Consider the following 144,179-nt stretch of genomic DNA (forward strand, 5'->3'; position numbering starts at 1 on the left):
CCCACACCCCCACCCCCGCCTCCCACCTCCAACTGTCCTGTGGAAAAATTTTCTTCCATGAAACCAGTGCCAAAAAGGTTGGGGACCGCTGTGAGCTATTTATCCATTCACCTATTGAAGAATATCTTGCTTAATTCCAAGTCTGGGCAATTATGAATAAAGTCACTATAGAAATCCATGTGCAGGTTTTTGTATAGATTTATCATGTAAATTCAAACGACTTTTGAATACTATTATTACTATTATTTTTAACTTTACTGCACTGTTTTGTTTTAGGTGTGTCTTTTGTAAGCAGCATTTAACTAGATTTTTTTTTTTTTTTTTGAGACAGAGTCTCACTTTGTTGCCCAGGCTAGAGTGAGTGCCGTGGCGTCAGCCTAGCTCACAGCAACCTCAAACTCCTGGGCTCAAGCAATCCTGCTGCCTCAGCCTCCCGAGTAGCTGGGACTACAGGCACGCACCACCATGCCTGGCTAATTTTTTCTATATATATTAGTTGGCCAATTAATTTCTTTCTATTTATAGTAGAGACGGGGTCTCACTCTTGCTCAAGCTGGTTTCGAAATCCTAACCTTGAGCAATCCACCAACCTTGGCCTCACAGAGTGCTAGGATTACAGGCGTGAGCTACCACGCCCAGCCTAACTAGAATTTTTGAAGCCAGTCTGTAGAGAGAGAGGTGATGAGGCAAATATAGCAAAATTTTAATTGTAGAATCTAGAATGTATGGGTATGTACTGTACAATTCTTTATATATATATATATATATATATATATATATATATATAGTTTTTTTGAGACAGAGTCTCACTTTGTTGCCCAGGCTAGAGTGAGTGCCGTGGCATCAGCCTAGCTTACAGCAACCTCAAACTCCTGGGCTCAAGTGATCCTCCTGCCTCAGCCTCCCTAGTAGCTGGGACTACAGGCATGCGCCACCATGCCCAGCTAATTTTTTCTATATATATTAGTTGGCCAATTAATTTGTTTCTATTTATAGTAGAGACGGGGTCTCACTCTTGCCCAGGCTGTTTTTTTTTTTTTTTTTTTTTTTTATTTCGGCATATTATGGGGGTACAGATTTTAAGGTTTCAATAAATGCCCTTTCCCCCTCTCAGGCTGGTTTTGAACTCCTGACCTCAAGCAGTCCGCCCGCCTCGGCCTCCCAGAGTGCTAGGATTACAGGCGTGAGCCACCGCACCCGGCCTGTACTGTACAATTCTTTCAGCTCTTCTATATTTTTGAAATTTTTCATTATAAAATGTAGAGGGGGAAAGTTTAAAAACCAAACAAAAATAAAAACCCTTTGGAGTGTGTGTAAAATCATAGCAGGTCACTCGGAGGGGAGTAATGACGAAGGCCCCACACCTGGCCTTGGCTCTGCCTTCCAGCTGTGGGTAAATCACTTAGCCTCTTTCATCCTGTTTTCTCTGGGCAGGATGGGCCTCACACCCAGCAGTGTCAGGGTGTTGCAAGTCCTCCGGGTAGTTCAATAACAGTTCATTTTCCTGCCTGGAGAACCACAGGGAACAGGTTGTGCCGGTGGTCACCAGCAGAGGGTGCACTTAAAGCAGCAAGCATAAAAAGTTTTCAAGCTCAGCCTGCCTTTAGGAATATTTTTTTTATAGCGATGCAAAATTCAGAGCTAAAGCAAGCCTCTCCACGTTGGGCTATGATTTCAGGCATATAAATATATTGCCGATGGCTGCAGTGGCTCCTGGCGCTGTCGCCGTCCTTGCCTATGCCCGTGGGCTCCACGTATGATCCCACTTCCAGCGCCTTGGCAAGGGTCTACTTCTCTAGCTGCATCAGACTTCGGGAGACCCTGGCACAGGGCCTGGCCCAACACTCAGGACTTGAAGACCGATGAATGTTCCCTGAATGAACTGACATTACTTCCCTCCTCCTTTATTTCCCTCCTCCTCAAAAGCAGGAGGATTAGTACTGGCTGTCAACCATCCCTTCACTGGTGTGCTTCCCAAAGCCTGGGTTCCTCAGCCTGGGCACAAATGGGATTATCTTGGGAGGCAATGGAACTGGGGGCCTCTCTGCATGCACTCCTATTGTGAGTTGAATTGTGTCCCCCCCCCAAAAGATAAGTTGGAGTCCTAACCCCTAGTATCTCAGAACCTTAGTTGGAAACAGGGTCATTGTAGATGTAATTAGTTATCATAAGGTGATTAGGGTGGGCACTAATTTAATATGACCGATGTCCTTATGAAAAGGGGAAATTTGGACACAGACATACACAGATCAGGGTGATGAAGCTATAAGCCAGGGAACACCAGAGATCCTCTGCAAACCACCAGGAGCTGGGGGCGCAGCCTGGAGCGGATCCTCCCTCACAGCCTCAGAAGGAACCAACCCTGCTGCACTTTGATCTTGGACTTCTGGCCTCCTGAACTGTGAGGAACTACTAACATCTGCTGTTTAAGCCACTCAGTTTGTAGTATTTTGTTACAGCAGCCCTAAAAATGAATCCTCCCCCAACCCCTTTCCCTAAAATGAGTGTTCTCTTTTTTTTTTTGAGACAGAGTCTCATTCAGTTTCCCAAGCTAGAGTGCCGTGGCGTCAGCCTAGCTCACAGCAACCTCAAACTCCTGGGCTCAAGCAATCCTTCTGCCTCAGCCTCCCGAGTAGCTGGGAATACAGGCATGCGCCACCATGACTGGCTAATTTTTTCTATGTATTTTTAGCTGTCCAAGTAATTTCTTTCTATTTCTAGTAGAGATGGGGTCTCGCTCTTGCTCAGGCTGGTCTCAAACTCCTGAGCTCAAATGATCTGCCCACCTTGGCCTCCCAGAGTGCTAGGATTACAGGTGTGAGCCACCACACCTAGCCTAAAGTTGAGTGTTCTTGTCACCGTCACTATGGGAATAGGCAGCTCCTGCTCCAGGAACAAGGGGTGAAAGGCCAGCTGAGTCCCAAGGCCCCGGACTCTGCCTAATCCTACTAGGTGCAATAGAAGTGGTGACGTCCCTCATTTTTCTAGCCATAAGATGAGGATAAACTCCTGCTCTACAGAAGCGTGATGAACTGAGTTCAATAAGATCATCTGCCCCCAGGTGACGTGATCCCCCGTGGCTGCTGAGCCCATCTTTCTGAAACATGCACACCTAGCCTGTCTCTGCTTGGCTGATAGCTCTCTCTGAGCTCCCCTTTGCCCCTGGCCTCCTCGTCCAGCCCTGCCTGCTTCTTAAGCTTTGACCAGAGGCCCCTGCACCCCACCTGCCTCCCAGGTGCTCTACGCATGGACCATAGTAAACCATGTTCTGGTCACTTCTCCTCTCTTGTATACCCCAGTGCCTTTTCTTATACCTGTCAGTGAGTCCAACTCCAATTTATCCACCTGGGAAAACCCTACGAGTTCTCAAGCTCCAGTTAAACATCAGCCAGTGAGCACGAGAAGAACCAGAGTTGAATTCAGATGGAGGGGGAAGGTGAGCTAAGCTACTTGCATTGGCGTATCTGGCTCTATCTCAGCCAATGATAAAATGCCAAGAGCTGCTATCACTGGTCCTGGGTATATGGCCCTTCAAGAAACCCATGTGGGGAAGGAATGGGTAACTGGGCAGGACCTAGTCATTCCTGGGCCTTAGAGCTAGAGACCCCCACTATTGTTATACTTACTCCCCACTCTCAGTGCAGAATGCCTTCCCTTCCCTCCTGTCTGGCAAATTCCAAGTCACTCAAGGTTGTGGTAGACCATTGTCCCCTAATATGTATTCTTCCATTTTTTTTTTTTTTTTTTTGGAGACAGAGTCTCACTTAGTTGCCCAGGCTAGAGTGAGTGCTATGGCATCAGCCTAGCTCACAGCAACCTCAAACTCCTGGGTTCAAGCGATCCTGCTGCCTCAGTCTCCCGAGTAGCTGGGACTACAGGCATGCGCCACCATGCCCAGCTAATTTTATATATATATATATATATATATATATATATATTAGTTGGCCAATTAATTTCTTTCTATTTATAGTAGAGATGGGGTCTCGCTCTTGCTCAGGCTGGTTTTGAACTCCTGACCTCGAGCAATCCGCCTGCCTCGGCCTCCCAGAGTGCTAGGATTACAGGCGTGAGCCACCACGCCCTGCCTCTTCCATTTTTTTATACCATTATGGAATGATTACCTTGAATGGTTACATGGTGAGCCAGCTAAGTTTCCCAGCCTCCATTCAACTAGGTGTGGTCACATGACTAAATTTTGGCCTGTAGGATATAAGCAGAGGTGAAATGTACAATTTCTATGCCATGTAGTTAAAGAGGAGAAGTAGCATGCCACCCACCACCCCCTTCTTTATCCCCCTTCCTCCTGGCCAGAGGGTGGCATTATGGCGGGAGCTGGCAGCTTGGACCACAGGATGGGAGCTGTGTGTGGGGATGAAGAGGGCAGAGTAAAAAGCTGGAGGGAGCCTGGGTTACCATAACAGCTTGGACTTTTATGAGAGCAAGAAATAAACCTCCACTTTATTGAAGTCACTGCTGTTTTGGGTCTCTTGTTACCATGAGCCATTCCAGTGAAGTGGCTGAGAGCCAGATTCCCTGGGTTCAACACCAAGCTCTGCTACTTCCTAGCAGTGTGATCTTGCCAAGTCATTTAATGTGTCTATAGCTCAGGTTCTTCAACTAGGAAATGTGAGTGGTAAAAATACCCACCACCAGCTGTCGTGAGGATCACATTAGCTAATTCTACACAAAGTGTTAGGAACGATGCCTTGCACATAGTTAACATATGTAAGCAGTAGCCGTTACGGCAGTTCAACCTAGAGTTTCAGTAATACACAAGCCCACCTCAAATACTCTCTCTCTAGAATGTTCCTGAGCAAGCCCATGCCTGCTTCTTCCCTGCACCCACAGCAGCAGGAGCTGCACTTGAGAGCTTTGCTGAGCTGAGTTTAGTTGAACAGAAACTAATGTTCCTTACAGAAACACAAAGGAGAGCTTTGGTAAATGTTTTGTCCACAGTAGACAATTAAAGTTGAAGAGTACTTCTGGACCAAGGAGTATACTTTTTTAAAAAAATAAATGTGACTCTTTAAGGTTGCTGTAATTTATACATAAATGAGGGGAATGAGGATGTCTTTTTCATTATCGACCTCTTGAATTAAATTGTTTGAAGTAATCTTCTGTGGGTTGACTTCTAGAGACTTCATTCATATATTTTTTCCTGATAAAACAAAAGGAGAAAAAATGATTAGTAAATATGTTTACTTTGAAAACACTCTACTTTTTTTCCTAAAAAGCCACAAACTTTTTATTAGTGTATTATCCCCAAGATAAAGAATACATATCAACTCTAATGAGCTCAAAAACATGACCCACCTCAACTGCTTCTCAGCAGTGAGGTTCATTTGACAATCACACTGCAGTTAGAATAGGGACTGGCACCAGTGAAACTTGCAGATATTGTTAAATTAAATTTCCATGGGTGTGAGTGTAAAGATGCTTTGCTCATCCCATTTGATTAGTCATATCATCTCTTAATGCTCCTTTTAAGCCCCTAACAGAGGTAAGGACAAGAGATGGGCCCACCGGTAATCAGACCTCTGATTGGAGAAGATACCAGTCCTTTCTGAGTTCAAGCCAAGAGCCTGAGAAATAGATAAGTAAATACTGTGTTTTCAGTTGCAAGCTCACCTATTTATCCACATTTCTTGTTGCTGGAACTCTGAACTACTCTAGGGGTCCTGTCTGTAACCCAGAGACTCCAGGCTTGTTCTGGGCAGCCCTGGAGCCCCTCCTTGCAGTGATCTCAGCCTGAAGCCTCCCCCTTCCCGACTCTCCCAGTGACTTGAAGCCCTTCCCTGGGGCTTCCGGTGCTCTCCGTGAGCACACTCCGCATGCGCAGCAGTGACCTGTGGGTCTGCCAACCCTTGTCTGAACCTAGAGGTCCCTGGTGCCCAGGTGAGGACTGTCCCAGGAGTGGTGTCCGCTCCCCAACCTTGAGCCCACAATCCCCAGCCCCTCCGCCGGGCCACCCACAAGGCACTCACTGCAAGCACTGCTCCCTGGCCAGGCGGAGGTTGCTGCTGTCCAGAGCCCTACGCAGGTCTCGCTGCTGGCGCAGCTGTTGGCGCTCCAACAGCAGGTTGGCGCGGGCCCCCTGGATCCGCCTCCGGTCCCAGTCCATGTCTCGCTGGTACTCTTCCTCCTGGAGCCTCTGGAGGGAGGAAAGATGACTCACCTTTCCTGAGCCAAAGAGCCCCTCCTCTCATTTTACAGATGGGTAAACTGAGGCTCAGAGACCAGTGTCATGCAGGAAGCCCTCATTCCATGTGGCCCAGCTGTTCCCCACCCTCAGAGCTGTGGGCCATCCTCTGACTCCTGAAGAGACAGTAGGGGCTCAATTCCAACAGTGGCCCCAGCCCCAGCTGCCCATGTGCAGGCCTGAGTCCTGGGTCTTCCCTCCTTGGATCCTCAGGAGGGTTCCCTCGCTTGGTCAGCAGTCAGATACCAGCTCCACAGGCACTGCGTGCTGCTCCACCTGGCTGAACTAGAACTTGCTGATACCACAGCCCTACCCAATGACAAAAAGGTCACAATCCTGGGGGGAGGGGCAGCCTGGCCCCTGAATTTCTGCATTTCAGCTCATTCCTCACTGCCCTCCACGTGGCTCTATGAAAACCATGAAGCCCTAGAAGAGGAAACTGGAGTAGACCAGAGGGAGGGAGTTGTGCCTGCCCTCTCATACTCCCATGTGGATTACTTTATCAGTGCCCCTTCTCCCTAGTGGACAAAAGCAGCAAGCTCACTGGGTCAGGGCTGAAGGTAAGTCCCCTCCACCCCCTTCCCAGGGTTTTAGGGCAGAGCCTGCTCCCACCGGTTGAGCAGGGGTAGAGTGTCCAGTAGCCCCACAGGCCTGGGTCAGCCCCTACCCAGGACTGAAAGGCAGGCTGGTGCCCGGCTGGGTCACCTGTGAGGCAGGTCACCTGGCTCCTGTGAACCTCAGTGCCTCCACCTATAAAGTGAGGCTGTTTGAAGGACCTTGGGTCATCACACAGCTGCTTGGTCACAAATACGAAATGACACAGGACACACTCCCCCGGACTAAGAGCAAAGCAGACAGCCCAATACTCTCTGCATGACCTCAGTTTTCCCAACTACCTCCACGCACATAAAAGGGGGTGGGAAGAGAGGACACTGAAGGGCACGGCAGGGCGGTATTTTTGAGTGGGGAGATTTAATGTGCTGTTTTTCCCTTTGTGCTTTTGTATTCTTAATTTCCATATGGGATTATTAATATCTGGCTCTTGTCATCCCACCCACCCCCACCCCCTAGAATGAAAACTCCTTGAGGGCAGCTTCTAGGGCAGAGTGCGACAGCTGCTGTAACTAGATCTATGCCTGGAAGGCAGGGGCAGCACAGAGGCCCAGTCTTTGGGCTGTGCTAGGAGGGGTGGGACAGGCACCAGCTTCTCCTGGACTTGCTGTTTCTGAACCAGGCGGATCTGCTCCAGCTGCTCCTGGGTCATGCCCTTCCAGCGGTCCAGGATCACATGGTGGGGCCCAAAGGAGCTGGCTGCCTGCTGCGGGTTCTCAGAGAGCAGGGACCCATGCAGGAGGCTGGAGATCTCGGCCAGGTTGTCCTCCTCTTCTTGCTTTTTCTCTTGCTTTTTCCTTGCCGCCGACTCCATGGCCTAAGCAGGGGAACACATTAAGGAAGATACTCTGACTCCAGGGGATTCTGGAGCAAATGTACAGATAATTTCACTGGGCCCTTGGAAGAAGGATGTGCTAAAAGCAGCCAGAGTCTGGGGGTGGGGGTTAGACTTGTCAGGCATGGATGTAGGTGTATTCTTGGACCCCTGGCTGCCTGAGCACTGCTGGGTGGGGGTCAGGCTGAGGGGATCACTACCTGTTGGGTGTGTACATAAGACTTCCAGATCTTTGTCCCAGTGTGCCAAAGCAGGGAGCTACTTCCCTGGCCTAGTGACTCTGGGTGTCTTGTTTTGCTCTTTGGTCCTTGCCATCACTGGCAGTTTGCCCTCCTCATTCCTCTCCCTGCTGTGAAAAGCAACATTCTTTGGTCTCCAGGATTTGTGATTGCATACCCCTATTAGTAGAACATTTTTGAGCTTCTGTCTCCAATATATACAGTTCACAATGTGATACTACTATGCCATAAATAGAACATGTGCTTTATCAATTACACACAAACACAGGAATAAAAGTGACGAGGCTAAAAATAAATGTGTTGCAAAGTTCTAATGTTTTCTTCTATGGATTATCTTGCACGGCAAGCCTTCTTTGGAGACTATAGTTCTAGGTGACAAGCTAATCTGATAAACTAATCCAGGCCAAGCCTGTGCCCACCCAAGAAATATAGTTGCATCTGAAAAGAAAACCTTGAGGGGTGGGGTATAATTTCCAAAAGGAATAGAGAACTTAAAGCAACTTTAGCATGGGGTTGGAGGGGAGAGGACTGTGTCGGAGGAAGTGGGCCAGAGTTTAGATAGGAGGAGGCAGCTTCAGGAGACACCAAAGTCTGAGCTAGGCACCATCATCATCATCACCATTACTCCCATTAATGGGCAGCTGTGTACCTCTTCTTGGCAAAGAGGAGCTCTGAGTGGTGCTAAAGAACTGCAACCAGTATCAGGCATCGGAGCAGTGCTGGGGTATCAGTCTAGGTAGGTGTTACTGTCCTCATGTTACACAAGAAGAAACTGAGGTTTAGAAAGGTAGGTGACCTCCCCAGCTTGCATGGCTCCTAGATTCAGAACTGAGGATGGGGACTGGGTCTCATCATCTTGTAACTGGGCAGCTCCTGTTGGGCTCTGCCAGGGTTGGTGGTGTGACTGAGAGAGCAGGCTGACTGGGATCCCAGGGACCTTCCCAGGGAGACCAGAGAGCCCCAGGACACTGCTGCGTGCTTGTCCTCCCCTCCAGACACTGAGCTGGGGGGATACATACCTGGTTCTTGTTGAATTCTTTCACAGCTGCACAAACTGCCTTTTTGGTGGCACTTTCCAGCTTCTGTAGGTGCCTGGCTGTTTCATCAAACTGCAGCATTGTCTCTGTGTAGAGGTTCTCTGAAAGGAGGCAAGATGCAATCAGACCGAGTTGCCTACCAGGAGCGCCTTCCCAGGCGTGCTGAGCACCCTGCAGTGTGGTTGTTCTGCCTTCACCTCTCACCATGTCCTCAACCAGGAGAACAAGGGAGGGAATGATGACTATAGGACCTGCCTTCCAAGGCTACAGGGAGAGCTGGATAACAAATTCAAGTAGAGCTCCTAGACGGGTGCCTGGCACTCAATGAGTGCTAGTGATCAGTACTGTGGGTGGGTGATGTCTGCTGTGGTTCCAGGATTGGCTGATGGTGTGCTCCTTGCTATCCCTGTTCTGCCAGGAGGCAGCTACATCCTAATAGTGGACAAGGAATGGGGAAGCCCAGAAAAAGGGGCTGTGGAAACCAGACAGGCCTCCATGGAGGAAGGGATGCCAGGTTACAGATATTTGTAGTATGGCAATAGGACTTTGCCAGGCCAGCGGGGTAAGGGAGAGGAGGAGGAGGAGGAGTCATCAAAGTGGAAGGTCCAAACAGCAAAATGTAAAGATTTGGAGTCGAACAGAGCTGGTTCACATCCCAGCCCACACATGCCCTAGCTCTGTTAACCTCAACTATTACTTAACCTCTCTGAGCCTCTGTGTCCTTATGGAGGCAGGACAATACCTGCTTGGCAGGGTTGTTAAATTTTTAAGAAAGGCATTGATCAGAAGTTTCTTCATTCCCAGGGAAAGAAGAGCTATGAGGGAAAAAAATGAAAGAAAAAAAAAATAAAATAAACGAGAGAGAGAGGAAAAAAAAATACAAAAAGGGAGAAAAAGAAAAAAAGAAGTTTCTTTATTGGTATTTGTGCTTGTGGGTCTCCTCATTACCTCCAAAAACAAACACCAAACTCTTTAGCTTAGAATTTCTGGCCTCTGTGCGTGTCAAACTCATCTCTCATCCTTCATTTGTTCATTCATTCATTCAACATACAGCCTTTAAGAGCCTGGCATAGGCCGGGCGCGGTGGCTCACACCTGTAATCCTAGCACTCTGGGAGGCCGAGGTGGGCGGATTGCTCGAGGTCAGGAGTTCAAAACCAGCCTGAGCAAGAGTGAGACCCCATCTCTACTATAAATAGAAAGAAATTAATTGGCCAACTAATATATATAGAAAAAATCAGCTGGGCATGGTGGCACATGCCTGTAGTCCCAGCTACTCGGGAGGCTGAGGCAGGAGGATCACCTGAGCCCAGGAGTTTGAGGTTGCTGTGAGCTAGGCTGATGCCACGGCACTCACTCTAGCCTGGGCAACAGAGTGAGACTCTGTCTCAAAAAAAAAAAAAAAAAAAAGAGCCTGGCATAGGCCACCCACTTGGCTGGGAATGCAGTACATAATGGTTAATAAAACATAAAGGTTTTTTTCTGCCTTACTAGAACTTGCTGTCAAGGAGATGAGATAACAGGAAATGTATGAACCCCAAAATAAATGTGTTAATCCAAACTGTGATAGGCCCATAGAAGAAAGGATGCAGGACTAAGAGAGAAAATGCTGGGGACACCTCACTTAGGTAATTGGGGGCGAAGAGCAGGGTGTTACTGGACTTGCACTGAATTTGACAAGTGTATTAAAGACACTAAAAGCAATTGGATGTATTTATGAGTCTGGATTCAGGGAAGAGGCCAGGCTGGACATACACACTTGGGAAATGATGGCCTATAGGTGCTATTTAGAGCCTGAGACTAGATGAGATTACCCAGGGATGAGTTTAACAGAGAAGAGAGGCCCAGAGAGCACTGATACACAACATCTAGAAGTTCAGAAGATGGGGAGAAACCAACAAAGGACTGGGCAGGAAGAGAATCAGCATGAGAGTGGTGTCCTGGAAGCCAAATCACATGAATATTTTGAGGAGGAGGTGATCAACTGTATCTCATGCTGCTGATAGGTCCAGATGGAGATCAAAAACTGACCTTGGATTAGGCACATTGGAGGGGCCTGGGGAGGTTGGCCAGTGCGGTTCCAGTGGAGGGAGGAGGGCAGAAGTCTGGTAGGAGTGGTTCAGGGAGAATGGGACACGATGATTTGGGGAGATATCACTCATGGAGAGTAGAGTGAGAGAAGAGGAATCTGGGAGGAGGATGAACTGATCAAGGAGACTGTAAATTAGCAAGCAGAGAGGAGGGGCTCAAGGGGACAGAGAGCCTTGCTCCATCCCAGCTCCTTGTTTTGTCTCCATCTCAGCTCATCATCATCATCTCATCACTCGCTGATATGCCCCCTGGGAGCAAGGATGTTGTGGTCTTTACTGCTGTGTCTTCCTGGCACAGGAAGTGGCCAGGAGGCTCAAATGCCACTAAGAGTATGTGTGGAAAGAACTGGTAGAGCAGAACGCCAATGGCTTTAGTGAAAGTAAGGTTGACTGGGTCTTCTGCAGCTCCCTCACAGAGAGAGGCCATTTCACGCCACAGAACCTTTGCCCAGTAGGTTCCCTGGGGAGTCCTGGTGAGGACATGTGACCACCACGCCCCCACAGTACCCTGTAGGAACTTCTACCACAGCACCCAGGAGAGTGGGGCGCGGGGGGCTACATATTTCCCATTCATCTTCCCAGCAGACAGTGAACGCACTGAGGGCAGGGACCCATTCGTAGTTACCTCTGTGCTCCAGCACCCAGCTCAGGCCCTGACACAGACACATGCTCAGAAAGTGTTTCCTGCATGACTGACATGGGACTGGAGGCGTTTCCCTCTTAGGGTGCAGGCTCTGACTTCTTTCCCCATATGGCCAGAGCAGCATCTGGCTGGGCACATTAGTAGGCACATTAAAAACAAACCCATAAAAATTAGAGGTTGGTTTGCTGAAGAGAGTATTGAGACCAATTTGTCTCTTTGTTTCATTACCTGCACATTTTTGGACAGCACGGGCATTCCTCCTTTCCCTTTGCTGTTGAAAGGACCACTCTCTGTTTTGCTCCTCTTGGAATTTCTTCCTTTCGTAGAAGTTTAAATCTTCTCCCATGAATTTCTGCATTCCTGATACTGTATTCCGAATATCATTATCTGACTGCCGGGCTGGAATATCTTTCTTAAGGGATAGGGGGTCAGACAGATCAAATTCACGGCGAGTTTCTGGCTTCTGAAATCTCTGTTGGAAATCATTGATAGCTCTACAGAGATTTTTCTTATCTTTCCTTTCCCGTTCTTCTAATATGCACATGATTTTGTCATTATGCCTCATTTCAGCAGCTGGAAAAGACATAAGCTTAAGATTCAGACAAAAAAATAAACTTGAATCCACTTTAAAAACTAATTTTTAGTGATTGTAAGAGTAATACAACTCTCCAAAAGAGTCACACAACCATTAAAGGATCAGTATCTGGAATACACAAAGAGTGCCTACAAATTCATCAAAAAAACCCAACCAAAAATTGGGCAAAGGATAGGAGTAGGCAAATCACTATAAAGAAAACTGAGTAATCAATAACTTGCAAAAGGGTGATCAACCTTACAAGATGGGAAACATCCAATGAATTTGAGGCAAAATATTTACAATGCTAACAGTAGCACATACTAGTAAGAATGTGGGGAAACAAGATCTTTCATTTACTGCTTATGGGAGCATAACTAGGTACACTTACAACAAAGCAATTTGGAAATATACCATAAAACTGAAAACATGCCTACCTATGACCTACCAGCTCCACCTGTAGGTCGCTCTCACATGTGTGCTAGGGACATAATGCATGGACAGTCATCTCAGCAGTGTTTGCAATGATAAAAAATCTGGTCAAAAAAATCTAAACCACCATCATTAAGGGAATGGGTAAAGAAATTGTGGTTAACTCATATAACAAAATGCCATAAAACAATTAAAATGAATATTCTCTATATGTCGATCACTGCTTAGTTTCAAAAATAAAACTGAATGAAAAACATATGCTGCAAAAGGATCTATTCAATAGGATACCAGCCTTTTTGTTACAAGGAGGTCTGTTTGTTGTCTGTGGCGAATGTATCTTGCTGTCACTCTGTAAACCTATCTTTCTCTCCTCAATGAACCTTGTTTCATGCTTACCTTGTTTTTGGTGTCTGTCATTCTTCAGCCAAGAGTCCACCAAGAACTGAGAACAGACAAAAATACCAACCCCTAACCCTGACACTTTAACTTCTGTGACTCTTTTCCATGGTTTGCTTCCAAACTTTCTGTCCTTCTTTATCAGTCTTCTTCCATTTCTTAAATATTGGAGAGCCCCAATGCTTCTCCCGGAACCTTCTCTTTTCACACTTATTTTTAGCCTTTTTTTGACATCATGGAACTCCTGGAGAATGTGATAAAATCCAGGAATCTTCTGAGGGGAGGGAATATTGCAGATAATTTTAGGATTACATGGACATCCTGAAGTAACTGGTAGACCCCCTGGGGGTCCTTACTCCTCAGGTTAAGAACTACTTTTTCATGGCTTTAACTACCATCTATGGTGCTTGATAACTCTCAAATCTTTTTTGTTTAGCCTGGATCTCTCTCTTGATCTCCAGACTCACATATCCAACTGCTTACTGTACTCCTTTGCCTGAAAGTCAAACAGGCACCTCAAACTCATCATGTCCCAACTGAGCTCATCTCTCCCCATCCTCCCAATAGTTCTGTATCCTATGGTTTCCATTTTGGTGAGTGACACGATCATTCAACCGATTGCCCAAGTTATAAAGAAAGGCAACGATCCAGACTTAAAAAAAGGGAGCTATTCAATAGGATACCATTTATGCAAGTTTTAAAGCACACAAAAATAATTTATATTGTTATGGATACATATGTAAATAGTATAAGTATAAAATGTTTGGGAATGATAAATACTCCTGAGGAGGAAGGAAAAGAAAAATTATGAGGTAAGGAATAGCTTTAGCTATACATATAACACAATTCTCAAAATGTACTATTAAGATATCTGAATGCAGTTTGGCAAAATGTTAACATCTATAATAGTCTGGTGGTAGGTACATTATGTGTCTGTCACACTGTTTTTGTAAGTTTGAATTACTTTATAACTAAAAATAAAAAAGGTAAAAATTTTGGAAAATACAGAACAGTATAAAGGAGAAAATAAACTTCACTTATAATCATAATTCTATCACTCCAATATCACCATTGCTAACATTTTGATATATTTCCTTTCTTCTTCTAAGCATATTTTAAAAACTTAGGCCAGGCGTGGTGGCTTACACCTCTAATCCTAGCACTCTGGGAGGCCAAGGTGGGTGGATCATTTGAGCTCAGGAGTTCCAGACTAGCCTGAGCAAAAGTGAGACCCCGTCTCTACTAAAAAAACAGACAGAAATTAGCTGGACAACTAAATATATAATATATATATATATAAAGTTAGCCGGGCATGGTGGCACATGCCTGTAGTCCCAGCTACGTGGGAGGCTGAGGCAGGAGGATTGCTTGAGCTCAGGAGTTTGAGGTTGCTGTGAGCTAGACTGATGCCACTGCACTCTAGCCCTGGCAAAAGAGTGAGACTCTGTCTCAAAAAAAAAAAAAACCTTAATTGATAGCTTATTATATGCATAATTTTGTATCCTGCTCTTTTTCTATTTTAAAAATCCTTTGGTGCTTTAAAAAACTGAAATCAAAAGTTACTAAAATTGCTGGACATGATAGGGGAAATAAATTCTATTTTTCTATTTTGAAATTTTGATATAAGACCTAGAATGCCATTATTTGAATCATGTCTATCTCTTCAAGGGCGTGAGCTTGGGCATGTTTGTCATCTGGTGTAAACTGCTGTCCTCCAAGAAGGCCTTAAACTTTTGGGGCAGAGAGAGAGAGACAGAGAGAGAGAAACTGTGTGTTTAAGACTTTTCCTACCTGTTTTTTTAAGAAAACAGAGAAAAACATACATTTATCCTAAAAATATATTTTCTGCCATCTACATTAGAATTCACCAGTTGTTTTTCTTTTAAGAGAAAAAAAAGTAGCGCATTAAGTTAATCGAGCACAAGAAATTTTAAAAGGAAGAAGAGTGTGAAAATGACGATTATTTACATAAAGACTGGAGTCTAAAGGCACACAGCTGTATACCAACAGATAAGCATTCAGGAAATGCTCACCAAAAGTGTCATGTCTAGCTTTTTCAGTTGCTTCTTTTATCTTCTGGTCACGAAGCTGAAAATTCCAGGCTTCTATGTCTCCCTGGGAATGTAAAACCAAGACAGAAGGGTTAGAGCCAGATAATTTTGTTCTGTAGATAAGAATCCTACTTATCTTTTTGGACTTGCTCCACTATAAAAGGGTTGTCTTAGGTACATACATATCAGGTCTTTCATACTTGGATGCTTTTGTTTACACTCTTTGGCTCTCAACTTTACCCTACCTCTCCTTCCCCCTTTCTCTTAGTTAACAAATACTCATCCTCAAAATATTCCTTAGACATCAACTCCTCTGGGAGGCCTTCTCTGATTCTTCCCCCAACCCTCAGCCCCAGTCTGCGCTCAGGTGACACCCCAGTGCTCATGTCGCTCACAGCACTGATTCCACTACATTTTAATACGATTTTTTTTTTCATTTCAGCTTCACTAAAGGAATTAAAGGATTAATACGATTTTAATGTAACTTGCATTTTAATATTTTAATGTCTGCCTCCTCCCCTGGGCCATGAGCTCTGCAAGGTCAGGGACCGCCTTATTACTCATCTCGACCTGGCTCAGGCTTGGCACAAAACAGCAATTCCTCTGGTACTTGTCAAGGGCACGAACAGAAAGGAACCCCTGGTAATGTAAAAAAATCTGGTTCGGAGGGAGGAGAACCGAGATCTAATCTCTGTTTCCCCACTAACTCCAGGCAAGCTGCCCTCCTCTCTGGGTCCCCAAGTGCCCATCTGTCAAGTGACAGGGCACACTGTTTGGCCTGTTAAGGTCTCTCCCACCTTGGGCAAAGTCAATACGGTCGAACTGTTCCTTCCATGCCGCCCATGCCCTCACCCTGGTGAGCTTGCAGCTGTGCCTGGGTCAAAAGTTTCTTTCCTAGCAATATGGAGATACCTTAAAGCGATACAAGTGAATCTACCATTTGATCCAGCAATCCCATTACTGGCATCTACCCAAAAGATCCAGTGACACTCTACAAAAAAAGACACCTGCACTCGAATGTTTATAGCAGCACGATTCATAATTGCAAGGCTGTGGAAACAGCCCAAGTGCCCATCAATCCAAGAATGGATTAATAAAATGTGGTCTATGTATACCATGGAGTACTATTCAGCTCTAAGAAACAATGGTGATATAGCACATCTTATATTTTCCTGGTTAGAGCTGGAACCCGTACTACTAAGTGAAGTATCCCAAGAATGGAAAAACAAGCACCACATATACTCACCAGCAAACTGGTATTAACTGAGCAGCACCTAAGTGGTCACATAGGTACTACAGTAATAGGGTATTGGGCAGGTGGGAGGGGGCAGGTATATACATACATAATGAGATGTGCACCATCTGGGGGATGGTCATGCTGGAAACTTGTGGGGGGAGGGGGAAAGGGGCATTTATTGAAACCTTAAAATCTGTACCCCCATAATATAACGAAATAAAAAGAAAAAAAGTTTCTTTCCTAAAGTTCGCGTCTCCTATCCCCCGCCCCCCGCCCCCGCCCCTCCACACTCGCTCCCCCGCTTTCCCTTTCGGCCCGGGCCTCACCCCAATGATCCGGTTCCTGGCGTTGAAGAGACGTTCCTGCCTGCACAGGTCCGCGTGTCTCCTTTTGGCCAGGTTAGCGGACCGCTTCAGATCACTGGGCAGCACCACCTCCATGGCTCTGGGAACCGACGGGAAATTCTACGCGGTTTTCAGAACATGCAAGGTAAGAATAAAAGACAACAAAAGGCAAGCAGGCTGTACCCTAGAAGAGGCTGGCGCACTCGGAGGTCGGGCCGGTGGCACAGGCATCTGCCCCGCGACTCTCAGTCGGGCTTTCCCGGCGCCGCCGACGCCGCAGAGATGCCGCCACCTCGGAAACGCCAACAACTCCGGTTGCCAAGGAACCGCGCCGCGCTCGCCGCGGGCTCGCTCCCGTCTCGCGAGATTTGGCGAGGCCCTTCCCGCGCTTTTTCTCGCCGGCGTGTGGGGACGTTGCTGAGGCGCCGAGGGCTCAGCCATGGGCCGCTTGGAGCTGCTGTTCGTGGAGAACTTCAAGTCGTGGCGGGGCCGCCAGCTCATCGGCCCCTTCAGGAGGTTCACCTGCATCATCGGCCCCAACGGTTCTGGTAACTGGGCACCTCGGGGCGGGACCCGAAAGCCTCCCCGCGCCGCGGGCGGCCAGGCGGCACTTCGCCTGAGGAGACGCGAGGGGTGCCACGCGGCCTGGACGGCGGGCGGCTGTTGCGGGTGCCACTCCGGCGTCCTCCGGTCCTGGGCCTGGACCTCAGCCCTCGCCCTGCACCCCACGTCGGACCCGGCCCTCGCCCTGCACCCCACGTCGGACCCGGCCCTCGCCCCCGCCCCACGTCGGACCCGGCCCTCGCCCCCGCCCCACGTCGGACCCGGCCCTCCCCCCACCCCACCTGAGCCCCGGCCCTCGCCCCCACCTCACATCGGACCCAGCTCTCCCTCCACCCCACCTGAGCCCCGGCCCTCGCCCCACCTCACATCGGACCCAGCCCTCCCCCCACCCCACCTGAGCCCCGGCCCTCGCCCCCACCTCACATCGGACCCAGCCCTCCCCCCACCCCACCTGAGCCCCGGCCCTCGCCTCCACCTCACATCGGACCCAGCTCTCCCCCCACCCCACCTGAGCCCCGGCCCTTGCTCCCACCTCACATCGGACCCGGCCCTCCCCCCACCCCACCTGAGCCCCGGCCCTCGCCCCCACCTCATGTCGGACCCAGCCCTCCCCCAACCCCACCTGAGCCCCGGCCCTCGCCCCCACCTCACATCGGACCCAGCTCTCCCCCAACCCCACCTGAGCCCCGGCCCTCGCCCCCACCTCACATCGGACCCAGCTCTCCCCCCATCCCACCTGAGCCCCGGCCCTCGCCCCCACCTCACATCGGACCCAGCCCTCGCCCCCACCTCACATCGGACCCAGCCCTCGCCCCCACCTCACATCGGACCCAGCCCTCGCCCCCACCTCACATCGGACCCAACCCTCCCCCCACCCCACCTGAGCCCCGGCCCTCGCCCCCACCTCACGTCGGACCCAGCTCTCCCCCCACCCCACCTGAGCCCCGGCCCTCGCCCCCACCTCACATCAGATCCAGCTCTCCCCCCACCCCACCTGAGCCCCGGCCCTCGTCCCCACCTCACATCGGACCCAGCCCTCCCCCCACCCCGCCCTGGCCCCTGCCCCACGTCAGACCCAGCCCTGCCCCCACACCACCTAAGCCCCGGCCCTAGCCCCGCACCCCACGTCGGGCCCAGCCCTCCACCCTCCCCACCTGAGCTCTGGCCCTGGCCTGCACCCCTGGGTACCCACCATTATCCTCCGCCAGGGCCTTCTCCTGTCCCAGGCCTGGACCCCCGCCCTCGCCCCCGCCCCACCCCAGCCCTACACCCCGCAACCCCGGTTCTGCCCTGGCCCTCTTCTCCTTGCCCTCGCTCCTCCAGCGCTGGGGGCTTCCTCTCTTGCTCTGAGCCCTAGCCACTCCTCTCCGTCCCCTCCACTTCTCATCCAGAAATTGAGAGGAAGATTCTCGGAGGTCGTTGGTTCTAAGGAACCTGGACAGCGGTTTGGATCCAGGGAACCTTTGACCCAGGAATATAGTGATAATGGCCCTGTTTATCGAGCTTTTCTGAGTTCCTGGCACCACTATTTTTGTTTAACCCTAATGGATAGGTGCCCCCCCCCCATTTTATAGTCAAGGAAACTGAGGTCCAGAGAGGCCAGATGACTTGCCAGGGTCACCCAGTGAATAAAGAGCCTGGACTTGAGCCCAGCCTGGCAGGCTCCCCTCTATGCTGGGTCACACCACCGGAGGAGCAAGGCCCCAGCAGATGGAGTAGGACCCAAAGTGGCAGTTACCTCCGTGCCTCTTCTTTTGGTTCTTTCAGCTCAGATATCCTTTCTTAGCTCAGAAACCAGATTTGAGTTGAAAGTTAACTGTTGCCTCGATAAACTAATTTATTTGACAGATAAGAATAGAATAGTTAAATATATGCTGTCCTGGCACAGGAAATCTGGAGTATATTTATTGTGATGTGAAATTTTTGTTGCCTTATAAAAGTAGCTGCTGTTCCGTATTTTCTTTTGCATTTAGTACATGTAAAAGAATACCTGAGCTTAGAAAAAATCGCATAAGTGATGGTTTCCTTGCCTTTTGTGTATTTCCTGATTCACACTTTACCAAAAAGACATTGAAAAGATGATGAAATACTCTTGCATTCTTGCCCTAACTAACCTTCTTAACTCGTTTATCAGGAGGTCACTGGGCCCATCATTAGTTAATTTTCAACTTTTAGCTTATGATTATGTGAAAGGTTGCCCAATTATATTTTAAAAATCCAATGGTGGGATGCTTAGAATGAGTATCTACACAAAGTCTTGAACTTCAGTCAGCCTAAACTATATGCCCATTACCATTCAAATCCTGTTAAACTGATGTTTTGAACCTTTTTAAACTAGTGCCAAACTTGTAAAAAATAATCTTACTCTTGTTTTTTTTTTATAAAACAGAGTCTCACATTCTGTTCCCTGGACTAGAGTGCCATGGTGTCAGTCTAGTTCGCAGCAACCTCAAACTCCTGGGCTCACCTGAGTAGCTGGGACTACAGGCATGTGCCACCATGCCCAGCTAGTTTGTTTTATTTTTGTTTTGTTTTTTTTTTTTTTAGTTGTCCAGCTAATTTCTTTATATTTTTTTAGTAGAGACAGGGTCCTGCTCTTGCTCAGGCTGGTCTTGAATTCCTGAGCTCAAACAATCCACCTGCCTCCCAGAGTGCTAGAATTACAGGTGTGAGTCACCGCTCCCAGCCAATCTTATTCTTTTTCTTAATTGAAAAATACATATTGTGGGCTAGGTGCAGGGGCTTAGCCTGTAACCCTAGCACTCTGGGAGGCCAACGTGGGAGGATTGCTTATGGTCAGGAGTTTGAGACCAGCCTGGCCTACTGAAAACAGACCTACTATAAACAGAAAAATTAGGCGGTCATCATGGCATACACCTATAGTTCCAGCTACTTGGGAGGCTGAAGCAGGAGGATCACTTGAGTTTAAGATTGCAGTGAGCTACGATGACGCCACTGCACTCACTCTACCTGGGGCGACAGAGTGAGACCCTGTCTCAAAAAAAAAAAAAAAAGGCCGGGCGCGGTGGCTCAGGCCTGTAATCCTAGCACTCTGGGAGGCTGAGGCGGGTGGATTGCTCAAGGTCAGGAGTTCGAAACCAGCCTGAGCGAGACCCCATCTCTACCAAAAATAGAAAGAAATTAATTGACCAACTAAAAATATATATACAAAAAATTAGCCGGGCATGGTGGTGCATGCCTGTAGTCCCAGCTACTCAGGAGGCTGAGGCAGGAGGATCGCTTGAGCCCAGGAGTGTGAGGTTGTTGTGAGCTAGGCTGACACCACCGCACTCACTCTAGCCTGGGCAACAAAGTGAGACCCTGTCTCAAAAAAAAATAAAATAAAATAAAATTGTGATTTAAAATGTATCTTAGTTTGTCTCAGAAGGAACACTAAACAAACAAACATAACTTAAGGTTATTGTGAAAATACGTTTATAAATTTCTCTTGCCCCTCCCTGGGTCTTACATGCCTTGGAAGCTCCACACCCCTCTTGAGAATGATTGGTAACCCAGAGACTATGCCTGTAGCCACATAATGCCAGTCATTAATTATTTAAGCTTTGCCTTAAATACCATCTCTCCACAACAAAAATTTCTGGTTTATTACTGGATTTTGTTTAGGCTGTTCATATTTTCTTTGTTATGTGAAATTCCAAACTCAATACTTATCCATGACTAATTTAATGGGTGATGTTTCATTTATATTCTTTTGAACTCTTGTTAGTAGATCTTTCTTTAATCTCACAGAATTACTGGCACATTCAAATAGATTTTGTTAACCAATTGATCATTTCCTGTTAAATATTATAATTTAGTTGGTCCTTTTTTTTTTTTTTTTAAATCTCATTGTAGCCTCAGACTCCTAGGCTCAGGCAGTCCTGCCTCAGCCTCTCGAGCGAGTAGCTGAGACCAGAGGCATGTGCCACCATACCCAGATAATTAAAAAAAATTTTTTTTAGACATGGGGTCTTGCTGTGTTGCGCAGGTTGGTCTCAAACTCCTGGCCTCAAGCAGTCCTCCTGCCTCAGCCTCCCAAAGTGCTGGAATTACAGGTGTGAGCCATAATGCCCAGCCTAGTCATTCTTTTTTATAATAATTTCCTTTTGTCACCACCTGCCAAAACCTTACATTTTCTCATTTGTTTGTTTTTAGTAGATCTAATTTTGTTTTTTGTTGGTAGAGGAAAAATTTCAGTTTTAATCTTAGCTGTCATGTTTTCTATTGTTAAATTCAGCAAATAGTTGTTCCATATATAGTGCCAGGAACAGAAGATACACAGAGTAATATAGCTTCTGTTCCAAAGGTACAGGGAATATAAGAAAATAACACATTAATTGAAATAGAAGGCCAAATAACACTTTATGAAACTTAAAACAATGAAAATAAAACATATGGTTTGGGGAGATATGACTAGAAGAGGTATAGATCAGGAAAGGTTTTCTAAAGGAGACGGTTACTATCTACCAGACTAGATGCACTCTGGGCTTAAAGACTAGAATTTTTTTCCAAGGATTTGTGAAAGTCTATTTACAGGACAACTAACAGTCCAAATTAGCCAAAATGTAGTGCCTATCTAGGGAAGCAGTGGGCTGTAAGGCTGGTGAGTTTGTATTTAACTTTCTGGGGGAAAAAAAAGACTTTGAAGGATTTTTAGTAGGGAAGTGTGTCTGAGTCTAAGGCCATCCTCTCCACTTGTACTTTGGATCCGATCCCTTCCTCAAGTCTTTGCTTTTGTTAACTATCATCTTTCTCTTTTGAATTGCCACTTTCTCCCTTATTGGATACTTTTCATTGGCATACATACATGCCTTATAAACAGTAATTTTTAAAAAATATTATGACTTGTGAAAAAGTATAGTATGATGTTAATTGTAGAATTTAGTGGTAAATATGTGAGTGTTTACTATAAAATTCTTTCAACTTTTCTGTATGTTTGAAAATTTTAGGCTGGGTGTGGTGGCTCACGCCTGTAATCCTAGCACTCTGGGAGGCTGAGATGGGCGGATCGTTTGAGCTCAGAAGTTTGAGGTTGCTGTGAGCTAGGCTGATGCCACGGCACTCTTGCCAGGGCAACAGAGTGAGACTCTATCTCAAAAAAAGAAAATTTTATAATGAAATGCTTGGGGGAAAAATCCCTTGAACCTCACTGTCTCCTCAGGCTGTTAGTTCATTTTTCTTATCAATACAGCTAAACTCCTTGAAACAGTTGTCTATAGTTCCTTTCTCTTCTCAACTCAGTTCTCAGCCCCAAACTCCACTGAAATGGTACTTATTAAGGTCACCAACAGCGTATATTTTATAGAATTCAGTGGTCAATTCTCTGTCCTTATCCCGTATGGCCTTTTAGTAGCATTTTATTCATTTAAAAATAACTGAGGCCTATGTACCATGTGCTATTTATTCTAGGTGGTTTGGGATTCTCAGTGAAAAAAGCATAAAAATTCTGGTCCTAACTGAGCTTATATTCATGTGCAAGGTGACAGACAACGAACTAAATACGAAAAGTATATAGAATATTAGAAAGTAATAAGTTTTTTCCTAATGTTTAATTATTATGGGTACGTAATAGTTGTATATCTTTTTTTTTTTTTTTTTTTTTTTTTTATACTTCGGCACACACTCTGAAGTTGTATATCTTTATAGGGTACATGTGTTTTGATACAGGCATACAATGTAAATTAATCAAATCAGGGTAATTGGGGTGTCCATCATATCAGGCATTTAACATTTCTTTGTGTTAGGAACATTCTAGTTCCACTGTTAGTTATTTTAAAGTATACCCTAACTTATTGTTGATTATATTAATAGTCACTTTGTTATAAGAAAAGCAGTAAGTTTTAAGGATAAAAATAGAAACCAGGGAGGGAAATAAGAAATGCTGGGGGTGTTTTTTAAAAAGTTGGTCAAGGAAAAGCCTTGCTGTGAAAGTAGCAAGGTAGATCACATTTCATCTCTCCTTCTTTGAAACACTTTGCTCTCTGGACTTTCTTGACTCTATATTCTTTTTCTCACTTCACTAGCCATTCTCATTTATTGGCTGTTTCTCCCACAGATCTCCTGTGTTGGGAGTGCCCCCAGGAATATGTCCTCTGTCTCTTTTCTGTGTTCTTTCCCCAGGTAATCTTATCCAGTACCGCAGTTTCAAATACCACCCTTATGCTGGTGAATTTCAAAATTATATCTCTAGTGCGGTCCATTCTCCTGTGTACAAGATTAATATCCAGCTGTTTAGTTTGCCATTTCTAATAAACATCTAAAACTTAACATAGTAAGAAAAGAAAAGGTTATTGATTTCCTGTTCCCTTCCCTTCCCTAAAAAATAAACTTCTTCTTCCTAGGTACCATTTACTCATTGATTCAAACCAGAAGCCTAAGAGTAATTCCTATTTCCTATTCTTAACTTATATACCCCTCTATCCTCATCCAGTTGTCTATAAATCCTATGAGTCTACCTCTAAAATATATCCTGAGTCTAAGTGCTTTTTGCCATTTTCCACTGCTGTAACGTAGTTGAAGCAGTGAGATCTCTGATTTTGACTGTTGCCATAACCTCCTAACTGGTATCTCTGCTTTTATTCTTCTCTCTCTCTCTACTCTTTTCTCAGAGTAGTCAGAGTGAGTGTTTAAACAAATGTAAATCTGTAAGTCAAAGTACTCCCCACTTTAAAACTCTCCAGTGGCTTCTCCTTGCACTTAGGATAAAAATCCATATTTCTTACCATGATCCACAAAGCTGTTTATGATCTTGTCCCCTGTATATTTCTCTACTGTACTATTCTGTTCCTCCACATTTATTATGTTTGGGTCAGTCAGTATTGCTTTTTCTTAACCCTCCTCACATAGGCCCAACTCATTTTCATTTCAGAGTCAGCATAGAATGCTTTTCTTTCAGGATTTCCTATGGCTACTGCCTTGATGAATTCTCTTTCATCCTTGATAAATAATCCCAATCACAACAAATATATTGTGAGTCATGTCATTTCTGCCTCCTTAATAACCCTGTCCTCTCTATTCCCACTGCTATCATTTTATTTCAGACAGACTCATCATTTTTCTTGGATCGATGCAGTAACCTTTTAGCTGAATTCCCAACCTCCAGTCTTTCCCTACTTTAAATCTGTGTGCCATTGCTTCCAGAATAATCTTTATTTGTTCCTGCAAGAAAGAAAATGCATTTTAGTTTCTTGATAGACAAGAAAAAAGTATTTGACGAAATTCAATATCCATTCCCATCAACAGGGTTTTCTTTGAATGGTATGATTTCCAAGTGATTTTTTCGTTTCTCAATTTTGTGCATTAATGGTTTACTCTTTTCTAATCAGGAGAAATGTTATTTTTAAAAAATTTAAATAATACATAATATTAATAGCTGCTGAATTTTTAAAAAAATAATATTTTATTACTATAAAAGCATTAATATAGAGGTGTAAAAATTAGGAATTAAATGAGAATAAAAGTGAAAATGTTCCCACAATTTAGAGATTATTACTCTAATACCTCAGGGCATATCCATATTTTTTTATACACAGACTTTTAAAAAAATGAAAACATCATACTGTACCTACTATTTTCTGACTTATCAGGCAACCTTTTTCAGTAAATGTTCATTTTATCTGATGCACAGCTCAAATTCAGATTTCCTCAACTGACTCCAAAATGTTCTCTGACCAAACCATTTGCCAACTCAGAACCACATAACACATCTTATTACATCCCTTAAATCTGTTAGTTTAGACCTAGCACAGTGGCTCATACCTATAATCCCAGCACTTTGGGAGACTAAAGCAGGAGGATCACTTGAGGCCAGGAGTTCAAGATTATCCTGGGCAACATAGCAAGACCCTGTCTCTACAAAAAATACTAATAGAAAAATTATTCAGGAGTAGTGGTGTGTGCCTGTAGTCCTGGCTACTTGGGAGACTGAGGTAGGAGGATTGCTTAAGCTAGGAGTTTGAGGTTATAGTGAGGTATGATCGTGCCACTGCACTCCAGCCTGTCTCTTAAAATAAATAAATAACCTCTTTAACACTTTTTATTTGTAACACTGACTTGAAAAATTAGAAACATTTCCTACAGAATGTTTAGATTTGTCTGATTGCTTCCTTATGGTCATTTAGTTTGTTCTTCTATCGCCTCTATTTTTGTGAACTGAAAGGTATATTTACAGGGTTGATAGATTCAAATTAAACATTTTTGGCTAGACTCCATCACAGGTGATAATTGTGTACTTCATATTGCATTATATCACATAATATGTGGTTGTTTTACCATTAGTGATGCTAAGATTGATCTCTAGGGTAGTGACAGTGATCTCACCATTGTATAGTTAATTTTTTCCTCTTGTAACTAGAAAGTCCAGTATTAACTTTGGCATTATACAAATGTTCTGTATTTACCATTTACCTGATTGGTTTTAATACCAGTGGTCTTGCTTGAATCAGCATTTCATTTAGGTTTGCAAAGTCAGATTTTTCTAATTCCGTCAGGCTTTGTACATTCAATGGTTGGTAATCCCCAGTAAAAGAGAGCTTTCCTTTGTTAACTAGGTTTTTTTTTTTTTTTTTGCTCAATTTAGAAGACAGTTCACAGTAGAAAAACAGGATAAATGCTTGTTGCTTTTCTTGTAAGTAATATTTTCAAAGAGAGTTTTAATAGTGGCCTCAAATGGTGAAAATTAGTTTTTTTCTCTTTTTGGTGTTAGTATTGTTACAAACTCATGGATTTCCATTGATGCAGTATGTTTTAATACACCAAAATCTTTTTTTTATGCTCAGATTGTCATAACTTCAGTCACTGGGAGCTCCTTCAAGCTGCCTCCTGTGTTCTTTGGTCATGACCTCATTAATACTGTCTGCCTTCCTTGCTTTCTGACATATGATGTCCTAGTTCCCAGGCTCATCTTCAATGTTCCTCATCTCAGACTGTGAATTAGCTAGATCTCCAAAGACTTCTGGTTCCTTTTGGTAGGAAAAGTATTAAGAGAGCACCATCTGGGAAATAGAGGTAATCATTACATTGGGTAACGCTAGTTCCGGACTATTTCAGTAGAAAGGGCTTGAAGCTACATGAAGTACTTTTTTAGATTTTTTTTTTTTTTTTTTTTTTTTTTTGACACAGGGTCTCACTCTGTTGCCCTGGGTAGGGTGCAATGGTGTCACAGCTTACTACAATCTCAAACACCTGGGCTTATGTGATCCTCCTGCCTTGACTTCCTGGGTAGATGAGACTACGGGCCTGTCCCACCATGCCTAGCTAGTTTTTGTATTTTTTGTAGAGACGGGTCTCACTATGTTGCTCAGGCTGATTTCTAACTCCTGGCCTCAAGCAATCCTCCCCCCCTCAGCTTCCCAAAGTGCTAGGATTACAGGGATGAGCTACTGTGCCCAGCCTGTTCTTTTTTTAATTAACAGCATTACTGAGATATAATTTATATCTATATAATTATAAAAGATATAATTTATATCAAAACTACATCCTTTTAAAATGCAGAATTCATTGGTTTTTAGTTTATTCACAGAGCTGTGCAACCATCATCATCATCTAATTCCAGGACATTTCCATCAACCCAGAAGAAACCTTGTACCCATTAATAATCATTATCTCCTTTCTACCCAGCTCCTGGCAACTACTAATCTACTTTCTATCTCTATGGATTTGCCTGTTCTGGACATTTCATATAAATGGAATCAGTCAATATATGAACTTTTGTGTCTGGCTCCTTTCATTTGGCATAATGTTTTTAAAGTTCATCCTTATTATAGCTTGCATTAGTACTTATTTACTTTTTTTTTTTAAGACTGCAAGAGTTAAAGTTTAATTCACACAGATTAGCTTTCTTTCAAAGGAAAACATTATGTGACAATTCACACTTGAACACCTGATGTAACACAAACTTCCACTCTATCTGGCACAGACATAGTCAACATACTATATTAAGTATAATTTCCATTTTATTTTTTTCCAACAGATAGTTTTTCTTCAGTCCTCAAGGACTCAACTCCATAGATAGGCTTTGATAGAGGTCTTGGGGCAGGTCTAAATTGGGGTGGGGGTGTTCAGTCCTTGCAGGCTTCCAGAGAATGATTCCTGACTACCTTGCTGTGAATGGTGCAACTCACACAATAATGTAGCTTCAAGTACAGCTTGGGAAGCACCATAGGCATTGAAGACACTTGCTTCAGAAATGTCCCTGACAGCTGCAGCCTCCGCTATGTTCTGAATGACGAACTTCTTTATGGCCTTGTCTTTAGACATACATCGGGCACAGTTCATGCAGCGAATAGTCTGCACATGGCCACGGCCCTTTTTGGCACGACCATTGTTCCTTCTTTTCTTTCACATCTTGAAAGCAAGGACACTAAAGAGCCTTATTTACTTTTTATTGCCAAATAATATTCCACTGTATAGGTATATCACATTTTGTTTATCCATCAGTTGATAAGCATTTGGGTTGTTGCCACTTTGTAGTATGTTATGCTGCTTAAATATTTGTATGTGAGTTTTTATGTGGACATGTTTACATTTGTCTTGGGACACCTGAAGTGGGATTGTTGGGTCATATGATAACTCTATGTTTAACATTTTGAAGAACTTCCAAACTGTTTTCTAAAGTGACTGCACCATTTTACATTCCCACTGGCAGTCAGTAAGGGTTCTAATTTCTTCACATCCTCACCAATGCTTGTTATTGTCTTGTCTTTTTAATTTTAGCCATCCTAGTCAATGTGAAGTGGTTTTGATTTGCATTTCCCTGATGATTAATGATTTTGAGCATCTTTTTATGTTACAGTAATTTTTTAAACTACCAATACCAATAATATAAACCATAAAGCTACTATAGGAAATTTGAAGTTTCTGTGTACTACTTTTTGGTCCTTATAATGCATACCACTAAGTCAGAATTCTGTGATCTGAAGTCCCTTGAAATAAATCATTTCTCAATATGACTACGTTAACCAATTTAATATTCAGTTAAGTTCACTTGCTTCTGTTGTTTTCATATATGGGATTTTTCAAATTTAGCTTTTAAAAAATTGGTAATGCATGTACATATTTCAAAAATTAAAACTCTATATAGAAAACTATATACAGAAAAACCTTGCTTCTACCTCTGTTCCCTGTAGCAGTGAGGATCCTAGCAGGAAACAGGTGTTATTCTGAAATTAGGACAATTTGAGAAAGGTTTATTTACAAAGGCGCTAATTATAAAGGTGGGGGAGAGCTGTAGAATTATAAGGAATAGAGGAATCTGGCCCAGGGGTGGTGGCTCACACCTGTAATCCTAGTACTCTGAGAGGCTGAGGCAGGAGGATTCCTTGAGGTCAGGAGTTTGAGACAAGCCTGAGTAACACCAAGATCCTGTCTCCACTAAAAATAGAAAAAAAAAAAAAATTAGCCAGGCAACTAAAAATAGAAAAGATTAGTCAGGTGTGGTTGGGTGTGCCTGTAGTCCCAGCTACTTGGGAGGCTGAGGCAGGAGGATTGCTTGAGCCCAGGAATTTTAGGTTGCTGTGAGCTAGGCTGACACCATGGCACATTAGCCTGGGCAACAGAGCGAGAGTTTGTCTCACAAAAAAAAAAAAAAAAAATAGAGGAATCAGCAGTGGAGTTATCACCAACCCCAGGCCCAGAGGCAAGAACCCAGAAGGAATTTGAAAGGGCAATAATCTTTCCATCAAAGGGCACAGCCAGCCAGAGGCTACCTCACTGGGAGAGAAGTGGGGAATACCCAGACCTCACTCTTTTCCCTTTCACCAACCTCCTACCAGGACTTTGTGTGCATTTTATCTTAAAACTTACTATAGTATATTCTAATTTCTTGCTTTTAATGGAAAGAGCATAGGTTTTGGAATTACACATATCACTCCAAGACACATGAGTTGCTTGACTTTGAGCCTCTGCTTCTTTATTTGAAAATGCAAATTAAAAACCTATCTCATAGGATTGTTTTAAAGACAAAATAACCGAAGCAGGGTATCTGGCACAAAATGGGGTTCAATAAAAGTTGAGCACATTCCCCACTGTGAGCACCTTGGAGGAATCAGGAGACAAAATTATAACAAATTTAGTTTAAAGATCTAATTGATTTTTATTTATAATTCTAGAGTCAGGCAACACCTCATTCTATAAAGTAGAATGACTGTTCCACTGGGCATTACAGACTGGTTTTTATAAGGTGAGAACAAGGCAACAATAAAAGTGGATTGGTTAACATTAGGTTACTACAGGTTGCTTTTCTCACAAAGGTTAATGCAGTGGGGACTTCCTTATTAAGCTGACTCAGGTAGACTGGGCTCTTTTCTAATTGGTTTCTATGAATCTCCTGTTTTCAGGAAAAACTGGTCTGTTTGGGGATTTACCTGCTTCCTTAAGGTTTCAGTTTGATTATGTGGCACTTAGCATGAGTGACTCCATTTGGTTTGGTCTGGTCTGCTGGGATTTAGTGATAGAGGCTAGTCCAAAACGATCGCCTCCTATAAATTTTAACAAGGTAAAATCTTACATATTGTTTATCTTTTTAGCCCTAGTCTTAGCCAAGTGCCCGATAAGTAGTTGTTCAGAAAGTGTTTATAGAATGAATGAATGAATTTGAGGGGAGAAGAGATTGAAGGTTGAAAAGTAAGGAAGACTTGAACTAGTAGAGGGAAAATAAAAGGGGAGCAATGAGAGAGATCTGTAGAGTTGAATCAAAAGAGTCTTTGAAAATAATAGTGTAATTTTTATAACTTTGAATACTTGGTCCATGTTTAGCAAGTGATGATAGCCTAAAAGATGACTCTTCCAGAATCATTATTTCCCAAATTAATGGTTTTAAATTACTCACAGCAGAGGTCCCCAATCTAACCATTAGAAAACTTGACTTGGTTCATTCATTCTTTCATTTTTTTCAGCAGGTGGTTGTTAAACTAACACTAGCTGGCAGGTAGGCACTTAAATTTAAGTGTTTCTTGACCATATTGTTTGAAGTTGCCTCTCCTAGTTACTCTGTTTCATCACCCAGTTTATCTTCTCATCATACTTATTATAATATGTAATTATCTTTTTTGTTATCTGACACTCTTGATAAAATATAACCCTCATTAGGCAGGGATAATATTAATGGAATGAATGAGACTGGGTGGGCAAGTATTTATATTAGGCTGATTTTAAGTAAGGATTGACCAAAAAGACATTCTGTTTAGCTGTTACTTAATAATTACTTCAATTACTGGATTGAATTACTTAATAACCTTATTCAATGAATGTTTATTTTGTCCTATATACACTGTCTTACAATAGCCTTCAATGTGTGGATTATCAATTAACCCAAAAAAAGCCACATTTCATACCTATTAGTTAACTGAGACTCAGCTAAATAAATTTGTAGCATCTTAACCATTTTTGGCTTTTTAAAAAGATCCTTAATCTCTTTTTAGAAAGATCCTAAGCCATATTATTATAGTGGCTGACAGTATTTATTTTTCTTTGTTCATTTTACTTTCCCCATAAAATTTAAATTATTAATATGTGTGGATGGTGGGGGAAAGGATGTGAAAAAGGGAAAAAAATTAAATGAAGATGGTAGTAGCTACATTGACACTGCACCTTGGAAATTGTCTTAGAGCAAATTATGGGCTCATGGTTGGATAACAAATCTACCATTGGGGTTGGGAATACACATTGATATCCCTAGGTTCAATGATTTGCTGGAAGGACTCACAGGACTCAGCATATAGTTGTACTCAAGACTATTATACAGTAAAAAGATACAAAGCAAACCTCAGCAAAGGGAAAAACCACCTGGGGTGAGGTCTTAGGAAACCAGGCACAGGATTCTAAAAGTCTTTGCCCATTGGAGTCACACAGTGTTTAAATTCCTCCGGCAACCAAACTGCAAGAGTGAAATATTACCTACCAAGGAATTTTACTAAAGACTCAGTGCCTAGGGTTTTGTTTTTAATTGGGAAATGGTCACATAGGTACCCTCTGCCTATCACGTACCAAAATTCTGGAACCCTGGAAGGAAAGCATGTGTTCAGCATAAATCATATTGTTTGGATAGTTTAGGCCCAGTGAGCCTTTCTTACCAGGGAGTGGTAGAAGCCCTCCCAAAAATACAAATACGAACCCCAAGATGCCAGCCAACCTTGTAAACAGGCTTTCCAAAGAATAGGAATCTCAGGCCTGTTATATAATTTTTCTATAGCACAATCTCATACCAATCATAAATATTCTAGAAATTTTAATCTAGCCCTTGGAAAGATCCTGGATTTTGTTAGTCTTTTTTTGTTTGTTTGTTTTTGTTTTTGTCTTTGAGTATGTGAGGCTTTGGTGTTGGTCTAATGCTTTAGGTGATAGTTTCCATATTTATAAAAGGAAGGTAACTGAAATTCAGGGAAGTTAAATGATTTGTCATGGTGTGATACCTAATGAGAAAGAGCTGGGATTTAGATTCATGTATTTAGATCCTCAAATTTAAACCTTTTAATGCTCTTTGATAGCTGCATAAAAGAAACAAGTAATCTACATTAAATTTCTCAGTCACATGAATTTTGAATATTGACAAAACAGAATTATTTAGACATGTGCATTGGCTATATTTCACTTCTGTTGGTGGCCTGATTTCAGTTCTTGGCAAAGTGTTTTATCATTATGAATGGGTAATGCTTTCTCTCTTTTCGTCACCAGGAAAATCCAATGTAATGGATGCACTTAGTTTTGTAATGGGAGAGAAAACAGTTAATTTAAGGGTGAAAAATATTCAAGAACTTATTCATGGTGCACATATTGGAAAACCTGTTTCTTCTTCTGCAAGTGTAAAAATTGTATATGTGGAAGACAGTGGAGAAGAGAAAACATTTGCAAGGATTATCCGAGGTATTTTTTTTGTAGATATTTGCTTATGAGTCATTTGATTTTTCAAGAGTTAAGATTGCCCAGTTTTTTCTTTCTTTGAAGGGTGTGATTTATCATTCCATTGGTATAGTAAACTAGAAGTTCTTTTTTTCCCTTGGATAGCAAATATCTGAACCAAGTAACAGAACCTGTTTAATTTTTCACTAAAACTCTTCCTTAAGCAGACATATTTCTTCAAATCCTCCTACTGTTAAATAACATTTTTATGTCTGGATATTTGGTTAAGATGAAGGAGGGGGCCTACTATGAAGACAGAAAAATCATAGAAATTCTCGAGGTTCTTCATGTTTATCAGATTTACTTAGTGATGAACTAATTATATCCATATTTTTGGTTTGTATGGATTTTTTTTCCTACCACTGGACAGCAAATTGAGTGAAATGTTTGAATTTGTAATTTGTGATTTATTTATAAATTTCCCTGAATAAACGAGATCGAGAATTGTTTATATATTTCATCCTATGCTAGGATTTTTTTTTTATTTTTTATTTTTTTTTTTGAGACAGAGTCTTACTCTGTTGCCTGGGCTAGAGTGCCATGGCGTCAGCTTGGCTCACATCAACCTCAAACTCCTGGGCTCAGGCGATCCTCCTGCCTCAGCCTCTTGAATACCTGGTATTACAGGTATGTGCAACCACGCCCAGCTAACTTTTTCTATATATTTTTAGTTGGCCAATTAATTTCTTTCTATTTTTAGTAGAGATGGGGTCTCACTCTTGCTCAGGCTGGTTTCGAACTCCTGACCTTAAGCGATGCTCCTGCCTCAGTCTCCCAGAGTGCTAGGATTACAGGTGTGAGCCACCACGCCCGGCCTGTGCTAGGATTTTACAGAGCCTCAGTGAATAGGTGTTTTGGTTTTGTTTTTGTTATTATTGTTGTTTTCATTCTGGTCCACTAGAACATTTCTAATAAGTAAATATTGTCTTACTAACCTCCCCCAAATTCAATGACAGATTTTAGAAATACTTATTATATACTTTTACTTTAAGTATTTCACCACTTTATCACTCAGATATGTTCATTGGCTAGTTTTCTCATTTACTTTGGATTTTTAACTCGGAAGTCTCCATCTCAGTAAGTATTCTTTCACCTACCCTATTTCAAATTGCAATGCCAGCCAGGTGTGGTGGAAGGCTGAGGCAATAGGATTGCTTAAGCCCAGGAGTTTGAGACCAGCCTGAGCAACATATCAAGACCCCATCTCTACAAAATTTAAACAATTAAAAAAATTAGCTGGGCATAATGGTGCATGCCTGTAGTCCTAACTACTTGGGAGGGTGAAGTGATAAAATCACTTGAGCCCAGGAGTTTGAGGATGTAGTGAGTTATGATCAAGACACTGCACTCCAGCCTAGGCAACAGAGCGAGACCCTGCCTCAAAAAATAATAATAAAATAAATAAAATTGCAATGCCTGTCCCTTCTATGTAGAAACTTCCATTTCTCCATCCTAGTTCATCCCTATTCCTTAGCACTTACCACTTTCTAATATACTGTTTATTTTACTTGCATATCTCGTTTTGTTGTCTTCCTGCCTGGGATATAAGCTCCTGAGATCAGAGACTTTCGTCTGTTTTTTTTCCCTGCTATAAAATAGTCCTTGGCATATTAATAGACATTCAATATTTATTATTACACTTGATCTTAGGCCAGGAGCAATTACAATCGATGTTTGTTGACTGATTAAATGCATTTATTACCATGTATATTATTGCTAACTGGCCATTTCAATAAGAATAATAATTTTATATTTACTTATATATGACCTATATTCATATTTTCTATAACAATTTTTATTTTAGGGGGATGTTCCGAATTCCGTTTTAATGATAATGTCGTGAGTCGTTCTGCTTATATAGCAGAATTGGAAAAGATAGGCATAATAGTCAAAGCACGAAACTGTTTAGTTTTTCAGGTAAGTAGTTGTAGTAGTTTATTTGATTCATAGTTTTTAAAATACATCACTGTATTTTATATACTGGTGTGCTTTGCTCTTTCTAAAAGGGAACTGTAGAGTCGATTTCAATGAAAAAACCCAAAGAAAGAACCCAGTTTTTTGAGGAAATCAGCACTTCAGGAGAGCTTATAGGAGAATATGAGGAGAAGAAAAGAAAATTACAGAAAGCTGAAGAGGATGCACAGTTTAATTTTAATAAGAAAAAAAATGTAGCAGCAGAGCGCAGACACGCAAAATTAGAGAAGGAAGAGGTAAGGTGTCAAGAAGATAGAACCCTTAAAACTTTCTGTTAGAATTACTAGATATGGGCGTGAAGTTACCAAGAAACTTTCTTTACTAATATAAGACAAAGCCCAATAGTCATTAAAAGTAAACTTTTATATCTACCAATATTTATTATATTTGAAATTAAAACTAAAAATATAAAAAATATTTTTGGTGATCCACATAAAAATAGTAATAAACTCATTATATGTTGACATAAATAACATATTTTTATGAAAAATAACTGTTTTCCAAAACAAATTAACTAGAAGAGAGACATTGTTTTACATTTTTATAATCTCCTTTAATGTCTGGCTTAATAGAAGACAGACAGCTGGATTCTTGTGTACTTCTTCATGGAATCTAATTTGTGCTATGACCTAGCAGTTTTACCTACTATTGGCTTTTGCACCAGCAATGCACGAGTCAACACACTAAAAATAACAAAGTCTTAGTATTACTATGAAAATAGTTTTTTCCTTCAAGAACTCCCTAAAAGGGTCTTAGGGACCCTAAAGGAAGCCATAGCTGTACTACATGCAAAGTTCTGTAGAATTTCTTAGTGCCCTTCATGATGCCTAGTATAGTAAGTACCTTATCTAAGATTGATAATTGTTTACATTTAGAAGGATCTTTTTAAAATGCAAATTAGATCCCATCTATCTCTTGTATAAAACCTTCCAGTTCAGTGCTTCCCACTGCACTGAGAATCTAGCCTTTGATCTAAGCCTATTGATCTTGCCTCTGTTCACTTCTTGAGCCTTAATTTCCTCTGCTTTGCTACCATATTGACCTTTATTGTTTATTGAACCCACCAGATATTGCCATTTCCTCTGCCTAGATAGCTGTATGCCTGATTTTTATATAACTGATACTCTCTCATTCAGGTTTTTTATAAAAAACCATTTTCTCAGGCAGGTACCTACTGTCCATGCCTCCAATCTAAATTAGCATCCCCTCCCTTGTACTATCATATTACTCTATTTTGTTTCTTTTGTAGCATTTATTGTTATATGAAATTATCTTATTATTTGTTTGCTTGTTTATTCTCTGACTTCTTTTCCTCCCTCTTCCCCCTATTAGAATAACTAGAGTACATATAAGCTTTATAAGAGTTGAGATGACCTGTCTTGTTCTCCACTATATTCCCAGCACATAAATCGAGAGGCCCGGAATGTAGTATACACTCAATAAATATTTGAAAAATAAATGAAAAGTAGATGTGTTCCTTATTGGTGATGTTTCTCTGTGTCTTCATATTTTTGAATGTGTGGACATATCCTGGGTTTTGTTAGTGGAAAGGAGTGACATCAGTGAAGGTCAGACTACTATTGACACTGTACTGAAATAGCTTAACAGAATTGCAGAATTTAAATATTATAAAGACAATTAGAATAATCCAGCCAGGCACAGTGGCTCCTGCCTATAATCTTAGCACTCTGGGAGGCTGAGGCAGGAGGATCACTTGAGGTCAGTCAAGAGTTTGACACCAGCCTGAGCAAGAGTGAGACTCTGTCTCTACTAAAAATAGAAAAAATTATCTGGGCATCATGGTGTGTGCCTCTAGTCCCAGCTACTCAGCAGGCTGAGGCAGGAGGCTCACTTGAGCCCAGGAGTTTGAGGTTGCAGAGAGCTAGGCTGACACCATGACACTCTAGCCCAAGCAACAGAGCAAGACTCTGTCTCAGAAAAATAATAATAATCCAACTTCCTAATTATATTTTACAACATCTTGGCAGATGGCTATTTACTTATTACTTGGAATACTTCCAATATAGATTAGGAGCTCTTCTCTCGAGGCAGCCTATTTCTTTATCAATAGCAAAAATGTTAAAGTTTTTTCACATATAGTTCAGAACTGTAATATTCCTATTAGTTCTTTCAGTAGGAAAATTATTCCCTATAGAAGGACTTTTACCTGGAATTGTTAAATGTTAAGTTTCTAGGGACCTTACAAGTCACATAACACTCTTCCTTCAGTTTATAAATGAGGAAACTGATGAGAAATGTTAATGGATTTGCCAGACTCATGGGTCAAGATAGAAATGGGATTAAGACCCCGGTTATTGGGTGTCACTTCATTCTTTACCATCATACTGTTAAGTGCATGAACACAAAATCATTTACTAGTATATTGGCTTATTTAAAAAGTATATCCAGAAACCCTTTCCAAATAATGCTAGTTTTGGCAAGAATACTATTTGTTTTCTTTTTCTTTTTTTGAGACAGAGTCTCACTCTGTCTGTTGCCTGGGCTAGAGTGCTGTGGCGTCAGCCTAGCTCACAGCAACCTCAAACTCCTGGGCTCAAGCAGTCTTTCTGCCTCAGCCTCCCAAGTGGCTGGGACTACAGGCATGTGCCACTATGCCCGGCGAAGTTTCATACATATATATTTTAGGTATCCAGCTAACTTATTTCTTTATATATATATTTTAGTAGAGATGGGGTCTCACTCTTGCTCAGGCTGGTCTTGAACTCCTGAGCTCAAACGATCCGCCCGCCTAGGCCTCCCAGAGTGCTAAGATTACAGAAGAATACTGTTTCTTAATGACATAAATAAAAATTCATTAGAGATCATTTGTTGGTATAATAGTTGGTTTATAAAAGGCCAGCTTACATATACTCCCTTTTAGCTACTGTTGAATTGTACTGTTTTACAGGCAGAACGTTACCAGAGTCTCCTTGAAGAACTGAAAATAAACAAGATACAACTACAGCTTTTCCAACTATATCATAATGAGAAAAAAATTCAGTTTCTGAGCACCAAATTAGAGCATCTGAATAGAGATTTGAGTATCACAAAAGAGTCTTTTTCTCATCATGAAAGCATAGTTAAAGCCAAGAAAAAGGAACATGGAATGCTAACTAGACAACTACAACAAACAGAAAAAGAATTAAAGTGAGTTTTTAAAAATAGGTATTAACAGTTGGGTTTTATGTAGATTGATAGAGAAAAATATAAGTGGCACTTTGAAAGTTGATTTTTAAAAATAAGCTTTTTATTTTGCAATACTTGTAGATATACAGAAGAATTTTTATAAATATAGTACAGAGCATTCTCATATTTCCCACACTCAGTTTCTCATATTATTAACAAATTAATATGATACATTTGTCAGAATTGGTAAACCAATATTGATATTATTAACTGAAGTCCATGTTTTATTCATATTTTCTTAGTTTTTGCCTAATGTCCTTTTTCTGATCCAGAATACCATGTAACATTTTAGTTATCTGTCTCCTTAGGCTCCTTTGGGCTGTGACAGTTTCTCAGAATTTCCTTGTTTTAGATGAGCTTGACAGTTTTGAGGAGTATTGGCCTAGCTTTTTTGTAGAATGTCCTTTATTTGAGATTTGTCTGATAGTTTTCTCATAATTAAACTGGGGTTATGGGTTTTGGGGAGTAAGACCATAGAAGTAAAATGGTCTTATGGATTTATAGATATTTTACATTTGGAATTATAACCCAATACTAAATTATTTATTTTGTTGCCTAGATTGTTCCAACTGTGGCCATCGAGAACTCTGAGTTGGCTCCGTGTCTCTGAAATATTCCAGTATTGTGATTTTAGGGGAGCATTTCCTTTCCTTACTTTCTGGCACTACAACAAGATGCTCCAGGTTCATCTTATAGGAGTCAATTCTGGCTCCTATAAGCTGACTGCCCCAGCTTTCTGTAAGCCTGCCCCAGGCCTATAATTGGTCATTTCTCCAAGGAGCCCTAGTTCCTTCTAATAGAGAATGGTATTAGGAACCAACATCTGGGTGCTAGGTATGCTCATTGCTACTGGAGTATCTTTGCTTCTAGACTTTTCAGCTGATAGAACTAGGAAATATATGTATGTATGTATACTAACTCTTACATATACACATATCTATAAATATTTCCATATGTAACTATCCATCTGTATTAAGCTAAACATGAGTTTATACTGATGTCTCCCAACTCTAATCCCTTACCATATGAAAGAATTATTCTACCCTCTCTTGCTTATCTATAACGTCCCATTTCAAGTGAGAAACCTGGCTTCCACCATCTGCCATCCATTTGCTGAATTTTTCAATTTCAGTAACCATGTATAGCAGTATCAGAATTGTTAACCCATAACCCCATGGGCAGCAACCTTATAACTAGAGTACAGTGCTTATATACAATTCCTTTTGTTTTTAGTCTTACAGACTACTCATTTCCAAAATTATTTAGGTCAGCACATTTTCCTCTCACCCCTTCAGTAAGGTTGCTTCATACAGTTGTAATAAAGTTAGATTCTTTTGCTACATTCTACATTCCCATCTATGATCTGTCAGCCTCCTAAGTGATTTTTAAAAATTTGCTTACATTAAGGTTCACTCTTGGTGCTGTAGAGTTCTATAGGTTTTCATGAATTCATAGTTTAATGTGTCCACCATCACAGTAGCATACAGAGTAATTTACATGTAAAAGATGCCCCTTTACAACCCTCTCTCCACCTTGCCTAATCTTTGGCAACCACTAATCTGCTTACAGTCTCTGAAAGTTGGTTTATTTTTTATTGTGATTTGATCAAAATAACTTCCTTTTATATATTAAAGACATTAATTTCCTTTAAAGCAAACTTTTTTTTTTCCTTTATAGATCTCTTGAAGCCCTTTTAAATCAGAAGAGGCCTCAGTACATCAAAGCCAAAGAAAACACTTCTTACCACCTCAAGAAATTAGATGTGGCTAAGAAATCAATAAAGGACAGTGAAAAACAATGTTCTAAACAGGAAGATGACATAAGAGCCCTGGAGACAGAGCTGGTTGATTTGGATGGAGCATGGAAAAGTTTTGAAAAGCAAATTGAGGAAGAGATCTTACATAAAGGGCGAGACATTGAACTGGAAGCCAGTCAGGTGAAAAAGTCAACATGTGGGAAGCATTTTGTTTCTGTTTCAACTTCTTTTAATTAGAAAAAAATGTAAAGGATGATCTCTCTGATATTTAAGAGATTATTCTTAGAATGTAAATTATGGGGATTTAAATGTTTTAGCCTGTAGCCAGAATCGAAACTTAGTCTTTAGACTAAACTATTTTTCATTTAAGATTAGATGGCATTATAACATTTATGAGTTAAAGTCCTAGAAAATACTTCAGCAAGATTGCATGGTATTATTTTATAATAAAAGTTATGCAATTAAGTTATTCTTAAGATAATTTTCCTCATATTATAAAAGCTTAACAGATATGTGTGGCTTTGAAGAGACATGATAACTTTTTTTTTTTTTTGAGACAGAGTCTCATTCCGTTGCCTGGGCTAGAGTGCCATGGCATCAGCCTAGCTTACAGCAACCTCAAACTCCTGGGCTCAAGCAATCCTCCTGCCTCAGCCTCCCAGGTAGCTGGGACTACAGGCATGTGCCACCATGCCCAGCTAATTTCTATTTTTTTGGTAGAGACGGGGGTCTCGCTCTTGCTCAGGCTAGAGACATGATAACTTAATTGACAGGGAAATTGAGTACTTAAGATGCTTAGAATGTTTAGTGATGAATTAATCTCCAACTTGTTATACAAGATTTAATTATAATAAATTAATACTGGATATTCAAACATGTAATTGAGAGTTTTCAAACATTCTATCAACTAAATTTTATCATTTATCTCTTTCATCAATTTTATGATAAATCATACATCACAATATATATACTAAAATAATTGTGACTATATAAGTAGAAAAAAATATCATTTTCTATGGATTTCCTCTTTTTCTTAAGATTTTTGGACAGAGACCTCATTATATAAGTTTTTTGAGTACTTTGTTGCTCTATCTAAATAGCTTTTTAAAAAAGCCTTTCATATTATATTTACATTATTTTGTGTGGAGAAGTTGGCCAATTATTATTTAATTTATATAAAGCAAGGTTTTGATAAGATTAATTATGTGCTAGTACAGAATGTCATACAAATAATTTCCTCTTATGCTTCTCTAAGTGAGTTAGCATTGTTTCAATACTATTTATACAGCTTGATCGCTATAAAGAACTTAAGGAACAAGTAAGAAAGAAAGTAGCCATAATGACTCAACAACTGGAAAAACTGCAGTGGGAACAGAAGGCGGAGGAAGAAAGACTAGCATTTGAAAAGAGGAGGCATGGAGAAGTTCAGGTACCTCTGCTTGTGCAGTAATGATTTAGAATTATTCTCAGTGAAATTTTATTCCTTCAGAATTAATTTTTCTAGATATAAATATAATTTAATTTACATCAAATATTAACAGTTTAAAAATTTCTGGACTATCTTGTGCTTAGTATTATTTAGGTGTTCTTTTTTTTTTTTTTTTTTTTTTTTTTTTTTGAGACAGAGTCTCGCTTTGTTGCCCAGGCTAGAGTGAGTGCCGTGGCGTCAGCCTAGCTCACAGCAACTTCAAACTCCTGGGCTCGAGTGATCCTTCTGCCTCAGCCTCCCTGGTAGCTGGGACTACAAGCATGTGCCACCATGCCCGGCTAATTTTTTATATATATATCAGTTGGCCAATTGATTTCTTTCTATTTATAGTAGAGACGGGGTCTCGCTCTTGCTCAGGCTGGTTTTGAACTCCTGACCTTGAGCAATCCGCCCGCCTCGGCCTCCCAAGAGCTAGGATTACAGGCGTGAGCCACAGCGCCCGGCCTATTTAGGTGTTCTTTTATGCTTAAAATAAGGATTGACAGTGCCTCACTGAATGAATACTTATGTATTCAGTAAGCATTTTCTGTGCATCTATTAATATGTACTTATAGGCATGGTAAGAAGATACAGTCTCTGTTCTTATGTGTATTTTAATCCCAAGGAGTTAGGAGGAGGATAGATAAAGGTAAAAAAAAAAAAAAAAAAAGAGGTATCATAATAGAGGTAAATGCAAAGTCATTTGAAAACATTAAGGACATACTACTGTCCAAGAAGAGCTAATGAGTCTACATCAGGAGTAACCATCAAGACAGTATTATGTTGTCCTGCCTCAGAGACTTATTCTTCACTTAACGTGTAAATTAACAAATAACTAACTAAATTATTTAACTCCTCTGGGCTTTTATTTCTTTATTTATGTGATGAGGATAGGTATGTCTACTTCATAGTGATGGGCAGATTGAGTAAGATGAAAGTGAGTGATAACATACCAAGCATTTACTCTCTCCCTTTTATGCCTCATGACCTTCTTTTCTAAAGACTGAGGATTTGAGCTATAAAATTATTTTGGCATATTCAGCAATAATAAAAATTATTATTATGGAGTCTATGGGCCATCCTGAAAACGGGATCTTTATTTCTACTTTATGTCTCACAACAATACTACAGAGTTATGTATTTGCTCTAGTGTACGAATAAAGAAAATGAAATGTCTCTAGAAATTGGTCTGACATTTTTCAGGAATAATAAAAATGATGTAATATGTTTATTTGTATATACTGTGTACCAAGCACTGCTGTAAACTCAGTAATCCTCAACCTCATGAGTTTTTTTTTACAGGCATACCTTGGAGATATTCTAGGTTCTATTCCAGACCATCACAATAAAGCGAATATAAAAGTAAAGCAAGTTACATTTTGGTTTCCCAGTGCATATAAAGGTTATGTTTACACTGTAGTGTAGTCTGTTAAATGTGCAATAGCACCAGGTCTAAAAAAATGTACATACCTTAATTTAAAAATACTTGCTAAAAAATGCTTATGATCATCTGAGCCTTCAGTGAGCCATGATCTTTTTGCTGGTGGAGGATCTTGCTTTGATGTCGATGGCTGCTGGCTGTTCAGGGTGGTGGTTGCTGAAGGTTGAGGTGGCTGTGGCAATTTCTTAAAATAAGACAACAGTGAAGTTTGCTGCTTGAGTGACTCTTCCTTTCACAAAAGATGTCTTTGTTGCATATGGTAGGATTTCATAGCATTTTACCCATAGTAAAATGTCTTTCAAGATTGGGGTTAATCCTCTCAAACTCTATTGCTGCTTTATCAACTAAGTTTATGGAGCATTCTGCATTCTTTATTATCATTTCAACAGTGTTGACAGCACCTTTACCAGGAGTGGGTCCGATCTCAAGAAACAACTTTCTTTGATCATCTATAACAGGGGTCCTCAAACTTTTTAAACAGGGGGCCAGTTCACTGTCCCTCAGACCGTTGGAGGGCCATTGGAGAGTGCAGTGCACGTTCCACACATGCGCACTATGGGCTCCGGGACCAGTCGGCTGCTAAGCAGGACAAGTAGCGGTGGCAAAAACACCCAGCAGGCTGTATAAATGTCCTCAGCCGGCTGCATGTGGCCCGCAGGCTGTAGTTTGAGGATGCCAGAATAAGAAGCAATTCTTCATCTATTAAAGGTTTATTATGATGTTACAGCAATTCAGTCACCCCTTCCAGTTCTAATTCTCTTGCTGTTTCCACCACATCTGCAATGACTTCCTCCAGTGATATCTTGAACCCCTCAAAGTCATCCAAGAGCATTGGAATCAACTTCTTCTAAACTCCAGTAAATGTTGGTATTCTGATCTCCTCCCATGAATCACAAATGTTTTTGATAGCATCTAGAATGGTGAATTCTTTCCAGGAGGTTTTCAATTTGCTTTGCCCAGATCCATCTGAGGAATCACTATCTATGGCAGCTATATAGCCTTATGAAATGTATTTAAGTGATAAGACTTGAAAGTTGAAATCACTTCTTGATCCATGGGCTGCAGAATGGATATTGTGTTAGTAGGCATGCTAACAACATTTATCTCCTTGAACATCTCCATCAGAACTCTTAGGTTATCAGGTACATTGTCAATGAACAGTAATACTTTGAAATGAATCTTTTTTTCTGAGCAATAGGTCTCAACAGTGTGCTTAAATTATTCTGCATGTGCCATAAACAAATGTGCTGTAAACAGATGTGCTGTCATCCAGGCTTTGTTATTCCATTTATACAGCACAGAGTAGATTTAACATCATTCTTAAAGGCCCTAGGATTTTCAGAATGGTAAACAAGCCTTGACTTCAACTTAAAGTCACCAACTGCATTACCTTCTAACAAGAGAATCAGCCTGTCTTTTGAAGCTTTGAAGCCAGGTATTCTCTCTAGATAGCATTTCCCCTCCCAGTATAAGGCTGTTTCATCTACATTGTTCTACATAAATATATTGTTCATGGCCAGGCACAGTGGCTCGCGCCGATAATCCTAGCTCTCTGGGGGCCGAGGCGGGCGGATCGTTTGAGCTCAGGAGTTCGAAACCAACCTGAGCAAGAGCGAGACCCCGTCTCTACTAAAAATAGAAAGAAATTAATTGGCCAACTAATATATATAGAAAAGATTAGCTGGGCATGGTGGCGCATGCCTGTAGTCCCAGCTACTTGGGAGGCTGAGGCAGTAGGATTGCTTGAGCCCAGGAGTTTGAGGTTGCTGTGAGCTAGGCTGACGCCATGGCACTCACTCTAGCCTGGGCAACAAAGTGAAACTCCGTCTAAATAAAATAAAATATATATATATAGTTCAGTGTAGCCACCTTCATCTATATTCTTAGCTGGAACTTCTGGATAACTTGCTGCAGTTTCTACATCACTTTGGTGCTTCACCTTGCCTTTTTTTTTTTTTAGATAGGGTCTCACTATGTTGCTCAGGCTGGTCTTGAACTGACTTCAAGTGATCTTCTTGCCTTGGCCTTCTGAAGTGCTGGAATTAAAGGCTTGAGCTACCACACCTGGCCTTACCTTGCACTTTTATGCTATGGAGATGGCTTCCTTCAACCTCATGAACCAACCTTTGCCAGCTTTCAGCTTTTCTTCTGTAGCTTTCTCACTTCTCAGCAGCCTTTATGGGATTGAAGAGAGTTAAGGCAGGGCCCTAAGGGAATGTCGTGGCTGATTTGATCATCTGTCCAGACCACTAAAACTTCTTCCATATCAGCAACAAGGCTGTTTTGCTTTATTATCATTTGTGTTTTCACTGGACTAGCACTTTTAATTTCCTTCAAAAAATTTTCTTTGTATTCACAACTTGGCTAACTAGTGCAAAACCCAGCTTTTGGCATGCCTTCCTCACTAAGCTTAATCATTTCTAACTTTTGATTTAAAATGAGAGACAGCTCTTCTGAACACTTAGAGATCATTATAGGGTCATTAACTGGCCTAATTTCAATATTGTTGCATCTCAGGCAATAGGGAGAACTGAAGAAAGAGAAAGTTGGGGGAATAACTGGTCAGTGGAATAATTAGAATTCATACAACATTTATTGATTAAGTTTACTGCATTATCTGGGTGCGGTTCATGGTGCCCCAAAGCAATTACAATAGTAACATCAGTGATCACTGACCACAGGTCACCAAAACAGGTATAATAATAATGAAAAAGTTTCAAATATAAGAATTAACCAAAATGTGACAGAGACACAAAGTGAGCACATTCTGTTGGAAAAATAGCGCTGGTGGACTTGCTGGATGCAAGGTTGCCACAAAGCTTCAATTTGTAAAAAATGCAGAATCTGTCAAGTGAAATAAAGTGATATGCAATGAAACAAGTGTCTATTATATTCTCATCCTGGTTTTTTTCTTGTCTACACTCACTGCTTTTGTGATCTGTAGTCACATAGCTTTAAATACCATCTGCCGATGACTCCCAAATTCGTATCTGTAGCTCAGATCTTCTAATCTCCAACTTCATATATCCAGGTGCATTTTGGACATTGAATAGACATCTCAAACTTAAGTCCCAAACTTAACTTCTCATCTTCCCACCCAAATATGCTCCACTACATAGTCTTTTCCATCTCAAGTGATGACAGTTCAGTCTTACTGGTTTCTCAAGCCAAAAAGGTAGAGTCTATCTTTGACTCTTTTACGAAATTCTTTTGGCTTCACCTTCAAAATGTACCAAGAATCTGATCACTTCTCTCCATTTCTTTTGCTTCCACCCTGATCCAAGTCGCCATCTTTTGTGGGATTTAGATCAATGTTGTAGCCTACTAGGTTTCTCTGCTTCCACTCTTGATTCCTCAACACTAGTCTCAGCACAGCAGCCAAAGGGATGCTTTAAGTATTGAGATCAAATCATGAAACTTGCTCTTTTTTAAATCCTCCCTATCACACATGAAGTTTAAGACAGTCCTTAAAAGGCCTACATAGACCTACCTGATCTGCTAGCTCCTCCTGCCACCATTTACTTCTCAAACTTTGTCTTATCTTTTATTGTTTTACTTATTTTTGAGATGGAATCTTGACATATTGCCCAGGCTAGTCTGGAAATCCTGGCCTCAGGGGATCCTCCTGTCTCAGCCTCCCAAAGTGCTGGGATACAGGCATGAGCCACCACAGTAGCTTGCTAAACCTCTTTTTCTATTCTCCTCATTCTCTGTGGTCTGGCTGTAGTAGCTTTCTGGAATGTATCAGACATGTTTCTGCTTGAGGGCCTTTTACACTGGTTATTCCTTTGCCTGGAACACCTTTTTCCTACATTTCTCCCTTTCCCTTACTTTTCTGCAAGTCTTTGTTCAAATGTTGCCTTCTCCATGAGGCCTAGCCTGACTACCTTATTTTAAATTGTATTAATCGTCCCTGTAGCACTTCTGTTTTCCTTTCTCTGGCTCTATATTTCCCATAGCATTAATTTCCTGACATACTATTTAATTTACATTTGTTACCTTCCCCCTCTAAAATGTAAACTCCACAAGAGCAGGGATATTTGTTTTGTTTACTAATGAATCCCAGGCAACCTAGCATAGTTCCAGAGGAGATAATAAATATTTGTTGAATTAATGTATTTCATAGATTAGGGGATCAACACACAAGATGATTAAGTCAACTTGGCTTAGCTAGTCCTATAAATGGAAGAACTGATTCGATTACAAACACCTCATCTCCAGAATGACTGTCCTTAACCCTTATACTGTATTGTCTCATTTTAGTCATTTTGTGATTCGACAGATGAAAATACAAACAAATATGAAAGGCATAGTATATGATAGTTCTGTAAGTAGAAGAGAAGGCATTTTTTAGCAAGGAGAAAAACGAAGGTAGTAACATAGCAGAAATTGCTTTTATAACATTTATATAATTATATAATATGTATCATAAAATTATGCACTGATGTCTGAAAATGCACATTGCACATTTTTGCCTTTGTGCATGCTAATTTCTTTTTGGAATAACCTATTCATCTTTACATGTTAAATTCTATAGTTACCCATACTACAAAGCCTTCCTTGGCCTTTTTTTCCCTACCTTGCCTCCAAAAAAGCCAAAAAATAGTTTGCTCCTCATATAACTACCAATTATTCTTAATCTATATCTGCCTAAGGGCTTTTATCAAATTGCATAAAAATTATAATTAATTGGAACAGTTTAACTAGACTGTGAGCTTCTTAAAGGCAGAATTCTAATGGTGTCCATCATAAACCTTGCACTTAGGAGCTGTCAGTAAGTGTTGGTTGAATTGCTGTTGTCTGTTGAGTAAAAGAAGAAGAAATAACATGTCAGGGTAGAGAAAGATGGAGAAGACCTGTACCTAAACTCAGTTTTTCACAAGACTGATGACTCCCTACACAGACAAAGGAGTCTGTAACTTTACACAGGTCCCAAGATCTCTGGCACTGGGCAGTGGTTTTCCCAACAACCAGCATGATCAGCCAGCATCTCAAATCCAGAATACCTGATACTAAGGTAGTCTGATTATCTCATATCTCACAAGTGTCCAGTGGAGCACCCAAGCCCTGGCATACCCTCCCTGTGGGATGGTGAACAGAAAGGGGACCCACGCCTTCTCTGGTTGATCCTGGCCTTTTATATTTTCTCCAGTAAAATCTATTCTTTAGCCTAAGCCATGTCTGAAATTTGGTCCAAGCCCTTAGGTAGTGACCCCTAAGAGACCCATCTGGTGTATTAAAGTAATAACCATGATGAACTTTGTGCTTCTCCTTAACTGATTTTGTTCCTCCTTCTCCAAATGGAATCTTAAGTGAGATAAGAGGATTTCAACATGGGGACTCTAATTTCAACATGTGAGTTCCTTCAGAAAAGGAACTGTATTTTACTCATTTTTGTAATTCTGGCATCTAGCACAGTAGATGTTTGTTCAGTGAGCTTGTGTGATAAGTGAGTAAAACAGGATAATAATTTTCATGGAATATGTTCATACTTTTCCACTTAAAAACTATGGTATTTCTTTTTTCCTGGTGCCGTATATTCAAAAAGAATTGTGTTTTTACTTTCATACACACCTGTTTTTGGATCATTTAGTAATGGAGTAAGACAGATTAATTTTGCTATAGTGCACTGGATGAATTAGATGGGGGAAAAGTTAAAGACATGAAACCAGTTGGAGACTACTGTAGTGTTTGGATTTAATGATAAAGTGAATAGAGCAAGACTCTCAAGTCCTCTCCCCACAAGCATATTAGTTGCCCTATAGGTTCCGATATTATTGTAACACTACTGTAATTGCTTATTTAATTGTCTCTCCCACCAGACACAGTCTTTGAGAGCAAGGATTCTCTCCTATTTATTATTATATCTTTAGTTCCTACCACATGATAGCTAGTGAATATTTATTGAATGAATTAGTTTAAGGGGCAGATAAGAACTGTATAGATAATTCAAAATAATCCCCTTGGAGTTTTAAGCTACTACAGTGAAATTACTAGAGATTAAATATCTATTTCCTAGCAAATAGTGGAGTCTGTATTTGAACCCTGATCTGTGTAACTTCAAAACTGTATACCAGACTGCCTTTTGAAAATTAGAATTTGATCTCATAGATATTTTCATATAGTTATGTTGGATATATTTCAAGTTTATGACAGTTTATGATACTATAGTAAGTTCTAGACATGTAATTTTATTGGTTTGGAATTGCTATAATTGATTTTAGGTTTCATTTTCTCTTTTAGGGAAATCTAAAACAAATAAAAGAACAAATAGAAGATCATAAAAAACGAATAGAGAAGTTGGAGGAGTATACAAAGACGTGCATGTATGTAGACTAAAAATATTCATTGTAGCTTTCTTATATCTCAGAGGTCTGGTATATTTCTGTACATCATATGAATGTTCCCACTATATTATAATGTTCCCATTCCATTGTGTTTCAGTTTGTTGTAAATTGCTAAAGATTATACTTAACTGCATATTAAATATTTAAAATTTGAAAATATTAATGTGTAACAGTGGTGAAACTTACCTTTTGGTATTGATATTTTATAGTAAAAGTAATGAGTTATGTCATGAAAACTAATATAACTTAAGTATTCTGCCACTAAGGATTTCTTTTTAACTGGCATTTCCTTATTATTAAATTAAACTCATGATGATTGCTCTGGTTATAGTGATGTATCCTTTTTCAGTATTTAGAAGTATATATGTTTCGAATCAACAAAGAATGATCAAAATCTCTTTTGCCCATGTTTGGTGTTAGGTTTATTGTATTGTATTTTTTATCCTTTAAAAATCTAGAAAGCACTACTCCATTCCTCTGCCGTGACAGATCAAGATTTGTTATATCTGGTATTCCTGTATTTTCGTGTGTTTTTTGGTTTTTTGTGGGTTTTTTTGCTGTATAATTTGTTGTTATTATGTAGGGATTGCTTAAAAGAGAAAAAACAGCAAGAAGAAACCCTAGTTGATGAAATTGAAAAAACAAAATCAAGAATGTCTGACGTTAATGAAGAATTGAATCTTATTGGAAGTGAATTGCAGAATGCTGGAATTGAGACCCATGAGGGAAAACGTCAGCAAAAGAGAGCAGAGATTCTGGAACACCTTAAAAGATTGTACCCAAATTCTGTGGTAATTAGACTGAATAGTTAAAACAAAAAAGCAAAGCATTCCTGTTTAGTGAAAATAGTATCTTCTTTTTTGGGATCAGAAATATTACCAATATTAGAAAGCAAAATTATTTCAGAAATTTTAAAATTTTGTGTTTATAATTTATCTTTAAAAAATAGCAGTAAGGCCCGGTGCAGTGGCTCAGCCTGTAATCCTAGCAGTCTGGGAGGGCAAGGTGGGAGGATCCCTTGAGGTTAGGAGTTCAAGACCAGCCTGAGCAAGAGTGAGACCCCCATCTCACATAAAATACAAAAAATTAGCCGGTCATGGTGGTACACACCTGTAGTCCCAGCTACTTAGGAGGCTGAGGTAGGAGGATTGCTTGAGCACAGGAGTTTGAGGTTGCTGTGAGCTATGATGACAGCACGGCACTCGCCCGGGCAACAAAGTGAGACTCTGTCTCAAAAAAAACAATAGAAAAAAACAGGCCTGGCGCAGTGGCTCATGCCTGTAATCCTGGCACTCTGGGAGGCTGAGGCGGACAGATTGCTCGAGGTCAGGAGTTTGAAACCAGCCTGAACAAGAGTGAGACCCCATCTCTGCTATAAATAGAAAGAAATTAATTGGCCAACTAATATATATAGAAAAAATTAGTCGGGCATGGTGGCACATGCCTGTAGTCCCAGCTACTCGGGAGGCTGAGGCAGGAGGATCACTTGAGCCCAGGAGTTTGAGGTTGCTGTGAGTGAGGCTGACACCATGGCACTCACTCTAGTGTGGGCAACAAAGCGAGACTCTGTCTCCAAAAAAAAGAAAAAAACAACTCAGAAGAGAGGGAAGGACCCAGATACTCAAAGTATATTCTCAAAAAGTCTTAGCTAAGCTCTCACTTGCCCCTGTTGTCCAGGCCCTTAGGTGATGGAAAAGTGGATAGAACAGAAAATACTTATTCCATCAATTGCTGCTCAGAGGAGATAACCATCTCAGTTCTATGGGCAAGAGAATCAAGAAAAAGTTATCTATAAGAGCAAATAAAAAGTTTAAACAGAGCTATCCACCTTAAACATAAGCAAAGTAAAAAGAATCACTATGGCAGCTATAGGTACATATAATAATAAAGAGGAAGTATTTAGAAACATTTAGAAGTCAAAGATTAACTTCTCATGCTGATGCTAAAGAAAAAAAAATAGAAGTCAAAGAATCTAATCTAGGTTAAAGAACAAAATCCCTCATTAGTAAGTGTTTTGTGCTATGGACAATTGAATAAGAGCTTGAATTTATAAAACAACATTCAAATATTAGGTAAAACAATAAAATGAATAGGGAAATATAGAGCTAAGAAAACAAATCAAGGACAAACATTACTGAATAATTAGCATATAATAAATAACAGACTAATACATTGAATAAATTAGAAGTAGCAAGAAATACTAATAAATAAATTAGAAATACCAAGGAATGAGTTTTCTAACAGAAAATCAAATTATTGACCCAGAAGGAAAGCTTGAGATAATCACAAGTGAATGAAGGAGGAAGAGACAAAGAGATTTAAATAGAGCAAAGATAAATATGAAAGACAAATAAGGAAATATTACTGAAGTAAAACCTAACAAAAAAAAGAGTCCAAAGGTATAAAATTAAATCTTCAGATATTCTAGGGAATCATTGATACAGGATGGTTGACATTTAGACATTTTCTAGTAAAGTTTTTTAACTTCAGTCTACTGGACCATTCTCCAGATCTCAGCTCAAGTAACATTTGATGAGAAGCCTTTCCTGACTTCCTTTCTTAGGCCAGACTGGTCCCTGTTATGTATTCTGAGAGCACTCTGTTCTTTATCACAGTGTCTAGCTCTATTTTGTACATACATGAGATTACTGATTGCTTATGTTTTTCTTCCTTAGTAGACTGAAAATTCTGTGAGGTCAGTGAGTACCTGTTTTGTTCAGTAATGTTTATCTAAGAGTCTAGCACATAGTAGCTACCTGCACACAGTAGGTGCCTTATAGATTCTTATTTAAAACATAAGGGAATTGATGAATATTATTTAATTATTATAGTTTTGTAAAATATTTTAATACTTTGGTAAGGCTAGTTCTTCACTCTTGCTCAGGCTGGTCTCAAACTCCTGAGCTCAAAGGATCCACCCACCTTGGCCTCCCAGAGTGCTAGGATTATGGGTGGGCGTGAGCCACCACGGCCGGCCTCATTAATCTTTTCGTAAACAAAATGTGACTGCTAAATGGACATTTCATAATGAAACAGTCTATTTGAATGAGACTCTATTAAATTATGATGTATATAATTTTATTAAATTCATTTTTATCTATTCTACTTTGTTACATTAGAAAACAATGAATTATATGTTCCTCACTAATGTATTTGTTTTTCTCTCATTTTTTGAAACATGCTAAGTTTGGAAGACTACTTGACCTGTGTCATCCTATTCATAAGAAATACCAGCTGGCTGTTACTAAGCTTTTTGGCCGGTACATGGTTGCCATTGTTGTAGCCTCTGAAAAGGTAGCAAAAGATTGTATTAGATTTCTGAAGGAGGAAAGAGCTGAACCTGAGACATTCCTTGCTCTAGATTACCTTGATGTAAGAAATTTGTAATGTTTGTTATTTAGTAATGATAAAATCTTGTCTGCTAAAATATGTCTTTATTGCCTAAAACTATGGCAATGATTGAAAAAAGTCATAGCTTGGATGCCAGTAAGCCAGTCATTCAAATGGCTGGTATTAAATGTATTGATAGGCAAAGAATAATATCAAGTGACTGCTATCTTTCTTGATATCATTTCTTCTAGTTTGGCCATTATTCTAACTTGGTAACTTTGATGCCATTGTTCTAGCAGTATAACCACTCTACCTTCTAGCCAGCAATATATTTTGTTCAATAGCAAAGTATAGGAGATGAATAAGATGTATGGTCTGTTGGTAAAATGTCAACTCAGTCTTGATTATAAATATTTGATCCAGTGTGTTAGCTGTTGGTGTAGGAGGCTAAATTTTGAGCTTTAAGGTATGTATTGAAACATCCTAGAATATCTCAAGTCTAAATTCCTGAAGCAGGAACTCTGTCAATACCATGATTGAAATCCTTCAGTGGTTTTTAATTGCCTACTAAAGCAGTGGTCCCAGAGAATTTTTCCATGGGTAGAGACAGAGCTCAAGTGGTGATGTGAGTGATGGGGAGCAGCAGTATATGCAGATAAAGCTTTACTTGCTCATCAGCTGCTCGCTCACCTCCTGCTGTGTGGCCTAGTTCCTAACAGGCCACGGACTGGTACAGGTCGCAGCCCCAGGGTTGGTGACCACAGTACTAAAGAAAATGTTCTTTTTGGTCCAGTTAAGACCCTGAATTGTAGGCATTATGCGTAGTGGTTAAGAGTGCATGGTTTAGAGTTGACAGCCCTGAGTTTGAATCTCAGTCCTACTTCTAATTAGCTTTCACTAATTTGTTCTTAATTTTCATTTCTTCTTCTTTTTTTTTTTTTTTTTTTTGAGTCTTGCTCTGTTGCCTGGACTAGAGTGCCATGGCATCAGCCTAGCTCACAGCAACCTCAATCTCTTGGGCTCAAGCAGTCTTTCTCCCTCAGCCTCCCGAGTAGCTGGGACTACAGCTATGTGCCACCATGCCTGGCTAATTTTTTCTATATATTTTTAGTTGTCCAGCTAATTTCTTTCTATTTTTAGTAGAGACAGGGTCTCACTCTTGTTCAGGCCGGTCTTGAACTCCTGACCTTGAGCAATCCTCCCGCCTCAGCATCCCAGAGGCCAAGGCATTACAGGCATGAGCCATCCGAGGCATGAGCCTAGGGTTACAGGTATGAGCCATCATGCCCAGCCTGTTCTTAATTTTTCTGAGCTTCAGTTTCTTCCTCCATGAAGTGGAGGAATTAGTCCTTACCTTATTGAATTTTATTGCAAGGAATCATTACATGTAAAGTACCTGACATAGTACCTACAAAAAGGAGGAGCTTAGCAAATGCTAGCTGGTGTTACTAATGGTCCAAACCTGCCTTTTTTACTTCTACACTTTTTCTTATAGCTTCTGTCCACTAAAACTTCTTACCCTAATTCATCTACCTATTAAAATCCTGTTTTACTCATTCCTTACTTGAGACTTTTTTCAAGGCAAATTTGTTTTTTAAAAGATCTTAGGCAGAAGTATATCAAATATAGAGGGAATATTATTCCTTCTCAATGCCTAAATCCTAAATAGTAACTACTTTAGATTGTTTCCATATACTCAGTTTATATAAATTTATATTCCCAAGTGTATATATATACATATTTTGGTTCTATATAAGATTTTGCTTTGATTTGTTTTACAAAGTGAAGATCTTATTTGCTGGTTTTCAGCAATACATTGCAAATAGACTTTTTGATCTATTTATAGACCCAACCTAAAAGTCATGTCTAAGAAAGTCTAAAAGCTTTCCCAATGATTTAAGCATAAAGTGGTTTTTTTTAGTTCCATAGTATTGTGCTGCTCTTTTGACACATATTCTCCACTAGATTTTATGATTTTGAAAACATGGAGCACTTCTCATGCATTGTTTTGTCCCAAATAGTTAGTGACAGAATTGAATCTGAAAATTATATCTTCTGACTTGAAGTTTTTGGGTTTTTAAAACAATATTACATGATCCAATGGTGAGGTAGAGTTCATCATGCTCTTGTCAAACTTTTATTGTATATGCATACATATTGTTAATCTTCTGCTTCCAGGATTATATATGTTTTGTGAGAAAGAATGTAGTGAACACTTGGTTTTTATTTTAGTGTATCTAATATATTAAGTATTTTTCGAACCTTTTAGATCAAGCCAATCAATGAAAGATTGAGGGAGATTAAAGGCTGTAAAATGGTGATTGATGTCATAAAAACTCAGTTTCCTCAGCTGAAGAAAGTGATTCAGTTTGTGTGTGGAAATGGCCTTGTTTGTGAGACTGTGGAAGAAGCAAGGCATATTGCATTCGGTGGACCTGAAAGACGGAAAGTAAGAAAAGAGGCTTGGATCGTACTTTTGAATAAATTGAAACAGTATTTATAAGACTAACATCACACATACATAATCACACACAAATTTTTATATGCTTTTTGTATGTCCTCTTTTAGAAGGAAAACCAATGTAGAACCTAAGGTGGTTATGGCTCTAGTAGTTTATATAATATTCAGTTGAGTTTTTAAAAAATTAACTTCTAGCCAGGCATGGCGGCTCATGCCTGTAATCCTAGCACTCTGGGAGGCCATGAGCAAGAGTGAAACCCAATCCCATCTCTACTAAAAATAGAAAGAAATTAGCCAAACAACTAAAAATAGAAAAAATTAGCTGGGCACAGTGGCACATGCCTGTAGTCCTAGTTACCGGGGAGGCTGAGGCAGGAGGATTGTTTAAACCTAGGAGTTTGAGGTTGCTGTGAGCTAGGCTGATGCCACAGCACTCTAGCCCAAGCAATAGAATGAGACTCTTTCTCAAAAAAAAAAAGAACATTTCTGTAGCATTTTCTAATATCATAAATTATATTTGGGAAATTAGATTTATAGTAATAATATCCTAAAGCAGTTAATTTTTTTATTTTATATGGAACCCTGGATATAATATATGTGTTTTTGAACACTGGGAAAAATTTTAGGTGCTTACATCCTGGGTTAATTCTTCCATAGCTGAATGGATATACTAACTGTCCTTGTACACATTCAAGGTTTAACACATTTGAATTTTTAGAAAGCACCACTGAAATGAGATTACTGAATATTAATCTCTCAAGGGAATAATTTTGGTTTCAAAAATAGTTTTACTTTAAGTAGACTAGAGTTTATATTTAGTTGAACTGTTAAACTGCTCAAATTATTCTGACATATTTTTTTAAAAACTACATTTGTGATGAAGCATAACACAGTACTTAAGGGCATAAGTTATGAAGTAAAACCAGTGATGTTGCTTTAGTAATTATGTGACTTTAGGCAAATTTCTAAACCTCTAATTTTAGTTTTCTCATCTAAAACTGAGGAACTAATAGTCCCTGTTTCATAGGGTTATGAGGATTGAATTAAGTAGTAACATGCAGAACTGCTGAGTCCAGCTCAGCACAGGGAACTCAAAACCAAGCAGCTCCTGCAGAAATAAAGACAAAGTAGCCAATTATTAGGACAAGTGGGGGCGGGGGAGGGGGCGGGGGACTCGATGCTTCTAAGAGCAAAGAGCCCCATCCTTGGTGCACACATTGCTTTTATTGGTACAACTCAAGAGGGAACTCAAGGGCAGGAAACAGATGACCATTTACTCCCCAATCTCTGTATTTTGAGAATGCTCTGTTCAAAGAACATTCCCAGACCTCCTACATGACTGCAGTCCCTGGAGACGTGGCTGTTTACTTCAATTTCTGGGGCTGCTGACCAGAGGGCTTTCCTTCATCCACACCCGTTCAGCATCAAGGAAGCAGCCAGATCACACTTCCTGCTCCTACACAGAATGCCTATCAAATAGCTCTCAAAAAGTGGTTATCATTTTATTATTTACCAGTCAACAAACACATTTAGTCTGGAATGTCCAGAATTGCAAATTATCACAGAGCAAGCTATTCTTATGAGACATAAGGATTTCCAGAGTTAAATTTATTGACTTATCAAACATTAACTTTATACATTTTGGTGTTTCTGTCAGTAATCATCTTACTATGATCACTATAATTGATTTCAACATACTGAATTTAGGCAGATGTAGTAAGTGACCTATTAAGGTACCATTCTTATTTTCCTACCTAATTAACTATCTGAAAGTGACTTTTTATTTACTTTTTAAAAATTTTTGGTAGAAATGGTTTCTTGCTTGGTTACTTAGGCTGGTCTCAAACTCCTAGCCTCAAGTGATCATCCCGCTTCAACCTCCCACAGTGCAGGAATTTTAGGTGTGAGCCACTGTACCTGGCCTGAAATTGACTTTTGTATAATTGTAAAATTGATTTAACATTTGTATAGTCACTTTAAAGAAGTCACATGAAGATAAAACTTAATTCTGTTTATGGTTTCTATCTTGTTCACAGTAACATACTTTACCTCTTTAGGTTGTATATTCTTAACTGTATTTCAAAATTTCCATCAGCATTGTCTTATCTGTATCTTGACTATATGTCAGGGACTTTTAAAGAATTTTCTCTCTTTTCTCTATCTGGGTGGGTGTGTTGGCTCAACCCTGTAATTGTAGCACTCTGGGAGGCTGAGGCGGGAGAATCACTTGAGGTCAGGAGTTCAAGACCAGCCTGAAAAAAAACAAGACCCCATCTCTGGTAAAAATAGAAAATATTTGTGGCGCATGCCTGTAGTCCCAGCTACTCGGGAGGCTGAAGCAGGAGGATTGCTTGAACCCAGGAGTTTGAGGTTGCTGTGAGCTAGGCTGCCCCCATGGCACTCTAGCCCAGGCAATAGAGCAAAACTCTGTCTCAAAAAAAAAGAAAGGGAAGAAGGGAGGGAGGGAGGGAAGAAGGGAGGGAGGGAGGGAAGAAGGAGGGGAGGGATGGAGGGAAGGAAGGAAGGAAGGAAGGAAGGAAGGAAGGAAGGAAGGAAGGAAGGAAGGAAGGAAGGAAGGAAGGAAGGAAGGAAGGGGGAAGGAGGGAGGGAGGGGGGAGGGAGGGAGAGAGAGAGAAAGAGAGAGAGAGAGAGAGAAAGAAAGAAAGAGGAAGGAAGGAAGGAAGGAAGGAAGGAAGGAAGGAAGGAAGGGGGGAAGGAGGGAGGGAGGAGGGAGGGAGGGAGAGAGAGAGAGAGAGAAAGGAAGGAAGGAAGGAAAAAGAAAGAAAGACAGAAAGAGAGAGAAGGATTTTCTCTGTGTTTAAATTGGGTAAAACAACTGGATGGATGTCACATTTTCACAGAACAGGAATTCATTTTCCTTGCCATTGCTGCTGGATCTGGTGTTCTTCCAAAGAGCCAGTCCAGACCTACTGAGCAAACTCATTGCCACACTAACAGCTAGGAGGAAAGAGACCCCTTCAGGGCTTTCCAAAAAATAATGAGCTTGTTTGTGTCAGGTGCTAAGGATGGTAGCTCAATATTATAGAAGTCTAGGTTCTTGTTATAATGATGGTAGAGCCACCATACAGACCCTGGAGTGCCTACCCTGGAATTTCATTTTGTGAAAGAGAAATAAACTTAGTTTTCTGTTAAATGAACTAATTTATTTTAACTAGTACCTCAGAGAAGATAGGATAAAAGCATTTACCTTCTCAGGAAGCCTTCCATGGACTAACAGGCAGGGTTGGAACACCCCCCCCCCCCCCCGAGTTTAATGCTTCCAGGTTACTCTGATTATGTTTCTACTATCTTTTCATCACTTCATTTTGTAATGATATGTTTATATATTTTTCCCTACTAGCATGATTCCCTGAGGGTCAGCATCATATTTCACTCATTCTAGTCCCTTTCTAGTCCCTAGTGTAGAATGTCTCAAACACAGCAGTCACACAGTCTTGAATGAAGGAATGAATAAAACTCCTATTTGTTGGCCAGGCATGGTGGCTCATGCCTGTAATCCTAGCACTCTGGGAGGCCGAGATGGGCAGATCGCTCAAGGGCATGAGTTCAAAACCAGCCTGAGCAAGAGCAAGACCCCGTCTCTACTAAAAATAGAAAGAAATTAATTGACCAACTAAAAATATATATAGAAAAAATTAGTCGGGCATGGTGGCGCATGCCTGTAGTCCCAGCTACTTGGGAGGCTGAAGCAGGAGGATCGCTTGAGCCCAGGAGATTGAGGTTGCTGTGAGCTAGGATACCATGGCACTCACTCTAGCCTGGGCAACAAAGTGAGATTCTCTCAAAAAAAAAAAAAAAACTCCTCTATTTGTTGGCTTTTTAAATGTGTCAGCTCACATTACATGGTTTTAGTCCTTCACAGGTGGCCTCCTAGTTTGACTAATTAATTACAAACATTTGCAAAACATTGAGATTTTTTTTTTTTTTTTTTTTTTTTTTTTTTTTTTTTTTTGAGACAGAGTCTTGCTTTGTTGCCCAGGCTAGAAGTGAGTGCCATGGCATCAGCCTAGCTCACAGCAACCTCAAACTCCTGGGCTCAAGCGATCCTCCTGCCTCAGCCTCCCGAGTTGCAGGGATTACAGGCATGCTCCACCATGCCTGGCTAATTTTTTCTATATATATTAGTTGGCCAATTAATTTCTTTCTATTTATAGTAGAGACAGGGTCTCCCTCTTGCTCAGGCTGGTTTTGAACTCCTGACCTTGAGCAATCCGCCCGCCTCGGTTTCCCAGAGTGCTAGGATTAAAGGTGTGAGCCACCGCGCCTGGCCTACATTGAGAATTGATTTCATTTATTCCCTAAAGCATATGCTAACAGGACTATAAACTTCAGGCTGTTTTATACCTTGACTCCATTTAAATTTTTTTCTTGGTCCCTTTTTTATGTCTGTTCTGGAGAATGTGATATTTTTGGTAACGTAAAGTTATAAGGCCACTTCATGATACGCCATTAATATGTAAGTTAGATTCTTTGAAATATAGGATTATGTAATGCAAACTGTTTGATATTTAATATTTCTATTCTTAGTTTTTGGTTCTCAATTATTATATATGTTTGGGACTACTATACAGCTTACTTTGAACCTTTGTGGTTGCTGCTAATTTGTTGCCTAGAAGTGCTTTGGGCCTTAGTAAAGTGGGTTTTATATTTGTAGTTTATTTATTGGTTGATGTCCCTTCATAAACTAGGTATTTTATTAGTAAAGTTCAGTAAGTGGTTTTTTCATCTACAAATTCTCAGCTGTAAAAATTGCCACATTATGTTTTGATTTTATATCTTTATGTATATTTCTCTAAGGTAATATATTTTTAATTTTACAGACAGTAGCTCTTGATGGAACATTATTTTTAAAATCTGGGGTGATCTCTGGAGGGTCAAGTGACTTAAAATACAAGGCTAGATGCTGGGATGAGAAAGAGTTAAAGAATCTAAGAGATAGAAGAAGCCAGTTAATCCAAGAGCTAAAGGTAAATCTATGACATAGAAGTTATAAAATACTAAGTAGAATAATTGTGTGGAATTTTTGGTAATAAAAAAATCATGCCTATAGTTAAAAAATTTCAAATAAAGCAGAATGGAATAAAGTTAAAAAATAAAAAGCCTTTTCTTCCCCTTCCTAACATCTCAGTGGTATTTACTGAACAGTTTGATACACGGCCTCTAGAAATTTTCTTTGTATAAGCAAGTATATGTATTATTTTTCCTATATCCTTTGTTTTATAATAGACTTTGGCTATTGCAACAAGTATTTGCAACAAGCTTTTTCATTTACTATCATAACATGACCTGTTTTGATTTTAGCATATAAAAAGTTATTTTTAATGAATCCTGCTTGCCTGGTAGTAGAATTTATTTATTTAACTAGTCTCCTATTGAAGGACATTTGTTTTCTGCTGTTACAAATGGTGCAGTATTAAATATTCTTTAGAGAGAGAGAATAACATACTGCCTATGAGTATAAATTCTGTTGCCAAGCTGCCTGGGTTTGAATCCTTCCTCTGCCAGTTACTGGTAGTATGACCTTGGACAAATTACCTTAACCCCTTTATAGCTTAGTTTTGCCATCTGTAAAATGGAGATTAATAAAGACACCTTCCTTTTACGGTTGTAAGGATTAAATCAAATAATACAGATAAAATATTTACAGCAATTCCTGGCATATGAAGAAATATATAAATGTTTGTTGTATTATTATTACACATTTGTATTATTACACATTTGTTCGTTATAAATATACCTCCAAGATGAATTTACTTAAAGTGGAATTTCTGGGTCTAATAGTATATGTATTTAAAATGTTGATAGATATTGCTAAATTCTCATCAAAAGGAAACCTGTAGTAGAGTGTACATGTCCCTAGATTGCAACACTGGATATTAGCAAATATATTAACTTTTGCCAGTCTCATTGGTAAAAAAGTATAACCCAATTGTTTGATATGCATTTCTTAAATTATAACTAAGGTTGAGCATTTCCTCATATATTTATTTATTGGTTCTTTGAAATTTTTTCTTCTGTGAACTACTTATTTTCTACACACATTTTTCTAGTAAATTATTATTTTATTACCTATTTTGAGAGTTATTTATATAAGTAAATTATTCCTTAGTCATATATGTTATAAATATTTTATTTGACTTTTTAGTTGGCTTTAATTGGGGTACCAATTTTATATAATTTTATTGGTATATAAATTGGTATAAATTTATATACCAATTTTAAGTATAATTTAATAAGTTTTGTGGTTTTTTTTTTTTGAGACAGAGTCTCACTTTGTTGCCCATGCTAGAGTGAGTGCAGTGGTGTCAGCCTAACTCCTGGGTTCAAGTGATCCTCCTGCCTCAGCCTCCCAAGTAGCTGGGACTACAGGCATGAGCCACCATGCCCAGCTAATTTTTTTTTGTATATATATTTTTAGTTGGCCAATTAATTTCCTTATACTTTTAGTAGAGACTGGGTCTCGCTCTTGCTCAGGCTGGTTTCGAACTCCTGACCTTGAGTGATCCACCCGCCTGGGCCTCCCAGAGTGCTAGGATTATAGGCGTGAGCCACCGTGCCAGGCCTAATTTAATAAGTTTTGACAAATATATGTGGTCATATAACCACCACTGCAATCATGATATAGAACATTTCCATCACCCCTCAAAATTCCTTTGGACTCCTTTTCAGACAGTCCTTCTTCTGGCCTCCTTGGGGCCCTAGCAACCCAATCTGCTTTCTGTTACAGTTTTTACTCTTCTAGACTTTTATATAAATGGAATCACACAGTAAGTCTTTTGTGTTATGCTTTCTTCACTTAGCCTAATGTTTTTGAGATTCATGTTATATGTATCAAAAGTTTATTTCTTTTTATTGCCAAGTAGCTGTTTGACAATGATATTGTTCTTTTTGTCATAAATGTTTTTTAATCTTTATGTAGCCAAATTTATTAATATTTTGTAACTTCTGGATTTTAGAATGTATTATACTTAGACTGAAGATCAGGTTCTGAAGATCACAAAATAAATTCAATAATGCTTCCTTCTAGTACTTTCATGCATTTAACATTTACTTTTTTTTTTTTTTTTGAGACAGAGTCTTGCTTTGTTGCCCAGGCTAGAGTGAGTGCCATGGCATCAGCCTAGCTCACAGCAACCTCAAACTTCTGGGCTCAAGCAATCCTGCTGCCTCAGCCTCCCAAGTAGCTGGGACTACAGGCATGCGCCACCATGCCCGGCTAATTTTTTCTATATGTATTAGTTGGCCAATTAATTTCTTTCTATTTATAGTAGAAACGGGGTCTCTCTTTTGCTCAGGCTGGTTTCGAACTCCTGACCTTAAGCAATCTGCCTGCCTCGGCCTCCCAGAGTGCTAGGATTATAGGCACGAGCCACCGCGCCCAACCAATATTCAACTTTTAAACATTTTATAAATTTAGGCCTAGGCACGGAGAAAGTTCTGGGAAGATGGCAACTTGAAATCAATCTTGCTTCCTATCCATGTCCATACTAAGATCCCATCTGTATGTCTCACCTGAACCAGTGACAGCTAGGTGGGATGATGTCTTGGGTTCTGAGGGAGGCTAGTGGGAAAAACTAATACAGGGCTTTCTCACTTTTGATTTGTGAAAAGCACTTGGAGAAGAATCAGGACATAGGGAAATCCTAGGGTAAGTTAAACATTTGTCCCATGTGAGTAAGCCTGGTCTTCTTGAACCCCATAAAGCTAAATATTAGCTGAATTGGTAGGATATAGCCTCCTTATTCCTGAGTTTGAGAGAGTTCAGGGAGACCAGAGAGACATCTTGTCCTCCATGTCAGTGGGGTACTGACAGTCTTCTGTTGTAATTGCTGGCCCTAAGGTATGGAGAATGCTTGTGGGGCTGCTGCTATTTAGGGTACATTAATTCCCAGACCTGATCCTCAGTGGGCAAAGAAATGCATAAATGTATCTGAGGTATTCCAGGAACCAGTCAACAACTTGAGCAAAAAAGGTAAAGGAGCATTAAGGAGATTCCATATAGTGTCAACCCTCCTCCTGCCACTCTCACACACAAAAATTTAATAAGGCTTTTTTGGAACTAAAAAATACGTTTCTTAACTATAAAATTCAGTAGATGAATTGAAGGAGAGGCCATTTTCAAGAACCAAATTAGTAACCTGGCAGACCAAGTAGAAAAAGCATCTCAGCCAGACACGGTGGCTCAAGCCTGTAACCCTAGCACTCTGGGAGGCCGAGGCGGGCGAATTGCTTGAGCTCAGGAGTTTAAGACCAGCCTGAGCAAGAATGAGACTCCATCTCTACTAAAAATATATAGAAAAAGATTAGCTGAGCATAGTGGCACATCCTGTAGTCCCAGCTACTTGGGAGGCTGAGGCAGTAGGATCGCTTGAGCCCCAAGGAGTTTGAGGTTGCTGTGAGCTAGGCTGACTCTACGGCACTCTAGCCCGGGCAAAGGAGTAAGACTCTGACTCAAAAAAAGAAAAGAAAAAGTATCTCAATGAGAAAAACTAAATTACAAAGATAAATCATGAGGAAAATAGAGACTTAGCAGATAGACTCAGGAGGCTTCATGAGAGAATAATACATTCTTGGAAGGAGGAGAAGGAACACAAAAGTGGAGAAAATCAAATAAAAAAGAAGAAAATTTCTAAGGATCAACCTTGGTTTACCAATTGAAAGGACACACATAGTTCTATAAAAATTTGGTGAGAAAAGGCCCACAATTGAATCTTGGCATAGTTCCTAAACACCTAAGTCATAGAAGCAATGCTAAAACTACATCCCCCTTCAAGAAAAATTCTTTATAGGATTAAAAAATCAAGCTTGTATCAGGCTACAAAAATGGATGGGACTATAGAATAGCTACAGGGAAAAGGACTATAACCCAAGATACCATTTACCTTCTAGAAATCTGTATATAAGCAAATTCAGAGAGGATATCATTCATATGCCCCATGTGACAAAAAAATTAGAGAAAATACTATAAGCAGCACATAAATTAGAACAGACCTAATTATAATAAATGAGTGCTAAACTAACTCAGCAAAACTAAAGAATTGGAAATGGAGATGTAAATGTGTTCCAAAGGTCTCCTCTGTAAGGAGAGGAAGTTAGGATATTCTGTTCTAAAGATGTATTTTAGGAGACTGGGGGACAGAGGTGGTGTTACTGGCTGTTAAACTCCTCGGTTCTTGTCTTCTGATCTAAGAATGAAAACGAGACAGTTTTGAAGCAGCAAACAGCAAAGTTTATTAAAGTGATAGTTCATTCTTAAAGGGGTTAAGAGATGCCACACGTCCAAGCGGACTGTGGCCCTGGGGTTTCTTTGGGTCTCTAATCAGCAAGCAATAGTACACTCCCAAAGGGGTAGGCGTGGACACGCGTCCCAGCTGACAGTGGCACTGGGGTCTCTTTGTCATCCCTTTTTCTCTTGTCTGGCCTCTCCTTTGTGACATCTCTTTTTTTCTTGACCAATCAGGATGTTGTCTTCTTGAGGGGGGGGAGTTTTTCACCTTACTGTGGTTAGACTCAGATGTGTTGTTGTGCCCAAAGCCCACTGGCAAGGGGTGGGAGGGACTGTAATGTATAATGTGCCCTGTGTTGTTTCTGTTGTTTCTTGTGATAGTTGTGGTTACTCTTATCTTGTTACTCTTACAGTATGTTCTCTTACTCAGCATCACATTTGTTTACATTGCTTGCTTTAGTATTTTCTCTGCTCATGTCTCACTTTTCTTATGCTAACATTCTGTGACACTTATGGCTACCCTAATCTTGCAGTGTTTTCTTACTCAGCATCCCGTTTGTTTACACAGCCCATTCTGTACCTCCTCTGCTCGTGTCTCATCAACAGTGGAATTAGAGTGTTAAAAAGTATACCAGGTTAACACAGGAACAAATTACCAACCAATAAAAACAATGAAAAGAATGAAACAAAAGTAAGATGAAAGAAATAAATTTTTGTGTGTCAGTGAATACAGTAAACATGAGTTTGGATTTAAGTCTCACATTAAAAGACCAAGACTATCATAGGTTAAAAAACTAAATGTGTTTATAAGAATTCATCTGAAAGTTAAATTTTGAAAAAAATGGAATGAGCACCTGATAAATGCAAACAAAAAGAAAATGGGAGTGACAATATCAGAAAATGTAAACTTTAAGGTTAAAAAATCTTGCAGGCCGGGCGCGGTGGCTCACGCCTGTAATCCTAGCACTTTGGGAGGCCGAGGCGGGCGGATTGCTCAAGGTCAGGAGTTCGAAACCAGCCTGAGCGAGACCCCGTCTCTACCAAAAATAGAAAGAAATTAATTGACCAACTAAAATATATATATATATAAAAAATTAGCCGGGCATGGTGGTGCATGCCTGTAGTCCCAGCCACTCGGGAGGCTGAGGCAGTAGGATTGCTGAGCCCAGGAGTTTGAGGTTGCTGTGAGCCAGGCTGACGCCACGGCACTCACTCTAGCCTGGGCAACAAAGCGAGACTATGTCTCAAAAAAAAAAAAAAATCTTGTGTATAGTAAGCTTTTAATAAATACTTATTGAATGAAGTGAATAAAGATGTTATGTAATAAAAGACAAGGAAGATCTCTATTATAAACCTATTTGTAGCACATAACATCTAAATATTTATAGTATTGTTAATTAAAGTTAACTTTAATTACTTGTTAATTAAAGTTAACTTTAATTACTTGTTAATTAAAGTTATAGGGGAACATTTTAGCAGTGTGACTCAGAGTAAGTTCCTTATATACTTTATGCATTAGTTTCCTCATCAATAGAGTGAGGGTAATAATACCACCTATTTCATAGCATTGTTAAGAGAATTAAGTTAATGAATGTAAACTGCATAGAACAATAAGTGCTGAATAAATTTGAAATATTTAAATATCTATGAAATACTGATACAAAAACTGATCATATGCTTAGCCACAATGGAAACCTCAATAGTTTTTTTAAAGTAGACATTTTTATAGGTCACCTTGATCATAATTTCATGAAATTACAAATAGTGACTAAAAATATCTTTACATAAAATTAAGAAGTGTATTTGTAGGTAGTTTTGGGATCAATGAAGTAATCAACAGTGGCTCATGCCTGTAATCCTAGCACTCTGAGAAGCGGAGGCGGGAGGATCGCTCAAGGTCAGGAGTTCAAATCCAGCCTGAGCAAGAGTGAGACTCCATCTCTACTAAAAATAGAAAGAAATTAATTGGCCAACTAAAAATATATAGAAAAAATTAGCTGGTCATGGTGGCATATGCCTATAGTCCCAGCTACTTGGGAGGCTGAGGCAGAAGGATTGCTTGACTCCAGGAGTCTGAGGTTGCTGTGAGCTAGGCTGAAGCCATGGTACTCTAGCCAGGGCAACAGAGTGATATTCTCTCAAAGTAAAAAAAAAAAATCCTAGTACTCTAGGAGGCCGACGCAGGCAGATTGCTCGAGGTCAAGAGTTCGAAACCAGCCTGAGCAAGAGTGAGACTCCATCTCTACTATAAATAGAAAGAAATTAATTGGCCAACAATATATATAGAAAAAATTAGCTGGGCATGGTGGCGCATGCCTGTAATCCCAGCTTCTCAGGAGTTTGAGGTTGCTGTGAGCTAGACTAACACCACGGCACTCACTCTAGCCTGGGCAACAAAGTGAAACTGTCTCAAAGAAAAAAAAAAGAAGTAATCAAAAGGTAGATTACAAAATGTCTTGAAAATGGTGAATAGGAACATACTGTCTACCATTATCTTTGAGATAGACTAAAAGCTACAATAAGAGGAAATTGCCTTTATTATTAAAAAAGAAAGATGAAATATAAGAAAACTCATCACTCACCTTAAGAAATTAGAACAACCGGCCAGGCCCAGTGGCTCATACCTGTAATCCTAGCACCCTTGGAAGTCGAGAGCAGGAGGATTGCTTGGGCTCAGGAGTTCAAGACGAGCCTGAGCAAGAGCAAGACCCCATCTCTACTAAAAATAGAAAAATTAGCGAGGCATCATGTCAACTCTCCTGTAGTCCCAGTTACTTGGGAGGCTGAGGGAGGAGGATCCCTTGAGCCTAGGAATTTGAGGTTACAGTGAGCTCTGACTGGGCCACTGCATTCCAGCCAAGGACTCTGTCTCCCTCCCCCCAAAAGAAAAGAAATTAGAACAACCACAAGATAACAAAGTTTAAAAAGGAATTTTTTAAAGCTGACAGAAAATTCAAAATAGAAGAGGAACAAATGGATCTAAAAGCTGGTTCTTTTGAAAAACTAATAAACTCTTTGCAACCCTAGTAAAAGAGAAGCTAGAAGTAAACATACATGATCAGGAGTGACACATTAAAATACTAATAACTTTAAAAATCTAACATGCAAATAACTATAGTTTTAAAAATTGAAAATCTGGAAGAAATTAGTGACTTTCAGAAAATATGAATTACCAACATTGAACAGAAAAAAGTGGGACACTTGATAGGAATCGATGTGGTTGGCTGGTCCAGTTTCTATCCACAACTTCCTTCCTTGCTTGTGGAATGTGAAAAACTAAAGCAACTTGATTTCCTAAGTTTCCCTGTATCTAGGGGTACCTGTGTGACAGTTTTGACCAATGAGATAAATCAAAGTGTTAGTGTTACCGTTTGCATTTTCTTCTTCGTGCCTAGAACACAATCAGGAAGCCTGGAGATGGAGTAGCAATCTTGCTATAAAAAAGCAAGTATGAGGATAAAAGCCATTGTACTAAGGAGCTGAAAGTTGGGTAGTTGCATGCCATTGTTGAGCCACTGCATCACTCTATATTTGTGAGGAAAAAAACCCTATATTTTAAAGCCACTGTTAATCTGCTGCTGAAAAAAGGTTTCAGAAAAATGGTGTAGCTGCTATGAAAAATAGTATGATGGCTCCTCAAAAAATTAAAAATAGAATTACCATATGATCCAGTAATTCTTTGGGGTATGTACCTAAAAGAATTGAAAGCAGGGTCTCAGAGATATTTTACACCTGTGTTTATAGCACCATTATTCGCAATAGCCAAAAGGTAGAAATAATTGTGTCTATCAGCAGATGAATGGGTAAACAAAATGGTATATACATACAATGGAATATTATTCAGCATTAAAAAGGAAATTTCAGCACGTGCTATAACATGGATGAACCTCAAGGACTTTATACTAAGTGAAATAAGCTAGTCACAAAAGGACAAATACTGTCTGATTCCACAAACTAATGTGAGGTACTTAGAGTAGTCCAATTCATAGAGACAGAAAGTAGACCACTGGTTGCCAGGGGCTGATCGAGGGGAGAATGAATTGTTAATGGATTTAGAGTTTTAGTTTCACAAGATGAAGAGAGTTCTAGAGATTGATCCTACACGATGTGAATGTAATTAAACACTACTGAACTGTACACTTAAAAATGGTAAATAAAAATATGTTTTGTATATTTTGCCACAATAAAAAGAAAAGACTATGGGACCAGATGGGTTTACAGCTGAGTTCTATGTAATATAATTCTAATGTTATTTAAGCCATTCTAGATCACAGAAAAAGACACTTCCCAGGCATTTTATAAAGGAAGTACAACTTTAATATCCCTTATGAGTATAAATGCATAATTTCTAAATAAAATGTCAGTATTATATAGAGAATTCAGAATGTGGTAAGAGAATACATCTGACTGGATAGAATTTGTTTCACAAATGCATGGATGTTTCAATTAAGCAGTAAACATAATGCATTACATCAATGTATTAAAGGCAGGAGAAAATTCATATGATTATGTATAAAGAAGACATTTGATAAAATTCAGCAACTAGGCCAGGCGCGGTGGCTCACACCTGTAATCCTAGCACTCTGGGAGGCTGAGGTGGGCGGATTGCTCAAGATCAGGAGTTCGAAACCAACCTGAGCAAGAGCGAGACTCCATCTCTACTATAAATAGAAAGAAACTCATTGGCCAACTAATATATATAGAAAAAAATTAGCCGGGCATGGTGGCACATGCCTGTAGTCCCAGCTACTCGGGAGGCTGAGGCAGGAGGATTGCTTGAGCCCAGGAGTTTGAGGTTGCTGTGAGCTAGGCTGACGCCACGGCACTCACTCTAAGCCTGTGCAACAAAGCGAGACTCTGTCTCAAAAAAAAAAAAAAAAATTTAGCAACTAGTTGTAATTAAAATACTAAGTTAAAGAGTAATGGTAGAAATTATTTAAATAAATAGCTCTTATTCAAAATTAACAGAAATGATTACTTAAGTGGTGAGAACACTAAAACCATTTTAGTTAAATTAAGTAAACTGGGGACAATAGATCATGCCTATAATCCTAGCACTTTGGGAGATCGAGCTGAGAGGATCACTTGAGGCCAAGAGTTCGAGATCAGCCTCAGCAACATAGTCAGACCTGTCTTTACAAAAAACAAAAAAATTAGCTGGGCATGGTGGTGTGTGCCTATAGTCCCAGCTACTCAAGAGGCTGAGGCAGGAGGATCAATTGAGTACAGGAGTTTGAGGTTGCAGTGAGCTATGATGACACCATAGCCCAAGCAACAGATGGAGACCCTTTCTTAAAAGAAAAAAAAAAATTGAGAAGTATCTATTTATCACCATTAATACTGAGTGTGGTCTTGGAAGTTACAATAAATACAGTCAGGCACAAAATGAAATAATTTATATAAATCTTTGAAAAGAAGGGATAAACTAACTTGATAAGATTACAGTTTAAAAGCTACTAGATTTAATAAGATAGTATGAGGGCTATATAAGTAAACGAAAATCTGTAGTTTTTCTTCATACTATCACGAAGCATCTAAAATGGGGAAAATATTCTGCTCACAATAGGAGTAAGTTTCAATGTAAAGGCACAGTAATTATTTTAGAAAACTAAATCTTAAGGACGTGAAACGAAAGGAAAAATTTACTAAATTCATAGGTTAGAAGTCCTCCCAATTAAAATATAACTTGAATGCAATTTTAATTAAAATGCTACCAAGGATTTTTCAATTGAAAAATGATTTTCTAATTTTTACAAATGAAGAATTTCCTGAGACTAGTCAAATAATGTGACAAAAGAGAATGAAGTAGGGACTTCCCTTACTGGCCTACAGAATACTCTGAAAAGCCATTGTAATCAAGTTGATATAGTATTGGCATGGGAATGGACAAAGTAATGAAACAGTAGGAATTCTAGAAATAGAGGTACTATATTTGACAATTCAGTATTCAACAAAGATGATTTAGTTTAGTAGAAAAAGGACAGATTATTTAATAAGTGGTATTGGTACATCTGGAGAAATTAATTTTGTGCCCCATCTATGACTTACATAAAAATAAATTCCAAATGGATTAAGAACTTAAATGTACTGTAAAATAATTTTTAAATGAAGACCATAATTTCTGTCCTAAACTCTTTTACAAGTTGACATGAAAAAGACATCATAGAAATACCTGGGCAAAGGATAGGATCAGACAATTCACTAAAAGAAGAAATCCATATGGCTAGTAAACATGAGGAAATGCTCAATATAGAATATAGTATTTGAGGGAATATAAATTAAGATTACTTTATGCCTATCAGTAAGACTTGGAAAAATAAATATATATAATGCTTATTGCTGGTGGAGATATGAGGAAAAGAGTACTCATACATTATTTATAAAAATGTGAATTGTTACAGCTTTTGGGAAACAATCCATATCAGCTATTAAAATAAAAACATGAACACTTTTGACTCATCAGTCTCAACCCTGGGGAATCTATTGCATGGAAACAAAAACAATAGTACTTGAGAGTACACATGGGGGTATGCTGTTGTAGTGTTGTTTGTGGTGGCAAAAACCTGAAAACAAAGTGAATGGCCATCATTAAGAGAATAGTTGAATAATTTTGATATAAACTCTGGGATAATATGCAACCATTACAAGGATGATTTTAGAGCTTTACTGATAGACTCCTATGAGTGACTAAATGAGAAAAGCGTGTTCCATGTGATTTAAATTTGCGTGAGAGCCCTGATAAAGCCAGTAGACATAGGTGAATATGTATACACACGTATTTGTGTATCATAAGGACTTGGAGAAAAACATAAAATCTAGGGAGTTAGTTGAATAATAAAGTAAGCAAAGGAAGAAAGGAATGGAGGAGACAAGCAAAAAGATAAGAATGTACTGAAAGCAAGGCAGTGTGTATCATATGATCCCATATATGCTAATAATTCAAGATGGATGGAATACACCCTCCTCATTTTTCATTTTTCTTGCCTAATTCTTTTCTGTTAGTGGTTAGTTTTTTGAATAAGCTGTATGGCATCTTGGTTACTACAGATGGCTAATGTACTTAATTGCTTAGTCTCCTGTCGGAAGAAGGGGAGGTAAGCGGGTTTGGTTGTATGTAAAAAACAGTGAATTATTACAAATGAAAATACTTTGAAAAGTGAAAGAAAAACAAATTTTAAAAAAGTAAAAGTGCTTTTCTATTATAAAATATTCACATATTTTTCTTTCTTTTTAGGATTTAATGAAGACACTCCGCAAAGAAACAGATTTGAAACAAATACAGACTCTAGTACAAGGAACTAATACACGACTCAAATATTCACAAAGTGAACTAGACATGATTAAAAAGAAACACCTTGCTGCTTTTTACCGGGTAATAAAGACTTACATAAAATTTGATGGAAGTTAGAAACAAAACATACTAATAGAATTTCAGGAATTACATTTGTACAGCACCATGTAATCTTTAGATACTTTACCCCATGATTAAGATTATATTATAGTCCTTTAATTATTTTTATGATGTTTAATCTTGTTATCCAGCTGAATTAATCTTATCTCATTGATTCCTCTTTTATTCTAAAAGACACCTATCACATTTTTGACTTTACTATATAAAGTTAAATAAGCCATATTAAAAAGAAAACTTTTCTTTTGTTATTAGGAACAATCTCAGCTACAAAGTGAATTATTGAATATTGAGTCTCAATGTACTATGTTGAGTGAAGGAATTAAAGAACGACAACAAAGAATTGAAGAATTTCAAAAAAAGATAGATAAGGTCATGAATGTTACGTTTATTACTAAATGGCATATACAATTCTAGACCAGATACCAGATTTAGGGCTTCTTAAATATGTGCTAAAGCAAAGGAGGGTGATAGTGCCCTATCAGAAACAACACGTAAGCTAAGTTTTATTTAGTTTGGTTTGCCAAATTAATTTTCTTATGTCTTTTGAGAATCACTATTGCCAATCTCAAGAGACAGTGACCTGTGAATACTGTCTTTACAACCTCTCCTTGCCTGTTGTAAAAATTATAGCATTTTGCTCTGGACAATAAAGATATGGTCATCTAGCCTCTGTTTATAATGTGAGAGAAACTTCTGATTTAATTCATTCTATTCTTGGGTATCTCTAACCCTTAGAAAGTTATTTGTTACACCACCACTCTATTAATTTCACCCATTGCAGGCTGGGCACAGTGGCTCACACCTGGCATGGTGGTGCATGCCTGTAGTCCCAGATACTTGGGAGGCTGAGGCAGAAGGATTGCTTGAACCCAGGAGTTTGAGGAGGTTGTGAGCTAGGCTGACGCCACGGCACTCTAGCCAGAGCAACAGACTGAGACTCTGTCTCAAAAAAAAAAAAAAAATTCATCCACTGCTTTTATTGCATGATTTGAAAGCACATTCATGTTGCTCTTTAATTATCTCTTTTCTAGGTTAAATATCCCTAATTTCTTTAATCACTTCATATTATTATAGATTTGAGACCAGCCCTGGTAATCATTCTCTGGATGCTCTGTTGTTTACTAACAGACATTATAGTATTATTCATATATAAAAAATCTTTATTTTAGAATGTTGTTTTTGATGTGTCTAAAGTAAATACAATCATTCTAATTTTATATTAAACATTTCATAAATCCAAAACAGTTAATAAGGCCAGTGAAAGTAGATGGACATAGTTTATGGAGTTAAAGGAAGAGAAAGCACTGGCTCCCCAAAATACAGTAGTGGCTAATGGGATTAGTTTTTTACCTAATCCAGGAAAATCTTGAAGGGAAAAACTTATATATAAGCATTGTCTATATATTTCTTTAAATTACTTATTAAACTAGTTGTTTTAAAATAACTTAAAAGGTAGAAGATGATATTTTCCAACACTTCTGTGAAGAAATTGGCGTGGAAAATATTCGTGAATTTGAGAACAAGCATGTTAAACAGCAACAAGAAATTGATCAAAAAAGGTATTTTTATTAAAAAAATGTTGGTAAGCAGCTTACATATATATACAAGTAACTATTATTCCATAATTTAGTATGCCTATGGTAGTTTTTATTTCAGTTCATCAAGAAATAGCTAGTAAAAGTTTATATTCTCATGAAGAGATCCAGGTTTTATTTTATAATTTTTTAAAGAGAGAAAACACAAAGCTACAAAAGAGAATAGAGGCATAATTATATACACACTGGTTATTAAAAGAATAAGATACTGGCCGGGTGCGGTGGCTCACGCCTGTAATCCTAGCACTCTGGGAGGCCGAGGCGGGCGGATTGCTCAAGGTCAGGAGTTCAAAACCAGCCTGAGCGAGACCCCGTCTCTACCATAAAAATAGAAAGAAATTAATTGGCCAACTAACATATATATAATATAAAAATCAGCCGGGCATGGTGGCTCGTGCCTGTAGTCCCAGCTACTCGGGAGGCTGAGGCAGGAGGATCGCTTGAGCCCAGGAGTTTGAGGTTGCTGTGAGCTAGGATGACGCCACGGCACTCACTCTAGCCTGGGCAAGAAAGCGAGACTCTGTCTCAAAAAAAAAAAAAAGAATAAGATACTAATTTGCTTAGTTGTCTATAAATATCCACATATATGAATAAAATTAATAATTTTCAAGAAATAATATATTACCAAAAATTAGCCCAAACAAGATAGAAAAATCTAAGGAGGCCAGTTATCATAGGAAACAAAAGTAAAAAGCTTCCTACCCACTTCATTCCCAAATGTACCAGGCACATATAGCTTCACAGGTAAATTACCCCAGCAAACTTTAAAGATGCAGGTAATTTCACTGTCTAATGTTTAAACAAATGTTCAACATTAAAACTGTTTCAGCGTATAGAAGAGGAAGAAGAAATTAATCTTTATAAAAATTAACATAATATTGATGCTGAAATCCAAAAAGATACACAGTAAGAAACTATAAATAAAGCCCACCTATAAGTAACCAAATAAAACAAGGTTAAATACAAACCAGCAGTATGACACCAAAATAATATACCATTATATAGTGGGCATTATATAAGAAATATAGGCCGGGCACGGTGGCTCACGCCTGTAATCCTAGCTCTCTGGGAGGCCGAGGCGGGCGGATAGCTCGAGGTCGGGAGTTCGAAACCAGCCTGAGCAAGAGCAAGACCCCGTCTCTACTATAAATAGAAAGAAACTAATTGGCCAACTAATATATATAGAAAAAATTAGCCGGGCATGGTGGCTCATGCCTGTAGTCCCAGCTACTTGGGAGGCTGAGACAGAAGGATCGCTTGAGCCCAGGAGTTTGAGGTTGCTGTGAGCTAGGCTGATGCCATGGCACTCACTCTAGCCTAGGCAACAAAGCAAGACTCTGTCTCAAAAAAAAAAAAAAGAAATATAATGATGGTTCAGTATCAGGAAATCTATTGATGTAATTTACTATATTAATGGTCAAAGGAGAAAATCATATGATCAACTCTAAGGATGATGAAGAAGGCACTTGACAAAATTTAACATCCATTCTTGATTGAAAATGTCAATAGTTAGATACCTTTGATATGAGAAAATACATCTCATTGGAAATCAGCATTGTGCTTTCATGGAGTAACACAAAGTGTTCTTGTAATGTTAGAAACAAAAGAAGAATATTCATTATCACCACTGTTTTCTAACATTCTTCCTAGAGTTACTAATCAATAGAGTTAGACAAGAAAAAGTATAAGACTTGAAAGTAATGTCACCAAAATGACAGAGTAGAAGCAATCTGGCTTTAGTTTTCCCCACAGAATATCAAAACTAAATATATAGTGCTGAAATTATCACCAGCAATGTCCCAGAACTCAAATACAAAGATGAGACAGTTCCTGGGGCCATAGAGAAGTGAAAAAATCTCACAAATGGTAAGAGAATCAAGTTTTTATATCTATGATGCCCTTTCCCCAATAGGCCAAGCACCAAGTGTGTGGAAAATTTTCCCAACTCACAGTTACTACACTGGAAAGATTGAGATTGAGGGGGATCCCACCTCCTTGGGTTCCCAAGCAGGAGACTTGTCCCTGCCTCAACCCACGAGAACCAATCACGAGTGCCTGAAGGGAGAAAGACTCCTGAGGACATCCAAAGCGGGGAGGCAGGACTAGCATCCTCAGACCAGGAAACTTTAATCTGTATCTCAGCAGAGGAGGCACCCAATCAGAGTGGCTGGCTGTTGGCAGCATCACATTGTAGGAGATTGGTTCCACAGGTCCCCTGGGCACAAACTCCTAGCCAGCCCTCCCACATTGCCAGAATATCGCCCTTTGGGCTCTCCTCCATCTAGGACTGGCAATGCTCCAAAGTTTGCTAGAGCTAAACAAACCTGGGCTTAAGGCACCATCTAGTGCCTCAAAGGAGGCAGTGACTCAAAAAAAACCAATTCAACAGGTGTATTGCAAAGAAATCTCTAAGGAATCCTATCCAGTAAAAATAAGCCAGACAGAAATGACTGGAATAAATAATCCTTCAATGTGAAAGCACATTAAAGAAAAAAAGAAAACACAGATGTCCACCCACAAGAACCAATAGCAAACAGGGAACCATGATCTTATCAAACAGAGCAAAGATCCAATGTAGCAAGTCTAATGAGATGGTAATAGGTGAGCTGATCAAAAATTCAAAATAGCAGTTTTAAGGAAACTTAGTAATCCCAAAATAATACAGAAAAACAATGCAGAAATTTGTCAGAGAAGTTTAACAAAGAGATTGAAGTAATTTTAAAAATCCAACAAATCCTGGAACTGAGAAATATTATTCGTTGAACTGAAAAATTTATTAGAGGCTATCAAGAACAGAATGCATCAAGCAGAGGAAAGAATCAATGAGCTTACAGACAGGCTATTGAAAACTACTTAGAGGAGAAAAAAAAGATTGGAATTCCTACAAGATTTGGATAAGTATCACAAAAGAGTAAATCTAAGAATTACTGGTGTTCAAAAGGGAGCTGAGCAAAAGCAATGGTGAGAAAGCTTATTGAAAGAAATAATAGAAAACTTTCTAAAACTTGAGAAAGACATAAATTTCCAGGTACAGGAAGGCCAGAGATCACCAAATAGATTAAACCCAAATGAAACTACCCCAAGGCACAACAACTGGACTCACAAAGGTAATAAATACAGAAAAATTAAAAAGCAACACATTGAAGCATACTACAAGAGAAAACCACTTAGCCACAAAGGAAGGTAGGAAGAGAGGATGCAAAATAACCAGAAAAAAAGTAACAAAGTGGAAACAGTATGCCCTTACCTATCAGTGGTAACATTGAATGTAAATGGACCGAACTCTCCAATTAAAAGGCATAGAGTGGCTAAAGCTGGGCATGGTGGCTCATGCCTGTAATCCTAGTACTTTGGAAGGCTGAAGTGGGAGGATTGTTTGGGGCCAGGAGTTCAAGACCAGCTTGGGCAACATAGTGAGACCATCTATACAAAAAATAAGAAAAATTAGCCAGTTGTGGTAGCACATGCCTATAGTCCCAGCTACTCAGGAGGCTGAGGCAGGAGGATTGCTTCAGCCCAGGAGTTGGAAGTTGCAGTGAGCTATGATGGTGCCATTGCAGTCTAGCCTGGGCAACAGAGCAAAATGTGTCTCAAAAAGCAAAATAGGTCAGGCGTGGTGGCTCACGCCTGTAATTCTAGCACTCTGGGAGGCCAAGGTTGGTGGATCATTTGAGCTCAGGAGTTCAAGACCAGCCTGAGCAAGACTGAGACTCCATCTCTACTAAAAATAGAAAGAAATTAATTGGACAACTAAAAATATATACAAAAAATTAGCTGGGCATGGTGGCACATGCCTGTAGTCCCAGCTACTCAGGAGGCTGAGGCAGAAGGATTGCTTGACCCCAGGAGTTTGAGGTTGCTGTGACCTAGGCTGATGCCACGGCACTCTAGCCCGGCAACAGAGTGAGACTCTTGTCTCAAAAAAAAAAAGAAAGTGGCTGAATGGATAAAGAAATAAGAGCCAACACTATGCTGCTTACAAGAAACCCAATTCATCTATAAATACCCATTGATTGACTGAAAAAGAAGGGATGGAAAAAGATGTTCTATACTAATGAAATCCAAAAAAAGAGCAGGAGTAGCTACAAAGACTGTAAAAAGAAACAAAGGTCACTATATGATGATTAAGGTGTCAATCCAGCAAGAGAATATTACATTTATAAATATCTATGCATCCAATATAGAAACACCCAAGTATGTAGAGCAAACATTAATAAATCTAAAAGGACAGCTAGACTGCAATACAAAATAGTAGAGGACTTGAACACTCCACTCAGTAATGAATGGATCTAACAGACAGAAAATCAACAAAGCATTGGAGTTAAACTATACGCTAGAGCAAATGGGCCTAACATTTATAGGACATTTCACCCAAGTGCTACAGAATACCTATTATTCTCATCAGCATATGGAACATTCTCCAGAATAGACAATATGTTAGGCATCAACTTTGAATTTCAACAAATTCAAAGAAGTTGAAATCATATGAAGTATTTGCTCTGACCACAATGAAATAAAACTAGAAATCAATAACAAGAGGAAGGAGGGGGGAAAGGGCATTTATTGAAACCTTAAAATTTGTGCCCCCATAATATGCCAAAATAAAAAAAATAACAAGAGGAACCTTACAAACTACACACACACACACACACACACACACACGAAAATTAAACATGCTCCCAAACAATCAATGGGTCAATGAAGAAATCAAGAAGGAAATTTAAAAATTTCATGAATCAATGAAAATAAAAATACCATATACCGGCCGGGCATGGTGGCTCACGCCTGTAATCCTAGCACTCTGGGAGGCCGAGGCGGGCGGATTGCTCGAGGTCAGGAGTTCGAAACCAGCCTGAGCAAGAGCGAGACCCCGTCTCTACTATAAATAGAAAGAAATTAACTGGCCAACTAATATATATATAGAAAAAATTAGCCGGGCATGGTGGCTCATGCCTGTAGTCCCAGCTATTCGGGAGGCTGAGGCAGGAGGATCGCCTGACCCCAGGAGTTTGAGGTTGCTGTGAGCTCGGCTGACGCCACAGCACTCACTCTAGCCTGGGCAACAAAGCGAGACTCTGTCTCAAAAAAAAAAAAAAATTTTATTAAAGACTTTTGCATCTGTATTCATGAGGGTAATGATCTATAGTTATCTTTTCTTGAAATGTCTTTATTACATTTTTTGGTGTCAGAGTAAAGCCAGATCCATAAAATGAGCTGGAATTGTCTCTCCTCTTCTTTCTTGAGGAGTTTGTGTAGAATTGGCATTGTTTCTTTCTGAAATGTTTGGTAAAATTTGCCAATGAAGCCATCTGTGCCACCCACCTTTCTTTTGGTAAGATTTTAAACTACAAATTAAGTTTCCTTGTGAGATAAGGCTATTCAAGGGTATCTTTTTCCTTTGGTAGTTTGTGTCTTTTAAGGAATTTGTGCATTATATCTGAGTTGTCAAACTTACTAGCATAACGTTATTCACAATTTTCTCTTTATCCTTTTTAAGGTTTATAGGATCTGTGCTGATATACTTTCATTCCTAATATTGGTGATTTGTCTTCTTTCTTTTCTTCTTGAGTCTAGCTAGAGGTATATCAATTTTATTGATCCTTCCTAAGACCAGCTCTTAGTTTTATTGATTTTCTTTATGATTTTCTGTTTCTGTTATTGATTTCTGTTGTTTTTTCTTTCCTTCTACTTATTTTGATTTAATTTACTCTTCTTTTTCTAGCTTTTTTTTTTTCTAGCTTTTTTAAGATGGAAATTTATATTATATATTTTAGACTTCTCTTTCTAATACAAGTATTTCAAACTATTTATTTCCCCTCTAAATACTATTTAAGCTGCATCCCTCAAATTTTGGTATGTTTATTTTCATTTTTATTCCATTCAAAATATTTTCTAATATTCCTTGTGATTTTTTTCAGACTCAGGAGCTGATTAGAAGTGTGTTATTTAATTTAACAGATATTGGCAGGAAAAGGGTGTTTCAGATATCTTTCTGAAACTTACTGATTTTTAATTTAATTCTGTTGTTGTAAGGAATATATTCTGCATTATTTCAATCCTTTCAAACTGCTTAAGGCATTTTTTATGGCCTAGCATGTTGTCTATCTTAGTGAATGCTCCATGCACACTTGAAGTGAATGTGAATGTGCATTCTACTGTTGGATGGAGAGTTCTATAAGTGGCAATTAGACCAGGTTGGTTGATATTACTCAAGTCTTCCATGTACTTACTGATTTTCTGTCTAGTTGTTCTAGCAGTCACTTGGAAATTTGTGAAGTGAATGTGCATTCTACTGTTGGATGGAGAGTTCTCTAAGTGGCAATTAGACCAGGTTGGTTGATGTTACTCAAGTCTTCCATGTACCTACTGATTTTCTGTCTAGTTGTTCTAGCAGTCACTTGGAAATTTCCAAGTATACTTTTGGATTTGTCAGTTTCTTCATTGAGTTCTGTCAGGTTTTACTTAATGTATTTTCAAACCTTGTTATTAGGTGTATACATATTTGAGATCATTATATATATATATTTTTTTATTCTTAAGATATTCTTTTTTTTTATTTTGGCATATTATGGGGGTACAGATTTTAAGGTTTCAATAAATGCCCATTTCCCCCCCTCCCCCCAAAAGTCTGAGTCTCCATCATGACCATCCCCTAGATGGTGCACATCTCACTCATTATGTATGTATATACCCGCCCCCCTCCCCCCTCCCACCTGCCCAATACCCTATTACTATAGTACCTATGTGTCCACTTAGGTGCTACTCAGTTAATACCAGTTTGCTGGAGAATATATCTGGTGCTTGTTTTTCCATTCTTGGGATACTTCACTTAGTAGTATGGGTTCCAGCTCTAACTAGGAAAATATAAGATGTGCTATATCACCATTATTTCTTAGAGCTGAATAGTACTCCATGGTATACATATACGACATTTTATTAATCCATTCTTGGATTGATGGGCACTTGGGCTGTTTCCACAGCCTTGCAATTATGAATTGTGCTGCTATAAACATTCGAGTGCAGGTGTCTTTTTTGTAGAGTGTCATTGGATCAGTTGGGTAGATGCCCAGCAATGGGATTGCTGGATCAAATGGTAGATTCACTTGTATCGCTTTAAGGTATCTCCATATTGCTTTCCACAGAGGTTGAACTAGTTTGCAGTCCCACCAGCAGTGTAGGAGTGTTCCTCTCTCTCTGCAATCACGCCAGCATTTGTTATTTGGAGACTTTTTGATAAAGGCCATTCTCACTGGAGTTAAGTGATATCTCATTGTGGTTTTGATTTGCATTTCCCTGATGATTAGAGATGTTGAGCATTTCTTCATATGTTTGTTGGCCATTCTTCTGTCTTCTTTAGAAAAATTTCTGTTCAAGTCCTTTGCCCACTTTTTAATGGGGTTATTTGATTTTTTCTTCCTAATTTTCGTGAGTTCTAAGTATATTCTAGTTATCAGTCCCTTATCGGATGCATAGGATGCAAAATTTTTCTCCCATTCTGTAGGTTGTCTGTTTACTTTCATGACTATTTCTTTGGCTGTGCAGAAGCTTTGTAGTTTGATCATGTCCCATTTATTTATTTTTGTTGCTGCTGTGATTGCCTTTGGGGACCTCTTCATAAACTCTTTGCCCAGGCCAATGTCTAGGAGAGTGTTTCCAACTTTTTCCTCTAGAGTTCTAATAGTTTCATACCTTAGGTTTAAGTCTGTTATCCAGCGTGAGTTGGTTTTTGTGAGAGGTGAAAGGTGTGGGTCCTGTTTTAGCCTTCTACAGGTGGCTATCCAGTTTTCCCAGCACCATTTATTGAAAAGGGATTCTTTTCCCCAGCGTATGTTTTTGTCTGCTTTGTCAAAGATTAGATGGCTATATGAGGATGGTTTTATATCATGATTCTCACATCTGTTCCACTGGTCAATATTCCTATTTTTGTGCCAATACCATATTGTTTTAATTACTACATCTTTGTAGTATAGTTTGATATCTGGCATATTAATGCCTCCCATTTTGTTTTTGTTGCCTAGAATTGCTCTTGATATTCGAGGTCTTCTTTGGTTCCATATGAAGCGTAAAATTATTTTTTCTATATCTGTGAAGAATGCTGATGGGATTTTAATAGGTATTGCATTGAATCTGTAGATCAGTTTGGGTAGTATAGACATTTTGATGATATTGAGTCTGCCGATCCACGAGCATGGTATGGATTTCCATCTGTTTACATCCTCTGCTATTTCCTTCCTCAGTGTTTCATAGTTCTCCCTGTAGAGGTCTTTTACGTCCTTGGTTAAGTATATTCCTAGGTACTTTAATTTCTTTGTTGCTATTGTGAAGGGAATTGAGTCTTTGATTTGGTTCTCAATTAGATTGTTGTTGGCGTATATGAATGCCTCTGATTTCTGTGTATTGATTTTGTATCCTGAGACTTTACTAAATTCATTGATCAGTTCCAGGAGTTTCTTGGTTGAATCTTTGGGGTTTTCTAGATACAATATCATATCATCAGCAAACAGTGAAAGTTTGATCTCTTCTGCCCCTATTTGGATACCTTTGATTCCATTTTCCTGTCTGATTGCTGTAGCCAAGACTTCCAGTACTATGTTGAACAGAAGTGGAGATAGTAGGCAGCCTTGTCTGGTTCCAGTTCTAAGTGGGAATGATTTCAATTTTTCCCCATTCAGTATGATGTTGGCTATGGGTCTGTCATATATGGCTTGTATCATTTTTAGGTATGTCCCTTCTATGCCTATTTTCTTAAGTGTTCGTATCATGAAAGGGTGTTGAATTTTATCAAAAGCTTTTTCTGCATCTATTGAAAGAATCATGTGGTCTTTGTTTTTGCTTCTGTTTATGTGGTGAATTGCATTTATAGATTTACGTATGTTGAACCATCCCTGCATCCCTGGGATGAAGCCCACTTGGTCGTGGTGGATTATTTTTTTGATAAGTGTCTGGATTCAGTTAGCTAAGATTTTGTTGAAAATTTTTGCATCTATATTCATTAGGGATATTGGTCTGTAGTTTTCTTTTTTTGTTGCATCCTTTCCTGGTTTTGGTATCAGAGTAATATTCGCTTCATAAAAGGTGTCGGGGAGGTTTCCGTTCTTCTCGATGTTGTGGAATAGTTTCTGCAAGATAGGTACTAGTTCTTCTTTGTAAGTATGGTAAAATTCAGGTGTGAAGCCATCTGGACCGGGACTTTTCTTTTTAGGGAGATTTTTAATTGCTGTTTGTATTTCAGCTGTTGAGATTGGTCTGTTCAGGGAATCTATTTCTTCCTGGTTGAGCCTAGGGAGGCTGTGTGTTTCTAGAAAATTGTCCATTTCCTCCACATTTTCCAGTTTGTGTGCATAAAGATTTTTGTAGTATTCATAAATTGTATCTTGTATCTCTTTGGGATCAGTTGTGATATCTCCTTTTTTATTCCTGATGGAGCTTATTAGAGATTTCTCTTTTCTGCTTTTCGTTAGCTTAGCCAATGGTGTGTCAATTTTGTTTATTTTTTCAAAGAACCAACTTTTTGTTTTATTAATCTCCTGAATAGCTTCCCTGTTTTCAATTTCGTTTAGTTCTGATTTGATCTTGTTGATTTCACTTCTTCTGCTGGGTTTGGGGTTGGTCTGTTCTTCTTTTTCCAGCTCTTTGAGTCGTTTCATTAGATTGTCTATTTGTGATCTTCTTGTCTTTTGGCCTATGTCTCCATAGGCATTTATGGAGATAAACTTTCCTCTCAGAACTGCTTTAGCTGTGTCCCAGAGGAGTTGATAACTTGTCTCTCCATTGTCATTTTCTTCATAGAACTTTTTTATTTCCGTCTTGATTTCTTCATTTACAAAGTAATCATTTAGTAGGAGGTTGTTTAATTTCCACGTTTTTGTGTAGAAATGTGAGTTTCTGTTAGGGTTGATTTCTACTTTTATTCCACTGTGATCTGAACAGGTACATGGTATGATTTCTATTTTTTTTAATTTCTTGAGATTTTCTTTGTGTCCTAGGATATGGTCAATCTTAGAGAATGTCCTGTGAGCTGATGAGAAGAACGTATATTCAGTGGATTTTGGGTAGAATGTTCTGTAGATGTCTGTCAGACCCAATTGTTCTAGAGTTTTGTTTAAGTCCATTATTTCCTTATTAATTTTCTGTTTGGAGGATCTGTCTCGTGCCGTCAGTGGGGTGTTGAAATCTCCGGCGATTATGGAGTTGCTATTAATCCATTTGCTTAGCTCCAGTAAGGTTTGCTTTATGAATCTGGGTGCACCTAAGTTGGGTGCATATATATTTAAAATTGTTATCTCTTCTTGTTGGACTGTGCCCTTCACCATTATATAATGACCCTCTTTGTCTTTTACTACTTTTCTTGGTTTAAAAACTAAATCGTCTGAAATTAGAACTGCCACACCAGCCTTCTTTTGGCTTCAATTTGCTTGGAATATTGATCTCCACCCTTTTATTTTTAGTCTATATGCATCCTTGCAGGTTAGATGTGTTTCCTGAAGACAGCATATACTTGGCCTGTATTTTCTTATCCATTCAGCCAGCCTATGTCTTTTGAGTGGAGACTTTAAGCCATTCACATTTATTGAGAGAACTGATAGGTAAGGTAGATTACTGATCATTCTGTTGGGTTGGATGTTGTTGCTGTGATTTCTGTCTTGAGCCATTGTAATATCTGGCCTTTAATATCTTTGGGTTTTGGTTGTTTTTATATTCGTGGGTTATTATTATGATGTTCCGTGCATAACGCTGTTTTAAGTACTTCTTGTAGGGCTGGTCTTGTCTTGGTGAATTCTCTGAGCCTTTGCTTGTCTGAGAATGTTTTTATTTCTCCTTCATATATGAAGCTTAGTTTTGCAGGGAATAATATTCTAGGCTGGGCATTGTTTTGTTTCAAAAGAGTGAGAATGGGGCCCCAGTCTCTCCTTGCTTGTAAAGTCTCATTAGAGAAGTCTGATGTTATTCGAATTGGCTTTCCCTTGTATGTTACTTGCTTCTTTTGTCTTACAGCTCTTAGAAGGGCCTCTTTAGTTGATACTTTGGTCAGTCTGATGACTGCATGTCGTGACGTCTTCCTGTTTGCGTTGAATCTCCCAGGGGTCCTCTGAGCTTCTAGAACTTGTATATCAAGATTTTGAGCAAGGCCTGGGAAATTTTCCTCTATTATATCTTCAAACAGCTTGTCCAACCCTTGAGTGTTGTCTTCTTCCCCTTCTTGTAACCCTATGACCCTCACGTTAGGTTTCTTCACATAATCCCACAGCTCTTGTAGGCTTTGCTCTTTTCTCTTGTTTCTCTGCTCTATCTCTGTGACTGATTTATTTAATTGGAGGGTGTTATCTTCAAGCTCTGAGATTCTTTCTTCTGTTTCTTCTACCCTGTTCTTGAGACTTTCCACTGTATTTTGTAGTTCCTTGAATTGGTTCTTCATTTCCAGGAGTTCGGTTACACTTTTCTTCATTGTGTCTATTTCTTTTCCCATATCCTGGAGACTTTTTGTGGTTTCTTTGTGTTGGTTATTGAGTTGTTGTTGCAGCTGGGTGAGTGTTCTTATGATCCACATACGAAATTCCTCTTCTGTCATATTGGTTGCCTGATTTTGGTTGGTGTCCGTTTCTAGGGGGCTGGTGCTCCTCTTTGGGGGTGTGTTTTCTGTTTGGTTTTTCATATTTCCTGAGTTCCTTCGCTGATTTCTTCCCATGTCAATCAGTTGTTGTTTCTTTCCTTAGGTTATTGTTTGGGTATTCACACACCTTGTTTAGTTTCTGAGGCGTTAGGTGGTGTCTGTGGGTGAAATTGGACCACTCCCTGTATATTGAGTCAGTGGGTGCCGTCCCTGTCAGTAGGTGGCGTTTGCTTGGAGGAACAGGCTCAGGGCGGGGCTGGAATGGTCCTGCTCAGCCAGAAAGTCTGTGTGTGGGGGTGGGGCTGTCTGAGACCCGCAGTCTGGAGCGGGCCTCGCTTCTTTCCACCCTCCCCAACTCTGCAGCTACTCCTGGGCCTCTGCCAGCAGGCCAAACCACAAGCCACCAGGCCTCCCCGGACTGTGATGCCGGTGGCGGGGAGTTTCCCTGCACAGGAATGCCACCAGGGTTGGGAGCACGGCCTCCTCCTGGGAGGAGGGTTGCCCTCTAGGACGCAGATCCGCCCCTGGAGGCACACCCACCTCAGTAGGCTGTTCACGTATAACCCTTCTGTGCCCCGGGCAATGCTAGCCCTCGGTGCAGAGGATCTGGTCTGCAGGTCCGACCTCTGGGTCCCAGAGTTCAAACTGTATCCCCACCAGGGAGAGGATTTCCGGTCCCAATTCACCCACAGGGAGCCCAAGCTGGGTCTATGTCTCTCAGCCTCTGAGTCGGCACCGTTCTCCTGGGAACACGGTGCCAGCAGCACCTGGGAGGGAGGGCGGGTAGGGAGCTCACAGTCTTGAGTTCCCCTGAGTCAGGTGTAGGGTCCTAAACGGGAAGGTCCCGTTCCCTGGAGGTGCCTCCGGCTGGTGGCTGTATTGTCTCTCTGGGCAGATGCAGGTAGGGTCGGCGGAGGGGAGGAGGAGGCAATATGGCGCCTGCCACGGGGCTCAGGTCTGTGCACACGGAGGTGCCCGGAGGAAGTTGGGAACCTGGTGCCACGTCTGCTACAGGCTCACCGTTGGCAGGCGGCGGCAGTCTCTGGGCTGGTATCCGCAGGTCTCTCCACCCGCTGGGGAGCCCACCAGCAGTCCCGAATGCAGGGGAGGGGAAACGGCAAATCCACCTACCCTTGCCGCTGGTCTCCGGGCTGCTCCGGTGGTGTCAGCCTCCAGTTCTCCTCCGCAGCCTCCTCCCGTGGAGTCTCCCGGGGTCTCAGGTACCCCTCCTTCCGGCCCTTGTCCGCTGTATGCTCATCTTCTTGCTTCTTTCCTCTAATTTCTGCTAGAATCTGTCTTTTCTGCAGAGACCTCTGTCTAGCGGTGTTATTCGTCCGCCATCTTGCTCTGCCCCCCCTAGATCATTATATCTTTTGATGAATTAATCCCTTTATCATAAAATGCCCCCTTTTTGACCCTGTCATATTCCTTTTTCTGAAGTCAATTTTGAACTTAAATAGACTTTCTTTCTAAAGAGTTCTGCCTATCAAGTGTTAATTGAGGTTCTCATAAGAATCAAACTAGAATTATAATCAAGATTGTATTGGATTGATTTATTTGGGGAGAAGTAATATCTTCAAAATATTGTCATCCCATCTAAGAACATAGAATGTCCCTTTATTAGAATTTTAAAGTTTTTTCTGTAGAGATCTATGTGTTCTTATTAATAACCTACATATTTTATATGGTTTTTTTTTCTTGTTGAGTAGGATCTATTTTTATGGTATTTTTCTAGTTGGCTTCTAATGGTATAAAAAATGGTCTCAAATTTTAGATTGATCTAACATCTGATAACTTTGCTAAACCCTCTTATTAATTCTAGTAGCTTATCCATTCTGTTTTCCACATATTAAATTTAGATGTCTGTGACATCCAATTGGAGGTATAAAATAGGTAGTTGAGTATACAAGTTAGGAGTTTCTGTTGTTTGTTTTTTCTTTCCCTCTACTTATTTTGGTTTAATTTACTCTTCTTTTTCTAGCTTTTTTAAGATGGAAGTTTATATTATATATTTTAGACTTCTCTTTCTAATACAAGTATTTCAAACTATGTATTTCCTTCTAAATACTATTTAAGCTGCATCCCTCAATTTTTGGTATGTTATATTTTCATTTTTTATTCCATTCAAAATATTTTATAATATTCCTTGTGATTTTTTTCGGACTCAGGAGCTGATTAGAAGTGTGTTATTTAATTTAACTTGAGTATACAAGTTAGGAGTTCAAGGGAGAGGTCTATGCTGGAGATACAAATTTTGGGATTGTAATATATAAATGGTACTTAAAATCATGTGATTGTGTGGTGTAAGAGCACCAAGTAAGTGAATGTGGGTAGAAAAGAGAAGTGATCCCACAAGATGTTGGCAAGTTGAGGAGATGAGAAAGAACCATTAAAGAAGCAGCCAGTGAGGGGAGAGGAAAGCCAGAGTAGTGTGGTGTCCCAGAGCCAGGTGAAGAAGTGTTTCATTCATACACAGTCTAAATGTCTGCCTCCTGCAGCAGAATTAAATTCCTTAAAGATTGATTCTTCTCCTACAGGCAGTGCAGTCAGAGGTTAAGAGCAAGGACTCTGTAGCCTGCCCTCTGAATGTGTCATGCCTGGCTCTACCACATCCTAAGTCGGTGGGCTTGGGCAAATTACTTAACTCTGTGTGCCTTAGTCTCGTCTGTTAAGTAAGGATAATGGTATTACTGACTCATGGAGTTTAACAATTTAAGTGAGTTAATTCATATAAAAGTTTTTATAACAGTGTCTGGCATATGGTAACCTCTCATTAAATATTATTTATTTGTATTATTATGGTTGTTTTTGTATCAGCAGTATCTATCACAATGTCTGATACAATTAGTGCTTAAAAATATTTCTTGCTCAAGGTCAGGAGTTCGAAACCAGCCTGAGCAAGAGCGAAACTCCATCTCTACTAAAAATAGAAAGAAATTAGCTGGACTACTAAAAATATATAGAAAAAAAATTAGCCGGGCATGGTGGCACATGCCTGTAGTCCCAGCTACTTGCGAGGCTAAGGCAGAAGGATTACTTGAGCCCAGGAGTTTGAGGTTGCTGTGAGCTAGACTGACACCACAGCACTCTAGCCCGGGCAACAGAGTGAGACTCTGTCTCAAAAAAAAAAAAAAAAAATTATTGAACAAATGATTTTGCTAGCAGGGTTTGTGAGGGAGAGAGGTTAGAAAGGATGAGCTACAGTTGATATTGGAATTCTTTATGAGGAGTTTATGAAGCTGGCAAAGTAGCATAGTGCATCAGGAAGGAACATGTTCTTAAATTCCCAAATATGGTGTTTATATACGAATAGCTATTTGAAAGGACTAATAAGAAAAATGCATAAACTTAAAAATAGGGATGGAACCCTATAGAACCCTATATAAGATCTAAGAAGCATATCACCCATATGCAATATGTAGATCCTGATTCTATCAACCAGTTATTTTTTTAATGTCATGAGGAAATTTGGCAGTGATAGCAATGTGATATTAAGAAACTATCATTTGTTAGCTATAATAGTTTATGGTTTTGAATTAAAAGTCACTTCATGGCCAGGCGCGGTGGCTCACGACACCTGTAATCCTAGCACTCTGGGAGGCTGAGGCAGGCAGATTGCTCGAGGTCAGGAGTTCGAAACCAGCCTGCGCAAGAGAGAGACCCTGTCTCTGCTATAAATAGAAAGAAATTAATTGGCCAACTAATATATATACAAAAAATTAGCCGGGCATGGTGGCGCATGCCTGTAGTCCCAGCTACTTAGGCTGAGGCAGAAGGATTGCTTGAGCCCAGGAGTTTGAGGTTGCTGTGAGCTAGGCTGATGCCATGGCACTCACTCTAGCCTGGGCACCAAAGCGAGACTCTGTCTCAAAAAAAAAAAAAAAAAAAAAAAAGTCACTTTACTTTTAGAGATACTTATGAAAATATTTACAGATGAAATTACATGATGTCTGGAATCAAATAATCCAGTGGTGGGGAGGGGTGATGAGTGGGGTTATAGATGAAATGAGAATGACCATGAATTGCTAATTATTAAAGTTGAGTGAGAGCTACATGGGGGTTCATTATAGTATTATTTCTACTTTTATATTTGTTTGAAATTTCCCATAAGAAAAAAAATTTTTGTTAAAGCACTCTGTTTACCACTTGTTATGCTTGACTTTACCATACTAGATTAGAATTTGAAAAACAAAAAACTCGGCTTAATGTTCAACTTGAGTATAGTCGCAATCAGCTGAAGAAGAAATTAAGTAAGATCAACACGTTAAAAGAAACTATCGAGAAAGGTAGAGAAGACATTGATAACCTAAAGAAGGTAATTAGTAATGGGTTGCTGAAGTGCCTCTTCATTGGCATTGACTTCCTTCATTGAATAAACCTGTGTTGAGCTCCTGATGAGTCCTGATGGTGATAGAAGGGGTGGGGGCAGATTTAAGAAAGACTTAAAAGTAAAATCAGCAGAGCTTTGTGAATTACTGAATGTTGAAGTGTGAGAGAGGGCAAGAGAGGGGTGCCACAGATGACTCTGAATTCTAACTTGGGTGACTGATGGATGGAAGCAGCAAGTTAAGGAGGGAAAATTCTGGACCTGTGGAGTTTAAGTTGCCTACGTGATATCTACATGGCAGTTTCCAGCAGGCAGTTAAAAAGTAGATACTAGGAGAAGTCTATGCTAGATAATCAGATTCAGGAGTTGCTGGTTTATGGGAGTAAATTAAAACCATATGAGAATGGTTGCAACTCCCTGGTAGGGCAGGCAGTGAAGATGAGTGGAGCAGCGATGAGATTCTGGAAGGTGGTCAGTCAGCTTAGGAGGAGAGCCAGAAGAGGTGGTATCCTAGAAACCCCAGAGTTTCAGGAAAGAGGAAGTAATGAAAGCTGTCAAAAAGGTAAAGTCTAGGCCGGGCGTGGTGGCTCACGCCTTTAATCCTGGCACTCTGGGAGGCTGAGGCAGGAAGATCACTTGAACCCAGGAGTTGGAGGTTGCTGTGAGCTAGGCTGACGCCACGGCACTCTAGCTGGGCAACAGAGTGAGACTCTGTCTCAAAAAAAAGAAAGAAAGAAAGAAAAGTACAGAAAATGTCTGATACTGCCAATTAGAGCTCATAATAGCAAGAACACTTTCACTGGACAATGGAAATAGAAGTCAGATGGCATTGAGCTAAGGAATTAATCCAAAATGAAGGATAAAGGTGGGTAGTGATCACCAGTTTCTAAAAAGTGTAGAGTGAGAGTGGGCCACAATCTGTGATGGAGGGTCAAGGTTCAAGCAGCACACAGGATGAGATGTTTTCTTTTGGAATGACTGGTTTGGTTTTATTCATTATAAAATAATCTATCGACCTTATTAACATAAAAGATGATAAATCTACAATGCAAACTCTCTCTGTTTAGGCTGAAGAAAACTGTCTTCAAATTGTGGATGAACTTATGGCAAAGCAGCAGCAACTTAAGGACATATTTGTCACTCAGAATTCCAACATTGAGAAAGTTCAAACTCAAATTGAAGAGGAACGAAAACAGTTTTTGGCTGTTGATAGGTAATTAAGAATTCATCAGTTTGAAAGACCTAGTCAGAGTTTTAAACCTGTATATTATCAATTTGAAATTTATTATATGAAGTTGTATTTGAATATGTACCCAATATGTTGTTCTTGGTTCCACATCATACCTTTCAAACATTCTAATTTGGAGGAAAACCAAGAGAGGTGGTTAGCTGTGTAGAGCAAATATTTCTTTTCAGTAGATGAAAACATGAGTCTGTATAGTGAGTACCTTAATCCCCTTTGATACTGGTATTTTCCTGTTGTACAGAAATGCCTTCTAGCGTGTGCAACATAGCATAGAAGGTAAGGAGGTAGAATCTGGAGCCACACTGCCTGGTTTCATATCCCAGCTCTGCTACTTACATAGCATACCTTAATTTTCTCATCAGTAATGGAGATAGTAATAGTGTGTACTAACAGAAGGATTAAATGAGTTACTATTCATATGGCACTTAGAACACTACCTGGCACAAGATAAGTATGTGCTTTTGCCATGATAATGATGAGGACACTTTGAATCAGCTGGTGTGTACCAAAATAGTGCCTGCTTTCTTGTCATGCATCATGATTTACACAATTATAAATGATCAGCCAAAATGAGCACTTTGTTTTTGCTCAGACTCTTGGCATTTCACAATTTTCCTCACTGTCCAAAACTCATCAGTGTTTCAAAATATAGCCAGAAAGTTCTTTGTCTAAGATTTTTGAGTGGAATTTTTTTTACTTTTGTATTTAGAGAGCCTCCTCTCCCCCTTCATATTCTTGAAAACCATATAGGTCTTAATTTCTTCTTTCTTTCTTTTTTTGGGGAGTCCTCTTTCTAGATGTGCTTTAAAATTCCACATCATTTCAATTGGTAAAACTCCAAACCCTCATCTTGAGGTAGAAGGCATTACATTAGTGGTGGTGGTAGTAAAGAAACTTTAGATTATTAGGTGTGTAATGACTTTCTGGCAAGACATTTCTCTTGCTAAGAGACTTTCTCTTGGTTTTAGGTTCTAAAATATAGAGCTTATATCTGAGGAATAAATGCAGCTTGAAAAATGGTACAGATTTAAAAATTAACTAGGAAAGTATGTCTTTGCTAGTCCTGATTAAAGCAGTAATCATGTTTATTAGTAAAAATTGCTCCCTTAGATTAACTAATTACATTCATGGCCTTTCTCAGGAGTGTTAACAATTAAATTACAAGCATTAATGAGAGAACCTCTAGAATTTAGAGCATTTACAAGAAAAAATAATTCTTTTTTTCATATAAGTTTATAACATACATTTTTCTTCCTAGTCCAATGTTATATAATGAGTAAAATCATTTTTATCATATCTGTGTATTTACAGGGAAGTGGGAAAGTTGCAAAAAGAAGCGGTAATCATTCAGACATCTCTTGAACAGAAACGATTAGAGAAGCATAACATGCTACTTGATTGCAAAGTTCAAGACATTGAAATAATTCTTTTGTTGGGGTCATTGGATGACATCATTGAAGTAGAGGTATTCTAGCAAATTAAAAATATGTGCAGCTATATGGAACTTAATGCAGTGCCCTTTGACTGCTTATTCTTCCTTCTTGGAGGAAAAAAGGACAAAACGACTGTCATCCCAGAGGACTAGGCATTTCATTCAGTGCTCTTTTTGTTAATCCACATTTCTTTAGGTCCATAGGATGAACCATTGTTTCTTACCTATATATTAGATACCCAAGAAAAATCAAAGAATTAAAGCTGTTGGAGGCCGGGCACGGTGGCTCACGCCTGTAATCCTAGCTCTCTGGGAGGCCGAGGCGGGAGGATTGCTCGAGGTCAGGAGTTCAAAACCAACCTGAGCAAGAGCAAGACCCCCGTCTCTACTATAAATAGAAAGAAATTAATTGGCCAACTAATATATATACAAAAAATTAGCCGGGCATGGTGGCACATGCCTATAGTCCCAGCTACTCGGGAGGCTGAGGCAGAAGGATCGCTTGAGCCCAGGAGTTTGAGGTTGCTGTGAGGTTGCTGACACCACTGCACTCACTCTAGCTCTGTCTCCAAAAAAAAAAAAAAAAGCTGTTGGAGTGGCCAGGCGGAGGGCTAACACCTGTAATCCTAGCACTCTGGGAGGCTGAGGTGGAAGGATTGCTTGAAGTCAGGAGTTTAAGGTTGCTGTGAGCTAGGCTGACACCACAGCACTCTAGCCCAGGTGACAGAGCAAGATTCTGTCTCAAAAAGAAAAGCTGTTGGAGTTAAGAACATTTTTTGCACAATGAACCACAGGCAGTATGCAAGTCACCTGCCTGTACTCTCATAACATTTTGCATAATGTGTGGAGAGGTCTTGCTCTGCACCTTCACTGCCTGTGTTGTAGTTTTCAGAAGAAACATGCCCTACTGAGTATCTCCAGGTGGTAAGAGTGTGGGGAGAAGTAAGAATGGACACCCAAGAAGTCACAAGATAAAACCAAGGCCTAAAACTAATGGTTGATATGTCCTTGTTGGCCTTTTTTCTTTCTTTTTTTACCACATTTGTATTATATGGGACACTTTAGATTGGTTGGAAGTACAGTTGTCCTTTAGTATCCAAGAGAATTGGTTCCAAGACTCCTTGTGGATACCAAAATCCTCGGATGCTTACGTCCTTATATAAAATGGCATAGTTTTGGCATATAACCTATGCACATCCTCCCATCTACAGGCATACCTTGTTTTATTATGCTTCACCCTATTTCACTTCACAGATAGTTTATTTTTTTACAAATTGAAGGTTGGTGGCAACCCTTTATTGATAAATTCTGTATCATTTTTCCAACAGTATACACTCTTTTCTGTGTCTGTTTCACATTTTGGTAATTCTCATAACATTTCAAACTTTTTCATTATATCTGTTAAGTGCTCTGTAATGTTACTACTATAATTGTTTTGGGGCAGCACATACCATGTCCATATCAGACAGCAGACTTACTTGATAAATGTCGTATATGTTCACATATTTTTCAGATGGGAACTGAAGCAGAAAGTACCCAGGCAACAGTTGATATCTATGAAAAAGAAGAAGCCATCGAAGTAGACTACAGCTCTCTAAGAGAGGATTTGAAGGTAATCAAAAGATTTCTGTTAATACTAACTCACAGTAATATTGACTATTTAAATACTGCAGAATCAGCCAGGCGCGGTGGCTCACGCCTGTAATCCTAGCACTCTGGGAGGCCAAGGCGGGTGGATTGCTCAAGGTTAGGAGTTCAAAACCAGCCTGAGCAAGAGCGAGACCCCGTCTCTACTATAAATAGAAAGAAATTAATTGGCCAACTAATATATATACAAAAAATTAGCCGGGCATGGTGGCGCATGCCTGTAGTCCCAGCTACTTAGGAGGCTGAGGCAGGAGGACCGCTTGAGCCCAGGAGTTTGAGGTTGCTGTGAGCTAGGCTGACGCCACTGCACTCACTCTAGCCTGGGCAACATAGTGAGACTCTGTCTCAAAAATAAAATAAAATAAATAAATACTGCAGAATCATTTTTAGATGATAAATTTAGAGTATAAATTTTTTAAGTAGCTTCCTTAATGGTTTTTGAAGAAATATGCAAAGGAAAAACTTCTGACAACTAATATGTGGGTCTCTTCCACACCAGCAGTTCTCTAATTCTTTGAACAACAACTGGGTATCCTACAATTCAGTTCAATTCTGACATTGTCTACCTGAAGTTAGCATCAGACTCCACAAGTTAAGGGCTCAGTCTCACAGACTGCCTGGTCTTTAGATGCCAGTCACAAGTCCAGGCCTCCTGTACTTCTGCCCAACTGGCTATAATCAGGAGTTCCTGCTTGGATTTGATAATGTGCTAGAATATCTCACAGAACTCAGGGGAATGCTTTATTTACATTCACCCATTTATTATAATGGATATAACTCATGGAACAGCCAAATGGAAAAGATGCATAGGACCAGGTATGGAGAAGGGTTTGTGGCCTCTCTCATACCCTCCAGGCATACCTCTCTCCCAGAGGTCACCAACTCAGACGTTCTTCAAATCCCACTGTTTAGGGATTTTTATGGAAGCTTCTTTACAAAGCCATGAATGATTGAATCATGGGCCATTGGTGGTTGAACTCAGATATTCAGCCCTCCTAAGGAGGGTGCTGAAAGTTCCAACCCTCTAATCACATGGTTTGTCCCCCTGGCTACGAATCCCCATCCATTAAGAACTCATTAGCATAAACTCAGGTGTGGTTTAAAGGGGCTTATTATGAATAACAAATAATGTTCCTCCCACCCCTACTACTCAGGAAGTTCCAAAAGTTTTAGGAGCTCTGTGCCAGGAACAAATATAAACAAGTACAAAAACCAAGTATAAATTTATTACTATATCACCATATCACAAAACAGCAGTAAATAGGTTACTTTTTAAAGAGTTTATATCAGCATTTCTAACTGTGTTCTGTAGAGCACTAGTACCATGAAATGTCTAGGCAAAGAAGTGACAACCCAAATTAAGTGAGTCAAAGATCTCAATCAGTGGAAGTTTATTAAGCCAAAATTTGAGGACATGCCTGTCTGTGCCATCTGTGACCTGTGCTCTCTGAAAAGGGATTTGAGAACTCAGTATTTAAAAGGATAGGGCTTACATGGCCAGGCATGGCAGCTAACTGCCTGCAATCCTAGCACTCCTAGAGGCCGAGGCGGGAGGATGGATCGTTTGAGCTCAGGAATTCCAGACCAGCCTGAGCAAGAGCAAGACCCCGTCTCTACTATAAATAGAAAGAAATTAATAGGCCAACTAAAAATATGTAGAAAAAATTAGCTGAACATGGTGGCTCATGCCTGTAGTCTGAGCTACTTGGGGGGCTGAGGCAGGAGGATTGCTTGAACCTAGGAGTTTGAGGTTGCTGTGAGCTAGGCTGACACCATAGCACTCTAGCCCAGGCAACAGAGCAAGACTCTGTCTCCAAAAAAAAAAAAAGGATAGGGCATACAGAAAGGAAAAGGACAAGGGTGGGCAGTGAGGCAAATGGTTACATTCTTGTGAGACTTTAGTGTCCAGGAAATCTACATTTTACCTAAGATAAGGTGATGCTTAAAGAAAAAAAGAGTGAAGGATGCATCAATTGTGTAGATGTCCCTGGGTAGGGGAAAGAGTGATTGATCGTCTCTTGTCTCTGTTCTGCACCTGGAAGACAAACTTGTAATCAACATTTGTGTGGGATAGAACAGACTTTAGTTTTAGGAGTTAGAATTAGCTTGCAGGCTTTAAGTTATAATTTGCATATCCTTGTTCATGACAGGCCAGAAAGGAGTTTCCTTATGAATGATCTCTGGGAGAAGCCTTATAGATAGATGCCTAAGACCTTTTTCCTTTCTGTGGAGATCTGGCTAATGCATAATGTTAGTAGCAGCTGTTCACATGGAAGGCAGTGACTCAGCCTCCAGGCTTGACTTTTCCTTTTGCATAAAGAGTTGGAGGGTGGCAGGGGTGGGCCTGAGATTTTTATTTTCTTTTACAGAAGAAAAGTTTCTGTGGTCAGCTAATTTTTTTTTTTTTTTTTTTTGAGACAAGAGTCTCACTTTGTTGCCTAGGCTAAAGTGAGTGCTATGGCATCAGCCTAGCTCACAGCAACCTCAAACTCCTGGGCTCAAGCAATCCTGCTGCCTCAGCCTCCCAAGTGGCTGGGACTACAGGCATGTGCCACCATGCCCAGCTAATTTTTTCTGTATATATTAGTTGGCCAATTAATTTCTTTCTATTTATAATAGAGACGGGGTCTCGCTCTTGCTCAGGCTGATTTCGAACTCCTGACCTTGAGTGATCCACCCGCCTCGGCCTCCCAGAGTGCTAGGATTACAGGCGTGAGCCACTGTGCCCAGCCTGTCAGCTTCTTTTTGAGAAAGTCTATTTCCGGCTTGGAGATTCACAATGAATAGTAACGTTTTTGAGAAGTCCTACAATAAACAAAAATAACCAACTACTCCCGCATCCAGGATTTGCCCTGTCAGTGTCCCAATGCAGTAACCTTTGCAGGCACCCTCTCCCAGAGTACCATAGGCGATATTGTGCCAAACCCTTCACAGCTGCAGAGCAGACCTCAAATACAACTTTAATTCAGTTGAATTTAATTTGGTCCCTTTAATTGAGCAGCTCTGGCTCTGTTTCTCAATCATCCCTGTTGCCATACATTTCCCTGTGTGCTGGCTTCATGGAAGCTGCTTCTCTCCTGAGGGCAGAATGACTGCAGCTGTTCTTGGCTTTCCAGCCACACAGCCACAACCTTTAGAGGAGAGGCTGCCTTTTATAGTGGTGCTGTTCTAAAGTTGAAGAAAAGTTTTTCCTACAAAGCCCCAGCAATTGTTCCCTCATCACAGTGGCCTGAATGGGGTCACATGTTCATCATTCCTGAACCAATCTCTACTGAGGGAGGAGGATGGTGGATTTAGCCATAGACCAAGCAGGCCCACCCCTAAGTGCATGGACTGAATAGGAACAAATGGATCTGCCTGGTCTAACGCATGTGCTATGTTATTACAGAAAGGCAAAAGTAGAGAATGGAGGCTGAGTAGCAATATCTACCACATCTTGTAATTTCTTATGTTACCAATATATTCTGTTAGATTTGTTGGACTCTAGTTGTATTTATGGCATCTTTTGGCAATCAGAAATCTTTTCTGTATTCTTCTATTTAGTGCTTTCTCCCTTTGCCTTTGAATTTAGACAGTCCTTGCCCACCTCATTACCAACTAAATTTTTATAAATATTCTTTCCTGTTTATGGTTTTGTTTTCATTTACCTGTATAATTCATCTGAAATGTATTTTAGCATATGGGATGAGGTAAGAATCTAATTTTAAAAAGGTACTCAGATTAACCAGTTTACTCAACAGCATTTTTAAAATAATTCTCTTCCCAGTGAATTAAAGTGTCACTTTTATCATATATTAATTAGCTCCCCTCTGGGAAGTGAAAAAAAAAAATTCCTGGAAGGGCATGCCTACCACACGTTTTCTTTTCCCTCCTCACTCGAGTTAGTTCTGTTCATCATTCAGGTTCCAGGTTGAGTGTTACCCCCTCTAGCTGGATTGCATCCCCTTCTCTCTGCCCCACAGTACCTATGCTTGCCCTAATAGAGGTCTTTTCACTCTGTTGTAAAAGCAGTTTATATTTCTGACTTCCTTGTGAGCTCTTTAAAGGCAAAGACTAAGTAGTTTCCATCATTGAATCCTCAGTGTAATACATAGTAGGTGATCAGTACTTTTTAATAAGCCAGGAAATTAAGGTGATGTATGAATTGTTGCTTTTTAGCCAGATTAAGAAATAAGGAGTTCCAGTCAAAATAGAAGTCTCGGGTTATGAAAAAGTAAAATAAGTTATAAAATTAAAAATAAATAAGGAGGTAAAACATGTTCCAAGAGAGGAGCATATACAACACTGGAGCCATGAAAGAGCAACCTAGGCATCTACAAATATTGCAGCATAACTGTATCTCCAGGCTCAGTGAGGGCTTCAGGGAGGGAAGGAATGGATGCAGAGGGAGCCGCTGGGGGCCGGATGGTGAAGGGCCCCCATGTGTATGCCTTACCTTAGCAGTTTGGATGTAATGGCATGCCAATCAGTGTTGTTCTTTGCCAATAATAGGCTCTACAATCTGATAAAGAAATTGAGGCCCACCTTAGGCTCCTACTGCAGCAAGTAGCATCCCAGGAAGATGTCCTATTGAAGACAGCAGCCCCAAACCTGCGAGCACTGGAGAACTTAAAGACTGTCAAAGACAAGTTCCAAGAATCCACAGATGGTGAAATTCTTTAGTTGTTAACAAGATTATATTCATGGGTGTTTTGATTTTTTAAACACTTGCCAACAGTCCCTCTTGGATTGTGCCTTTTTAAATTATATATCTTTTCCTCTATTGTCTTATATTAACATGTACTTTTAATACTAGATCACTAATTGCTCTCATTTTGAAAAGTGTTCTGCTTTAAAACAGATTTATTGGCTGGCCTGGTGTCTCACACCTGTAACCCCAGAACTTTAGGAAGCTGAGGTGGGGGGATTGTTTGATCCCAGGAGTCTGAGACCAGCCAGAGCACCATACTGAGACCATGCCCCTACAAAAAAATTTTAAAAATTAGCCAGGTGTGGTGACATACACCTATAATGGCAGCTACTAGGGAGGCTGAGGTGGGAGGATCTCCTGAGATCAGGAGTTTCAGGTTGCTGTGAACTGTGATCACACCACTATGCTCTAGCCTGGGCAATAACGTGAAATCCTGTCTCAAAAACAAAAAAAAAACAGGTTTATTGGTTATTTTAAAAATGTATATATTTTTTCATAACAGCAAAATAGGCATATTAAATATTCTATCAGAACTTGTCACTATTATTTAGAAATTAGCCCTATTAAAAAAAGGGCTCATCGATTTTAAGAACCATCCTCTTGGAGCTAAATTAATAGTCGAGGTATTGTGAAGGTAGATTTACTCAAGACAATCAAACTCAAAATCCAGTTTTGAAAATATTTCATGCTTTAAAGTTCACATAAAAGAATTTCCTTAATGGTCTCCAAAATAAAGAACATTGATTTTCTCTTAGCTTTTGAGGCCAGCAGAAAAGAAGCCAGAATGTGTAGGCAAGAGTTTGAACAGGTGAAAAAAAGGAGATATGATCTTTTCAGCCAGTGTTTTGAGCACGTCTCAATCTCAATTGATCAGATCTACAAGAAGCTCTGCAGAAACAACAGTGCCCAAGTATGTATTTTTCACCCCCAAATGCTAGTGGGAATTTTCTGTTTTATTGGTGGTGTGGCTTTTTTTTTTCCTGGTGGGAAATAACCACAGCCACATTATTTTAGTGACTCACGGGGCAAAGTCAGATGAAGGTTGGTTATCTAATGACCTGTGTTCTAGATCCCTTTCACTCTACACTGGCCAGCCTGGACAAGTCTAAACATCTCCAGGCCTGTTTCTTCATCTGAAAAATAAGTGACTTAATTAATTTGGTTTCCAAGTTCTCTCCAGATCTGAAACTCTGCTGTCTGGTGCTAATTTGGTTTTATAGAACTGTGGGCCCCTGTGGTGAAGGAGGGACAGTGTAGGGAATCTTGGGAAGATGACTGATCTGTGGAGTTGGCCAAAGTAACAAAGGAGAGGGAAAGAACTAAAGGCAGGATTCAAATCCATATGTGATAGTCCCTTTGCTATAACCACCTCTATTCCATTATCAATATCCATAATTTATTTTCAGTAAAGACAGACTAAAATAAACCCATTAACTCCTTGAGAATAACGATTCATCACTGCATCGACAGTACCTGGCCCATGATAGGTTTTCAGTAAATGTTTGATGAGCAGACCAGTTAATGAATTGAATGAAGACTGTTTTTTAAGACTGTGGTACATGTTGCCAAGGTTTGCATGGCAGTCTGGTGGAAAGGCCTGATTCTCAGGTATGTTAGAATGTTTTCCTCTACCCAGACAACCCTGTTGTCTGTGATTACATGTAGAACTAAATACATTATTTACAGGCATTGGTATTTTTCCATCAAAACTGAAGAAAACCTAACCAACAGACTATTTTGTAGTTAAACTCTACTGCAACCCTAAGTTGAAATTTACTGGTTTGCTTTTCTGATATTGCAAAATAAATGTGTTTCAGGCATTTCTTAGTCCAGAGAATCCTGAAGAACCTTACTTGGAAGGAATTAGCTATAACTGTGTGGCCCCGGGCAAACGGTTTATGCCAATGGACAATTTGTCAGGGGGAGAAAAGTGTGTGGCAGCCTTGGCTCTCCTGTTTGCTGTGCACAGGTAAGTCACAGCAAGCTGTTCAGTTTCTAGCAGGGCAGAGGCCAAGTGGAACTTCCTACAGATCTATGTGCTGTTTGTCTTTATTGACATTTAGCAAATGTGATATACAACTATTTTCTAATTCATTTATTAGCTAATTCATTTATGTTTTAGGCCTACAATAATTTAGACAGCAAATTTAAGAGAGAGTTCAATTTTTGACAGATTTTTATTCACTTTCTATTATCAATGACTACTAATATTCCAGATTTATAGAAAAGAATAAAAAAAATTAGAATTGACAGATATCAGGATTGCCAAAAAAATAAACCAACAAACCCAAAATACCCCAACTTATATATTATTTTCCTGATCCATATTCAGAGATCTGCTGTTTAGTAAAGAATGTTAAGCAAAGTATTTCTTCTAAAAAAAATAACCTCCTTATTTCCACTGATGATGGTGGCACTGTTTCTTTGTAAAATAAATCAAGAAACAAAAAATTAACTAAAATTAAGTGAACGACTTAAGTCATTTAACATTCACAGCATTAGGTGGGGTGTGGTGGCTCACGCCTATAATCCCAGCACTCTGGGAGGCTGAGGTGGGCGGATTGCTTGAGGTCAGGAGTTCGAAACCAGCCTGAGCGAGAGTGAGACCCTGTCTCTACTATAAATAGAAAGAAATTAAAATATAAAAATATATAGAAATAAAAATATATAGAAAAAATTAGCCGGGCATGGTGGCACATGCCTGTAGTCCCAGCTACTCGGGAGGCTGAGGCAGGAGGATCGCTTGAGTCCAGGAGTCTGAGGTTGCTGAGAGCTAGGCTGACGCCAGGGCACTCAGTCTAGCCTGGGCAACAGAGAGACTCTGTCTCAAAAAAAAAAAAAAAAAAAAAAAAAAAACATTTACAGCATTAGATGAAGACCTAAGGTATAGATGAAACTGCCTCTCTATTTCTGTGACCAGGAATGTAAACATACAAGAGCTTGACAATTGTTTTTCCTGGTCCCCAGAAGGAAAAGGAATAGGCTACCACAGGAAAGGAAGAGAAGACCATATGGCAAGGGGACTGTGGGATTTGTTCAGAGCAGCAGGCTCTGAGGGGAGAGGGGGAGGGGAGAGGGGAGGCTGCTCTGAACAAATAATCTAAGCAGAATAGAATGGTCGCTAGGTGGCACCCCTTCCATTTATTCAGCAGATACCTACTGAATACTTACTGTGTGCCAGGTGCTATTGCAGGCACTGGGGAGATAGCTGTGGACAAAACAAAGTAACTACCTCAAAGATACTTAAGTTGAGGAACACAATAAATAAGGTAAATTAGTAAACTAATTCTCTAATATAGAGAATAAAACAAATAAAAGTGGAGGATGGAGATAGTAAGTGGCAGGGAGGGGTCTGCAGTATTAAAGAGAGTCATCAGGGAGGGCCTATTTCAGCAAAGATTTGAAGGAACTAGGGGAGCAAGTCATGTGAATAGGGAAGAATATTCTTTTTCTTTTTTTTTTTTTTTTTTGGAGACAGAGTCTCGCTTTGTTGTCCAGGCTAGAGTGAGTGCCATGGCGTCAGCCTAGCTCACAGCAACCTCAAACTCCTGGGCTCCAGTGATCCTTCTGCCTCAGCCTCCCGGGTAGCTGGGACTACAGGCATGCGCCACCATGCCCGGCTAATTTTTTATATATATATCAGTTGGCCAATTAATTTCTTTCTATTTATAGTAGAGACGGGGTCTCGCTCTTGCTCAGGCTGGTTTTGAACTCCTGACCTTGAGCAATCCGCCCGCCTCGGCCTCCCAAGAGCTAGGATTACAGGCGTGAGCCACAGCGCCCGGCCTCTTTTTTTTTTTTTTTTTTTTTTTTTTTTTTTGAGACAGTCTCACTCTGTTGCCCAGGCTAGAGTGCCGTGGCATCAGCCTAGCTCACAGCAACCTCAAACTCCTGGGCTCAAGTGATCCTTCTGCCTCACCCTCCCAAGTAGCTGGGACTATAGGCATGCGCCACCATGCCCGGCTAATTTTTACATATATATATATATATATATATATTTTTTTTTTTTTTTTTTTTAGTTGTCCAGCTAATTTCTTTCTATTTTTTAGTAGAGACAGGGTCTTGCTCTTGCCCAGGCTGGTTTCAAACTTCTGAGCTCAAACGATCCTCCTGCCTCGGCCTCCCAGAGTGCCGACGAAGACCAGCCTCTGCAAGAGCAGGACCCCTTCTCTACTAAAAAATAGAAAGAAATTAGCCAGGCAATTAAAATGGAAAAAATTAGCCGGGCATGGTGGCAGCTACTCAGGAGGCTGAGGCAGGAGGATGGCTTAAGCCCAGGAGTTTGAGGTTGCTGTGAGCTAGGCTGACACCACGGCACTCTAGCCTGGGCAACAGTGTGAGACTCCATCTCAAAAAAAAAAGTTACCAGAAAAAACTCAGAAGCCATGGGTGGAACTAGAGTGTATCACCCATACGTCACAGAGCAGTGTTTCAAAAAGGAAGTGACAGCCCAAATACTTCTTACATGTAGATCATAAAGGATGCACGCTGATAACTGAGCACTGAATTTAAGAACATGAAGATCATTTATTACATAGACAAAAGTATCCAAAATAATGTGTTTTATTCCTTCCAAATACTGTTAATCCTTTCGTCTAAGTCTTTGTAAAACAAATAGAAAATTGTAACTTACTCGATTGTAATTTTTTTCTAGTTTTCGGCCTGCTCCATTCTTTGTTTTAGATGAAGTGGATGCAGCCCTGGACAATACTAACATCGGCAAAGTAAGTTAATTTCTGCTTAATTTTCAATAGAATGTCTACAATTCAGGGATCATGTTGCAGTCAGAAGGCAGTTATCCTGAACAAAAACGGTTGTGGGACAAGCAATGAAAATTGCTGATTAAAAATCAATACTTTTGGCCAGGCGTGGTGGCTTACGCCTGTAATCCTAGCACTCTGGGAGGCCGAGGCGGGCGGATTGCTCCAGGTCAGGAGTTTGAAACCAGCCTGAGCAAGAGCGAGACCCCGTCTCTACTATAAATAGAAAGAAATTAATTGGCCAACTAATATATATATACAAAAAATTAGCCGGGCATGGTGGCGCATGCCTGTAGTCCCAGCTACTAGGGAGGCTGAGGCAGGAGGATTGCTTGAGCCCAGGAGTTTGAGGTTGCTGTGAGCTAGGCTGATGCCACAGCACGCACTCTAGCCTGGGCAACAAAGTGAGACTCTGTCTCAAAAAAAAAAAAAAAAATCAATACTTTTGGCCAAGTGCGGTGCCTCATGCCTGTAATTCTAGCACTCTGGGAGGCCGAGGCAGGTGGATAGTTTGAGCTCAGGAGCTCGAGACCAGCCTGAGCAAGAGCGAGACCCTGTCTCTACTAAAAATAGAATGAAATTGGTCAAGTTAAAAATATATAGAAAAAAAATTAGCTGGGCATGGTAGCGCATGCCTGTAGTCCCAGCTACTCGGGAGGCTGAGGCAGTAGGATCACTTAAGCCCAGGAGATTGAGGTTGCTGTGAGTGAGGCTGATGCCACGGCACTCATTCTAGCCTGGGCAACAAAGCGAGACTCTGTCTCAAAAAAGAAAATCAATACTTTTAAAATCCAAGCTAAATATCTAACAAGATGATGATTTAGGGTAGTTTTCATTCAAGGTTTAGAGGACCCTCAAGAGTTGATGGGCAGTCAACACAGGGGGTCAAATGAGGATCACTGCATTACCCACAGCATTACTACTGGCATAACTTGCTTCTCCCCAAATCTAGATACTGGGAATTAGAGGATTGCTAATAGCAGGCCTCGTGGCAAACAGGTCTATTTGGTCTTACGGATCAAATTCATTGTTTAATAAAGTCTAAAAACATGTTCTAAAGGAATTAAATTTTAAATTCTACCTCCCCAATTTTATCAAAATGTATCCAATTACTTTACTTGTACATGATCCTACTCTCAGTCTTTGAAACAATGAAAGAACTAAGGAAACAGTTTCATTCTTGAGAATTAAATTTTAGTCAGCCCTGAAAGATCAGTGAGTGGGTAAATATACAGAGCCCACCTTAAAGAGCCCAGCTCTCAGTCCACACATCTTGACTGTAACTAGATTGATTTTGAATGTAAGAATGGGGTCAGCCATGGAACATGAACCAAGGATGGAGGCAAACTGCCCAGAGGAGGGGTAGCTCCAGCCTACAGAGCTCTGGTATGCTGGTACTACTGCCGTGTTTAGAGATGGATGAATCAGACTTTCCTGGTTCTGATTCCAGGCCCATCCATCTTCCATAAGTGACTGAGCTTTGCATTTATGGCTGCTCACAGGGAGGCTACTCTGGTCATGCTGACAGATTCTCTCTCTCATTGCTTATTTGTAAATTGGCATTCTGGTTTATAACCTAATCTTGTGAGGTTGGTTAATGAGCCCACCCTGAGAGATGTTTTCACTCTTAGGGTGCTGCCCAGCAGGTTCTGCACCTCTGAAGCTGTCCTCCCTGATTTCTCAGTCTCACGTGAAATACCTGAGTTGGGGGACATGAGTAGCTGCAGCCTGAGGGTACCTTCTAATGGCATCAGCATAGTCTTTCACCATTCCCCAAGTTGTATTCATCTAACCCAAATCTAAGGCTGTTTTTAACATGGCAAGAATGTCCTATCAACTCCATACTCCCAAAAAGGCTGCCAGAGATTCATGGTGGAGGAAGAAAACACAGCAACAAAAGAACATCTTGATTTATCTCTTGAATACCAGCCAGTCTGAATCAGGTGACTGGATTCCATGACCTGACTCATTTGGGAGAAATATCCCCTTAGGAGGTTAATTTTGGCACTTTGTGTCCCAGATCTTGTGGGGAAAAAATCTTTGTGGATAAATCATTTCTTGGTTGCATTTAAGGCATCTGTATCTTCTAAATGTGATACCTGACGTTAGATGTTTGCATTGGTGGCATCTCCAGGTGTTAGGTCTTGAGGACTCCTATTAGTACCCTCCTGTGTATTAAAACCTCTTAATTTCCTTTATCCTTTTGAGATTTATTTCCTGACACTATTGCTGAATTGATATGAGCCAACTATGAAGTAGTCTCCATGCCCTTCTGTGATCAAGGTGCAGAACATTTATAATGGGCAACTCTCCACACAAAGTGCATGCCGAACAGCTTTGCATCTCGTCTGCTTTTCCTGTGACTCTCCTTAGACCGTTCTTTAGTCCTGCGTCACAGTGGCTACTACATTAGCTCTAATGCTGGAGTCCCTTCTGCGGATTCAGCCTCGTAGCCATGGGCAGTTTTCTTCCTATCTTGTCATTCACCATAGCTAAAGACTTGTTCCTCAACTGAAACTGCCATTCCTGCTTCCAAAGCTTGTGCCCTTAGTATCTTGTGTGCAGTCAGAACCAATACACACGGAGAAGGTCCACTCCAGGCCCTCAGAGAGATCTAGGGAGTTGGTATCTTGTGAGACTGTTGATGGTTTGAGTCTAAGTTCTTCTTTCATTCTCCAAGTTCTGAGTAGTTTGTTCACTAAGACTCATTTATGTTGAGTCTGTTTTGGTTATTCTCATTTTCCTTGGAATTGAGCTTCCTAAAGGAGCCTGGAGACCACCTCTACCCCAGTGACTTAATTATGGATTATGCATACATACCTAACTGCCTTATCTTTCCCATCTTCAGGCTTTGAGCTGGTAAAATAGGCAGTTGGAAAGTTAAATACCAGCCCTCTTCACCCTCAAAAAATATCCTGAGTGGTAGTTTTTGTTTTGTTATAAAGGCTGATTACATATTCATGATAGTATCTTAAGGTGAAGCTTTATCCTTTAAAATGTTCTTAAAAGTTTAATCATAGATTTAACAAATTCATTATTTTTACTTAGCTCTTTTAGAATCTAAGCTATTTCCATTTCTGCAGTTATGGTGAATTTACTGAATTACCAGAAAGGCAGGTCTTTGTCACCTAAAATGGGCAAACTCAAGACAATGCAAAATCACTGTCCCCAGAACCCAAACAAGGCCTTTTCTTGCTAGTGAAATGTGTTTATTTCCTCCCAGGTGTCAAGTTACATCAAAGAGCAGACTCAAGAACAGTTTCAGATGATAATCATTTCCCTAAAAGAAGAGTTCTATTCCAAAGCTGATGCACTAATAGGCATCTATCCAGAGGTAAAGATAAATTCAGAGGCGGAGAGGAGTGGCCACTGTAAACTCCCCATAGCACCCTGACAGCTACACATCTTCCTTTTATAATTAAAAATTCCAGGCAGGAGTGGTGGCTCACGCCTGTAATCCTAGCACTCTGAGAGGCCAAGGCGGGAGGATTGCTTGAGCTCAGGAGTTGAGACCAGCCTGAGCAAGAGCGAGACCCCATCTCTACTATAAATAGAAAAAAATTAGCCAAACAACTAAAAATAGAAAAACATTAGCCAGGCATGGTGGCACGTGCCTGTAGTCCCAGCTACTCAGGAGGTTGAGGCAGTAGGACTGCTTGAGCCCAGGAGTTTGAGGTTGCTGTGAGGTAGACTAATGCCACACCACTCTAGCCTGGGCTACAGAAGTGAGACTCTGACTCAAAAAAAAAAAAAAAATCCAAATGAAGTCTGAGGCTTAAATGATTTTTTAATCAAAATTTAGAAGTAACTAGTCAGATTATTTTCCTATGATAGTACATAGAGATTTAAGATATATTTTAAGCGAAAGAAGCAAATGGAAAGTTACAGAAGAGTGTATTAGTTTCATTTTGTAAAATAGTACTCATTAATTTACAGAGTAAACTGTTAATATTGTATTTCATGTTTCTGTAATGTTTTAAACAAAAAACAAATGCACTGTAGTAGAACAAGGAGCCATTTATCTTCCAAAAATATCAGAGGAAAAAACAAATTCACTAGAAGTTTCAAGTTGTATAGTAAATTTTAGAATTTGAACACACCTTTAAGCCACTCAGAAATACTTACCTGAGCTAATGGAGTAGAGCAACTAATTCAAGTCATCCATTTTTGGATAATTTTTACTTCCTGAGGTTTCCTTTAAGCAAAAATAAAAATTAATTTACCTTCCTATGCCTACCAAATGTTAGACGACTACCTGGAAACATGCTTCAAGAGAAATGGAAATTCTCCTACCAGATAATACAGAAAAAACCTGATATAAATGCAGATAATTGATACCTTTTGGATATAAGAAGGTTCCTTTTCAATGCAAATCCAGGCTCAATAATGGTCCTTACTTTACTTTAATACTTTTTCCCTAATTAGAAGAACTGAATTTTTTCACTTGTCTTCTCTCCATTTCAGCAAGATGACTGCATGTTCAGCAGAGTTTTGACTCTAGATCTTTCTCAGTATCCAAACACTGAAGGTCGAGAAAGCAGCAAGAGCCATCGAGAGTCCTCTTAGGAACTGGTGTGCCCTCGAGCAGCCAGCAGCCTTGTAGAGGTCAGGTGCATCACTGTTCCGTCCCCTCTGATATCCCAACAGCTCCAGCCAGTGTGCCATTTAAGGAAAATCACAGTTGTTTTAGCCAAAGAGGCTATAGCTCACTTCAGTTAAGGAGTATTCCGGCCCCATTCCAGTAATCTTCACTCTGGTCTTGCCTCGTACCTTTAAGTACACTTTAAGGAAATTCTTTTGTAAATGTACTAGTTATAGGATGGTTAATAAGTTGTTGAACCTGGCTTTTAAAGAAATTGTTTCAGACAAACTTTGTCAATATTGAAAATATCAATAAAAATATTCTAATTTCAGATGTCTCCAGTGTACCATTTTAGAAGCCAAAAAAGTTTTAATGATGAAATTGATTATATCTGCTTCAATGCAATCTAAATTTTTCTGAGTATAATTTCTGTGAAGGAAATATTGAAGAATACAAGCTTTCTCAAGAGCTGACTTCACTTAAAAATATATGAATAGGAAAGAAAGTCGCACACTTTTCAATAATACTTCATTTCCATTTCAAAATGGGGCAAGACAATTCTGGGGTGATCTTCTCTTTAAGATTGCTTTGGTGAGGCTGGGCACAGTGGTTCACACCTATAATCCTAGCACTCTGGGAGGCCGAGGCAGGCGGATCACTCGAGGTCAGGAGTTCGAAACCAGCCTGAGCGAGACCCCATCTCTACTAAAAATAGAAAAAAATTAATTGACCAACTAAAAATATATATATATACAAAAAATTAGCTGGGCATGGTGGCGCATGCCTGTGGTCCCAGCTACTCGGGAGGCTGAGGCAGAAGGATTGCTTGAGCCCAAGAGATTGAGGTTGCTGTGAGCTAGGCTGACACCATGGCACTCACTCTAGCCTGGGCAACAAAGTGAGACTGTCCGCCACCCCCACACCCCAAAAAAAGACTGCTTTGGTGAAACCAAATTGCTCACTACAATTTGGGCCCAAATGCTAATCAAGGAGTAGCCTCCTAAAGTAACGGAACTAGTTTTGAACAACTCATTGTTGCATTAACAACAGAATGCACTCTGTGCTTAAAAAATCAAGTCTCAAAAAGACTTGGTTCTTGCTCTGAAGAAGCTTACAGTACAGTGAGAGAACTGATCTCTGAACTGTAGATCGCAGACGCCAGTGTCTTTTGTCCTCCTCCTCTGTCCTGTTTTATAGTATTGGCACTACCACCTCATCACCTGCTTCTTTCTCTGCCTTGAAAGACATCAGCTTTAACAATGAAATGTTCCTTTAAATGCTACATGAACTCCGTGTCCCTTATCTCTTGCCTGGGCTGTTCTCATTTTTTCATAACGTTTGGACTCAGACTGTCAGCAATCCTACCTAGTACAGTCATTTCTGTTCTGATGTGACAGGTCCACATTCCTGAAAACCCACATGCAATACAAAACCTTAAAACCATAAAAGCAATAAAAATCACAGAGCTACAGAAATAGAGTTGGTGTACTGTACTCAAAACAGATACAACCTAATAAAAATTGCTGATTTTAGATACATTAAATGGTTAAGAAATACACAAATACTAAAATTAATATGGTACTTTATCTTGAAAAAGCCCTAAAGTCCATTTGTGGAAGTGGGCGTCAGAAGGGGTGGAGGAAGGAGGGTGGTTTGAAGCACTCACACCCGCTGTGGGTGGGCGTGGCTCCTCGTGAACCAGCTGGCGGGTGACTGGGCTGAACAGGCGTGAGTTTGGTGTGTTCTTCTGCAGCTCCACACAGCTGGGTGCAGTTTACCACATCCCCTTAGTGCCAGGATCAGCACACTTCTTTAAGGGCCACAGTAAATATTTCAGGCTTCAGAGAGGCAGTAAGGAGGCTCTTAAGTAGGTACTTATATAACCATTTTAAATGCAACTACTGTAAAATGTAACAACTACATTAGCTTGAGAAAGCGACCAATAGGCCACTTTGTCTCCCCCTGACCTAATGTCATTGACCAAATTATACACATAAACAAATGCACTATGCTCAAGGTGTTTCTAATAAATAACTCACACTGGAATAAACTTGCATTTTAAAACAAGCATGCAACAGAACTGACTAGATATACATACACTCATTACAGCAGGATCGCCTCAGACCCTTCAGCATGGCATTCACAGCTCTTCTTCTAATGGGCTCTAACTTTTCCAGCTTATTCCACAGAACCCTCTATGCTCATTTTTCTATACCCTGTGGCCAACTTTCTTTCAGATATCCATCCCTGATTACACTTTATAAATGTGTCTTTAAAAAAACAATTTGTAATGTTGGCTTTTTTTTTTTTAAGGCTAGTCAAAGGAAGCAGTAGGATATAATGTTTGCTGTTTAAAAAAATTAAAAACATTCAAGTAATCATCTAATTAATTTCAGAACTGGGTAGCAACTCCAGCTAACAATTCTCATTAAATACATTATACCAACCAACCCTTGTGATAACTAAAGAAACCTTGAGCACACAGGGTTAAAGTTAACATTTTATTTATGACCAGAGTGGCATAAAAATTTGTTTTCCATGCTTCAAAAAGGGAGAAAAAGTCTGCAGCAGGTCTCCATCTTCTCACTCTCTACACACCCCAACCTTACGTTTTTTACTAACAACTTTCTCTGCACCTGTGGCGGCTGCAGTGCCATCAATAGAGAGTGTCACAGGGCTTGGCAAGAAATGTCACTCAAAATGAGTAGCCTCAAGTTGAAACCAAGCAGAGCTTGTTGTTTCCAAGGACAACCCTTCATTTTAAGACCTCACTGTACCACCACGAGAGCCTCTACTACAGTCTCAATCGAAGCTCCCAGACACCCAGCGTGGCTGTTCCTACCTGGGTAAACCCTGGGAATGTTTAACCGCTGCAAGGCCCTTTCCAAGGTCTGCCTAACTCACTGTGTGCAAACCCTCTTAATATGGGCAATGGGAAGAGATTTTTAAGAGCTAAGAGCTGAAAGTCTGGACCTTACCCCAGAGAATAGACGTGGAAAGCTTGGAATTTATAATCTAAAGTTTAAAACTTGGTCTTGTGCCTTGTTTTTTCATTATCTTGTACTTTCTCATTATCAGTCACAAAGTGGACCTGCACGACACTAAGCTGTGCTTTTGAAAAGGCCTGTCGACCTTCCACGTCTTTGGAACAGAAGTCACTAAAATGACATAATTCCAAAGAAGCCCTTTTAATCTCCTTGTTCTTTTTGAAAACACCATTTTCACTAGTGGATTCAGTGTGGATTCGTAGTATCCTTATGTTCTTTGCTATTTAATATGTAACAAACATACCTTTAAAATGTTTTCTACAGTTCACAGATGTTCTCACATAAAAATTATAAAATGTATCTAGTTCTTATTTTCTCTTTGGCAACTACAGTTGCTTGTACAAGTCTTTATTCTCCCCCCTTTTATTAGGAAAAAATACCATCTTGTCGCAATAAAGCGGGAATACCAGGTCCATCCCTTCCCAACGATTTTGGTCCCTGAGGTAGCTGTCCGTCAGTCCTCACAAAGCACACCTGCAGTGTGCATGTGTCACCTCCTGCACTCAAACACCTACGGGGGACCCTCACCCAGCCTGGAGGGCCACACACCCACATGGCTCTCTGAGGGTACGTGACGGCTTGGAGTTGAGAGACCCGTGTGGAGTTCTCTGTACATTCCTCATCGTTTGGGCACGGCACTGTGGTTACAGGGGCTGGTTTGCTGGTTTTAAGGATTTCAAGACCCTCCAGCATCATCTGTTCAAATGAAAGAAAGGAACGGCAGAGTTAAAGTTCAGCTAAAAAAGTTATTTGTAATTGATTTCTATTTCAGAAACTATTGTACAATTACTCTTATATGCCAAACACTTCAAAGACCCTTCCATGATGGAAACAGTAGACGCTGTCTGGAAATGGCTTGTGAAGTTATTTATAAATACCATCAGGACACCAAGTATATTGTGACATTCGGTTTGCAAAGATGTGTGGAAATCTCAACCCATAAACGTGGACGCTGTTTTCATTCTTAGTGCACTGAGGACGGGGCAGCGTCAACAAACACGCAGCAGGAGCCTGTTGGAGATGCGGGGATGAAGGCTCAGAGAGCGTGATGGGACTGCCGAGCAGATGGGGCCTGTCAACTCCAGGCTGCAGGTGTGGCCAGCAGGGCTGCAAAGATGACCCTTGTCCTCTCTTACTCACATGCACATAGGCCAAGCCTCCTGCACAACGGAGACCAGAGACTTTCCCTGAGTACACGTGACCGCCCAGGGAAGGCAGGGCTGCTGCTGCAGGTGATGGCCCCTGAGAGCAAAGCTATCACGGGCATCGCAGGGGACACCTGCCCCCCGCTTTACAGCAGTCGCCAGGCAATAGGCCCTGCCACCTGATACGCCAACACCATTCAGAGGGGGATAAAACCTACAAACATGGCCTGGCACAGTAGTTCACACCTACAATCCCAGCACCTTGGGAGGCTGAGGCAGGAAGATCACCTGAGTTCAAGACTACCCTGAGCAACACAGCAAGATACCCCCCTCTATGAAAAATAAAATAAAATTAAAAAGTAGCAGGGCATGGGGTGGCTCACACCTGTAGTCCCAGCTACTTGGAAAGCTAAGGCAAGAGGATCGCTTGAGCCTGGGAGTTTTGAGGTTGCTGTGAGCTAGGCTGACACCACCACACTACAGCCTGTGCAACAGAGTGAGACCCTTATCTCAGGAAAAACAAAATAATTTTATCCAAAACACCATCAAAATTGAATTCTCCCTCTAAAAATGCCTGTGTCCCTCAAGTGCACTAAAGTCATACAAAATCTAAAAGGGAGGACGGGGACCCTCAGCTGCCCTCCCAGAAGGACCCACTCACTCTCACCTCCATCCCCACACACCGGGGGCAGCCCCGGCTCCTCTCGCCACCAATCATAACTTGGGCAACAACTCACTCTGCAGGTAGCCATTTAAAATTTGTCTTATTTTATTTAACTAAGTTGTATTTGCATTCATTACAAATATTTGTTGTCTACAACAGATCACTTCAACAGTACGTTTCCTGCAGCACTGAGGGGAAACGTAGGGTCACAGGACTGCTCAAACGTGCCCACTGAGGAATTAATTTAAATGTTAAATGATAGGTCATTGTTAGGTTAAATGCTTCCTAGCTCTCACAAGTTTTTGGTAGCTTACTATATGGATATTTAAGAGTGTTTTACTGATGTTTTCTTATATAAAGTAATAAAATGTAAACTCTTGTTATCTGAAAATCCTCTACCCTAACATTTTCATTTTCAGGAATAGAGTCGAGTCAGATAACCAAGGAGGCCTCTGGTGTCTCCAGAGGTCTGAAAAGCTATCACAGTCATAAAACAACAGACAACAAGGGGAAAGAGGAATCTAAAACTTCCTCAAAAAATAAAAAGCAACATTAAGGTCTCAATATGAAGCAATCACAACTGGAAGAAGGGAATGTACGGAAAAATCCACACTTGACCTTGACGTTGAGAACACATCCTGCATTTGGCCAGGAGCCACGCCGTGGGCCTGTTAACCTCACATGCGAGTGGGCTAACCAGGAAAGAATACTGACGCTGCTTTAATAAAGTAAATGCTTTTGTTTTCCAATTTTTAGAATCAACTTATTGACTAGAGGTCTCCTAGCTCTTCTGTCCTGTTACCATGGTGACTGGCAGTGACAACATGAAGCTGGCAGGCTCAGGGGTGGGTGAGCAAGGGGGGCCACCACAGCCCAGTCTGCATGTTGGGAAGGCAGGGTTCAGCACTGCATTTAAAACGAAGAATGAGAAGTAATACACAGTGCTATCAAAACCTGGGAGGAGGAGGACAAGGAAAGGAGAAGGGCCAGTACGAGTGAGCTAGATCACCTTTCCTAGTGTCGACAGAGATAGCCTATTTAAGTAGTCTAAAGAAATATTTCAATATTTAAATAAATCTTAATGATAAAGGTGGTAAAAACAAAAAACACCAAATGACTTAAAGTGGTTTTCTGTAGAGACTAAGGTGGCATAAATCAGGCTAGTGGGCACCCCTGGGTGCTGGGGGAATGACGGGAAAGTAGCAAGGGGGACCCGACAAGGTTCTGTTTCCTGAACTGGGTGTGACGAGATGATGTTTTCACTTTGTGAAAATCCACTGTGCCAACCTTCTATTTGTACACTTTCTTGGTGTATTTTTCTTCAATAACATGTTTATTTAAATCAACAGACATTTTTAGAAGGGAGTACCTCTGAGCAGTTGGAAGGGAGAGGCCAGGTTCCACTCCAAGCCTCTCTGACTCTGACTCACGTGCGCCTCCTGCCGCCCACCACGGGCATCAGAGCACAGCCCCGTAAGCGTGACAGCCACAGGCGAACAGAGACAGCCCCCCACAACGAGAAAGAACCAATCCTGTACCTGATTGTCTGAGTTTTTTTGAAACTTCAATTCCATTCTCTTCTAACTTCCTCTTTGCACAGTCCTGACATGCATTACCTGAAAGATGAAAACTTAGTAAAAAGCTTATTCGTGCTAGAATCCACCCTCCAAGGACCAATTTATAAACTTGATCTTACTGAAGCCACTGGCCAAGTAATCCCTGCCACACACTACAGATTGTATCGATCAAGTTAATGCTTCTTTCAAAAGGAAACAATGGTCTGGGAGTCACACTTCAGTATAAAGCAACTGTAATAAATATGTCCTTTCACGTGGAAATAGGGTGGAGACGGAAAGCCGAGACCAGCGATTTCATAATCCGAACCCCATCCACCACCGACCGGCAGCGAGGCCACAGTCCCCACGCCACGTGCACGCTCCCATCCGTTCTGCCCACTGACCAGAACCCCTCTTAACCCGCTGACTGAGAAAGTGGAGACATCTGGGGCCCAATTCACAAAGGAGGAAGCTGACTGAGTCCTGTTAATTTATAAACAGGCAGAATTGGGAGCAACAAGACGACCATTCACATTTCAAATGCGTTTTGAACAGAAAATTTTGTATGAGAGCTCAGATCCTTATGATTAAAATTTCAGAAGGGATGTGTCATTCTAAGTTACTACATCTTGCCCCAAATGGTACAACACAAATAGAACCTTGTTCCGAGTCCCCTGTAACCCCCTGGGTTCTAGGACAGGAAGTTACTGCCGGGTGCCAGATGGCCCACGTTTGAGAAGCTGTGCTTCCCAGTCGAAGGCTGATTTTTGGTCCCTTCATTGCGGCAGGGACTGCACCAAAGGTGCGGCTGTCATCATCCTCAGTGGCTGTTTGCATACAGGCCAATTATTTAATGTGAGAAACATGCTTTTATGGCTTTACAGCTAGTGCCTAGAAGATAGTGGAATAAAGATCTGCTTTACCCAATAACGTGGTGCTGTCCACTCGATCAGCATCTGGGGAAGAAAGAAAAGCCGTCAGCAGGGCCGAGCCCCCAGTGCACTTCCTCCTCAGGCCACTCTGAGGCGGCAGCTCCTGCCCACCCGGCGACTCCCTGCCCTCCTCGTCCACCTCCCAGGGCTGGCAGGTGGGCAGACTCACTGGACGACCATGCGAGGCACCGGGAGCTGGCTGGCGCCCAGGAGCGACGTCTGGTAGCGCTGGCGTCATGGGCCTCCTCTCCATCAGGAGAGGCACTCCCTGAATCCGAGGACACATGTCCTCATGACACATACAGATTAAAAATCTGAATGACATTTCAGTCCTCTGGCAGCCTGTCGAACCCACTCAGCTGCCAAGGCCTGGAAGAGGGGCCTCAGCAGGGACAGGAAGCTGCTCAGCGACAGACTGCAGGAGTCTGAGCATACCCAGGGTTTGTGTCAGGCCCGGGCTTCAGGGGAGCCATGGGTGTGGAGGAAGGAGCGGTGGGCAGGGGCAGGAGGAGAGCCCACGGCCTCCCTGCAGGGCCGTGCACAGGAGCTGGCGCCAGGACACACTAAGTGGTGCATCTGGCTCTGCCGCCAGGCAAGGATCCCGATCCCCCTCCACACGTCTGGGCAGTAACCAGGCAAGTCACTCCTCCCTGTAGGCGCGTCCCATCATCTACAAAATCATCTAGTAGTAGCAGTGGACACTGCTATTAAAAAATCAAGTAAAGGCCAGGCGAGGTGGCTCACGCCTGTAATCCTAGCACTCTGGGAGGCTGAGGCGGGAGGATCGCTCAAGGTCAGGAGTTCAAAACCAGCCTGAGCAAGAGTGAGACCCTGTCTCTACTATAAATAGAAAGAAATTAATTGCCCAACTAAAAATAAATAGAAAAATCAGCCGGGCATGGTGGCGCATGCCTGTAGTCCCAGCTACTTGGGAGGCTGAGGCAGGAGGATGGCTTGAGCCCAGGAGTTTGAGGTTGCTGTGAGCTAGGCTGATGCCACAGCACTCTAGCCCAGGCAACAGAATGAGACTCTGTCTGAAAAAAAAAAAAATCAAATAAAGTGAAAATGTCAAATTCGTATTAGCATGTGACACCCAGTAGCTTGGCAAGCATGTGTTCCTTTCTGCCCGTAGTAAGAAACTGACTACGCTGCCCTAATTATGTTTTTTTTTTGTTTGTTTGTTTTTGAGACAGAGTCTCCCTTTTGTTGTCCAGGCTAGAGTGAGTGCCGTGGCGTCAGCCTAGCTCACAGCAACCTCAAACTCCTGGGCTCAAGCAATCCTCCTGCCTCAGCCTCCTGAGTAGCTGGGACTACAGGCATGCGCCACCATGGCCAGCTAATTTTTTCTATATATGTATTAGCTGGCCAATTAATTTCTTTCTATTTATAGTAGAGACGGGGTCTCACTCTTGCTCAGGCTGGTTTCGAACTCCTGACCTCCACCAATCCACCCACCTCAGCCTCCCAGAATGCTAGGATTCCAGGCATGAGCCACCGCGCCCAGCCGCTAATTATGTTTTTATTCATGGAAATGCAACTAAAATCGGCCCATTTTGCTAATTATTAGCAATTCTGAAAAGAAAAAGAGTTGCTAGTGGTTAAAAAGCAACAACTCGGCCGCTGGATCACTGTGCACTCTCTGGTCATCCAGTGCAGGGCTGGTCACACCCCCCGGCTCTGTGGCAAGCCTATCCCGCCGTGGGGGGCCTGGGCTTCCTGTTCCCACTGCACAAGAGCCTCACGGATCTCCCCAGCCTGCTTTCGCCAGCGGTTCATACACGGAACGCAGAGCCACTGCCTCCCTCCCCTGCGTCAAGAGGACCAAGTTTAGGGATTTCTCCGTTATCCTTGGTCCTTCCTGACAGATGAATGATTCCCAAAAGGGCCGAGGAGCGCTACTCAACAGTGCTGCACTCAGCACAACAGGGAAACTAGGTTATTTGAAAAAAGAAATGTCTTCATAAAAACCATTTGTGCTTTTGAAGTTTTAACTTTCAAACTGTTGTGACAGGATAAAGGTGCAAGATAATCTGCATCTTTTAAGGTATTAAATATCACAACTGATAAAGCCGGCCACCTAGCTTTCTTTCTTGGCTAAGGTATGCTGAAACATGAATAAATGTGTCTAACATTAACATGTACACAGCTGTAAACTTTAACAGTTAAACTTTATATACAGACTGTCACTATCATACCAATCATCCCAATCTTCTAATTTTAAATTACCCAGAGGCATTTTTTTTTAATAACTAGAAGATTGGTAAATTTTATGGTATATGAATTAGTATCAAAAAGAAAAACGAAGGAAAACCACTGGAAGCAGCCTGTGATTTCTGTGTTGGGAAGTGCAGTACCTGGACTCCGCTGTTTGCAGATCTGAGTAGCAAGGTCTTGCACATATCCCGGAAAATAGTCAAAACAGTCCCCATAGGATACGACTTTGATTCCGTGTAACAGCATATCCGCTTGATGCTTAAAGAAATGGTCTTCATTTTCCTTGAGCACAACCATGTAGTGCTCTAAATCCACCTTATTCGGCACCGAGTAAAGGAAGAGAGCTTGGAATATCTGATCACGCAGGGTCTCTCCACAGCCCACGAACAGGAAGGACTTAGTGCGGTACAAGTTCTGGAACACTTCCTGAGAGAAAGCCAACGAGGAAATCAGGATGCTTGTTGGAGAGACAGCAAGAGCTCATGATGAGCCATCAAGTCACACATGTGTCACTGCTCCCCACAGGCCTTCCCAAGGGCCACACTGGGGACACGGTGAGAACACTGTACGCTTTCCACGTGGCACTCGGGTCACCCCCAAGCAGGGATCTGTGGCAACAAAGGCCAAGGCTGGGCCGAGTCCACCTCTGAGCAAGGACGGGGCGCCTCTCCCTGCCTGAGCCAGGACAAATGGCCTGTGCCCGGAGTCAGTGACCAGGCGAGCACACCCTGCAGTAAGGACAGTGTGTGGCCCACCCAACCCCTACTCACCAGCACGGCCGCCCGGCTCAAATCTTCTACAGTTATGTTCAATTTTAAATTACTAAAACATATTGATAAAATAAGGACCTTGGCATTTGTCCAGTTCAGAATCATGCACACGTCTCCAAGGATCGTATGTGGGAACTGTTCCGGGGCGGGGCAGTCAGGAGAATGGTGTTGTTGGGAATGAGGGCAGGAGAGCTGGGGAGGGGACCAGTAACCGTGACCAAGGGGGTGGGCTCGGGGAAAGCAAAGATTGTGTGGGGTCACTCAGGCACGCAGTAGAGAGGCACCAGTTCCGATATGCAGCATCTTAGAGCAGGTCAGTAACACCCGAGGTACTTCTTATAACCAACCGTGCCACTGAAACGCTTCTGCCTACTCACTCGTCCTGCTGATATCCCGTCCCCGTGACACAGGCTCAGGAATGAGCACGGAGGGACAGAACACCCAACCCCAAGCTCGCAAGTGAGTCCGCAGAGACACTGAGTTTCTGCGAGCACTAACAGAAGCGTCTGGAAAGTGCTGGGAAGCACAGCTTTTCCAAACTTCACTCTGTCTAGGGCAACAAGAAAACCTCACAGAGAATGAAGGTTTTTTTTGTTTGTTTTTTTTTGAGACAGAGTCTCGCTTTGTTGCCCAGGCTAGAGTGAGTGCCGTGGCGTCAGCCTAGCTCACAGCAACCTCAAATTTCTGGGCTCAAGCGATCCTCCTGCCTCAGCCTCCCAAGTAGCTGGGACTACAGGCATGCGCCACCATGCCTGGCTAATTTTTTCTTTTTCTATATATATTAGTTGGCCAATTAATTTCTTTCTATTTATAGTAGAGACGGGGTCTTGCTCTTGCTCAGGCTCATTTCGAACTCCTGACCTTGAGCAATCCACCCGCCTCGGCCTCTCAGAGAGCTAGGATTATTTATAGGCATGAGCCACCATGTCTGGCCAAGAATGAAGTTTTAAAACTAAAGAGGAGAGAGAATTTCAGACAGGAAGAATGCCTGGATGAACACACAGAACTGATGTGACGTTCAGAATTGGACGTTCTAGACTACACAAGGCCCTACAATGTCATCCTGAAGAGTCTCGCTGTATCCCCAGGCTAGAGAGAACCACTGAACGCCTGGGGCTGGCACAGAGAGGGTAAGATCAGATCCACACTTTTGAAGGAGTCATGAGGCCAAGCACGCTGGCTCACGCCTGTCATGCTAGTAGTTTGGGCAGCCGAGGTGGAGGATGGCTTGAGCCCAGGAGTTGGAGGCTGCAGTGGGCCACGATGATGCTGCTGCACTCCAGCCTGGGCAACAGAGCAGGACCTTATCTCCAGGGGAAAAAAAACAAAAAGAATCACAGCCTTCCTCCAACAAAGATTCTCTGAGCACCTACTCAGTGCACAGGCGCTGTGCCAGGCTCTGGAGACACGGGGAGTGCAGAGGACGTGCCCCAGCCCTCGGCAGCGTGTGGAGAGCCAACCCAGATGACAGGAATGCCTGGAGCCTTGGAAGCCACCCAGACTGCAGCCAAATGGCCAGTGGCCACCACACAGTCCCCAGGGGATGCAGGCAATGCCTAAGTGGGACGGACCGTACCATTACTTCCGGGTCTTGCGTGACATCTTTATATCCTGAGGGATCCAATACCATCCCACAGGGGTCTGTGTACAACCCATGAATGTGAAGAACTCCATATTTGATGTGTCCTCTTGCCCACTGAAGGACCTGTCAAAAATCAAGCCAGGCGAAAGGAAAAACCCATTATTTCAAACAGATAAAAGAAAACATTCAAATCAGAGTCATAGTTTTTCAAACTTACCTTGGAAAAAGAGATGTTTCAATTTGTAATTATATCTTTAATACGTAAGAGAAGCCAGCTGACGACTCTGCTTGCCTGAATGTGTTACTGCAGAGATTTTTAAAAGCTGGCCATAGCTGAAGTCATCTTATGAGCCTTAAGGGCACTGAAATCATTAAGGTTCCTGAAAATGGCTACAATCAATCTTAATGATGGGAAGTATTTTCTTTTTTTTTTTTTTTTGAAACAGAGTCTCGCTTGATTGCCCAGGCTAGAGTGAGTGCCGTGGGATCAGCCTGGCTCACAGCAACCTCAAATTCCTGGGCTCAAGCGATCCTCCTGCCTCAGCCTCCCGAGTAGCTGGGACTACAGGCATGCGCCACCATGCCCAGCTAATTTTTTCTATATATATATTACTTAGCCAATTAATTTCTTTCTATTTATAGTAGAGACAGGGTCTCACTCTTGCTCAGGGTGGTTTCGAACTCCTGAGCTTGAGCAATCCGCCCGCCCTGGCCTCCCAGAGTGCTAGGATTACAGGCGTGACCCACCGTGCCCGGCTGACATAGTTAATTATTAAAGCTACACCATGATTAATGCTAAGAACTTAGTGAGATTTCTAAATGTTAATAAAAAACTGCATATAATATCTTTAAAGAAAAAAACAAAAGAAACTCAGCTGTTAGCACTAGTTATTCCTGTCAGATTATATAATAAAGAACTTCCTTAAAAACAATCATATAGAAACTATCTTCAACACCTGAGATCACAGCAAACTGTTAAGAGTTACTACTTTAGACCAGCGTCTTGTCTTCCTGTGGGCGCAGCGCCATGAGCTGCCAGTTCGGGACCTTCCATGATTACTAACTCACGACTGTAGAAGTGAAAGCTGCTTCTAACCCCAGCAGGGCCACCTCGCAGAGCCATTTCCTCAAATCCGCCACCCGCCCTGCGCCCCGGCCCGCACCTTCGTCTTATCCTTCAAGTCCAGAGACTCCATGGGCTTGTTCTGCTGCTGGCCAAAGAGCTCCAGCAGGTTGTCGTAGTTGGTGGTCAGCACCATGGTGCCCCTGTCCATCAGGCTGAGGACCGACTGCAGCACCAGGGGGTTCTGGATGTGCTGCTCCAGGTTGTCGAAGACCTCCATCAGGCAGTCCTGGAAGAAGTTGGGCTTGGTGTCGCCCGTGCGCTATGGAAAGGTGGAGCGAGAGTTACACAGCATCAGCTCTCAACGCCACTGAGCGCCTGAGCAGGCGGTATTCTGAGCGCTAGATACTGAAGTTAGAAAGGAAGAAAGAAAACCCAGGCTTCACAGGGTTTATTACTTTAGTAGGGGACAGGTAATGTACAGATACGTAAGACGCAGACAGTGACAGATGTGGAGGTCAAGCAGGGCAGAGAAAAGGGGATGGGCCCAAGACAGCAGGAAGGCCTCTCTGACGTGGGGCGCTTGCGCAGAGGCCGGAAGGCGTGCGGCGCGTGGGGCGTGCTGGGCAGGGGAGGGCAGGTGCGTAGGCACCGAGGCACCACTCGGGGCCAAGGACCAGCGGGAGTAAGGAGAGTGGCAGCAGCGCGGTCAGAGAGGCGACCTCGCCAGATCACGTGGGGGCTTTGAAGACCACTGTAAAGACTCTGGCTTTCTGGGCCGGGCGCGGTGGCTCACGCCTATAATCCTAGCTCTCTGGGAGGCTGAGGCAGGTGGACTGCTCAAGATCAGGAGTTCGAAACCAGCCTGAGCAAAAGCAAGACCCCATCTCTACTATAAATAGAAAGAAATTAATTGGGCAACTAATATATAGAGAAAAAATTAGCCAGGCATGGTGGTGCATGCCTGTAATCCCAGCTACTCAGGAGGCTGAGGCAGGAGGATCGCTTGAGCCCAGGAGTTTGAGGTTGCTGTGAGCTAGGCTGAGGCCACGGTTGGCTTTCCTTCAGGGAAGGCGGCAAAGTCCCAGTTTTCTCCCTTTTGGTAGCATGAGCAATGGTGTTGTGTTTTCACAGCATCTTATACTAGGTGAGAGTTTCACATACTGCAGAGAGCCCGACAGGGCCAGGACTGACACATGGCCTCTGGACACAGCCCCAGTGGTCACCGGTGGGCTGGGTAAGAGCTGCCTCAGCAGGGCGATGGGGGCAAACGCCTGGCGCGGGGTTGCAGAGAAGAAAGGAAGTGGCTTCAGCAAATGCCAACTGCCAAAGAGCTTTGCTGCGGGAGGGTTGGGGAAATGGGAGTGGGAGCCGGGAAGACATGGGGGCCATGGGGTTTCGTGCACTCCCAATAAGACCACCCCTCGCCCAGCCTCTGCCCAGCACTCGGCCTCACCTTCATTCCGTCTGGGTAGCTGGCCACCGGAACCCATCCCCGTGCCCTCTGTCCCTGTTTATGTTGGTCGTCACTGTCACAAGAAGCCCACAACTCACAGATTCCTGCCACCCCCACAGCTCTGAGCACACTCTCTTCCAACACTCTCCCATTCCCAAAACCCTCCCACTGCTCCTAGTGGGTCTGCCATCAGCAAAGCCCCACGTGACCACCCTCTTCCGGAATGCCCACCCTCGCCCTCAACAGGAACCCGGAGCCCACCCAAGTGGGGCACTCCCCTGCACACTCCTCGGATTGGTGAGGGTGGGGGTTTGGCCCCGCTCTGTGAGTCTCCCCAGCTGTACTTCTGTCACACTCCACGTGACTCACATATCTACTTGGATGATCCTTTCTGTATCATGCCTCACTATCCTCCAGTGATCCCGTCCCATCTCAACCACCCACACCTATGGCTATATGCCAGACCTCACGTGACCAAGAGCCAGAGCCTTTCCAGAACCTCTGGCCCAAGCCCCTCTGTCCCATCTCTAGCACCCCGCCTCCCAAGAAAAGCAAGCCCATCGAGGCCTGTGAGCCACAGGCCCTACTACTGCTGACCACAATCACTCGTCCCTCTGATGTCCTGCCTTCTCCTGTTAAGCAGCTTAGTGTCCATACTGATCATCCGACTACTCCCCTGCATACACTCCTATCCCTCGCCTTTCTCTGGCATTGCTGGAATTCCCTGATAAAACCAACTCCCTGTTTCCTCCATGCCTGTTCTGGAACTGTTCAACACACCAGGGAAAAACCACGCCGACTGGCCTCCTGATGAAGGGTTTCAAAAACGTGCAAAAGTAAAGAGAGTTCAATGACCTCCAAATACTCAGCTCCTAGTCTAAACAATTAGCCCTGAAGCCAGCTAGCCTCTCTACATGAATGACAATGAGGACCCTCAGTGCTGCCCATTGACCCCACTGCCCTCCCCGTCCATTAACTCTTCCCCTCTTCTTCCTATGACAGGAGTCAGCAAATTCAGTTGATAAAGGGCCAGAGAATAAATATCTCAGGCCTTGTGGGCCACAGAGTCTCTCTGCAGCTACTCAACTCGGAGGCACAAAGCGTGCTCGCAGCCCAGACAATATGTGAATGAATGGCCGCGGCCGTGTGCCAGGACTTCATTACAACAGCAGGCAGCAGGCCAGCTGTGGGCTGGCCCATAATATGCCAACCGTTACCCTATGATGAGCATTGTCCCTTACTAATAGGACACCTACGTTTGGCACAGTTACCTAACCAAAAACATTTCTCAGACTGGCAAAGCTAGGTGCAGCCCTGTGTGAAACTCTGGCCAATGAGATGAAACCAGAACCGTCCATGACTTCCCTGGCAGCCCTCACAGGCACAAGCCCTCCCCTCCCTCTCCTCCTGCTGCCAGCTGGAGCGCCACGTCACTCAGCGCACCTGACTCAAGTGTGCGCTGGAAGCTGCCCGATGAGGATGGCCGCTCAGCCAAAGAGTTCTCCTTGGGCCTGCCCGGGCTGCTATGTGAGAACTACAACCATGACCACATGGAAGCCGCACAGTCTTGGGTCTTTTTTTTTCACACAGCCTAAACTTTCCTATCCTCCCCGATGACGAGTTCACTTTTCCCTGCTTTCTCCTGTAAGTCCAAACCGCCCACATCTGCTCCCTGTCCTGCCTCTGAGATGATGACTACACTTCTTCAATATGGGAGTGATGAAAAGAAACCCGCCACGAGCCTCTCCCACACTGTCTCACTTCCCAGTGTCCGGGCCCAGACACCACAGCTGACCTGGGGTGAGGCCTGGCCGTGGGCCTCACCCCTGCACCAGACCAAGGGCATCATTCAGGAGCCGCCTTCTGCACAGCCAGTTGCGTTTACTCTCTACCAGATCATTTCTGCCTGCAGAGAAAGAAGCTGTCACCTCTCCTTATCTTAAAATGTCTTCTAGGAGCCACCTGTCATCTGAAGAGATGTGGCTGGCCTGCTTAAATCAAAACATACCTCAAGTATTATCCTGGATAGAACTGGAACCCATTCTGCTAAGTGAAGTATCCCAAGAATGGAAAAACAAGCACCACATGTACTCACCAGCAAATTGGTATTAACTGATCAACACTGAACTGCACATATAGTAATAACATTCATCAGGCGTGGGGTAGATGGGAGGGGAAGAATGGGGTGGGGAGATTCACACCTAATGGGTGCGGTGCACACTATCTGGGAAATGGAGGTGCTTGAAGCTCTGACTCGGGTGGGGCAAGTGCAATATACAGAACCTAAACATTTGTACCCCTGTAACATGCTGAAATAAAAAAAAAATTTTTTTTTGAGACAGAGTCTCACTTTGTTGCTAATTTTTTCTATATATATATTAGTTGGCCAATTAATTTCTTTCTATTTATAGTAGAGACGGGGTCTCGCTCTTGCTCAGGCTGGTTTCGAACTCCTGACCTCGAGCAATCCACCCACCTTGGCCTCCCAGAGTGCTAGGATTACAGGCGTGAGCCACCGCGCCCGGCCAAAAAAAAAATTTTTTTAAATAAAAAAGATTGCTTTTATTGCCAGGCATGGTGGCTCATGCCTGTAATCCTAGCACTCTGGGAGGCCGAGGCGGGTGAATCGCTCAAGGTCAGCCTGAGCAAGAGCGAGACCCCATCTCTACTAAAAAATAGAAAGAAATTAATTGGCCAACTAAAAATATGTAGAAAAAAAAAAAATTAGCCAGGCATGGTGGCGCATGCCTGTAGTACCAGCTACTCAGGTGGCTGAGGCAGGAGGATCGCTTGAGCCCAGGAGCTGGAGGTTGCTGTGAGCTAGGCTGACACCACGGCACTCTAGCCCAGGCAACAGAGTGAGACTCTGTCTCAAAAAAAATAAAATAGATTGCTTTTATTAAAAAAAAAACAACAAAACAAAAACACAACAAACCTAAAGGATGCCTCTTTACCTAATGACTGCAAAACCACAAAGTCTACTACACTCAGTGCAGCAAGACAATATCCCTGAGACAATCTCACATAGTCAGGGGTCCATTTAATATGGGCCACTCTGGGAAGCCACCCTGTACCTGACATCACTCTAAAAAGATGATATCCTAATGGACTGAAAGATTTTTGGCCCATCAGCCCAACCGGACTGAGAAATGAACACAACACAAGCTCACAGAAGCTTACATCAGGGTCACAGTCCCCCAACCTAGTCCAGAACCAGAAACTGTCCTGTGAAACCAGAAGTATTTGTCTGACACTTACAGGTGACATCTTCCGGATCAGATCATGGGCAACAACCAGCAGGTCCCGGTCCTTGGTCACCTTCCTCCGAAACTCAGCGATGTCCCCAGGGTGAAGCACCTCCAGCTGCTCTGCGGCCTCAATGACAGCCTCGATGCAGCTTCTCCACGAGCAAAGGGCGGGGATTCCTGGGGCCACTGCTGCACTGACACCAGTCCCGATGACCAGGAGCAGTTCCTGAGGCTGTTTCCGGATGAGGCTTTTTAAAAACTTTCTACTTAAAAACAAAGGAGGGAGAGAATAAAGTCAACAAAGAAGTATCGCAACATTAAGTCTGGAAATCTCTGTGAAGTTCAGGCCTTGTACCACATACACATACACACTCTGCCGCCTCTTTAATGGAAGATAGAGCCTGTGTATCATTCTTCTTTGCATATTGATTTTACATGTTCTACCCTCATTCCTCAAAGGATTTGGGACAGCAATGTCTCACTGATCTTTTTTTTTTTTTTTCTTTTGAGATAGAGTCTCACTCTGTTGCCCAGGCTAGAGTGCCATGGCTTCAGCCTAGCTCACAGCAACCTCAAACTCCTAGGCTCAGGCAATCTTCCTGCCTCAGCCTCCCAAGCAGCTGGGACTACAGGCATGTGCCACCATGCCTGGCTTATTTTTTATATATATTTTAAGTTGTCCAGCTAATTTCTTTCAACTTTTTGTAGAGACAGGGTCTTGCTCTTGCTCAGACTGGTCTCGAACTCCTGAGCTCAAACGATCCACTCACCTCGGTCTCCCAGAGTGCTGGGATTACAGGCGTGAGCCACCGTGCCCAGCCCGTCTCATTGATCTTGAGTTGCCCATACTATTAAACACATGTTTAAGTGATATGTACTTGTGAACAAAAAGCTCAGCAATTTTAATTCCTTTGAAGCTGTAGACAGCTTGTAAATCCAAACTATGATGACAAAATAATCCCTGCTTGCAGTGACAGATAAGAAAACTGGCAAAATGCTGGTTTTCTGCCACCTACAAACACCAATCCATTCTATAGTAAGAATCTCCTTATAATAGATCACTTTACAGCATGCATAACCTGCTATCCATTTGTAGTCAAAGAATTCTTTCCTGTGAAGCATGACACTTTTTTTTCTTTTTCTTTGTAGTAGAGAATGAGGGCTCACTGTTGCTCAGGCTGGTGCTGAACTCCTGAGCTCAAGCTATCTTCCCGACTCAGCCTCCTTGAGAGCTAAGATCATAGGCGTGAGCTACCGCGCTCAGCAGACACTTCTAAAATCTTAGATGTGGTCGGGTAAGATAGCTCACACCTGTAATTCTAGCAGTCTGGGAGGCTGAGGCGGGAGGATTGCTTGAGCCCAGGAGTTTGAGACCAGCCTGAGCAAGAGCGAGACCCCCGTCTCTATTAAAAATAGAAAAAGTTAGCCAGGCGTGGTGACACACACCTGTAGTCCCAACTACTCAGGAGGCTGAGGCAAGAAGATTACTTGAGCTCAGAAGTTTGAGATTGCTGTGAGCTAGGCTGATGCCAGGGTACTCTAGCTCCATGACAGGGTGAGACTCTGTCTCAAGAAAGAAAGAGAAAAAGAAATAGTAAGGGAAAGAGAAAGAAAAAATATTAGAAAAAAATCTTAGACGTGATCCCTCTAATTACTTGTTTCTTGGGTTGGAGACCAGACTATGACTGCTTCCTTGGGCAGAAAACTGCCTTTTAGAATGTTCCTTATGCTGAAGCAGAGGGTGGTAAATGGCTCTTGAAATTCCCTCCTGACCCAGTGTTTTTATTCACTTTGACCTGTGTGGGTACTAAATAACACGTAAGTAGACTCACGCAGATGCTATATGAAGTCAATAAACCCGCCTGAAGGGACAGTTGACTTTATTTACCTTGATTTTTGTTCACTTCTATTTGTTGTCTTTTCCACTGAATCCATCTGTGAATCCTAAAGAGAAAAATTAGTCAGAAATGACTTCTATTTCCCAAATAAAATTTCTTTTATTAGTGCCCTGGAAGAGCATCAAGGCTAGAATTAAAATTGAAGGCCTTAGATCTTTATTTAAATTAGAATACCTGAAACATACCATATACAAATAGCATACCTCCACAGTATTTCCTAAGCCACAATTCCTAATCTCATGTGGTTTACCAGGCCAGTCAGATTCTTATCGCTCTGCAAGCGACAGAAAAGGAAGGAAAACTAACATGCACAGCACAGGTGGTCCAGCGGGCTCCACACTGGGGGTTTCCATGCTGTCTCTCCACCGACAACATTCCGGAAGGGCTTCCAGTGGACACGAACACAAATGACTTATCACAGAGTCAAGGAAATGTCACGCGACATAACAAAGTAAAGCCAGGACGCAGTTTCCAGAGGAAGTGACGAGCTCCCCAAGGAACTGGGTGCTGGGTCTGGGGAGGACTCGGCCCTCCCAGCACCAGCACCAGCACCAGCACCAGCACCACCCGACGTGCCCGTCCTCCCCTTGCTGTATGGAAATCCACCCTCAAGAAATCATCCAGGGAAAAAGTCAATTCTTCGCTTACGGAAAAACAGGGTCTCAAACCATCCAGCTCTCGATCACCAAGCTATCTCCATAGTCTACGATTTTTCCAAAATCACATTTTTCACCACTTCTAGAACCAAGTTACTGTAGACCAGGAAAAATACAGAACAATACAATTTAAATAGCCTATATACTGCCTATGAGCAATAACTATTAACACTTATGTATTTCCCTCTAGACTTTTTATATTTTTTCCATCGTTTGAGGACATAGTTCATACCCTAATTTTCCACATTTATAATAAAAACATTTCCCTTATGTTATTAAAAACTATTCTTAACTGTGTGATGCACACACGGAACTCCATCTCATTGACCATCCTCATGCAAGACGTTAGTATAGTGACTCTTGATAACAACCAGCTCGACACACAAAGCTTATTTGTTGTGAAATGATTTACTTAGGAGAAATTTCCGAGAAGAATTGCTAAGTTAAAGCATATAAAGTATCTTGGCACATTCTGCCAAACTGCTTTCCAGAAAAGTGGTCAGCAGAACACACAGACGCCCACTCTGTCACATCCTAACCAGCACTGACTGAAAACCACTGATTCTGTGCATGTGATTTTATCCCCAATTAGAATCAGGTCACCAAAAATAATTTTCTAGGTTAAGGAAACAGGCCTAATCAGTCTATAAGCATCAGGAGAGCTAAATGGGATCCTAAGGTTATCCCCCGAAAATGTACACAACGGTGTAAGTGCATGCATACATTTTCCCCCAAAGATGTTTGTGACCTTTCCCTAAATGCTAAGAAACCACAGTCGACAGGCAGAAAAAATGAGGCTCCCCTATGCCTGCAGCCTGCCCGAGGGGAAAGGCTCACAGAACTAGAGCTGGGCTCGGCCCTAACCCTCACTACCTTCCTTCCCACCTTCCCGTGGAGTCACTAGCAGTGTCCTCAAAGATCAATGTTTTCTTGAGACAGTTTCACTGTCGCCTGAGCTAGAGTAAAATGGCATGATCACAGCTCATTGCAGCCTCAAACTCCAGGGCTCAAGTGATCCTCTGGTCTCACTTCCCAAAATGATAGCACTACAGGCTTGGGCCACTACGCCCAGCCAGTTTTTGTTGTTTTTTAACCAATGTTTCCTAAGAAAAGTAACAAATATTGAGGTTTTTCACTATATAATTCCTCTACCATATAACATAAGCCCAAACCCTGGCCCTGAGATTTCAATGACTGACTTAACTGCTGACCAATCCTCAGTTTTATCAACTATAAAATATGGATTCTTGCTAACTGGCCAAGTTTCAAAGGCTCAGGAATCTCTCACATGAAGTGCTCTGGAAGTTCAAACTGCTGAGTCAAACGGCTCAGGCTCTGACCTGTCCGAGGGCTGCCCCACACTGCCCTCCCTTACCTCCTGCGGGGCAGAACTTGAGGAGCCCTTCCTGTTCAATCCCACTGGAAAGGTTATATAAGTCGCTCATCAGCTGACTAATCCAACTGCTCCCCATTCCTGCCCCCCAACATAAACCACATCGCTTCAAAATAGTGACTCCTTCCTGCCTGTGGGAAGGAATCATTTATGACTGCCTTCTTAAGTATCTCAACCAGTGATTTAAGAAACCACATGCTCAAAATTGTTACCATGGTAAAGAACTTTAAAAATCTATATCTAGTTCTTTAAATTATTGTTCAACGGCTTTTGATTCTCCATATAAACATGATTAAAGTTACAAATTCAAAACCTAAATATTACATTTACACATCTGCAAAAACGTATCAACAAACTAAACTTCTGCTGGCATATTGAATTCCAAAATTAATGGATTTCAAAGTTTCCCAAAAGAACAAGATATTACTATTCGTAACAGAAAAAGTGAGAGCTTGTGCTCTCAGGTGGTTTGTTGCTGGCTTAGGTGCTCAAAAACTCTTCCTCAGCTGAACTTAAAGGTACGAGGCTGGCTCCTCGGACAGTTCTTCAAACGACGGCACAGGATCCACCCTCAACAGGCAGATGTGCCTCTAGACTTTAACACTGATGTGTACCTTTAAGGATCAAAGGAGCCAACATGGGAAGTACCCAATTATATCAAAATTCAACGCAGTAACCCTGCAAGGATGAACTGCATAGTTGCCCATATTTAGACAGTTACAGCTCATTATCCCACTACATGTTTAAAGGCCTTACCTCACTTCCTGTTTTTCAGCAGCCTAAACATCAGAGCCAAATCTCACAATAACTTAGAAATTACCTCAAGTCTCTTCCTTGTTTTTAAACCAAGGTCAAAGTAGATTTCCAAAGCAATCAATACCTGATGCTAGAAGTTTCTGCAGCACAGCAAGCCTCTTGTGTTCTGCTCCCAATCTTAAACACCATTCCTCTAAGCCAATCAGATTCTGAACAACAGTAACAAAACCCTTTGGAGGCCTTTTAGACGCTGCATCTTTTGGTTTCCTTGGTGATTATGCCGTCATCACAGTTTGCAGGCCCAAAGCCAAATCATCGTAGCAACCCTTTTTTTTTTTTCAAAGACCTATCAGCATTTTTTTGAAAGCAAAACCAGGCCCCAAAGCAGATCCTTATAAGATCCTGTCTTTTTTATCGAAAACCATTAAAAGTCTAACCAGGATGTTTTCTGCTTAGAATTCGAGATCATGAGTATTTTATGAACCAGCTAGAGCGGCTAGAGACTTGCTCTTTGAATCCCCAGCATCCAGTATTAAATAAATGTTCATCAAATTGATAACACTTTTGGAAGGTTTTCTGTTTGGCTTTCTCAGTAGAGACAGGGTCTTGATATGTTGCCCAGGCTAGTTTCAAACTCCTGGTCATTAAACAAAGTTCATCAAACTGCATCTAATGCAAAATATTATCAACTACAAAAAGCAAACTTGTTATCTACAGTCAGCAAAGCAAAGGCTGCCCAGCCCTAAGCCATGATGATAGAATGTTAATGACCCACCCCAGCCCCCAACACGTCTCCTGCACCACACATCCAACGGGGGCAAGACTGCTCAGCGCCAGTTGGGCAGCCAGATGACTGCAACTGCTCGAGTGACCCCAGAGAGCTCAGCCCTGGCACCGAGCTCCAGAACTGGCTGTTGCTGTCATCTGAAACCCTGGTTACCACCACCGTTCTCCATTGCCACGAAGAGGAGTGGGAGTGGGGGAACACCAAAGTGCCAAGAAAAATGGAGTAGATCACTGCATGAAAGAACATCCATGAAGTTCTGAGGGGAAAGGGGAAATGTGTATCAAGAATAGTAATTATTGGCCAGGTGGCAGTGGCTCACACCTGTAATCCTAGCACTCTGAGAGGCCGAAGCAGGCAGATCGCTCAAAGTCAGGAGTTTTGAGACCAGCCTGAGCAAGAGCAAGACCCCGTCTCTACTATAAATAGAAAGAAATTAATTGGCCAACTAAAAATATATAGAGGCTGGTCCGAAGGTAGTGAGTTATCTCACGTGATTGTTCACAGTCAGTTACAGATTGAACTCCTTGTTCTACTACTTTCCCCCCTCCTCACTACTGCACTTGACTAGTCTTAAAAAAAAATTAAAAAAAAAAAAAATAAATAAATAAAATAAAAATATATAGAAAAAATTAGCCAGGCATGGCAGTGCATGCCTGTAGTCCCAGCTACTTAGGAGGCTGAGGCAGGAGGATCACTTGAGCCCAGGAGTTTGAGGTTGCTGTGAGCTAGGCTGAAGCCACAGCACTCTAGCTCAGGCAACACAGTGAGACTGTCTCAAAAAAGAAAGAACAGTAATTATTAAAAGTGGCACAACAGGCCGGGCGCAGTGGCTCACGCCTGTAATCCTAGCACTCTGGGAGGCCGAGGCGGGCGGATTGCTTGAGGTCAGGAGTTCGAAACCAGCCTGAGCAAGAGCGAGACCCCGTCTCTACTATAAATGGAAAGAAATTAATTGGCCAACTAAAAATATATATACAAAAAATTAGCCGGGCATGGTGGCGCATGCCTGTAGTCCCAGCTACTCGGGAGGCTGAGGCAGGAGGATCGCTTGAGCCTAGGAGTTTGAGGTTGCTGTGAGCTAGGCTGATGCCACGGCACTCACTCTAGCCTGGGCAACAAAGTGAGACTCTGTCTCAAAAAAAAAAGAAAGAAAAAGAAAAAATTAGCCGGGCATGGAGGCACATGCCTGTAGTCCCAGCTACTCGGGAGGCTGAGGCAGCAGAATTGCTTGAGCCCAGGAGTTTGAGGTTGCTGTGAGCTAGGCTGACCCCACAGCATTCACTTTAGCCTGGGCAACAAAGCAAGACTCTATCTCAAAAAAAAAAAAAAGAAAAGAAAAAGAAGTGGCACAACAAAAACTTGAATTGAATTAAATTGCCTTCCATTACAAGCTACACTTTCACTTAACAAGTACAGGCCATGAATTAGAATATCAGGTGGGATCCTCAAAAATATTCTTTTGCACAGCACCTGATCGCAATGAAGGAAGACAGACACACAGTGGACTTATGTCCTTCTTACACAGCCTGAAGGGTGCGCGATATCACATTTATTCAGCAGTTTCCAAACGTTGACCTTTAACTCACCTGTAGTCAATCCACAGTCATGGAAAACAATGACTCCAGAAATTGCAAAGAAAGTCAGATAAGGTGCTGTGACTACAAAAGAGCTATTTATGTAAAGCCCTTAGAACAAGACCTGGCAACACAGCAGGCTATGACTAGTACTACCACTGCCACTGTTCCTAAAGCCACCACACAATAAATGTCCTACTGACAGAAGACAGGAATCTTGGAAATCCTACTATTAAGTTTAATCCATGTAACCAGAGTGGATCCTAAGACGGGAATGTCGTCAGAGGGGGCCAGAATCTATCAATTGCATTCTGGCCACACCAAGGCAGGTGTGGAAGACCAGGGAGCCTTCAAGCAAGCCCTTTCTAGCATGCCCCCCAGCCCTCAAGCACATTACAGATGAGGGTACACAGCTGTAAAAGCATGAAGACACTGGTCATTATCATCATCCTTTCTCTTTCCTTTGATTGATTCCCACAAACTTCCTTGTTCACAGCAATCTGGTTTGCCTCGTAGACTTGGGGGATGGGGAAGAGCCAGGTGGCAGAAACCACGGAGCAGCAAGAGCATGCTCTCAAGTGCATTTGGCAGTTGTATTTCTAATCAGGAAGGAATCATCTGGGGTCTGCTTGATGGATATATTTCCAGTGAGTTTGATCAGCTTGACTAGGTTCACCTGAATGGGAAACAAGGCACAAATGGACAAAAAAATAAGCTTTCAGAACCATAAAGGAAAGTCTTAACCTTGAAACTGCATGAACTCCACCTGAGGTGGCACCGGGGTCCAGGTGAAGAAAACCAGGTGGAGGCAAGGAAGAGCCACTTCCTCCTCAGCCAGGAGACACTCTAAACCTCAGTTTCCCGATCTGTCAAATGGGAATTCCACCACCCACATCACTGGATGGATTGCTGCAAAGATTTTACAGTGAGACGAATATCTGAAAGGTACTTAACAAACTGTAAAATGCTTATTACCATAAACTGCCTGGGCATCAGCAGGCAGTTTTTCCAAGGCAGTCACAAGCTATATATCGATTTAACCACAGTTCCAATAAAACTTAATTTTAGCCATTACTAGTAATAAGGGATCTTCAGGATGAAATTGTTTTCCTCAATTTACAGAAAATACAAACCCTTAATTTGAACACATGCTACTTAACCAATCACTTTTTCTTCAGTTGAGATAAATTACAAAGGAAAAATGCCTTATTTTGTAATGATCAAAAATAAGTTAATTGTGGCCAGGCGTGGCAGCTCACGCCTGTAATCCTAGCACTATGAAAGGCTGAGGCAGGCAGATCCTTTGAGCTCAGGAGTTCCAAGATCAGCCTGAGCAAGAGCAAGACCCTGTCTCTACTAAAAATAGAAAGAAATTAGTTGGCCAACTAAAAATATATATAGAAAAAATTAGCAGGGCATGGTGGCACATGCCTGTAGTCCCAGCTACTTGGGAGGCTGAGGCAGAAGGATTGCTTGAGCCAGGAGTTTGAGGTTGCTGTGTGCTAGGCTGACGCCACAGCATTCTAGCTGGGCAACAGAGTCAGACTCTGTCTCAAAAAATTAATTGGCTTCTTGAAACCAATGCCTCCAAGCTACTTGGGCTTATATACCCAAACCAAGAAAACAGCAAAATCCAACAGGAGTAAAACAGTGAAAGGTCACAGTTTACCTAGTTCAAAAGGCAATATTAAGTGCTGCCACTTTTTGAGTCCTTATTAAATTCAAGGGAAAATGCTAAGCATTTTACATGCATTATCTCACTTAATCTTCTCAATAACCCTATGAAGTGATTACTCCTATCACCTCCACCTGGCCAACACCAACACCAAACCCTTTCTCATAACATCAGTGCAGCTTGGAATGGCAAACAACTATACCTGATATTTCACTGGGAATTCTGTCATCCACTGAAGCATTCGCTGTTTTACAGTTTGTCCATCAGATGTGACACGTCACATAACTCGAGTGTGTTACTTAATGATAAGCCGATATGGTAAAACACACCAAAATGGAGGCCAAAGGCACACTAAACCACCAGCATCTATCCATCCCAAGAGGATACAACAGACATGTTCTAGAAAGTACACCTCCAATGAAACTTAAAATTACATGTCACTGGATAACTTCAGGGTAAAAAAAAGAAAAAAAAAAATTACAGAATTTTAGAGCTGGAGGCATCTTGAAGGTTATGTGATACTACACATCCTAATTTTTCAGAAGTGAAAATTGAGACTGAGAGGCAGCAACTTGGCCAATGTCCCCCAAAGAGTTAGGGACAAGCTATAAACTCACTCCTGACTCATGTCCTATACTCTTTCCACTACCCTGGGCACTGCCTGGTCTACTATGACCCCAAATTTTATCTAAGGCTCTCATTTCTACCTCTTAACTACATCTTTATAAATAAGGCACACAGTTTGACTGATCTACAGTTTCACTTGCCCTTTAATCCATTCACTCCCCAGAAATGCTAAGAAACAGCTGCCATTAAGAAGATCTAGGAGGCAGCAGGAAGAAGCCTCAGGCAAAACAGGCAGCTCCCAGCAAGTTTTGTGGAGTGTCTCGGCCAGCTTATCTCAGACCTGTCCTTGTTAACTTCAGCAGGGAACAGATAAGGAGGACTAAAGGGGAGGGGGACAATGCCTGCACTCTAGAGGACTACCTCCTCCTTGCCAGGAGTCGCTCCAGGCTCCTTGGGAGAAGGAAGCAGGATGCAGAAGAGCCACACCAACAAATTAATACCTGGGCAAGCTACTTACTCTTTCTTTCTATTTACTTTACTCATAAAAAAAGGAGTAATATTAATACCTTACACCTCCTATGGTAACTGGAAGCATTCAATGGGATAATATTTACAAGAACAGAGCCTGGAACAGTGTACCTCCCACTACACCCTAGGTGTGTGATGGGTCTCCTTCCTAGATTAAAAATAAAACTAAGTAAATAAAATAAAACAACTCTGCAGTCACACTGGTCATATTTTCAGTGTTCAACAGCCACATGTGGTTAGTATGCTGGACAGCACACACAGAACATTTTCATCACCACAGAAAATTCTATTGCACAGAGCTATCCCAGAATCTTCCTCTCCCTCATCAAGTCCAGACTTCAACAAACAGAAATCCTACAGAATTTTCTTCCTAAACTGCTCTCTAATCCACAGCCTCTGCCACAGCCTCAAAGCTCTCACTTGTCTGACACTGAAAGCCATCTGCTTCTAGTTCCAGCCCTGTAGTCCCACACTCTGCAGAGGGACATTTCTGACTCATGTGAACTTGTCTCTTCAACAGCTTTCCATTATTGTGAAGTATATATTTAGTCTCCAACCCCCTTCCTCCAGTCACACAACTCCTAAAATCCTGGGAATCTCCAAAGTGAAATCTTTTTGTTTGCTAATGTGTTTACAGCCCCTAGGCAGCTTCAGGATGGGGACTGGTCACCAGAAAGACCCAGGCAGGATTAGAAGGCTGGGACTTTCAGTCCCACCCTGTGGGGAGGGCAGGGATATTAAGTCTAAATTGATCACTAAGGGCCAGTGCTTTAACCAATCATGCCTGTGTAATGAAGTCTCCATAAAAGAACCAGGAGGACAGGGTTCGGAGAGCTTCCAGATAGCTGAACACCAGGAGGTTCCTGGAGGGTGACCTGCCAGGGCAGGGCAAGGAAGCTCCTCGCCCCTTCCTTCCGCTTCGCCTGCCCTAGGCATCTCTTCCTCAGTATCATCTATAATACCCTTTGTGATAAAACCATACACATTTCCCTGAGTTCCATGAACTGCTCTAGCAAATTAATCAAACCTGAGGAGGGGGGCTGTGGGAACCCTAACTTATAGCCGGTCTGTCAGAAATTGCGGAGGTCTGGACTCGTGACTGGTGTCTGAAGGGGGAGCAGTCTTGGAGACTGAGCCCTCAACTTGTGGGATCTGACACTATCTCCAGATAGTGTCCAAAGTGAATTGCAGGACACCCAGTTGGTGTCCAGCACAGAACTGTTTGCTTGCTGGTGGGGAGAAACCCCTCCAGCTTTGGTCACAGAAGTCTACAGATTATTGCTGCTGAGAGAGGACAGAAAAAAAGCACAGGGAGCATTGTTTTCACACTCACACATTCCTTTAGGCCCCCAGCCCAGCCCAATCTTCGCCCCTCTCGGAGACTCGGCCAGTCCTCGACCTGCCCCTGCTATGCTCCGTGTGCATCTCCCACGTGGACATTAGACACACGACCACCCTGATGAAGCTCTCGCAGGGGTGGAGAACCTGCGACCTTGGGGACACATGTGGCCATCTGGATCCTCGAGTTCGGCCTTTTGACTAAATCCAAATTTTACAGAACAAATCCCTTTATTAAAAGGATTAAAAGGGCCGGGTGCGGTGGCTCACGTCTGTAATCCTAGCACTCTGGGAGGCTGAGGCGGGCGGATCGCTCGAGGTCAGGAGTTCGAAACCAGCCTGAGCAAAGCGAGACCCGTCTCTACTATAAATAGAGAGAAATTAATTGTCCAACTAATATACACAGGAAAAATGAGCCGGGCATGGTGGCGCATGCCTATAGTCCCAGCTACTTGGGAGGCTGAGGCAGTAGGATCGCTTGAGCCCAGGAGTTAGGATCGCTTGAACCCAGGAGTTTGAGGTTGCTGTGAGCTAGGCTGACGCCAAGGCACTCACTCTAGCCTGGGCAACAAAGCGAGACGCTGTTTCAAAAAAAAAAAAAAGGATTCATCTTCTACAGTTGTCTTAAAAAAAAAAAAAAAAAAAAAAAAAAGGATTAAAAGGATCTGTTCTGTTAAGTTTGGATTTGGTCCAGGGGCCCCACTTGGGGATGTGGAGGGCCACATGTAGCATTGAGGCCACAAGTTCCACACCTCTGCCAAAGGCTGACACATGCCCTATGGCAAACGGACAAAACCTCACCAAAAAGTGCCCATGTCAATCCCCAGGCTCAGATAGGAAAGTGTCTGTGCCTGGGCCTGCAGAAGCTTAGCCATGCCCCAGGAGGCCTCGGTCCCCACTGCCATCACCTTGGTCCAGGTCACCCTCATCCCTCACAGGGTCTCACTTCCTCCAAACAAGTCTCCCCACCACAGCCAGACTGTTCAAAAGTACACGCACATTTCCAGTAGAAGAGGAAGATTAAAAATTAAAAAAAAAAAAAAAAAAAGTACACACACAAACTGCCTCTCCTCTCCTCCTCAAGCCCCTCGATGTCCTCCCAGTCCCTTAGGGTGCCAAATCCTCCACCTGGCTGCCGAAGCTGGCTTGCTCCAGTCCCGACTCCACTGCGGGGCCCTCTTTCTTGCCACTCCCCAAAGCCTGCACTATGCAAAACTCCCAGGTCCTTCCATTCTGGTCTCTACCTGGAACACTTCCTCAATCCTCCCTGCTGACCAACTCCTACCTTCCTCCAGGGCACTGGACATTTCTCAGGGCAAGGCAGTAGTTATTTGAGAAAGGGCCAAGGGCATGCACAGTAAACCTCAGGGAGCACCCGTGGAACGATTTTCACCAAGGGAGACAAAACATCTCCAGCCATCCCCTGGACGAAGCACTGCTCCAGCCACAAGTCTCGGATTCCAGAACTGGTGTGCTTTGGCACACCTCCCTGCCTTTTCACGTGCTGTCTGTCCCCTTTGCCTGGAATGACCCTGGCAAACTTCTCAACTTCAACCTTCAAGAATCAGCTAACCTGTTATCTATCACCTCCTCCATCCTCTGCCCAAGAAGCCCTCCTTAACATTTACCCCTTCCCAAGAATCCCACCTGGTCTCGGCCAGGTAAAAATGACTACTTGTCTAATTGATCCTTCTCACTAGGCCCTGACAGCAGTCTCTTTCTCCAGGGCCAATCCTGGAACCTATCAGGCATTAAAAAAAATGTCAGTTCCATGAACGAAAACATTACCGCCCAGAGACAACCTGAAAGCATCCTGATGTGCCCTAACCGCTCACTCCTTCCTTCTGTCTCACTCCACCACCTGAGATCACCTGTCCTCTAGACCGTCCAGAGAGGCCACGAGTCTCACCAGAGCATTAAAACTTAAACACTGTCCCTGCTTTGGCCTCAATGCACTAGTAAGCACAAAGGCGCACACGTGCACTGAGATCACACCCCGCGTTTGGTTATAAAGTGGTCCTCAAGGTATCTGTTACATGCATCTGCCTCTTTCAAATTAATCCTTAGAATTCACAAACCCTGGAAATACTTTCACGGATGCCCCACAGGTCCCAGACGCGAGCTTGAGAAACTCAGCCCTGAGATCACTGCAGAGAGGCAGCCAAAGGGTCTGAGCTCCTCAGGGTGGGTGGCAGAGGCGGAAGGGGAGGCTGAGACTGGTGGGATGGGGGCCCCAGGGTTCTCGGTGGGGCTAGGGACATATGGACCGAGGGCTTCCAGCCAGGAAAGGTGGGGAGGCCTCGGGACGGAGGGCCCTGGGGGAATCCTGAAGGTTTCTGGAACCAAGAGTTCTCAGGGGTCTCAGGGCCCTAAAGCGGCTGAGTCCAAGGGGACATCTTTTAGAGTTTCGGGGTTCAAGGGTCTCGAAGGCTCTCGAGGCCCAGAGGTGGCCGTGAACCCCCAGAGGGTCTCGAGAGCCAGGGCCCCGGGAGGGGCCGGGCGGATCCTGAGGGGGTCTCGGCGTCTGGAGGAAATGTTGAGAGGTGTGAGAGGAACCGAGGCGTGTCGGGGTCCTGAGGTGGTCCCCCGCGGCCAGGGGTCCTGAAGGGCCAGGGCGGGCCCTGAGGGTCTCGGGGTCCCAGGGACTCTCGCCGCAGGGCTCCCCGTCTGCCCTGCCCCTCCCCTCCCCGCCCCCTCACCTGCAGCGCCGGCTAGACGCTGGTCCGAGCTCCCGCCGCCTCCTCCTCCGCGGTCGACGGCGTCGCGGGGTCTCGGCGGCCGCGCGCCCCTCACGCTGGGCGGAGCCGGAGGGACGGTCCTCGGGGAGGGAACTGCGTGCGCACCCGGGGCGGGAGCCGGAGCCCGAGCGGACGCCGCGCCGCCTCCAGCCGCCGCTCCACGTTAGCCGGCCGCGGCGCCGCCGCAATCCTGTTCCCCGCGCGCCCACCCTCGCCGCGCGAAGGTTCCGCCCAGAAACCAACGGCCCCGGCGGCCGGCGGCCCCGCCCCGGGAGGAGGGCGGGGCTAAGGCGCGCGCCACGCCCCCCGCCGCGCCGCCGGCCCCGCCCCCGCAGTCTCCGGCGCAGGCGCAGTCGAGGGCACGGAGGGCGGCCGGGGCTCTGCAGCTGCGCGCGAAGCTCGGCCTGCCGCGGGGTGCCGCCGGCTCCCAGTTTACTGATCTGCGGACGGGGGCGCGCGGGCGCGCGCTGCGGGACGGGGCGCGCATGCGGAGCGCCGGACCAGCTCAGGGTGCGAGCCGGCGAGGCCCTGGCGGGCGGGCCGGGCGCGGCGGGACCCGCGTCCCCGCAGACCTCACCCCGCGGGGGTCCTCCGCGCTTCCCAGCGCGACCCAGCCGAAACAAAAGCCACTTCCTCTTCCCAGCCTTTCCCGCCCTGCCCAAGCCGGAGCTAATTATTACTTCCCCACTCCCTTTTTTTTTTTAATTTTTAATATTTTTACTTTTTTTTTAAATTGTTTTTCTCTAAACTGCTAAAGGTTAATCTGGTTCATACTACCTCTCTCCTTAGCGCCCTTTTTTCTGCCAGATTTTAGAGTTGACTGTTAACATCTCCCCCCACCCCGGCTCCCAGGGAAGCTCGCATTTTGTCGCAGAAGCTGGTCTTGTGAGTTTCAGCAGCCTGTGAAACTGGGGGGCCCGGAGCCCTGAACACTGGGGGCAGTGACGTGGGGGGCGGAGGAGGCAGTCGCTGGGCGCCCGTGTGGAGCCAGGCACCTGCCTGGGCGCTGGGCGTGTGTTCTTTCATTTAGTCCTGCAACACCCCTATGAGGAAGGCGTCTTAGTCTTCAGTATTATTCCAATTTCGTAGAAGGGGAAGCTGAGGCCTGGAGCGGTCCTCCAGGCAGTTCCGCGCCCCAGTCCGCAATTTTAACCCCTGCGCACAGCTCCCCAGCCCCCCGGGGTGTGCGATTTGAATGCAGTGCGTTTCAGTTCATGAGCACCTGCTGCTGCGCTGAGCGCTAGGACCCTGCGCCTGCAGGAGACACGGCCCCTGCCCTCAAGCCCCCCACCCCCCACGCCCCAGCAAGGACCTTGACAAATGGGAGCCTACAGGCTAGGTGCTGCAGAGGCCAGACCCACTTCCAAGGTGCAGGGGCCCCAGGTGGGGCCTCCTCTAAGGCCCAGGGCAGGGAGCTGGAGTAGTCACGACCTCCAGCCAAGTTCAGCCCGTTGGAGGCACAGGCCGAAGTCTCATCCCCTCCACCCAAAACTCAGCTAAGCAGCCTTGCAAAGACAAGGACAGCCGAAGGGACACCTTAGGAACAAGGGACTCACCTTTCCTCCTGTACCCAAGAGGGACCCGGCTTCTATCAGGTTGTGGAAAATTACTGAGCGGCACTGCCCCCAGCCACCTTGCCCAGTCTGATGGGTAAGTGGATGGACCTGGCAGGTTGGCAAGTGGCTGGTGTGCTGATGGTGTGTGTATGCGTGTGACGTGTCACTGGGCGCCGCAGGGCGTTCCACGTCCTAGTCTTCACGCGGCCAGTGTGAGCACGTCTCATGCAGCGTGTGTCAAACGAATGAATGAATGTGTGTGCGTGAAACAAGGCTTGTTCCCCGGAGACCAGACCCGACTCACCTCTGTAGCAACGGTGCCCTTGGGGGCCTGCGGCAGGGCCGAGCAGTGAGGCATCAGCACATTTCGAATGCACACTCTGCTTATTGAGCACCTACTGTGTGCCAGGTGGGAGTCTCTAAACTCTTCCCAGGCACCTTTCTTCGCGCTCACTGCCACCCTATGCAGTAGGTGTTATTAATCTCCTTTAAGAGACTGAAAAAGCAGGCTCTGGGGACTTAAAGTAACCAGTCCAAGTTGCTTGGAATTGGCTGTCTGGCTACAGAAGGAGCTTTGCGCTGTTAGAAAGGAGATAGCTGACAGATTCACAGGCGAGCGCCTGGTCGGACACTAGGCACTGTGTGACAATCCTTCCAGCCGAGAGAGGAAGCTGTTGCTGTATCGCATGGGAAGACCCACATCATGTGCCCTATACACCATCCCGCGCTGGGGTATAGGCCAGATACACACATGCCATGTGCGCTTGGACCACACCCCACGGAGCTGACACACAGCATGAGCTATAAACCCTCGCACAGCCTGTGTTGTTACGCATGTGTGCCGTAACATGCCAATGGAAAAGGAACTAACTAAGCCTTTTGGAGCCTCCGCCCGTGCCACCCATGCCCATGTCCATTTCCTACAGAAACTCCTCTGCTGCTCCCGCCTCTGTGCAGGCTGGCAGAAGGACTGTGATGCCCGCGCTGGGCAGCAGTTGGGGGTGTGGCTGGTAGGAGAAGGGAGGAAGGCTGGCACCTTGGAAAATTCTCTCTGCCCCCCGTTCTCCACCATCAGCTCTGCCCGGGCCCCAGACCTCACCAGTGCCTCAGCTCAGGCCTCCTTTCCACTGGCCTGGAAGCTGGCACCAGGCTGCTCTGAGGTCCCCACTCACCAACCTGCGTCCACTACCCCGTGCAGCCCTGGTATGGCCAGGAGGACTGGCAGGGCACTGCACAACAGCCAGATATGCACTAAGCACTCACTGTGCCAGGAGCTAAGGACACCTGCCCTCATGGCTCTGACAGGGCAGTAAACTGGGAAACCAACAACAGACTCAGGTGTCAGGGTGACAACAGACCCAGGTATCAGGGCGTGATGAGGCTATGAGGAAAGATGAAGTTGTACAAAAGACAGATGCTGCTACAAAATTAAAAGGGCAAGGCACAGAATGGAAAAAAAATTGTAAAACATATGTCTGACCAAGGACCTAATTTGCAATATGTAAAGAACTCAATAATATGGTAAATAACACCCCCCAAAAAAATAAACTGGGTAAAAGATTTGAACACATGCTTCTCCAAATATATATGGATAGCAAATAAGCACCTGAAAATATGCTCATTATTATTATTCATTAGAGAAATGCAACTCAAAACCACACACCACTAGAATGACCAAGAGTGAAAAGATTTGACCATACCAAGAGCTGGCAAGGATGTGGAGGAACTGGGCTTCTCACCCACTACACACAGGAATGTAAAGTGGTACAACCACTGCACGCCTCTCACAATGGCTAGAATAAAAATAGTGACAACACCAAATGCCAGTTAGGATGCAGAAAACTGGATCACCCATACATTGCTAGAGGGAATGTAAAATTGTGCAGCCACTCTGGAAAATAGTTTGGCCATTTCTCTTTTTTTGTTATTTTAGCATATTATGGTGGTACAAATGTTTAGGTTACATATATTCCCTTGCCCCTTCCCTGCCCCCCGCAGTCATTTCTCTTAAAACTAAACATTCAGCTGGGCACAGTGGCTCACACCTGTGATCCCAGCACTTTGGGAGGCCAAGGCAGGAGGATTGCTTGAGGCCAGGAGTTTGAGGTTACAGTGATCACTGCACTCCAGCCTGGGTGACAGAGTGAGACACTGTCTCTATTAAAAAAATAAAAAGTCGGCCGGGCGCGGTGGCTCACGCCTGTAATCCTAGCACTCTGGGAGGCCGAGGTGGGTGGATTGCTCGAGGTCTGGAGTTTGAAACCAGCCTGAGCAAGAGCAAGACCCCATCTCTACTATAAATAGAAAGAAATTAATTGGCCAACTAATATATATACAAAAAATTAGCCGGGCATGGTGGCGCATGCCTGTAGTCCCAGCTACTTGGGAGGCTGAGGCAGCAGGATTGCTTGAGCCCAGGAGTCTGAGGTTGCTGTGAGCTAGGCTGATGCCATGGCACTCACTCTAGCCAGGGCAACAAAGCGAGACTCTGTCTCAAAAATAAATAAATAAATAAATAAAAAGTAAATATGAACTTAGCCATACAACCCAGCAAGTGTGCTCTTGGGTATTCATTTCAAAGAAAAGAAAGCTATGTTCATATAAAAACTTGCACACAAATGTTCATAGCAGCTGTGTTCATGATAGCCCCAAACCAGAAACCACCCAAATGTCCTTCAGGAGGTGAAATGGTCAAACAAATGGTGGTAGATTTATACTACAAGATACTACTCAGAAATAAAAATGAATGCAGTATTTTTTTTTTTTTTTTTTGAGACAGAGTCTCGCTTTGTTGCCCAGGCTAGAGTGAGTGCGGTTGTGTCAGCCTAGCTCACGGCAACCTCAAACTCCTGGGCTCAAGCAATCCTGCTGCCTCAGCCTCCCAAGTAGCTGGAACTACAGGCATGTGCCACTATGCCCAGCTAACTTTTTCTATATATATTAGTTGGCCAATTAATTTCTTTCTATTTTTAGTAGAGACAGGGTCTCGCTCTTGCTCAGGCTGGTCTTGAACTCCTGACCTCGAGCAATCCGCAGGCCTCAGCCTCCCAGAGTGCTAGGATTACAGGGGTGAGCCACCACACCCGGCCAGGAATGCACTATTGATACATGAAATAGCTTGAATGGATCTCAAGGAAATTATGCTGCATGAAGGAAAAACAATCTATAAAAGTTACATGCTTTATGATTCCATTTATATAACAGGTTTTTTTTTTTTTGAGATGGGGAACAGATCAGTGATTACTGGGGTTAGGGCTGTGTAGCAGGAGGGGGCCTTGCGGAGCTGAAACAGTTCTATATCTTGATTATGGAGGTGGTGACCCAAAGCTACATGTGTGATAAAATTGCATAGAACTGCACACACACACACACACACATACACATGCACGCATGCACGAACACACACACAAATGAGTGCCTGCAAAGCTGGTGAAATCTGAATAAGCTCTGTGTATTGTACCAATATGAATGTCCCCGTTTTGATATAATTATCCTGCAGTTATACAAGAGTGGAGGCTGGGCGAAGGTGCATGGGACCTCCCAGCACAGTGCTTTTTTTCAACTTCCTGTGAATCTGTAATTATTTCAGAATAAAAAGTATTATTTTAAATGGTACAAACACTTTGGAAAACAGCTTGGCAGCTTCTTTAAAAATTAATCACACAGCCACCATATGACCAGCCATTCCACCCCCAAGAAGTGAAAGCAGAGGTCCCCCGGGAGCCCTGAGCACGAGTGTTCATAGCAGCTTTATTTGCAGTCGCCCCAAACTGGAAACGAAACCGGTCAACGGTGGATCAGCAAGCTGTATAAACATTCGTACGATGGAATTCTTCTCGGCAAGAGAAGGGGGCAAAATGTTGGTGCCTGCGACAACATGACGAATCTCAAAATATTTATGCTGAAAGGAGCCAGACAAAAAAAGAGAACATACTGTGTGGTTCCATTTATATAAAACTGTAGAAAATGCAAACTAATCTTTAGAGACAGAATGCAGATCAGATTACCAAGGGGCATGAAGAGGAAAGTTTTGAGGAAGATGGCTATGTTCTCTTCATTGTGGCGGTGGTTTCATGGGTGTCAAAAGCGGTGGCTCACACCTGTAATCCTAGCACTCTGGGAGGCCGAGGCAGGTGGATCGCTCAAGGTCAGGAGTTCAAAACCAGCCTGAGCAACAGTGAAACCCCCGTCTCTACTAAAAATAGAAAGAAACGAATTGACCAACTAAAAATATATATACAAAAAATCAGCCAGGGCCGGGCGCGGTAGCTCACGCCTGTAATCCTAGCACTCTGGGAGGTCGAGGCGGGAGGATTGCTCCAGGTCAGGAGTTCGAAACCAGCCTGAGCAAGAGTGAGACCCCGTCTCTACTAGAAATA

At 42.0% G+C, this 144,179-nt stretch overlaps 3 protein-coding genes, 1 long non-coding RNA gene, 1 other non-coding gene and 1 pseudogene across 8 annotated transcripts in view; 3 read left to right on the plus strand and 3 right to left on the minus strand.

The window, feature by feature from the left end:
* The window catches only part of LOC142873261 (uncharacterized), a 5,553-nt gene extending 4,355 nt beyond the window's left edge, over positions 1-1,198 (plus strand). The window contains exon 3 of the long non-coding RNA XR_012921298.1: positions 1,115-1,198. This is a non-coding gene — a long non-coding RNA (uncharacterized LOC142873261). The remainder of the gene's footprint in view (positions 1-1,114) is intronic.
* A 3,673-nt stretch (positions 1,199-4,871) lies between these two features.
* RIBC2 (RIB43A domain with coiled-coils 2) lies at positions 4,872-17,019 on the minus strand. The gene is made up of 7 exons (XM_020287823.2): positions 16,671-17,019; positions 15,090-15,171; positions 11,883-12,227; positions 8,905-9,023; positions 7,401-7,628; positions 5,985-6,151; positions 4,872-5,158 (listed from the first exon to the last, which is right to left on the minus strand). Exons 1-7 carry the CDS (start codon positions 16,782-16,784, stop codon positions 5,080-5,082), a joined length of 1,134 nt encoding a protein of 377 aa, XP_020143412.2. The 5' UTR covers positions 16,785-17,019; the 3' UTR covers positions 4,872-5,079.
* Positions 17,020-17,076: 57 nt separating this feature from the next.
* Positions 17,077-106,641, plus strand: SMC1B (structural maintenance of chromosomes 1B). Its single transcript, XM_076007828.1, is given in 24 exon segments — positions 17,077-17,236; positions 31,923-32,111; positions 33,952-34,064; positions 34,154-34,357; positions 37,030-37,268; positions 38,985-39,243; positions 40,352-40,492; positions 48,216-48,298; positions 48,903-49,110; positions 51,506-51,691; positions 53,919-54,098; positions 70,591-70,728; positions 71,020-71,136; positions 72,220-72,349; positions 88,152-88,288; positions 89,368-89,513; positions 90,858-91,011; positions 92,492-92,590; positions 97,117-97,273; positions 98,071-98,225; positions 99,133-99,284; positions 101,970-102,039; positions 105,299-105,409; positions 106,540-106,641. Coding segments are annotated over 24 exon segments (3,579 nt in total). The 5' UTR covers positions 17,077-17,127.
* LOC105867430 (small ribosomal subunit protein eS26 pseudogene) lies at positions 27,206-27,596 on the minus strand (annotated as a pseudogene).
* A 2,503-nt stretch (positions 106,642-109,144) lies between the features above and the next one.
* On the minus strand, positions 109,145-138,476 carry FAM118A (family with sequence similarity 118 member A). Of its 4 annotated transcripts, none has more exons than XM_020287822.2 (9): positions 138,206-138,476; positions 126,223-126,278; positions 124,345-124,597; positions 119,731-119,952; positions 118,562-118,690; positions 116,356-116,641; positions 113,993-114,025; positions 113,052-113,129; positions 109,145-110,400 (listed from the first exon to the last, which is right to left on the minus strand). In XM_020287822.2, exons 2-9 carry the CDS (start codon positions 126,267-126,269, stop codon positions 110,381-110,383), a joined length of 1,068 nt encoding a protein of 355 aa, XP_020143411.2. In that variant the 5' UTR covers positions 126,270-126,278; positions 138,206-138,476; the 3' UTR covers positions 109,145-110,380. The 4 variants fall into 4 exon arrangements, with proteins under 4 accessions (XP_020143411.2, XP_075863033.1, XP_075863034.1 ...); XM_076006918.1 differs by having other exon boundaries at positions 124,345-124,600; XM_076006919.1 differs by lacking the exon at positions 138,206-138,476 and adding an exon at positions 129,162-129,331 and having other exon boundaries at positions 124,345-124,600.
* On the plus strand, positions 118,836-118,965 carry LOC142873619 (small nucleolar RNA SNORA33). Its single transcript, XR_012921612.1, has one exon. It is a non-coding gene; the product is annotated as a small nucleolar RNA SNORA33 (small nucleolar RNA).
* Positions 138,477-144,179: the final 5,703 nt, after the last annotated feature.

Source organism: Microcebus murinus, chromosome 10 (genome assembly GCF_040939455.1).
Source record: "Microcebus murinus isolate Inina chromosome 10, M.murinus_Inina_mat1.0, whole genome shotgun sequence".
Lineage (NCBI taxonomy): Eukaryota > Metazoa > Chordata > Mammalia > Primates > Cheirogaleidae > Microcebus > Microcebus murinus.

Bases quoted from the DNA above. Each gene is read 5' to 3' on its own strand.
- RIBC2 (XM_020287823.2), bottom strand. From the start codon at position 16,784: ATGGAGGTGGTGCTGCCCAGTGATCTGAAGCGGTCCGCTAACCTGGCC. The intron at 9,024-11,882 runs GTAATGAAACAA...GCCTCCTTTCAG, and splicing joins TGCTGTCCAAAAATGTGCAG to AGAACCTCTACACAGAGACA. The intron at 5,159-5,984 runs GTGAGTGCCTTG...TTGTTTTATCAG, and splicing joins GCCAGGGAGCAGTGCTTGCA to GAAAAAATATATGAATGAAG.
- FAM118A (XM_076006918.1), bottom strand. From the start codon at position 126,269: ATGGATTCAGTGGAAAAGACAACAAATAGAAGTGAACAAAAATCAAG. The intron at 119,953-124,344 runs GTAAGTGTCAGA...ACCTTTCCATAG, and splicing joins TGATCCGGAAGATGTCACCT to CGCACGGGCGACACCAAGCC. The intron at 113,130-113,992 runs GTAAAGCAGATC...TTCATCTTTCAG, and splicing joins GGACAGCACCACGTTATTGG to GTAATGCATGTCAGGACTGT.